Source organism: Prionailurus viverrinus, chromosome A3, assembly GCF_022837055.1.
Source record: "Prionailurus viverrinus isolate Anna chromosome A3, UM_Priviv_1.0, whole genome shotgun sequence".
Taxonomy (NCBI): Eukaryota; Metazoa; Chordata; class Mammalia; order Carnivora; family Felidae; genus Prionailurus; species Prionailurus viverrinus.
In genome coordinates this window covers 83,071,202-83,215,380 of record NC_062563.1, presented here as the reverse complement: position 1 = coordinate 83,215,380, position 144,179 = coordinate 83,071,202, and the positions used below count along the sequence as shown (strand labels likewise).

The 144,179-nt window shown below is 42.5% G+C and overlaps 3 protein-coding genes across 9 annotated transcripts in view; 1 reads left to right on the top strand and 2 right to left on the bottom strand.

The window, feature by feature from the left end:
• The first annotated feature begins 40,248 nt into the window (after nt 1–40,248).
• On the top strand, nt 40,249–71,530 carry RAB1A (RAB1A, member RAS oncogene family). Its single transcript, XM_047851366.1, has 6 exons — nt 40,249–40,490; nt 58,870–58,942; nt 63,606–63,701; nt 67,475–67,570; nt 69,106–69,237; nt 69,719–71,530. The coding sequence occupies exons 1-6, from the start codon at nt 40,468–40,470 to the stop codon at nt 69,914–69,916; spliced, it is 618 nt and encodes a 205-aa protein (XP_047707322.1). The 5' UTR covers nt 40,249–40,467; the 3' UTR covers nt 69,917–71,530.
• Nucleotides 69,236–97,949, bottom strand: CEP68 (centrosomal protein 68). 6 transcript variants are annotated; one of them, XM_047851363.1, is made up of 8 exons: nt 97,796–97,949; nt 86,831–87,236; nt 83,690–85,216; nt 81,434–81,556; nt 78,930–79,026; nt 75,448–75,617; nt 74,451–74,520; nt 69,236–69,671 (listed from the first exon to the last, which is right to left on the bottom strand). In XM_047851363.1, exons 2-7 carry the CDS (start codon nt 87,191–87,193, stop codon nt 74,497–74,499), a joined length of 2,304 nt encoding a protein of 767 aa, XP_047707319.1. In that variant the 5' UTR covers nt 87,194–87,236; nt 97,796–97,949; the 3' UTR covers nt 69,236–69,671; nt 74,451–74,496. The 6 variants fall into 6 exon arrangements, 5 of the variants coding, with proteins under 5 accessions (XP_047707319.1, XP_047707318.1, XP_047707317.1 ...); XM_047851362.1 differs by lacking the exon at nt 69,236–69,671 and having other exon boundaries at nt 71,375–74,520; XM_047851361.1 differs by lacking the exon at nt 69,236–69,671 and having other exon boundaries at nt 71,375–75,617.
• Nucleotides 97,950–128,932: 30,983 nt separating this feature from the next.
• The window catches only part of SLC1A4 (solute carrier family 1 member 4), a 22,723-nt gene continuing 7,476 nt past the window's right edge, over nt 128,933–144,179 (bottom strand). Inside the window, exons 2-8 of one of the 2 annotated variants that reach the window (XM_047854109.1) lie at nt 142,497–142,539; nt 140,013–140,075; nt 138,523–138,689; nt 135,672–135,905; nt 134,279–134,473; nt 133,836–133,970; nt 128,933–130,108 (exon numbers count right to left, since the gene is read on the bottom strand). In XM_047854109.1, the coding sequence (XP_047710065.1) occupies nt 130,078–130,108; nt 133,836–133,970; nt 134,279–134,473; nt 135,672–135,905; nt 138,523–138,689; nt 140,013–140,075; nt 142,497–142,539 (868 nt within the window). In that variant the 3' untranslated portion in view covers nt 128,933–130,077. Of the gene's footprint in view, nt 131,877–133,835; nt 133,971–134,278; nt 134,474–135,671; nt 135,906–138,522; nt 138,690–140,012; nt 140,076–142,496; nt 142,540–144,179 lie in introns of both variants that reach the window. The other variant, XM_047854108.1, reaches the window with a different exon arrangement.

The following is a 144,179-nucleotide window of genomic DNA, read 5'->3' as shown; positions in this document are numbered from 1 at the left end:
AGGAATGTTCAGAAGTGAAGCAACCAGATGCCTCCAACTCTCAAATGGCTTGTTTAAACAAACAAAATAAAAGCAGATCTAAATAGAAAAATATAGATTTAAAATGGAAAGATGTTAATACTTATTGAAGGGAGGTAGAAGGTATAGGTACTAGATATATGTTCATTTCTGTACATGTTAGAAGAATAGAAATAAGTAAATTAGTATCTATACTCACTCTCAAATTATGTCTCCTGCCCAGACCTCTCTACTGAACTCCAGACTCACATATCTAGTTGCCCTCTGGCTTCTCCATTTGGATGTCAAAGTAATATATCCACCCTGAACTGATGATCTGCCCTCCTCCCTGAAAGCCTGCTCCATCAGCAGCTTCCACACCTCAGTTGATGACAACTCCATTTTTTTGTGGTTGTTCAGGCCAAAAACCTTGGAGATATATTGACTCTTGTCTTTCTCTCCCAGACCACATCCCGTCCATCAGGAAATCCTGTTGGTTCTGTCTGCAGAGCATGCCCAGAAAGTGGTCACTTTCACCACCACCACTCTGTCTCCTGGTCTAAACCACTCCTAGCCCACCCTTGGACCATTGCAGTAGACTCCCACTTGATCTCCCTGTTTCTGCCAGGTCCTCTTCAGTCTGTTGTCAACTATGAAGACAGAGAGACTTTTTTTTTTTTTTTTACATTTAAATTTAAAATTTTTATTTAATTTATTTTTTAAATTTGCATCCAAGTTAGTTAGCATATAGTGCAACAATGATTTCAGGAGTAGATTCCTTAATGTCCCTTACCCACTTGGCCCATCCTCCCTCCCACAACCCCTCCAGCAACCCTGTTTGTTCTCCGTATTTAAGAGTCTCTTATGTTTTTGTCCCCCTCCCTGTTTTTATATTATTTTTGCTTCCCTTCCCTTATGTTCATCTGTTTTGTATCTTAAAGTCCTCATATGAGTGAAGTCATATGATATTTGTCTTTCTGTGACTCATTTCGTTTAACATAATACCCTCCAGTTCCATCCACGTAGTTGCAAATGGCAAGATCTCATTCTGTTTGATTGCCAAGTAATACTCCATTGTATATATATACCACCTCTTCTTTATCCATTCATCCATCGATGGACATTTGGGCTCTTTCCACACTTTGGCTATTGCTGATAGTGCTGCTATAAACATTGGGGTGCATGTGCCCCTTCGAAACAGCGTCCCTTTATCCCTTCGATAATACCTAGCAGTGCAACTGCTGGGTTGTAGGGTAGTTCTATTTTTAATTTTTTGAGGAACCTCCATACTGTTTTCCAGAGTGGCCGCACCAGTTTGCATTCCCACCAGCAGTGCAAAAGAGATCCTCTTTCCAGAGGGACTCTTTTAAAATGGTTTCAAATTGTGTTCCTTCTCTACTCAAAAGCAGAGTCTCACCCACTGTAAACAAGGAAGTAGTGGAAGCTGAAATTCTTCAACAGCCTCAGGCCCTCTGTAGTTTCCTTCTACTTCCCTCCTGCCCCACCCTGCTCCGGTCCCTCGGCCTCCTTGCTGTTTCTGGAATAAGCCAAGATCCTCCTGCCTTCTTGGGACTCTATACTGGTTCTTACCTCTTCCTGGAAGTCTCCTTCCCCAAATTTTTGTTCCTTTTCCAAGTCTTTGCTTATAGTTACTTTTTAACAAAGCCTGCTCTTGTAATTGAAGCCTGTTCCTCCACACATGTTAGATCCATCTAACTTTGCTCTTATTCCCGGTAGCTCTCACTACCTTTTACACAACCTAATTTACTTCAATACTATATTTATCATCTGTCTCTCCCACTTGGACATCAGCTCAGTGAGGAGAAGGGTGGTTTGCTTGTTGTCAAATGCCCTGCGCCTAAAACACCATCTGGCCCAATATGGGGCCTGGCATGCAGTAAATATTTGCAGAATGAATGAACTGAGTGAATAGTCACACTCTGCATTGCTGGAGCAAAGAACCTAAAATGTGGCTTTATCAGGCCATACATTAAACTTAAGTCAAAACTCTTTTAAATCCAGAATCCCGAGCTCCACTTTCACTCCAGCTTGGTCTTTATTTTCTGACTATGGTGGCACAAACCTGTCTGAATGGCCTCTTCTATGAATGATTTCATTGATCTTTTTATTCTGTATGTTGCAATTCTTGGAATAACTATCAATTCAGCTGTTTCATTGATTTCACTTAGTACTTCCTCAAACTGAAATGACATTACTCAGTATGTGAGCATGAGTGTGAATTGCAGTCAGAGTAGGAATAACCCCCACTTTGAACTGGCAGAATTTCAGCAAGTGCCCCATGGGATAGGAAGATGCACCTTTGCTATCCATTCTCCTTCACCCCCCCCCCCCCCCCCCCCCCCGCCCCACAACATTCCGCATTCAGTAACGAGCTGGGTTCTTTCTAAGTGTTCTTAGTCCCTTGGGCCAGTGTAAAAAAATTCTTTTTGATAACATAATAGATTTCTCCCAACCTTTCTTGGCTGATTCCTTAATATAGCAGAAGCAGAGTTATCATTATACTCCCAGGGAGAGCTATTTATATAATGCAACACCCTTCTTTCCTACAGTAATTCTGCTACTAAAAATAGTCTATTGTAGAAGGTTGCCCCGTTTTTTTTGTTGTTGTTTTGTTTTGTTTTTTAGCTTGACCATATTCATAGACTTATTAAGTGCCTTTCTTGGTTTCTCAAACTGAATCTCATAGTTTTAAATGCATAAAGTGGTGCTTGGGTGGCTCAGCCAGTTAAGCGTCTGACTCTTGATTTCGGTGTGGGTCAGTGATCTCACACTGGTGATGTTGAGCCCTGCTCCTCGCTGAGGGTGCAGCCTGCTTTGGATTCTTTCTCCCCTCTCTCACTGCCCTTCCCCCACTCACCCGAGCCTTCTCTCTCTCCAAGTGTATAAATAAGCATTTAAAATATATTTAAATGAATGAAAACCCAGTGGTTATGGAATGGAGTAAGTTCATCTTATCCTTTATAGTCCATCTCTCCCCTTTCTATTAGGACATGACATTTGGTGAATTCAGAGGAAAACACAACTCAAATAAAGCACTAAGTGGAAATGAATTGTATAGAAGCAAGTTGAACAGGGGTTTAGAAAAAGGTCTGATCACTGAGAGGGAGGATGATAAAGTGAATGTGGCAAACTGTGTTTTGGAGACACTATCATTTTCTGCCTGGGCACTTGCTCACGTACTGCTAGGGACTTGCGGGCACACAGCAGTCCATTTGTAACTACTCTTTTGGACAGTCAGAGATTATGTCTTCTGATATAATACAGGGAAGTACCAACATCACCTATGGCAGTCTAGCCAAAAATGTTTAGTTGGAACATGTTAGGGCGCCTGGGTGGCTCGGTCGGTTAAGCGTTCGACTTCGGGTCAGGTCATGATCTCACGGTCCGTGGGTTCGAGTCCCGCGTCGGGCTCTGTCTGTGCTGACCGCTCAGAGCCTGGAGCCTGTTTCAGATTCTGTGTCTCCCTCTTTCTCTGCCCCTCCCCTGTTCACGCTCTGTCTCTCTCTGTCTCAAAAATAAATAAACGTTAAAAAAAAAATTAAAAAAAATAATTGGAACATGTTAAGTATTTCGATCTAATTTACAGTTCACAGGAAATAGAGGAGATAGAGAGAGGATCAAGCTAATATACGTAAGCAAGCAATCAGGCAAACCGAGAAAGTGGGACAACCGGCCAAGTCTCTGTGCTAAGTCAGTGTCATGCCTCAACACGACTGGGGTAGATTGAAAGAGATTTAAAGGCCCAAATAACCAGATGCAATGGAAATCCTGGGCTGAGTCTTCTTGAATAAACCAAATGATAAAGACAGTTTGGGGTCTGCGAGTTAATTAAGATAAAATTTACTAAAATGGACAGAGAACATGTGCAACATAATCTAATTTTAGTTAATAATTACGAAGTTAGGATTTAGAATGTGCATTAAATGTGATGCCCTCTGGTTTTTATTTTTGCTTATTTGCATTTCAGGTTTTCCACTGCATATATACTACATCTGTAATAATAAGAGGTCATTTAAAACATGTTGGAAAGTACTTTTTTACTTCAATAGCCTAGACTGGCTCTATCTCACCTTGCTATGATTCCTTACGGTTTATTCACTATATAAAAAAATATTACCACACGGAAAGTCAATTGTTCAATTGGTTTAATTGCAAGAGGATTCAAGTTCATATATCACATTCCTAAGCTATTTATTCATTGATATTAAGGAATGTTGCACCAAATGATGTTTAATAGTGTGCAGACAGCTAATGCACAGCAATTGTTTGTACTTCACTCTGTGTTCTGGTGGCTTTGTCCACTGTTATGTATTTTGCAGCCAATAAACACCTGTTGGTAATTATATGTAGGAAAAGTTCAGTTAGAAGATTTGATCTCTCATTTCTGTAAGCACTACAGTTTGGAGACAAAGTTATGTGTTTCTGTCCTCATTTTCATTACATTCTGGGCAGACGACCTAGTTACTGTTTCCTGATAATAAAGTAATTACATGTGGGCATTGGTGCTCCTATTTCTATTTCTAATATTCTACAGATCAAAAATGGCAGCAGATTTGGAACTAGCATACTTGAATACCAGTCCCAGTTCAGTAAATAACCAGCTTCGTTTTTCACATATTTGAAGTGAAAAGGCAAGGCTAGATGAAACCTAGGGTTCCTCCTAGCTTCAAAATTCTATAATCCTAAGATATTGCTTTCTTATATTTTTTCCAGAATGAGATTCTCCATGCCAAAACAAGAAAACAAACAATAAAACCCCACATATATTGTCAGGCTTTAGCCAGTAGCCATTTGTATGAATGCCATCCCCTAATATGCACATGATGATTTCTTAAAGACATTGAAACTAGAAGTTATTGTCATTTTTTTATATTTCCAGAGCAAATTAAAGTAGTAGTTTGCCTCTAGGTCTACTAATGATCCAGCGGATTCCAATATATATTCCAATATATCCAATGGGTAATAGATGCTCTGTTATCCATCATAAGGAAATACAAGTTCATAATTCAGGTTAGATGTTAACAAACCTAGGATACCTGTCTTTTATTTTCATGGGCTGTGGGGTCAGGCTATCCCAGGTTTAAATGACAGTTTTGACACTTTCTTTTTATTTTCCAAACCTTCCTTTGAGCTCGTCATTTTCATTTTTTAATTTTTAATTTCCAGGACCATTCTCTGGTTGTTTTCTTTTTTCCCAGTAGCATCCTGTTCTTGTATCATGGTTACTGATTGCCTTCTCCCTGCATCATCCCTGTTTCCTACAAGTTTCTTTTTTCTGTTCGTGTGTCCTGCTCCACGTTTTGGTGTTACAAGCTTCCTTCTGATGTCTGTTAGTCCTCAGGCGTCTGTTTTTACTCGATTGGGTTGTCTTATGTCTGTTAATCCTTGGGTGTCTGCTTTTATTTGATTGGGTTGTCTTTTGTTGTTGCTTTGTAATTGTATTTTAAATTATTCTGGAACATTGGACCCTTATCAGATATATGATTTGCAAATATTTTCTCCCATTCTGTAGATTGTCTTTTCACTTTCTTGGTAGTGTTCTTTAATACACCAAGGTTTAAAATTTTGACAAAGTCCAATTTAGCTCTTTTTTTTTTAGCTTATGATTTTGGTGTTATAGCTAAGAAATGACTGCCTAATCCAAGATCATGCAGATTTTCCTGTTTTCTCCTAAGAATTTTATGCTTTTAGCAGTTATATTTAGGTCTTTGATCTATTTTGAGCTATTTTTTTTTAAAAGATTTATCTTATTTTTACAAAGAAAGACAGTGAGCAAGGGAGGGGCAGAGGGAGAAAGAAAATTTTTTTTTCTTTGTGTTTTAAATTAATTTTTTTAATATATGAAATTTATTGTCAAATTGGTTTCCATACAACACCCAGTGCTCATCCCAAAAGATGCCCTCTTCAATGCCCATCACCCACCCTCAGGCTCCATGCTCACGGCTGAGCCTGATGTAGGGCTCAATCACAGGACCCTGGGATCATGACCTGAGCTGAAATCAAGAGGTGGATGCTCAACCAACTGAGCCACCCAGGTGCCCTGAGCTAATTTTTGTATATGGTGTGAGGTGGGGTCTAATTTATTTCTTTTGCATGTGCATATCCAGTTGTCTCAGCATCATTTGTTTAAGAGATTATTCTTTCCCCCATTGAACATGGTCTTTGCACCGTTGTTGAAAATCAGTTGACCATCAATGTATGAACTTAAATTTCTCTTCCATTGATCGGTGTCTCTTTGTATGCAAATACACACTGTCTTGATTATTGTAGATTTGTAGAAAGTTTTAGAATCAGGAAGTGTGAATCTTCCAGATTTTTTTTCAAGATTGTTTTGACTTTATTTGGAATCTCTTATGATTTCATTTGATTTTCTGCAGAAAAGGTTATTGAGATTTTGATGGAGATTACAGTGAATCAGTAGATCACTTTTGGTAGTGTTACCATGTTAACAATATTAAGTTTTCCAGTCCATAAACATAAGATGTCTTTCTATTTATTTAGATCTTCAATTTTTTTTCAGCAATATTTTTTAGTGTCAGAGTACAAGCCTGCACTTTCTTGGTTGCCTTTATTCCTAGGCATTTTATCTCTCTAGTATAAAGGGAGTTGTTTTCTTAATTTCATTTTTGGATTGTTCGTTGCTAGTATATGGAAATACAAACAATTTTTGTGTGCCGGTCTTGTATCTTGTAACTTTGCTGCATTCATTTATTAGCTGTAATAGTTTTTTTTTTTTCCTTTAGGATTTTCTGTATATAGGGCCATGTCGCCTGCAAAAGAGAGATAATTTTACTTCCTCTTTTCCAGTTTGAGTGCCATATATATCTTTTTTACCTAATTACTCTGGCTAAAATTTTCAGTACAATATTGAATAGAATCAGTGAAAGTGTGTGGTCTTGTCTTGTTCCCAATATTACAAAGCTCTCATTTGAAAGAGAGCACGAGGAGACTGAAAGTCTAATTCGAAGCTTTTGACGCTTTGGGTGCACATGTGGACCTTACTGACTGAAATTTCCTGTGGCTGATTTGGCTGCACCGACTAGTTGGGAGAACTTTGATGTCATTACCTTTATGTTCCTCTGTTCTCAGTTCCTTGACTCCTGCTTTCCAGTTTCCAAAATTGTATTGCTGTGGTCTCTTCTCTCTTTCTTCCTGTGCTTTTTAAAGTATCCCTTCATAGGGGTGCCCAGGTGGCTCAGTTGGTTAAGTGTCTGACTCTTGATTTTGGCTCAGGTCATGATGTCACAGTCGTGAGATCGAGCCCCGTGTTGGGCTCCATGCTGGGCACGGAGCCTGCTTAAGATTCTCTCTCCCTCTACCTTTGCCCTCCCCCTGTCAAAAAAACCCCTAATAATAAACAAATAAATAAACACATCTTTTTACATTATATTACTGTTTTACTGGGCAAAAAGTACTTACTGTCTTTCCTTGAAACCATTGGGCTGAAATCAATGGTTTTTGTGCTGGTTCTTATTTGTGATTTCTCACTGAAGCACTCAAGCTTAATTCAGCCCCATGAATAAAATATGCTTTTCATTTCTCAGTAGGTTTTCAGAATTACTAGTGGATTGAACCTTCTCTTTAGGCCTTTTAATGACCCTGAGACACCACTGATATGACCTACTGGCCCTGGTAAGTATTGTGATGGACTGTCCCTTTGGAGCACCAGAGTTATCCAGGAATGTTGAAGGAGTTAGTCACCCACTAATAGGAGGCATCAGTGTGGTTTCCATCCTTACTCACTATTTTTGTGCCCTTTTGGCTTATCTGTATCACCAAACAAACTTTAATTACAGAAACTACCTGTGAATTGGCCTTGTATCACATCAGGAAAATGTCTAGTAATTTAGTTCATTAGAAAGCTGTGGCACCAGGAAGTCAACAGAAGTCCTTCAACAGAGCCATATTCAGATACTTGTACCTGCTTAGGTCTGGGAATCGTTGGTTTCACTGGTATTAGTACACAGGCTCTGAACCCTGAGTACACATGTCAATTATCTACAGAACTTAAGAAGAAGAAGGAGAAGGAGGAAAAAAAGGAGACTAAGGGGAAGAGAAAGGGAAAGAAGAAAGCTTGTACTAATTAGTTCAGAATATCTGGGGATGGAGTACAGACAGTGGCATTTTTTAAAGCTCCCCTGGTGATTCTTAAGTACAGCAGGGTCAGAAGCCCTGACTTAAGGGGCCTACTGCAGGAAAGTGCTTGGCAGAAGCTTCCGGAGCTTCTCCAAAGCTTGTTAGGGTAGTTCCTCTTGTAGGTAGGGACAAGTCAGAGAGGAACCCAGGCCACCTCACTTCAACTCTGAAAGTCTAGAAATGAAGCAAAAAATGTATTTTTTTAATTAAAAAAAGTTAAAAAAATTTTTTAAATGTTTTTACTTATTTTTGGGACAGAGAGAGACAGAGCATGAGCAGGGGAGGGGCAGAGAGAGAGGGAGACACAGAATCCGAAGCAAGCCCCTGGCTCTGAGCTGTCAGCACAGAGCCCGAGGCAGGGCTCAAACTCACAAGCCATGAGATCATGACCTGAGCCACAGTCGGACGCTTAACCGACTGAGCCACCCAGGCGCCCCTAAAAAAATGTTTTTCAGTGTTTATTTATTCATGAGAGAGGGAGAGACAGAGAGTATGGCTGGGGGAGGGGCAGAGAGAGAGAGGGGGAGACACAGAATCTGAAGCAGGCTCCAGGCTCTGAGCTGTCAGCACAGAGCTCGACGTGGGGCTCGAACTCATGAACTGTGAGATCATGATCTGAGTGGGAGTTGGACACTTAACCGACCGAGCCACCCAGGCATCCCCCAAAATTTTTTGGTATTTTTCCTTTTGAGGAAATTGTTTACCATATGGAGATTTTATAAGAACTTAGCCCTTGAGTGTGGCAAGGAATGCTTAGGAATTATATGGCAGTCCTGGCCTCACAGATATGCTCTTGAACAGGCAGTATAACATCTCTTCTCCTCAGTTTCCTCATGTATAAAAAAGAGGATAAAAATCTCATAGAGCTCAATAAATAGCAGCTCTTCTATTGCTTGGAAAACAAAAATAAAGTAAGAGCTTAAAAATGGTACTACCGAGGTAAAAGATGCTACTGAAAGGCTGTGCCGGGCATAACGCAATATGGTTAGACCTGTGCCTGGCAGGGAACCGCACGGATGGCGTTGGCGTAACCGTGCTTTGTGAACATTAATGTTTCTACAGATCACCTAGGGATGGAGTTAGGACGCAGATTCTGATTCAGTGGACTTGGGGTAGACCTGAGGGTCTGCTTTTCTAACAAGATCTAGGTGATGCTGATGTTGCCAACCCAGGGGTTACACTTTAAAGAGCAAAGTAGAGGATATGCCAGCCATGGTGTCTGCTGACACTGACCTTCTTCGTCCGTAGTCCCGCTGCCTGCACCTGTGGTGGGCCTCTGACCCAAGGAGTCATCCACAAGCTGGGTTTTGAAATATAAGATGGAGTGTAAGGGGGCCATGGTCATTGCTGGGTCATTCAGACTAGAAGTTTCCACCAAAGCACAGGCCAGGCTCCAGAGGTAATGCCTGTAGCTCCCAAGGGGCCAGGTAGTCTCTATAGTTCTATAGCCTTTTTTATCTAAAACACCCCCATCCCCTTCCTTTCACATAGTCTGGATATATTCATCCATCATTCATTCCGCCAATATGTATCCAGCACCTGCTTGACTAGGCATGGTTCTGGCCCCCAGAGAGACAGCAGAGAGCAAAATAAGGTCCCTTTTCTCAGAGCGTTAGCATTCTGGGTGAAGACTTCATGCAACCAAATAGGTGAGCTAAATGGAAGAGGGCTCCTACCAAAGAGGCTCCAGGGTCACTCTGCCATGTTCTGTTAAATACTTGGAATGTGTTTAACTAAGATAGGGGAACGCATTATGGAAGAGAATGTGAGCCAAAAACGCAAACACTTTTCAGAGGGATCGACAGAATAATATGTGATGCAGTCATAATTGTCAATGTTTCAAGTACATATGTATTCAGGTTACAAAGAAAGTAGGAGGTGTATGGAGGCACTCTTTCATTTTTTAGAATTGTACTTTAGAGGGCAAGTGCCTCTAAAATACATGTCTTTATTTTTTATTTTTTATTTTTTATTTTCTTCGAAGTAGAGTTGAAACACAATGTTACATGAGTTTCAGGTGTGCAGCATAGTGATTAGCTATGTTCATAACACGTCTATACATCATACTGTGCTCACCGCGAGTGTAGCTACCGTCTGTCACCATCCAGGGCTGTAATAATACCATTGACTATATTCCCTATGCTGTACCTTTCATCCCCATGTAAAGGGCATTTGGTCTTTAAACAAACTTATCTTAAAATGATTTGGGATAGGCTATTGGCTCCCACTTTTGTGTGGAGCATTTTTTAAGTACTCTAGAAGGATAGATACAAAAGAAAAACAATGTGTGAACCCAGAAATACTAGAACTCTCTTTCGGTAGCATTTAATAGCAAAATGACAAAGCTGTGCATATACAAAACCTGTGGCATTCTTAACAGTGTTTTGTAAAGTAACAGTTAATGCATAAAATGGAGCAATGAGCAGCATTCAGAATTCTGATGCTCCAACCTGTCCTTGTCTTCTATAGTAGGAAGCAGTGAAGCACAGTGGTTAAGGACACAGGATTTAGAGTCAAACATACTTGGGTTCTGATCCCATCTCTGCCTCTTGAGAGTCATGTGGCCCAGGAAAGTTACTTACACTCTCTGACTTTCAGTTTCTTTATCTGTAAAATGGGAATAATAACACCACCCTCGGGGCGCCTGGGTGTCTCAGTCCATTAAGTGTCAGGCTTCAGCTCAGGTCACGATCCCACAGTTTGTGAGTTGGGGCCCCACGTTGGGCTCTCTGCTGTTGGCACAGAGCCTGCTTTGGATCCTCTGTTCCCCTTTCTCTGCCCCTCCCCCCGCTCTCAAAAATAAATGCATTTAAAAAAATAATGCCACAGGGCGCCTGGGTGGCGCAGTCGGTTGAGCGTCCGACTTCAGCCAGGTCACGATCTCGCGGTCCGTGAGTTGGAGCCCCGCGTCGGGCTCTGGGCTGATGGCTCAGAGCCGGGAGCCTGTTTCCGATTCTGTGTCTCCCTCTCTCTCTGCCCTTCCCCCGTTCATGCTCTGTCTCTCTCTGTCCCAAAAAATAAATAAACGTTGAAAAAAAAAATTAAAAAAAAAAATAATGCCACTCTCACAGGATTTGTTATAGGGACTAAATAAAAATAATTGATACGTGATTCAGTATCCATTGACTTTTATGAATCACTGTGCTCCAAAAAAAGATGGTCCCATCTTTCCCCCACAGTGACCCTGCATTTTGCAAACGAAAGGGTGCTTCAATAGTACCTGTCATGACATCTTCCTTCATTGTCTTCTCCCAGTTTGGATCCCCTTGTCCACTACTGCTATCTGCAGCCTCCTGGTGAGACGCCCCCCTGATTCCCACCCCGAGCTGTGGTCTCTGGGTTCTCCCAACACTTCCAGTCCTCAGAGCCCAAGAACAGTGCTGGGGCAACTAGACATGGGAGGAAGGGGCCTCCTCCTCTTCCTTCCTTGGTTTTGACAGGTGTCTCAAAGTCTCTTTTGAAGACCGCCATCAACTTCTAACTATCTCCTTCACCTCGGCCTTTCCCCCTCTGCAGACCTCCTCTCCACGTTCTCTGTTACAAAATACAAGTTCCTTACACATGAGTGCACACATGCTAGCTAATACTGACCTGGACGTAGGATCCGTGGTGGAAGTAGGGTGTCTACACTGGCAATAACCAAACCATAAATGCCCTGTTTTGTACATAAGTGTTTGGATACCGATTGCACATCCCACATTTATAACTCTCTTTTACGACTTTTAGTTCGATTGAATAGTATATGGTATTTTGTACATGATGTACCCTAGTAGAGATAGACCCTCAAGATCCTCTCTTACTGACAAATCAATTCCACAGACACAGTGTCAAGTATTTATCAATAGGATTTTGTGCAATGAAAAAAAATGAGGGGTCGCTCGCACCTTGCTTTGTCAGTGGATGGGAGAAAAAAATGTTAGCTCTCAACTCTTAACTAGCTGAATAGTTTTTTATTTGTTTGTTTATCTGAATAGTTTTTGAGGCTAATGAACTGAGTCCAAGGTTGAGACTCTGAGAAAAAGAAAAAAAATACAAGGTGAGTTCTTTCTTTTGATTTGTCCAAATTAGTTCCGTGAGTTCCCATCGGATTGGCTAGTCTCAGCAACTGGATTTCAGGAATGACTGAAATGGTTGGCGTGGCCACAAATGCAGCCCAGCTAGACATCTGGAAATGCATTTGACCAGATTTCAAAGAACAAGGGGGGTGTCTGTGGATATTACATTGATGTCATGCCCTTTACCCCAGAGAAGAGGATTTTTGTGAAAGAGGTATTATGGTTGCATATTTTTATGTACGTAGAGTATTTTTTTAAGTTTACTTATTTATTTTGAGAGGGGGAGAGGCAGAGAGAGAGAGAGAGAGAGAGAGAGAGAATCCAAGCATGCTCCGCACTAACAGTGTGGAGTCCCATGAGGGGCTCAAACCCAGGAACCATGAAATCGTGACCTGAGCTGAAATCAAGAGTCAGAAGATTAACTGACCGAGATACTCAGGCACTACTAGAGTATTTTTGTATTGCTGAATATTATGATTTGATTCTTATTGTGGCAAAATACAAATATAAAATTTACCCTTTTTATAATTTTTTTTTACATTTATTTATTTATTTTTGAGAAGCAGAGAAACAGAGCACACGTGGGGAGGGGCAGAGAGAGAAGGAGACAGAATCCGAAGCAGCCTCCAGGCTCTGAGCTGTCATCACAGAGCCCAACACGGGGCTCAGACTCACAGACCATGAGATCATGACCCGAGCCGAAGTTGGACACTTAACTGACTGAGCCACCCAGGTGCCCCTACCCTTTTTTTAACTTTAAGTGTAGTTTAGTGATGCTAAGTATATTGTTGGGCAAACCATCACCATTATCACTCTCTGGAACTTTTTACCATCCCAAACAGAAACTCTATACCCATTAAAGAAAAACTCCCAATTCCCCAGAAATCACCATTCTATTTCATGTCTCTCTCCATTTCACTATTCCAGGTTCCTCGTATGAGGAGAATGGCACAATATTTGTCTTTCGCAACTGGCTTATTTCACTCGGCATAATGTCCTAGGTTCATACGTGTTGTGGCATGTGTCAAAATTTCTTTCCTTTGAAGGTTGAATAATATTCCATTGTATGTAGACACCATATTTTATTTGCTGTTGATGGGCATTTAGGTTGATCCCACCTTTGGCTATTGCGAATACAGCACATAACTCTCGCGGCTATGAGCATTGATGTCGGGCAAGCTGAAAGGTATGCCTCTTACTCACAGAGCACTTTTCAGTTACCTCAAAGCACTTTGAAAATAACTTGCATGAGAAAATTAAAAAGAACTTAAGTAAATTCCCCCAGAAAATGTAGAGTTACTGCGTCTGAGAAGAAAATGAGGGGAAATAGGTTATAAATCTAAAGCAAATATAAGAAATTATTGGAAATGCTAGAAAAATATCAAATGTCATTCTATGTTTCATAATGGATAGAAGAATACAGAACTGTTGTTAGGTCTATGAACCACACAGTTCAGAGATAGGTGGCTGCTCTTGGTTGCCTAGTTTGATCATTCCATTTGCATTCTCATTTCAGTCAAAGAATGGGCACGGGGACATTTTTTTTTTTTTAAATCAAATTACAGAGTTCCCATGTTGAAAGGATCTTGTATTTTCTGTTTAATATAAATTCCAGTTCTTGGTTGCAACTTTTGACCTTCAGGTATAAAATGAACTGAGTTTGAAAATATATTTAGAACAAACATACTAACCCGGCGTTTTCAATTGGAGGACTGCCTGAGACATTTAGCAATGTCTGAAGGCAGTTTGGGTTGCCACAACTAGGAAGCTGCTACTGGCATCCAAGAGGTAGAGGCCAAGATGCTGCTAGATAGCCTAAATCGCACAAAATAGCCCCCACGGGAAAGAGTTATGTGGTCCATGATACCAAATGTCAATAGTGTCACTGTTGAGAAAGCCAGCACTAAACAAAGTGTCTTGAACAATTCTAATCAACTAGGACAAAATCAATATTTGAAAACAGTTGATCACAATGAGGCTATATTTCCAGTCCTCATGAAGAATATTGACTATGGGCCTCTGATAATTGTTTCACTCTCTCTTCCTCTTCGCCTACCTTTTCTTCCTTCCCGCCTGTCTTTCCTCCTTTCCTTCTTCCTTCCTTTTTGTAGTGATATGAAAGAAACTTTTCTATCACTGTCTTTACTTATTTTGGAACTTCAGTATTATTATAAGTGGTTACATATATGATGGGGGGGGTTCAGATTGGAAGTCAGATAGCCTAAATGTAGTCCTACTACCTCGAAATAGAAAATATTGACTTTATGACCCTAGGCATAGTTTTCCTAACCATCTATTTCCTCCTCTCACACATAGGCTGGACAGTTTTCCCCATGGGCTCTGCTCCAGCTGTACTGGGAGTTTCCTGCTGGTCACTTCTGATTGGTTCATGCCCCATTTGGACTGGTTGGTGCCCAAGCCAACTATTTTTATTATCACCACACAAAGTGGATATAACAACTACACTGCCCATCCAAAGAGGCTTGGAAGGATCTTGCCTGGTAACTAAAAATACTTTCAAAGAATAACAACCATGTGAATGTAAAGTCCTAAGGAATAAAAAGGATATAAAAATACCAAGGATGATAAACCATAGATCAAAATGTGCATGTCCCCATCTGGGGGTTCAGGGTGAGGTTATTTTTAATTTGTTTTGCTTTTTAAGCTAAGTCTTTCTTTCCACTACCATTTAATTTGGAGAAAACAAAGGCCATTATGGCCTTGAATTTTATCTCAGAGTAGTTCAAATCCTTTTTTCATCACAGGAGAGCAAATTATGACAGCAAAGAAAAAAATCTTCTAAATAATTGGGTCATCATGGCATGGATCCATGTGAGCTCTTCTGGGACAAGATTTAATCACTTCATAAATTGCGTATGTTGATTGTGTTATAAATAATAATCCTGTGTGCCTCATTAAGCCCCAAACGCATGTCCTTGAGTGAAACTCATTCTTTTCTTGCCAGCCTGACTAGATGCATTGTCTTTGGAGTTGTCTTGGAAAACAGGTGCACCTGGCTCAGTTAGGCAGGTGTGAGATGTCTCAAGAGCAGTGAAATTTTATGCTCAACAATTTTGACAACCCAGGCTCTAGATTAACCTGCAGGGCTTCTCTCTCTCTCTTTTTTTAATTGACTGGTGGATCAATTAATACACATTGCCAAATAGGAAAAAGAGCTTGACTTCTGAGACTTCAACTGTCATATTCTATATTTAAGACTTAAGCTTTACAAAATGCAAGCCTGTGCTAATTTCTTCCATAAAAGCCATTTAAAATACGCTTGCTTGGGATGAAACAGCTTCCTTGAAAAATAAACCGTAGAAGTTGAATGGATTTATTTTAAAATTAAAGAATGTAATAAGGAACTCCTGCCTTTCTCTGGTGTTTCATTTATGAGACTAATTTATTGTGAAATTGGGCAATATGAGATTTACCTTCCTAAGACAGCCTCATAGGGCAGTGCTACTCAAGGTGTGACCCATTGACTGGGACCAGAGGCAAACTGTTAATTAACTTTGTCCATCCATGAAAACACAAGCACAGAAATCAAGAGTAGGCATCTAGGAAGTTTTATGGCAATCTAAGCATCATTATTTTTCTAGTACTTTGTTTTCATTTAGCAAAAGTGTCAGTTCATTTTGGATTGGAAGTGAAAACCCCTGGTCCTTCACCACAGTTTGAGAAGTGCTGTCGTAGGAAATTCTTTCAGTACTATACTATCTTCTCCAAGGATGGCTGTCTTCATTAATTTTTCTTAGGCAACAGAATACTATTCTATCCTTCTTAGCTGCTCTGCTTCAAGTATGAGGACACATGATAGCCAATGTCTTCACCTGCAAACATCAGTCCTTTGGTGGAGAATCAATTTCCATTCCTTGTGCCCTTCTAGTCTTCTGAAATCTTTCCCAACAGACTCATTTCCTCCCGATCTTATACAACAGCAAAAGTGTCCCCTTGTAAGATGTTCGTGATGCTCTGGTTGGGTTCCTGTGTTTAGAAGAGGGGTGCTAAGGAAAATCTCTCTGGTGCCTCCACATCCCTCCCTCCCAGTCCAGAAGGAGTTTGTGTTATTATAATTACTGCATTAGACACAGAGTTAGGTCAGGTGGTAATAGGATACGCAGTGACCTTCCTTCTTCATAGTCGGCCCTCGACCGTGAAGGAAGTGGAGATGACTTAGGCACACCCCCAGCCTCTTTATTTTATTGCCCCATCAGCCCTTCCCCACACTGGCAAGCACGCTTGGGAACCTCTCAAGCCTCCAGACCTCCTCTGTTGGGCAATATAGCACTGATTAAACCTGTTAGGTTTAGAGTCCGTTTTGTATACCTGTATCTCCTTTTTGGAGCGGTATGTATGTATTGGGGAGCAGGGGGACCAGACAAACAATTTTTTTATTAAAAACTTTCAAGTCCAGAATTAACAAGTGCTAATTTTATCATCTTTTGAATTTAATTTTGGCATTTAATTGTTTGTATTTAAAGAACTATCATATTAAGTCCTCCCCAGTCTCAGTTTGCTTCCCTCTCTTCCCTGATGTATTTACTATCATGAGGTTGGCAGGTACACTTCCTGTCTCTGTTTTTATACTTTTACCATTTTATTTCTTTTAATAAACTCTTATGTAATACCATACAGTTATCTACTGCTGCGTTACAAATCACCCTAAAAATTACTGGCTCAAAGTAACATCAACAATTGTATTATCATCTCTCATGGTTCTGTGGGTTGCCTGGGCTCAGCGAGGTGTATCTCTCATAAGGTTGCAGTCAGATGGCTGCTGGGGCTGGAGTCTCTTGGCTTCCTCACTCACCGGCCTAGAAGATAATGCTGGCTGCTGGCTAAGACCTCATCTGGGGCTGTCAGCTGGAACACCTGCATGTGGCCTCTTCATGCAGCTTGGGCTTCTTTCCAGCATGGTGGATGGATTCCGGGAGGGACTGTTCTGATCTACCTTCAGAAGTCACATGGCGTTATGTCAGCAATAGTCATAGCCCACGGAGATCCAAAAAGAGGGAACATAGACTCCCCCTACTTCTTGATGGGAGAATTGTGAATGCCACATTGTAGGAAGATCATTTAGGATGCAAAACATTGTTCTGGCCATCTTGGAAAATACAACCTGCCACAAGCACTTATTATGTGCCAGGTACTATTATTCTAAGTGTTTTTCAAATAGTGTACATCCATAATCAAGATGTGATACTATCTTATAAGTTTTTAATCTTTTTATAAATGGTAGCATCATTTTGTGACATTTTTCACTGGGCTTTATAGTTTCGAGCTCTACCTAGCTGATACATGAGGGCTAATTAATTTTTTTTAATCGCTGGTTCATGTTGCATTATAGGAATATGTCACAATTTGTCCATTCCCTATGTCCACATACCTGCATTCTTAAGTTTAAGTCACATAGTACATATTACTTTGTGACATCCCTTAAAAAACTACACTAAATGGCCAGTACTTTCCCATTCCACCATATACTTTCCCAATGCAAAAATTTTAGTGTCCTCATTCTACTCATCCATCATGTCAATGGAACATAATCTTTAAACACTTTGAGTCGAACCTTTAGGTTTTTTGTAACTTTTTTCACTATTATAAAGAAACCACCACAACCATTCATATGTATATCTGTATACATCTTTTATTATTTCCTTAGAAAAATTCCTTACAAGGGGAAGGAGCAAATGAAAGTATATAAATGATTTTGAGGCTTTCGATACATATTGCTGGGGCGCCTGGGTAGCTCAGTCGGTGAAGAGTCCGACTTCAGTTCAGGTCATGATCTCACGGTTTGTGGGTTCGAGACCTGTGTTGGGCTCTGTGCTGACAGCTCAGAGCCTGGAGCCTACTTTGGGTTCTATGTCTCCTTCTCTCTCTGCCCCTCCCCCAATCACACTCTGTCTCTCTCAAAAATAAACATTAAAAAAATAATAAAAAAATACATATTGCCAATATTGGATCCACTTTTATTTATTTTTACATTATAATAAATACCAGAAACACTTAGGTATTCCCCACCCAACTTAAGAAGTAAAACAAGACCAATAGTTGAATAGTTGAATTATTCTGTTCACTCTTTCCATTTAATCCCCTCTCTCTTTCCAGAGGGCCTCACCATGCCAAATTTCGTATTTACTATTCTCATGTATTTTTATGTTCATATAAATAAAATCAAACTATATATATAGAGATGTTTTCCATGTATTTATGTATTTATATTAATGAAATCATACTACATGTATCATTCTGCAACTTTGATCGATATTATATTTGTGAGATTTATCTGTATTGATACACATAACTCTAGTTCATTCATTCACTGCTATGTAGTATTCCACTGAATGGATATACCCTTTAATTTATTTACCCAACAGTGGTTTGCCACACTGAGTACTGTCAGATTTGCCAGTCTGATGGGTGTGAAGTGGCATCTCATCGGGGGTATCACATTTTATTTTATTTTATTTTATTCTAAAACTTATTTATTTAAGTAAGCTCTACAACCAATGTGGGGCTCAAACTCATGAACCCAAGATCAAGAGTCACATGCTCTTCCGAGTGAGCCAGCCAGGTGCCCCAGGGTTATCACATTTTTAAAAAGCCTCTGGAACGGGAACCCTCTTGCACCGTTGGTGGGAATGCAAATTGGTGCAGCCACTCTGGAAAACAGTGTGGAGGTTCTTCAGAAAATTAAAAATAGACCTACCCTATGACCCAGCAATAGCACTACTAGGAATTTACCCAAGGGATACAGGAGTACTGATGCAAAAGGGCACTTGTACCCCAATGTTTATAGCAGCACTCTCAACAATAGCCAAATTATGGAAAGAGCCTAAATGTCCATCAACTGATGAATGGATAAAGAGATTGTGGTTTATATACACAATGGAGTACTACGTGGCAATGAGAAAGAATGAAATATGGCCTTTTGTAGCAACGTGGATAGAACTAGAGAGTGTTATGCTAAGTGAAATAAGTCATACAGAGAAAGACAGATACCATATGGTTTCACTCTTATGTGGATCCTGAGAAACTTAACAGAAACCCATGGGGGAGGGGAAGGAAAAAAAAAAAAAAGAGGTTAGAGTAGGAGAGAGCCAAAGCATAAGAAACTCTTAAAAATTGAGAACAAACTGAGGGTTGATAGGGGGTGGGAGGGAGGGGAGGGTGGGTGATGGGTATTGAGGAGGGCACCTTTTGGGATGAGCACTGGGTGTTGTATGGAAACCAATTTGACAATAAATTTCATATATTGAAAAAAAAAACCTCTGGGGGTGCCTGGGTGGCTCAGTTGGTTAAGTGTCTGACTCTTGATTTTGGCTTGGGTCATGATCTTAGAGTTTGTGGGTTTGAGCGCTGACAGTGCAGAGCCTGCTTGGGATTCTCCCTTCCTCCCTCTCTGCTCCTCCCTCCACCTCTCTCAAATATAAATAAATAAACTTAAAAAAATGTTTAAAAAGCCTCTGAAAATTGGTCTTAAATCCAGTGAGAAGTGCCCAGGCTGGTGAAAGTTATGCAAACATATCACATTAAGAAATAACAGAAGAAAATGAAGCTGGTTGGCCAGAAAAAATAGGAAGACCAGTAAGGGTTATATTGATAGTCCTCAAATATAGGAAAAGCAAATTATGTTGGCGGGGGGGGGGGGGGGAGGCGGGACTTGATTCATTGTCACTCCAGAGAACAGATGTACTTAGTGATCAACTACATCAAGCAGAAGTGAATGGCCAGGTTTCAGGAACACAGCAGAACACTGGCAACCTTGGTGGGGGAGGGTCAAGGATCGGCTTTGAGAGTCCTAGAGAGTGATCCTCCTAGAGATGTTTGCAAGCTGTTGGTGAGAGTGCTGGTTCTTTGGGAGTAGAGTTCTTAGCTTTTTCTCTCAAAAAAAGCTAGGTATGACCTAGGTATGACCTAGATACGACAGGCTGGACTAAGATCTTCCCTGGGGCTTATCTAACCTGCTTTAGGGTTTTGTTTTACTAGTGGGAGATGCTGAGTACTTATTGATGGGGATATTAGAGGGGATGGAGGGGGTAGAGGACAGACTGTGGAAAAAGATTAAGAACTGGTCAGTTGAGGTGGGAGTGGTTTGAGAGAAAGAAGAGAGATATCTAATGGGAACTTCTGGCTGTTAGAGGCTTAGCCTGCCCATGAAAATATCAGTAAATGGCATTTTGGGAATAATTTTTTAGGTATATGTGTAAGGAAATAATTTCTTTGCCTGGTCTCAAGATGGAGCAAAGGACCAGAGTAAGGTGTGCCCAGTAGGCACTTTCAGGTTGCACATGCATGTACACAATAAAAATGTTTGCATTTGGCCTCCAAGCATCCTTAAGTACCCAGTCACAATTAGATGATACTGCTTCTTCCAGAAATGACTTCATTTTGAAAGACCTTTGGAAAGTAAGCAATGCAAAACCCCGTAGGCGCCTCATTAATCTTGGAATTTCAATCATTGGCTAGGATAGATAGATGGATGATTAATGTTGGGGAACTTCCTGGTTCCTCTTAGATTGTACCACTATAGAAAACAGCCTAGAATCATAGAAATTGGGAGGCTAAACTTCTGCATTGCAAAGATTCGAAACAGAAACACAGAACCCCCTTTTTCGTGAATAGGGACTAGAATTAGTGACTGACTTCTAATAAATGGAGTATCGGGAAAAAGTAATAATCTTATGATGGAGAAATCTGGCAGGCACCACCTTAACCAACCAATCAAATTGACATCACCGGTAATAAGTCATGTTGATATCATGTGCCCCCTGATATGATAAGCAGGGCGCATCATTTCTTTACTACTTTTTCCCAAAAATCTATAACCACAATATAATCCTGAGAAAACATCAGACACCCCAAAATGGAGAGAAATTCTGCAAAGTACTTCATCACTACTGTCCAAAAGTGTCAAGTTCATGAAAAAACAGGAAGAGACTAAGAAGCTGTCAAGATTGTGGAAAACATGATGAGTAAATGCAATGTGACATCCTGAATTAGATCCTGGAACAGAAAATGGATGCTAGTGGAAAAACTGGTAAAATCCAAATAAAAGCTGTAGGTTAGTATTGTACCAATGTTAATTTCTGAGTTTTGATAAATGTGCCATGATTATGTACAACATTAACGTTAGGGAAAGGTATATGGGAACTCTCTGTACTCTCTTTGGATTTTCTATAAATTTGAAATGATTTCAAAGTGAAAGTTAAAAAATACAATTTCAGTGAAAAAAGTACTAAAGCACAGAGAAGTTAACTGATGTTCAAGATCACACAACAGATAAGTTGTTTACCTGAAATTAGACTGCAGATCTCTAGACCCAGACCTAGAATTATTTATCCTAGAAGGAATCCCCATGGGGCGACCCTAACCCTGGGGTCCATCATTCTCCTATTCATCTTGGTGGATATATTTATGAATTAAATTTCTCTGGACTTTCTGAGCAGGACCTAGATAAGATTCTTACAACCACCGTCTTTTCTGCAACACTGCAAACCCATTCTTCCATTGTGAGAAGGAACCATTTCAAACTTTTTCCACTTCTCAGTCTTCCAGCCCAATCACCTTCTTCCTTACTCCCTCATATAGCCAGTCTACTTCACAGCAAGAGCAGAAGCCATCAGAGAACTTTCAGAAGTTCCCGTGACTAAACCTACAAACCCACCTGCTTCCACACCTACCTACCTGCCTCCATCCCCTACCATTTCACCACAAGAGGTTTCCCCAGACTGTCTCCAACAGTACCCTGGATTTTTCCAGCTGCTACTGCCTCAGGGACCTCTACCGATCTGTTTCTCCTGTCTCTCTAACTTCATCCTGTCTACTGACATCTTTAGACATCTTTTCTTAGCTTCAATCTAAAAACCATATTTCCGGGGCGCCTGGGTGGCGCAGTCGGTTAAGCGTCCGACAGGTCACGATCTCGCGGTCCGTGAGTTCGAGCCCCGCATCAGGCTCTGGGCTGATGGCTCGGAGCCTGGAGCCTGTTTCCGATTCTGTGTCTCCCTCTCTCTCTGCCCCTCCCCCGTTCATGCTCTGTCTCTCTCTGTCCCAAAAATAAATAAACGTTGAAAAAAAAATTAAAAAAAAAAATAAAAAAAATAAAAACCATATTTCCTCAATACTATACCCACTTAGATATTTAGCTTGTCCTTCACAGCCAAACTTCCTGAGAAAGTAATCTAACTCATTTCTTGCTTCATCTCCCCCTGCACTATTCTTTCCCCATTTGATTTCTCTGAGCATTTAACACCATGAACCACAGCATTCTTTTCTTTTTTTAGTTCACCCATGTAAAGTGTGCAATTCAATGGCGTTTAGTATGTGAACAATCAGTTGTAAAACATTTTCATCACCTCACAAAGAGACCTTGTGCTCTTTAGCTGTCATTCTCCTTTCTCATCCTCCCTTAGGGACCCTAGGCAACCATTAATATATCTTCTGTCTCTATGGATTTGCCTATTCTGGACTTTTGTATGAATAAACTCACTTAATATATGGACTTTTGTGATTGGCTTCCTTCACTTAGCATAATGTTTTTAAGGTTCATCCAAGTTATACCATGTATCGGTATTTAATTCCTTTTTATGAATGAATAATATCCCATTGTATGGCTATACCACTGTTTGTTTATCCATTCATCAGTTGATGAGCATTTGGGTTGTGTCCACCTCTTAGCTATCATGAATAATGCTGCTACAAACATTTGTGTGCAAGTTTTGCTGTGGACATAGGTTTTCATTTTCCTTGGATATATACATAGAAGTGGAATAGCTGGGTATGTAGTAACTCTGTGTTGAATCACTTGAAGAACTGCATGCTGTTTTCCAAAGTAGCTGCTGCATTTTACACTCCCACCAACACTGTATAAGACTTCTGATTTCTTCACATCCTTGCCAGCACTTATTATTATCTGACTTTTTGATCTAGTCTTCTTGGCGGGTATGAGGTGGTTTCTCATTGTGACACACCATTCTTGAATATAAGTGATGAAGCCACACTTTAAGAATGAAAATATAATTTTTTGAAAAGTTTAAAACTCATGACTCTTATATAAATCTGAAATGAAAATGGGTCAACATTTAATCAGATAGGGGCACCTGCATGGCTCGGTTGGTTGAGCACCCGACTCTCGATTTCAGCTCAGGTCCTGATCTCAGGGTTGTGAGATTGGGCCCCATGTTGGGCTGTGTGCTGAGCACGGAATCTGCTTGAGATTCTCTCTCTCCTTCTCCCTCTGCCCCTCCCCCATTTGTGCACATGAGCTCTCTCTCTAGAAAATTTATTTTTAATTAATTTTATTATTTATTATTAATTATTATTAATTATAAAAAATTATTAATTTGTTGGGAAACCAGTTAGATGGCAAAGCTGGTTCAAAGAATATTTTGAGAAACCAGGGTTTATATAATCCTTAAAAAAATCTTAGATTAAGATTGCTAGGTTAGAGACAAAATTGGTTAACGTCCTACAGGGTAACCATAACTTTTTGAAGTTACCAAGTAGCATGCTGGACCTGGATCATACCACCTTATTATTACACATTCAGGAACTTTTCAAGCCAGTCTCTCTTCCTCCAGCCAGTTTACCAGCTTACCACTGATGCTACCATTTTTTACTGAAGAGATATTATTCAAATCTCTACCTGAACATGTTAGTAAGTAATTTTACAGAGTCTTAACCCTTAATTGATAATAAAGAGTAGGGGCACCTGGGTAGCTCAGTCAGTTGAGCGTCTGACTCTTGATTTTGGCTCAGGTCATGATCCCAGGGTCATGGGATGGAGTCCCATGGTGGGCTCCGCACTGAGAATTAAGCCTGCTTGAGATTCTTCCTTTTCCTCAGCTCCTCTCCTCCCACAGCCGCACTCACACACTCTCTCTCTAAAATAAAAAAAAAAAAAGAGAGAGAGAGAAAGAGAGAAAAAAGAAAATATCAAATGTCAACAAAGGGGGCACACAATTCAGCTATTGCTTGATCTAGAATATAGCATTTACTGTCCACAAAGTGTTGGGAGACAATTCTCCATGGGTCTCTCATGTTTCTTCACATCTTGTAAGCAGAGGTACCAACGGTATTTTGTTCTCTACTATCTTTTCAAGGATAGTATAGCCTAGAAAGATGGAGACAGTATCTATTTCCAGTTTTGTATGCTATGCAATGTAATAAAGATAATGTCTCCCTCTGGAACAAAAGTTGAGCAATGGGTTTGCTTGCTGTCCATTACACAAAACTGAAGTTTCTTAATCTTGGGGTTCCTCTCTTGGAATGCAATTAGCTGCACGTGTAGGCACCACCCAGCCCTCATTATGTCACCTGGAGAAACTGGAGTCCAGGAACTAATATGAGAAAATAATAGTTCTCTGGCTGCCGCTATTGCTGTGAGTAATAAACTGTTCTTCGTCAGTAACCCAGGAGATTTGTCTTTGGTTAGCATCTATAAAAGTGTGTCAGACTAACCTGTTAGCTTGCAAGTGGGATAAAAATCTCAAATCCTTCATGGTTCTTGACACAAAGCAGTCATTTATAGACATTCATATTAATTGTTCAGTGATCGGGGAACAAATGTTTTAAGCACCTTACAATCTAATATAGTTGATTATCACTTATATATAGGTGATTTGCAGTGTTTTAGTTATGACTTAGAAAATTGATTGGGAGTCTGGGGTTGATGTTTTACTTTTCTCCCTTTAAATACTACAAAAATAGGCTCGCAGTTTGGATTTTCACACATAGTTTCTACTCTTCAGAAGAGCATTTCTGATATTGTGTGGGAGATGCCTGTGCATTTGTCCATAGTTATTGGTATGTGATTTGGGAAGTACCTACTAATTCTCTCAAGTGTGAGCTTACCATGGCCAAGTACTACCTCAAAGGCAAGAGTAATGCTTGCTACTCTTTTGCATCTTTCCCCTCCTCCTTGTAAGGTTTGGTAAAGTATCATCCAAATTTTATCACTCTTCCAATATGGTAGATTGTACTTTCCAAACATTGCTGCGATGGTATCTCCTACCCCTCCCCCATTGCTCTTGTGCAATGTTAACTTGTCACTCCCTCATCAAGAGGTGGCATCTATTTCTGCATCCCCTTGAATCTGGGAAGGCCCTCTTACTGCTCTGACCAATAGAATACGGTGGAAGTAACACAGGGGAAGTCCTTGGCTTAGTCCTTTAGTAGCCCAGCAGCTTCTGCTCCTGCTTCTTGGAATACTTGCTCTTCGGCTGCTTCCGGGCATAACTCAGCCTTCCTGTTGTAAGATGCAGGGACCGTGTTGAGGAACCACAAGCAGGGGCTCTGGGTAATAGTCTCAGCTGTGCTCCTGACCAACATTTAGCATCAACTGCCAGCCAGGTAAGTGAGCCATCTTGGATGTCTAACTTAGTTGAGCCTTCAGGTGACCACGGTCCCAGGTGACTTCCAACTGCAATCACATGAGAGACATCAAGCAAAAACTGCTGAGTTGAACCCAGTCAACCCATGACAGATAATAATAAATTTTTATACACAGTCATGGAGAACCAGAGCAAAGAGGCCCCTGAATAAAGAATTTCATTTGACCATGTGGTTCTAAACCCACCCTTGACTGCTTACAATCCTAAAAAACAGAAAGCGACTTTCATTCAAGATTTAGTATGGCAGCCTGTACCAGTAGAAGTTATTGAAGTATTCTTATGAATAAATGAATTATTGTATATAAAACAAATCACTATAAAGCAGAGGTCTTAATCCCAAGACTTTTTTTAAATTATCAATTTGCTCATTTATAAATTAAACCCTGGGAAATAACTCTTTTCATTCTAATTTATTTGGCCTCTTGGGCATGGCCAAATATCCAGGCCAGAATCAAAATAACTGTTTGATCACAAGTTTGAGCACAAGGAGGAGGATATTCTAGAACTGGTTTTGCTATTGTTGGGCAACAATTTGAATATGATGTTGTATGGTAGCCTAGCATGGAGGCTCATTCATCACTCTTTTTAAAGCTTTGAGAATGTTAGATTTTAATTCTGGGGATATTGTCTTCAGACCTCAGAGCATTAAGTGTTTTTTGTCTCAAAAATAAAAAATTTCTCTGAAGCATAGCAATGAACAGCAATCTCTTGCCCACTCATAGTCAATTAGTCTTCACTGTGTGCTCTTTCCTCTCACTCTTTGTGCTCCAGTCCTGCTAATCTTTCAACGAGTCCTCTTATACCATATTCTTTCCTGCCATAGGACTTTTGCACATACTATCTTATCTTCCTACCCCACCTCTCCATTTCTTCATCTTGATGAATTCATTATTTTGCCTCAGTTCAAACACAAGTTCCTCAAAAATGCTTTTTCTGACCTTTGCGGAGTAGGTGAGGTGCCCCAGTTATGTGCATAACACAACATAGCACCCCATCCATCACAGATCATTTTGCGATTTCAATTACATATCCTTAATTGTGTAGTTACTTTATTTCTTTGAAGGAGTATATTTTTCACATGTTGATGGCACTAAGTAGCTTACTGTATACATTAACATGACTTTACTCTTCTACTGCTGTCATCAACATGACTCTACCAGTCCAGGCAACTCTTTACCAGGAAGATTAATGTTACACATGACTTAATTGTTGCATAAAAGGCTCATCTACTCTTCAAAATAAAACATCAAATGGCAATTTCTATTTCAAAACTCTTTGAGCCCCTTGCCTCAATTGCTGTGTCTACCAACCATAAACTATTATATCATGATCCTTATCCAATGCTCACCAAGACTCCATCTCCCCCCAGTGAAAGATCTACCTTAAACCAGACTTTTAAAGTTCAATAAATAGCTCAATTTTTCCCTTAACCTTCTTTGAGATGCTACAAAGCTTATCTAGATAATGCTTTCCCTTAACTAGGTAAGCAACAAACTGAGTTTTGTCGTATCAACACATTGCTTTAATGATATGTTTGGAGAGGAATTTTTGATGGTGACATCGATTTGATGGTGCACATTTAATGTGGTAGCACTTCTTTTTCCCCCCCAAAAACTGTTATTAAATACATGATGGAAATCAACAGTGCCTTAGATTTTAGGAAATATAGTAGTTAACTGATATGTCTCTTATGATAATTTACTTTTTTCATAAGGGCATAGACCTGATCAGTTTTTTTTCATTGGTTTATCTTCATGTCAGAGCAGAATAGGTGCTTAATGCATAATTGTTGAATGAATGAGTGGATGACAGACCAAGAGAGATCTCATGGAGTGCAAGGGCAACTCTTACTGATGAGACATCCTGGCTGAGAATCTTGGGGCAAAATGAATCAGAGAAGATAGCTCCACTTTCTCACGCTTCCATTTTAACCCAATTCCAGAGAACGTCACACAACTATAAGGATTTTACAAGGGGCTCTGAGAGTAATCTCATGTTATCATACAGATGCTTATATACTAGTTTATAATTTTGATTTCCCCAACCTAGTTATGTAACATTGCAATTAGGTGAAATAGAAGTTGTCCACAGGGATGCCATTGTTTGAGAAGTGAATGAAAATGAGTTCCTTGTGGCCCATAATATGTCAGTGTGGTTTGGCTAATTGAAGAGTGAGGGGTAGCTAATAAGCCACCCCAAAATATGCCACTTTGGCATGAGGATTATTTTGACCTGAAAGAAATTGAGAAGAAGCAGATCTAAGAACTCTCTGTCCTCCCCTATTTGCCTAAAAGCAAGATATAAATTTCTAAAGATATACCCCTCTTTTTTTGTTTTTCTATCTGGAAGGACAGGATTTAATCATCAGAGGCAACTCTAGACCCTTATTAGCCCAGAGATGACACCAGAGGAATCTATGTAACCAACTTTACCAACTAGCCTTTGTCTTCCATTCATTCCCCAAATATATACCTTCCCACAATATGCTGCCAATAGAAACTCAAAGTCTTTTTCCTTTGTATACACTTCTCTAGAAATGTATTATTCTTATGTTAAAATGCTGTATGAGCCAAGATATTTATTTATTTATTTATTTATTTATTGAGAGAGAGAGAGAGAGAGAGAGAGAGATTGAGATTATTGAGAGAGAGATAGAGAGATAAAGAGAGAGAGAGGATGCATGCATGAGCAAGGGAGGGGCAATGGGTGAGGGAGAGAGAGAATCCCAAGCAGTCTCCATGAGATCATGACCTGAACCAAAATCAAGAAGCAGAAGCTCAACTGACTGAGTCACCCAGGCCTCCGTGTAAGAGCCAAGTTCTAAACACCCATTTGAGTTATTCATCTCTGAGTGCTTCCATGTGTATGCATGATGCACATGCTAATAAGCTTCTGTTTTTCTCATGTTAATCTTTTTTTTATCAGTTTAATTTATAGGGTCTCACCAATGAACTTAAGATGAATAGAGGGAAAAAGATGCTCTTCTAAAACAGCATCAACTGGAACCTGAGTGATCCTGTGAAGATGAGAGCATTACACTCATGGGTGGTGCCTTGGCAGTAGCACTGGGACATAAGAAGAGCCATTGCTGAGACTTGTCACTCAGTAGTGTAGCTGATACAAGCCCACTGCTGCTTTGTTTGGATTTTTGTTTGTTTTTATTTTTTTAATGTTTATTTATTTATTTTGAGAGAGAGAGACAGACAGAGAGAGACAGAGAGAATCCCAAGCAGGTTCTGTGCTGTCAGCACGGAGCCCGGTGAGGGGCTAGATCTCTGAAACCATGAGATCATGAGCTGAGCCAAAATCAAGACCTGGATCCTCAACAAACTGAGGCACCCAGGGACCCCTGTTTGTTTTTAGAGAAAGGGGATGGGGAGACAGGGAGAGGGGCAGAGAAGGAGAGAGAGAGAAGAGAGAGAAATAATCTTAGGCAGGCTTCATGCTCAGTGCAAAGCCCAATGTGAGGCTCCATCCCATGCCCCTGGGATCATGACTTGAGCTGAAATCAAGAGTTGGATGCTCAACCAACTGAGCCAGCCAGGCACCCGAAGCCCATTACTGTTATACACATATTACAATATAAGTGACCAGGGGTGCCAGGGTGGCTCAGTTGGTTAAGCATCCAACTTCAGCTCAGGTCATGATCTAGTGCTTTGTGGGTTTGAGCCCCAGGTGGGGCCCTGTGCTGACAGCTCAGAGCCTGGAGCCTGCTTGGGATTCTATGTCTCCCTCTCTCTGCCTCACTGCTGCTCACGCTCTATCTCTCCCTCTCTCAAAAATAAACATTAAGGGGTGCCTGGGTGGCTCAGTCAGTTGGGCGTCCGACTTCGGCTCAGGTCATGATCTTGTGGTTTGTGGGTTCGAGCCCAACGTTGGGCTCTGTGCTGACAGCCTGGAGTCTGCTCCGGTTTCTGTGTCTCCTCCTCTCTCTGCCCCTCCCCTGCTCATGCTCTATCTCTCTCTGTCTCTCAATAATAAATAAATGTTAAAAAAATTATGGGGCGCCTGGGTGGCGCAGTCGGTTGGGCATCCGACTTCAGCCAGGTCACAATCTTGCGGTCCGTGAGTTCGAGCCCCGCGTCAGGCTCTGGGCTGATGGCTCAGAGCCTGGAGCCTGTTTCTGATTCTGTGTCTCCCTCTCTCTCTGCCCGTCCCCCGTTCATGCTCTGTCTCTCTCTGTCCCAAAAATAAATAAACGTTGAAAAAAAATGTTAAAAAAATTAAAAAAACATTTAAAAAATTATTAAAAAGAAAAAAAAAGAATATAAGTGACCAGAAGACTGTGACTTGCTTTTCTATAGGGCTTATTTAGAAGCTTCACTCACTCAACATTTACTTAGCACTGAAAACATCTTAGGCACTATGTAAAGTGCTTTGAAATATGAATATTTTTTGAAGAGCACTTTAAAATCTTTGTCCTGGAATGCCTGGCTGGTTCAGTCGGTAGAGCATGTAATTCTTGATCTTGGGCCGGTGAGTTCAAGCCCCATGTTGGGTGCAGAAATTACTTAAAAAAAGAAAAGAGAAGAAAAAGAAAAGCCTTGTCCTGAATATATTCTATTATGGAGCAAGATGACTGATGACTGATGACTGTGTGTTTAATATAATTAACTATTTATTAAAATATATTTTTTGATTTGGGGGTGCCAGGGTGGCTTAATGGGTTGTGTCCAATCTTGGATTTGGCTTAGGTCATGATCCCAGGGTCATGGGATCGAGCCCCATGTGGGGGTCCACACTGAGTATGGAGCCTGCTTAAGATTCTGTCTCTGTCTCTGTCTCTCTCTCTCCCTCTGCCCCTCTTGCCCACTCATGCACTCTCTCTCTCTAAAATAAAAAAATAAAAATAAAAAATATATATATTCGTTGATTTTATAAACAAACACTAGTTATTTATAGAAAATCTGTTATGGGCTAAGCGCTGGAGGCACCAAGTAAAAAAATCCTCAAGATGCCTAATGGAAAGCAACAATATTCATGCCAACAGAGTGTTGAGGGGCCCAGCAGTGTGGTGGTGGGAGTTCAGAGGAGAGAGGGATCATGTCCTGGATGGTCAGGAGAGAGTTCATGGAGATAAAGGAGACTTTAAAATGTACCGTTAGAATGGACAAGACTCTAAAATGTACCTTCCTTGGAGGAAGAGAAAAAGGAGCTATAGCTCAGGGCTAGATGCCCAAAAAGGAGACAATTTTGAGGCGTCTTCCACAGCAGTTGTTTTCACAAACATCACCTTCCTTTAATCATCTTAAAAAATATAGGGGACAAGGATGACAATGAGGTCTTTCCTCTCAGGACATAAGTATTACAGTTGGAACAATCAGAAAACAACAGAAGATGATAGGGAAGGAAAACACTGGACTGAATATAGTCAAGTGTGGTTCAGCTCTGGCTTGCTGGAGGATTCTGGGAGAGATTAGCCTTCGGTAACTGAATCCAAAAGCCTCTCTGATTGAGATCAGATAGGTAGGTGAGAGCTGGGGAAGGTCAGGCTGTGAGAGGTGAGCTCTGAAACAGGTTCAGATAGGTGCACTGAGTCCTTAGTCACAGGTGTTACACTCGTCTGTAATGGTTCTGAGACCTATTTAGGGAATTGTTTTTATCTGATTATTTGACACACCTGTGGCGTGGCCCCTGCCCTGCCATTTGCTGAATGCTGTGGTGACCTTGGCAGCACCTTGACCTGAAAAATATTCCAAACTGGGGACAACTCCATGGGAGGTAGAAGTCAGAGAACTAGGTGTGCAGACAGAGGTTCTTTTTGGAGTGTTGAAGGCCTGGAGTTCAACATCTATGGCAGGCATAGCACATTTTAGCCAGTCCTTTCCTTTGCCCTTTCTTCCTGCTGACCATGCCTGTGTGGACTGGAGTTTCTTATCTATTAGGCTTTAACACATTGTTCTTCTTTATGGAAAGATGGACTGAGCTTTATTTGTGGTTGAGAGTAAAAGAAAAAGATTTGAGTAATCCTAGAGCTTACTAATGAGGCAATTCTTTCCTGAGGACCCAATCAATGAATATGTTGGATATTTCTTAGGTATAAGGCACTGTGCTAAATGCTGGTGGGGAGGGATATAGAGTTGATAAAGGTGTGGTCCCCGCCCTCAAGGAGCTCATAGTCTATCTGGGAAAATAAAATATATACATGCAAAATTATAACTAGGGGCATTTGGGGAGCTCAGTCAGTTGAGCATCCAACTCTTGATTTTGGTTCAGGTCTTGATCTCACAGTTGTGAGATTGAGCCCCACATCAGGCTCCACGCTGAGTACGGAGCCTGCTCAAGATTTTCTCTCTCCCTCTCCCTCTGCTCCTCCCCACGTGTGCATGTGTGCTCTCTCTCTCAAAAAAAAATCATAATAGTATATAGAGCTGTCTAATAGAACTTTCTGTTCTAATAGAACTAATGATGGAAATGTTCTTTAATGTGTATTGTCTAATATGGTAGCCACTAGCCTCTTGTGGTTGTTTAGTACTTGAAATGTGGATAATGTAACTGAGGAACTGACCTGAATTTTTAACTTAATTTTAACTCATTTAAATAGCCATATGTGGATCATGGCTTCTGAATTGGATAGCTTTGTATGAGGTATGACATGAACACTAACAAAAGAGCTGAGGTAGATAAGAGGAGACGAAGATCATCTACTTCAGGTTGATGTAGACAGGGAAGGCTTCCAGAAAGGGGTGTGATTACAGGTGGTCCTTAGGAATATGTAGCATTCTGAGAGAAGAATATGTAGAAGATAGCACTAGCTTCTGGGAACTTTCTCAGCACTGTTGGGGGTACCAGAGAGTAAATATTGAACAGAGTAGAGTCCTATTTTGGTTTTCATTCGTCTATTGTGTTAAAAAGATGCTTGGATTTTATGAGGCAATTATCTCTCTTTCGTGCCCTTTGACACTTCCTCTCCAGGGGTCTGAGCAAATAATCTGAAGGGCAATGTGAAGAGCACGAAAATGGGAGTCAGGAGACTTGGGTTCTATTCCTGCTGTGTCATTAACTCACACACGAGTTTAGGTTTTTTGTCTAAAAAGAATCAAGGTTTCTTTACTAAATGTTCTCCAGGTTTCTGTCCTGTGCCAGTGCTCTCTGATTCCTGTTATATTTTAGTGGAACAGAATGGTGCAGTCCAATGTCACCCAACTTAAAGTCTTGCTCAGGGTGGAGAATGGAACTCGATATGGGGGGTGGAGGATATATGGATGCAAGAGTCTATGACCTCAACACCCTTCTGTTTTGGAGGAACAAAGCAGAGGTAAAGAAGTAGTAAACTCACTTCCAAAGTCTCTCACCCCTAAGCTAATAGGTGTGGAAAGGTGGAATAGAAGAGGGAATCACCTTAGAGTGAAGTAGGGATGAGTTTAATGTATATTGAGAGTATATATTTGGGGTAAGATTGGGTATGGGAAGAGGGTGTCTGAAAGAAGGGGGTGGTGGTAGCTGGGAAGTTCAAGTCCTGGAAACATTTTCCAACTTTACAATTTCCCCTAAGACTTTTCGCCATTCCTGCCTGCAGATCAAATGTGGTACATTGGATCCATTGACATAAAGAAATGTTTCTTACACAATCACTGGACATCTTAAATGCAGGATTCTGTCTTTGACAAAGGCTCTCTCTGACCAAACTCTAGTCAGGCTCCTTTGAGCCCTCTTCTCAAACAGGTCTCAACCTTGGCTTATAAAAATGACCGGCTCTCAGCATAAATGATTTTATCTGCTCCCATACACTAAGAGATTTGAACAAACACCAGGATAGTTTCTAACTGCTGAAGGCCATGTCTTTGGGATGGCCCAAGCCTGCCTGAGAAAGCTCAGTGCTGCCTGAGGAATTTATTGTTTGTTCTAGGCAAAACATGGTGGCAGGGAGAGAGGTCTCCAAAACCCCTTTTAGAGTAGTCACTTTAGAAAGCTTGCAATTATAAATCCTTCCTTGCTTCCTGTCTCTTGGAAATGCAAACATTCAAGGAGATAATTCTCACTCTCAGCCCAGTGGGCACTGAGCACCTTGCTTTAATTTGCACTGCTGCTTCCTGTCATAAAGATGCACAAAGTTTGTCTTCTGGATAAGTGCCAGTTAACAAACCCAGATGGCCTAGACACATGGACTAACCCCTAGACATGTGTTAACCCTGTTAACACCTCTCAGTGCCTTTTCCTTAGCACATGCCAGCTTTAAAAAGTCTAGCTTTTATTTTAATGATGGTGAGTTCAGTTCACACTGGGCCTTTTCCCAGCTATCGCAATAGTTGTTATTGATGAAGTCTATTCCTCTTACCACTTTAACTTTTGTCTAGTTTTGTCTTTTTTTGTTTGTTTGTTTTTAAGTGTATACATTACTCAGTGCTCTTGATGATAAGTGTACTCTTTAATCTCCATCACTTGTTTCACTCATCCCCCAACCTCCCTCCACTCTGGTAACCATCAGTTTGTTCTCTCTAGTTAAGAGTCTTGGGGGCCCCTGGGTGGCTTAGTCAGTTACGTGTCCAAATCTTGGTTTTGGCTCAGGTCATGATCTCACAGTTTGTGGGATCAGGCCTCTGTTGGATTCCATGCTGAGAGCATGGAGCCTGCTTGAGATTGTCTCTCTCCCTCTTTCTCTCTGCCCCTCTCTTACATATGTGCATGCTGTCTCTCTCACTCTCTCAAAAATAAATAAACTTAAAAATTTTCTTTAGAAAAGAGTCTGTTTCTTGGTTTGTTTCTCTCCCTTCCCTCTGCTCATTTGTTTTGTTTCTTAAATTTCATATGTGAGTGAGATCATTTGGTATTTGTCTTTCTCTGGGTGACTTATTTTGCTAAGCATTATACTCTCTAGCTCCATTCATTTTGTTGCAAATGGCAAGATTTCATTCCTTTTTATGGATGAATAATATCCCATTGTATATTTATACCATCTCTCCTTTTCTTTTTTTAGGTAGACTTCATGCCCCGCACGGAACCCAATGGAGGGCTTGAACTCAATGCCTGAGCTGAGATCAAGAGTCAGATGCTTAACTGACAGAGACACCCAGGTGCCCTGATATACCACCTCTTCTCTATCCATTCATCTGTCAGTGGACTGTTGGGCTGCCTCTATAGTTTGGCTATTGCAAATAATGCTGCAGTAAACATAGGAGCATGTATCCTTTTAAATTAGTGTTTTGTATTTTTGCGGTAAATATCCAGCAGCGGAATTACCAGATCATATGGTAATTCTATTTTTAATTGTTTGAGGAACCTCCATACTGTTTCCACAGTGGCTGCACCAGTTAGCATTTCCACCAACAGGTAAGAGGGTTCCTTTTTCTCCACATCCTCACCAACATTTGTTTCTTGTGTTTTTGATTTTAGCCATTTTGACAGGTGTGAGATAGTAGCTCACTGTGGTTTTGATTTACATTTCCCTGGTGATGGGTGATGTTAAGCATCTTTTCATGTGTTTTTTGGCCATCTGGATATCTTCTCTGGAGAAATGTATGTTCATGTCTTCTGTCCATTTTTTAATTGGATTATTTTTTTTTGGGTGTTGAGTTGTATCAGTTCTTTATATATTTTGGATACTAACCCTTTATCAGATATATCATTTGCAAATATCTCTCCTATTCTGTAGGTTGTCTTTTAGTTTTGCTGATTGTTGCCTTCATGGTGGAGAAACTATTTATTTTGATGTAGTCCCAAAAGTTTATTTTTGCTTCTGTTTCCCTTGCCTTAGGAGACATATCTAGAAAAATGTCGCTTACAGCCAAGGTCAGAAAAATTACTGCCTGTGCTCTCTTATAGGATTTTTATAGTTTCAGGTCTCATATTTAGTCCCTAATCCATTTTGAGTTTATTTTTGTGTATGGTAGAAGAAAGTGGTCCAGTTTCATTCTTTTGTACATAGCTGTCCAGTTTTTCCAACACTGTTTGTTGAAGACACTGTCTTTTTCCCATTGGATACTCTTTCTTGCTTTGTTGAAGATTAACTGTGGGCTTATTTCTGGGTTTTCTATTCTGTTCCATTGAACTATGTGTTTATTTTTATGCCAAAACTATACTGTTTTAATTACTGCTGCTTTGTGGGGCACTTGGCTTGCTCAGTCAGAAGAGCATGCAACTGTTGATCTCAAGGTTGTGCATTTAAGCCCCACGTTGGGTGTAGAGATTACTTAAAAATAAAACCTTTAAAAAATATCACTACCACTTTGTAATATAACTTGAAGTCTGGAATTGTGATATTTCCAGCTTTGTTATTCTTTTTCAAGATTGCTTTGGCTGGGGCACCGGGCTGGCTCAGTCGGTAGAGCATGTGACTCTTAAGCTTGTGAGTTCAAGCTCCACATTAGGTATGAGCCTACTTAAAATAAAAATAAAATAAAATAATTCTATTTAAAAAGTGCTTTAAAAAAAGATGGCCTTGGCTATTCAGGATCTTCTGTGGCTTCATACAAATTTTAGGGGTGCTCTAGTTATATGAAAAAATGTTGGTATTTTGATAGGGATTGCATTAAATCTGTAGATTGCTTTGGGCGGTGTGGACATTTTAACAATATTTCTTCTTCCAATCCATGAGCATGGAATGTCTTTCCATTTCTTTGCATCATCTTGAATTTCATTCATCAGTGTTTTACAGCTTTCAGAGTATAGATCGTTCACTTCTTTGGTTACTTTATTCCTAGATATTTCATTATTTTTGCTGCAATTGTAAATGGGATTATTTTTTTCATTTCACTTTCTGCTGCTTCATTATTGGTGTATAGAAATGCACTATATTTCTGTAGATTGATTTTGGATCCCGTGACTTTACTGAATTCACTTATCAATTCTAGTAGTTTTTTGGTGGAGTCTTTACGGTTTTCTGGTTTTGTCTTTCTTTGACAATCGTGTGTGTGTGTGTGTGTGTGTGTGTGTGTGTGTGTGTTTGCTGATATAGAAGGGGAAAATTTCTGGTCATTCTAGCACTTCTACCCAGGGCAGCTTTAACTTTGCCCTCAAACTGCATAGCACTGCCAGTCTTCCACCTGCACCCTCTCCAACGCCCCTCTCTTCTGTTCTCTGGCTTTAATTGGGGCCTTGGTTTCCATGCTGGCAGGTAAACTGGATGTCTCTGAGTCACTTTTGAGCTCCTCTCCTCCCTCCACACCTTCAGGTTCTATTCTCTCTGGGGTCTCCTCTCCTTCCATTCTGGATGCAATTTGCCCTAGGTCAGGACACATCATCTCTTGCCTAAGTGAATCTAATTGCCTTTTAACTAATCTCCCTATCTCCAGTCTCCACAGAACTCCAAAGTGCTCCTTTTAGAACACTGAGCTGGAAAAAAAATAATAAATAAAAACAATAAATAAATAAATAAATAAATAAATAAATAACTGAGCTGATCACCTCACTTTCCTTCTCAGAACTTTTCTTGGCTCTCTCCATGACCTATTGAACAAAGTTGAAACTCCTTAGCAGGCATTTGGGGGCCCCCATTACTTGCCTTAACCTAAACACCTCCTCCCTTTTCTACTATGGAAACTGTGATTTCTATTTCTTAAACATGTGCATCTTCACACTTCTAGGGTTATGCTCACATTCTTTTGTCATTCTAGGATAAATGGCTCCCTCTCCCCCATTTCTGCCAATAATCAGTATTTTATTTTTTTCGAGGCCTGATTCAAATGTCACCTTCTTCATGAAAACATTCCTAATAGTCTGAGTCAGAATTGTTTCCTTCCTCTGTACTTTCAGCTCATATCGTTTTTTTGAAAGTCAGGTTCATAACTGAGATATAATTTATACACAGAAAAATTCACCCCTTTTAAAGTGTATATTTCTATGAGTTTTGACAAGCATACATAGTTGAGTAACTTATCATTACCACAATGAAGTTATAGAGTATTTTAGTGAAACCAAAAAGTTTCCTGTGTCTCTTTATAGACAATTCCCTCCTCCCATTCCTAGTTCCTGGCAATCACTGGTCTGTTTTTTTGTCCTTATACACCTTATATCATTTAAATAGCATTGCCCCCTATGGGCTTCATTTGTGTACACATCTTTCTTTCACTGGGTTGTAATCTACTTGCAGGCAGAGAGCTATAATCATTCACCTTTGCATTGCTTATGGTTCCAAGCACAAGTTCCAAACACATTCATTATGTGCCAGGTCACAAATATTTGATAAATGAAAAGGGGAAGAAAAGGGAAAGAAAGGAAGACTAGAAGAAAGGAAGGAAGGAAAGAAAAAATAAAGGAAGAAAAGAATGAGCCAAAGAATAAATGGACAAATAGGCCTAGGAGAATTCTGATTCAGCAGTGGGGCAATTGACAGGGTACACACTAGTTGAATGAAGTATTCTGACTTCTTAATCCGAGCTACAAAAGCAGTTAAACACCTAAACATAAAATATATTGAAGTTTGAATCAGCAAGATGGACACTCTAAGTTTGGGAAGGAAGTCTTTTTTTTTTTTTTTTTAATTTTTTTGAATGTTTATTTATTTTTGTAAGATAGAACGACAGAGCATGTGCAGGGAAGGGTCAGAGAGAGAGGGAGACACAGAATCCAAAGCAGGCTCCAGGCTCTGAGCTGTCAGCACGGAGCCCGACGCGGGGCTCGAACTCACAAACCATGAGATCATGACCTGAGCCAAAGTTGAACACTTAACCAACTGAGCCACCCAGGTGCCCCAAGGAAGTCTTAATGTAAGTGATCTAAGTTTTGCTAGTGGGTAGGAAACAACCACCCACCAATCCCAGGCTAAGCTGTCTCTGATGTCCTTGCATATCACACCATCATAACTGAGATATGAGATGTTTTGTTCTTAGTGTACGGCACATGCACTTAAAACTTCCGAGGGAGTTAAAGGAAGGAGAAAGGTAATGCTAAGTAACCCATAGTCATAGTGTTATATGCTTTATACTGTTTTATTTAATTCTCACAACTACTCTTTCACTGAAGTTAAAAGTAAGTAGGAAGTAACTCTTTCTTGGGAAAGGAAATAGATAATTAAAGGAAGTTTAGGGGTATACTTCCAAGGGAAGGGGCAGGTTAAAAACTATTTTTAGTTCAGGATAAGTTCTTTGCAGTTGTTCTTCTGTGAAATCACAATAAGCAAGAAAGGACAAGAGTCCAGGGTAATAAACTTTTTTTTTTTTTTTTTTTTTTGAGGTCTATCAGTTCAAGGTACTTCTTTCTGCTGGTGTGGCCACCATGTTCATTTCTGAAGCCAGTATGATGTGAAGGAACTCTAGTGTGCTATTTGATGAGGTTGTCAGCTGAGGCACATGGCAGAATTTTGGGGCTAAGGGGTATAGTTAGTAAGTGGGTATTAAGAACTGCCTTCCTTCTGTATTACGGTGTCATGGGAATTTAAAGTGATTTTGCAATCGCTCTTGGGAGATAATTTTCTTGGTTCTTAGAACAAGTTGGAAGATAAACTTTGGACAATGTATTATACTATGCCCTTTGCAATTAAATAACCCAAGATAATATGTTAAAGTTTAGTGGAGATTTAAATTCCTGAGCTGATTAAAGAGTTAAGACTATTAGGTTTTTAAAATGTTAATATTACTCCCAGAGTTTCTAGGCATTATGTAGTGATGAATTGCATGTTTCCATCGCTTATTATTTTTCTATCTTGCAGAACAGCTCAGCATTAAATAACAACTAAAATTACAGTTCAACCTGAAGCCTTGGGCCAGAGCAGGAAGACCTTGAATTTCTGGCTGACTTTGGGCTGCATCGCATCCACGAATAGTGGAACCATTGAAAATTAAGGGTTTGTTATGGAACTGCTGTTTCAGGAAGATAAATCTGGCTGCGTTTGCAAATGTCTGGGACAAAGAAGAGATAGAGGCAGTCCACTTGGAGGCTACTGTAACATCCAGGCTGAGGTGATCAGAGCCGGGGTGTAAAGGAAATGGTAAGAAATGAAAAAAGAAAATAGTGTCTGCAACCAACACTAGACGATAAACAGACCCAGTAAGGTTGGGTGAGTGAGGAAGTGAACTGAAAGAACGGCTCCGTGTTCTCCAGAGGCCCGAACTTGTGAACAGAGGCCCCTCAATTACTCTTCCGTCCTTAACGCGGACGTCCTGGGATCAACTGGAAAGCTCCAGCCTCAGGCTGGTCAGGCCAGCAAAAGACGCATAGGCGGAAGGACCCGCCAGGCGGACCCGCCAGGCAGGTCCTCCAGCCTGCCCGTCCTCGCAGCCTCCGCTCTAAAGCAGTCCCTCTGGTTTCTACCCTTCTCTCCTCACCTTTGGGAGTCCCCAGATCACCCCCCACCCTCATCCTCCAGCCTTGGCCGGCACCGCCCTCTGTCCCTCCCCTCCCCCTCCCCCTTGGGGGGGCTGACTCGTCCGGCTGCCACGTCTCACTGATGACATCACCAGGGCCGCTCGGTCTTAGCCAATCCGCTAGGGGGAGTCCGAGCGAAGTCCAAGCCAGCGAGTCAGCGGGGCGGGGACCAGGGAGGGGCAAGAGGGTGGGGAGGTGAGAGAGTGGGGAATGGGGCGAGCGACAAGCTCTCAAGTACGCATGCGCCAGAGGCGCGGGGTCTGGCGGGAAGTTGAGTCCTGGTTGACACACCACACCGTCCGTCTCCAGCTCCCGCTGTGGGTTCGAACTCTCTTTCCCGGCGTGCCACGCGGTGCGGCCGCCCTTTGGGCTGTGTAAAGACCCCTCGGTCTAAGGCTTTCCTATTTCCTGGTTCGCCAGCGGCCATTTTGGGTGGAAGCGATAGCTGAGTGGCGGCGGCTGCTGATTGTGTTCTTAGGGGACGGAGTGGGGGAAGACGTTTGCTCTCCCGGAACAGCCTATCTCATTCCTTTCCCTCGATTACCCGTGGCGCGGAGAGTCAGGGCGGCGGCTGCAGCAGCAAGGGCGGCGGTGGCGGCGGCGGCAGCTGCAGTGACATGTCCAGCATGAATCCCGAATAGTGAGTGCAGGAGAGCACCGGTCGGCTGGGTCCGTGGGCCTGCTTGGAAAAGCTTAAGAGGGGTGAAGAGGGCTGAGGCGGGAGTGAGGGCCTCGGCCAGGGTGAGGTGAGGGTGGTAAGGCAGGAGATGCTGGTGGCCCGGAGTCGGGCCCTATTGTCTGACGGAAGAGGGGTGGCCGGGGGGAGGGGTCGGGTCGGAGGGGTGAGCCGCCCGGGCCTGGACCGGGTCTGGTTGGAAGCCCTCAGTGCCGGCCGGTGCAGAGGAATAGTCTGTTGAGGGGGTTGGGGAGTTTGGGAGTCGGTGGTGGGGCGGCGGGAAGGGGGGTAGTTTCTCGCAGAGGCAGTGACTTTTGAAGGAAGACTTATTTTTAAGGGGGGAGAGGATAGACTGGGAGAGCTGTCCTAGAGGGCACTGTCAGACCCTGCGCCCGCACTCTGCGGAGCTGTCAGAATCGTCAGGGTGGAAACCTGCTTTACTTGTAAATCTTGAGCTTGTTGGCTCTTTCTTTCACTCTCCCAGCCAGGCTGCAGGTAATATGGATGCTTTTCCCACTGCGTGGGATTGAGGGGAATGAGTAGATGGTGAGAAGAGATTTTATTTTACATTTTTAGTTTAGTTTTTTTTTTTTTTTTAACTTATTCCCTGGGGTTCTTCAAGAACTCACGGGGCCCATTGCCTTTTTTTTTTTTTTTTTTTTTTTTTTTAGAGGACACTGAAGTCATTTTGTCTTGTGTAGGTCGAGAAAAGAAAAACAACTAAGACGTAGGAACATTTTTCTGATGTTATCAAACTAAAGGAAGACTGCTGTCAAGTTGAAAGAGAAACGAATGGGCTCTATGATCTGTAGGTTTTGGATTACCTTCTTGAATGCTCGAAGATAGGGAATGAGGTTCCATGACGTGTCATGAAAAGTTAATGCATTTCTTTTTTTTACTCAAGAAGTCACCACAGCATATGTGACACACCTGGCACCTTTCCTGGGAACTGGTGTTCACTTTTCTTGGGAAGACTTCTTTGGGCGCTCTTTAATGGCCCTTTAAAAAAAAAAAGTCCTCCTTCAGCGTACATATATAAATTAATGAATGGAGGAGATTTAATTGGTGTTCTTCAGCATCAGAAGGCTTTGGGGTAGAGAGGGATTTTTTTTTTTAAGCCAAAGTCAGTATTTTAAAAGTTGACTTTATTTGCTTCTTTGGTCAGTTAGTGCTAACAGTTCCCCTAAAAGGTCTACCCATCAGTTTAGCTGACTGTCATGTGTGTGTCACATGGTTCTTGCAAAATGCATTCTGACTTCAAGTTTTGTAATACGGTGGTTTGATGCTGAAATGTCCCCTTTTGCACTAAACAGAAGCCATTCTATTTCATTAAAATTTTATATACTTTAAGAAATTGAGGATCGTGTTCCCATAGTGCCATGTTTGCTATGTTGGCAGTTTTTAATTTCTTTATCAGACTCCTAGGACAAAGTTGGTTTTGCACAATTAGGGAGAGTTGAACTTGAGGATCCTAATTTGGTGGTTTTCCTGGCAACAATAAAGTACATGGATTTGTCACTTTATGGAGACTTGTAAACCTTGTCCATTAGGGGAGTTCCTTCTATATGCTGAATATATTTAGTACTATAAATAGATTTTGAAGATTAGTTTAACAGAACCATGACAAATTATTTGGCCTCTGAATTTGTTTCTCCTTCCATAAAATAGGATAGCAGTCAGTATTCCTATCAGGGTAGTTGTGAGATTCAAGTGTATGCAAAAGAAGAGCACTCCAGGTGGTGTGTGTCATGTCATTATCATGTGTGACATTCTAGTAGTGCTAGGATTTAGGAATATAATCCTTACCCTTAAGGAGTTTATAATGGAATATAGAAAATAGTTTGGTAAATGCCAGTAGAGCTCATTCCAGATGTGCAGCATGGATAGGAGCAACAAGAGTTCACAGGAGGGTGGAGGGTTGTGGTTGGGCAGTTGGGTTCAGGAAGAATTTATAGAAAAGAGGCTTGTGAGAGAATTATTAGCAGTAGATTTAGAGAAGCTCTAGGGAGTGGGGAGGATTTTTCAAGGGGGAAGAAAGGAAAATGGTTAATAAATGGCAATGATAGTAATTCTTAAGTAAGTGCCAAACCATCCATTAATGATCTCAACAGGATCAAACCCAGAAGTCATTTTTATACTTTTTCTGCTATCGAGTATGCCCGTAACTGGCCAATTATACTTCTAGTCTAGACTGTGTCTAATAAAATAGGAGTTGGGAAAACCTTTGAAGAGCATTAGTGAAAATTACTTGGAGAGGAGGTGATGGGTATTTTATTAGGGAAGGTCACAAGGGCAAGCAGCAAGCAGATTTTTAACAATGTGACTTGCGTTTTTTCTTTTTGTCTTTAATGAAGTTAACCATCATAAAAGTAGTTAGTGAAAAATCGGAAAATAGAGAAAAGAACAAAAATTCTTATAAGTCTATTTACTTTAGTACCTGTTCTAAACTTTAAAATCTTTTATTTTTTCTTAAATTAAAACTTAATGGGTGAGTGCTTTCACAATTCTATGGTGTTGTCTTAACAGCTTATACTTATAGCCGTATATGTTAGGTATAATATATGTTACAATACATGTGTATTTTGGCATACACATATGTTGATGTGAAAGGGTAGAACACTAGATAATGTTTAAAAGTGCTCTCTAAATATTCCTTGTTTTTGGTTTATCATCTAATTTATCTTATTCCTTTTAGAAACTTTTAAAATCTGCTTCATGGGTGCCACTGAATTTGGTAAAATGAAAATGGGTTCTTGATAAAAGAAAAAATTTGGTTCTTTCAGAAGGAACAGGGTTTTTTTAGATTATTGATCGACATATAGGATTGCCTGTTGGTAGCTTTTTTATTGAATGCTTTTACTTTATGATCTTTTAGTTGTAAACTTGGTTTGGGAGGAGGAGAATGAGAAATATAGCAGCCAAAGATTAAATTTTAAGCTGTCCCTTTGACTACTTTCTACATTATTTGGCTAATATGGGAGAAATGACAACCCTGGGTTATCTTTATGGCAGAAATTAAGGGTAATGACTGATTTGTGAATTTCAAGTACAAACAAAAAGAAAAAGCAACTGGAAGTGGAATCTGAATAGTGGGAAAAGTAGGTGAAAAGATCAAATCCTTCTTTTTTCTGGAGATCTGACGATTTTTTGAGCTAGGTGGTGAAGCAGGCAGTGATTATTTCAGCACACTGGTTAAGAAATACTTAGCATTATTGTCATACCAGAAACACTTTTTTCTAATCCATAAGCTTTTGGTGGATTTTTTAGTGTCAAGAAAACCATTTTGGCTACTTCATCTGTAAGGAGTGTGTTAAAAATAAAGTGTGGGTACTTATCATGGATATACCAATTAACTACAATAGGAAGGACTATAGTAGTCTTCTTGGATCACCTGTAGTTCTTTAATGTAGAAAAATTTTATAGTGGGGACACTGGGTGGCTCAGTCGGTTAAGCGTCCGACTTCGGCTCAGGTCACGATCTCATGGTCCGTGAGTTCGAGCCCCGCGTCGGGCTCTGTGCTGACAGCTCAGAGCCTGGAGCCTGCTTCGGATTCTGTGTCTCCCTCTCTCTCTCTGCTCCTCCCCCGTTCATGCTCTGCGTCGGGCTCTGTGCTGACAGCTCAGAGCCTGGAGCCTGCTTCGGATTCTGTGTCTCCCTCTCTCTCTCTGCTCCTCCCCCGTTCATGCTCTGTCTCTCTCTGTCTCAAAAGTAAATAAACATTAAAAAAAAAAAGTTTTATAGTAAATGCCTTGTTTATGTTTTAACACGGCTTCTGAATGATGTTTGAGATCATGGCTCAGGATTTAATCAGTCTTTCAAACTTTGCTCTTCTAACAGGAGACTAATAATAGTAGACTTAATGAACATTTGCCTTTTTCTTTCTTTCTTTTTTTTTTTCTGCCTGCACTTTTAACATAAGAGTTTGAAAGTAAAAGCAACTTAATATGTTTTGTTATCTGACAATAATAAGTATGTCATAATTGGCTTTCATACACTTTTTTTTAGAACTTTTTTTATTAGAAAAGAAATCAACTAAAGTAAGTTGCCTTTTTTTGGTTGTCTTGATGAGTTTTGGGTGGTGTTGGTAATGGTTTGAAAAATTCAGAAAAGTTTAAAGAAGAAAAATAACCAGTATTCTCACCATCCAGAATATACTTTCTTAATTTCTGTAGAGAATCAGCATGTGTGATTTTTTGGGGCGTGTGTTTCCGGCAGCTATGTAGAATCTACAGCATGAATCTTAAGAGTTTTGTGTGAATATATGATCTTGTCAGGTCATTTGAAGAGAACTGAAATTTGGCATTTAATATTTTTTTCATCATTAAGTTAAAATGAGAATTTTTGACAGTTTCTTACATATTCCAAATAAAAATTTTTAAAAAATATTAAAAGATGAAAGAGCTTCAGAATCCAGTGTTCTCTTGAAAACTCTTTAGTTGACTTTTAAGGAGAATTTTGCTTTCTGAGTAATTTTGTTTCTTGGATATTTCAGTCTTTTTTATTCTGAAAGCAGTCTTAGTAATTTATCTATGTGCTACCATTTTGTTATATTCACATCCTACTAGCAATCCTTTGTGTGCATGTATTTCTTTCCTTGGCAACTTTTGACTATACGTTTAGGACAGTTTTACTATTTGCCATTGTAGTAAAGTTTCATTTTTGATAATTAATAGCTTTTTTTTTTTTTGCTAATGTTATCTATTCTTGTCTTCTTTCTAATGTATGAAAATATTTAAGGTCAAGTAAAATGCTTTTTAAGGTTTTTGAGATTTAAGGTTTGCTAAAAAATACTTTGAGTGTTTTAAGATGAAAATAAACTAAAAATGGATATAGAATGACAATGCATGAGGTATTTTAGATATGTAGCTTATCAGCTTTTTACCACTGTCTGAGCTCAACTTTGGAGTTTCAGTAAAAGAGGCAAAATGCCTCCCCCCTTCCCCCACCAAGGAGAGAGGCATGGTCAGACTACTCCTCTCTTTTCCTGTAGAAGGTGGAGCTGAGATTGCTTTTTTGATGTCTAGAATAGTATTTAGGGAAGAACACCTAGGTCTTGGCTTTTCTTTCAAACTGCTCTGTGTTTCAGATAATAAATAAAAGGGTAATGTGGGGTGATATTTGGAAAAAAATAATAGTCCTGAGGAGTGAGAGAACAAGTGTTGGTTTGTTGAGAAATGGGGTACAGAGGAGGAGTAGGAAATGAAGTTTTCCTTGGTAGTTTTGTGACTGGTTGGCTCAGTGGCTAGGAGCACTCTGCTTTATTAAATCCAAGGTTGTGATAGGTTCCGATTAAGTTTACACTGTTCCCTGTTTGTAGATTTCCTAATTCTGACAGGTGGTGTTCATGTAAACACCTTTGTTTATAAGGGGGACCATTCTTTGGAAACATCATTTTTTTTTTAACAGAAGCTACTATTTAACGAGTGCTTACTATGTGCCAGCCACCTGGCTTCAGGGGCATTTTTTTTTTTTGCAGTCTGTGCTTCAAACTAGTGAGCAATTACATAAATTATGTAATTGAAGTTTTCTATGAACAGTGATAGATTCACCTTGTCTGAATATATTTCCTTTGAATAACAATAGTACTTAAATGGAATTATTCTTTGTTTTTTTCACTCTGCCTATAGATATTTTCCAATAACTTGATTTAGGGCAGTTATTCTTTTTTTGTTTTGTTTTTTAATTCCAGTTAACATATATTGTTATATTAGTTTCAGGTGTACAATTACACCTGCAACAGTTCAGCATTTCCATACATCACCTGGTGCTCATCACCACAAATTCACTCCTTAATCCCCATGCTTATTTAAGCCATGCTCCATCACCCTCCTCTCTGGTAACCATCAGTTCTCTATAATTGAGAGCCTGTTTCTTGATTTGTTTCTCATTTTTTTTCCCTTTTGTTTTGTTTCTTACATTTCAAATATGGGTGAAGTAAGGTATTTGTCTTTCTCTGACTTACTTCCCTTAGCATCATATGCTTTAGCTCCATCCATGTTGTTGCAAATGGGAAGATTTCATTCTTTTTTATGTCTGAATAATATTCCATTGTGTATATACACACACACACACACCCCCCCCCCACATCTTTTTTGTCCATGGATCAATCGATGGACACTTGGGCTGCTTTCATATCTTGGTTCTGGTAAATAGTGTTACTATAAACATAGGTGTACATGTATCCCTTTGAATTCGTGTTCTTGTATTCTTTGGGTAAATATAAAGCAGTTTTTCTTAACCCATTTATTATGGTCATGTACTCCTAGGAGCATTTGATGAAATCTGTGGACATGCTCCCTTTGTGCATACATACAACATTTTGCATAAAAGTGCATGCTGTTTATACTCAGTTTAATATAAAGTCTGGTATTGAGCTAATTAGCTTTAAAATGTGAGATTTATTTGGGTATGCTTTATTTTCGTGAACTATTCTGTGCTTCTTTTTTTTTAAAAATGCTACCTTTCTGTTTCTCCTTAAATTACTAATATATGAGTTGTTTCCAAGAGCCTTGAAACAGGCACATGAAGTTCACAAAACATTAGTGTTTGCATAAAGAACAACAGATCATTTCTGTAGTATCTTTACTACCTCAGTAAAGATATAGTTAGGATAATGCCTAGCCAAGTGTGATATAGTCTTAAGTGTTTGATGAAACTTATACAAATAGTCAGATAGCTAGCTTTATAAAAGGACATTTGAAGCAACTTTGTGAAATACACACTGGATAATCATTTAGTGCTTTATTTGTAGATTGGTGGCTAGCACCTGTCTTCATAAAGACCAATTGGATTCATCACTTACTAAAGCTAATGAAGTCTGAACTGTAAAATTTACCATGCTTTTTTGAGCCAAGCTGACTTATTTTCTACCAACACAAATGTTCTAAGTTAATTTAAGCAGTGAATCACACTTTACTTTGTATTTGGTCAGGTCCTGTGTACTAGTTCATAATCGTTTGACTCATTCTGATAGGTTTTATATGTATGACTTACGGTTTTTATCATCTGAGTATGTAAAATACATCATTGAAGGAACATGGTGTGATAAAAAACAGCTTTTGGAGTTACAAACCCCAGGTTTAAGTTCAGATTGATACTTACCTCTGCAAGTCATTTATGCGTTTTTAGCCTGTTTCTTTCTCTATAAAATGTGATTAGTACCACCTCAGTTCTGAGTCTCAAGAGTAAACTGTACAGTGCTATAGAGATGTTATTTGACATGTATATTCTAATAAGGGATATTAGACTATAAATGGCCAGTGGTTTCAGTTTTAAAGCTTTTTCTCACACATGATTACTCATCACCCAATTAGTCTGTTTTTGTCTACTTTAACAATTTTCTTAATACACATTTTAAAAAAATTTTCTAGTAAATGCATACCTATGTGTGTGTGTATATGCATGCACACACACACGGGTAATTTCAACCTTACAAGAAAGCTTGGTAAAGAAAACAGCCAGCCCTTTCTCTGTCATTAGTCAGAATATGCTAGGAGTTGGGGCAGGGGATGGGGGGGGGGGGGAGTTTTTTTTTGATTGTCAAAGATGGACTCTGCTCGCAGGTGCATACCAATTTGTTAAGAAGATGACTCATGGGGGCACCTGGGTGGCTCAGTAGGTTAAGCATCGGTTAAGTGTCCTGCTCTTGATCTCCGCTCTGGTCATGATCTCTTCGTGGGATGGAGGCTGTGTATCAGGCTCTGTGCTGGTGGCATGGAGCCTCCTTGGGATTCTCTCTCTTCCCCTCCCCAATCCATGCTTTTCACTTTCGCAAAATAAATAAGTTAACTTTAAAAAAAAAAAAAAGGCTCATGCTCAAACAAGTATAATTGGTATCACAGTATTATCACAGATTTAATCTTGTGATACTTTTAAAAAATAGAATGGCAGAATAGGTGATGCAGAAGATTTAGAGAAAGGGCCTATGATTTCTATGATTAACAGGACGTTTTACTTATGTTTTATTTAGCTGGAGAGTAACAGAGTACTGAGGAGGACTCTCCAGAACCCTTGATGCTAGTCTTGGGATGTAGTCAAGAGCTAACAATTTGAGTTGTCATCAATAGCCAGAAATTTTATTTATGTACATTCTTTCCTTCAGTCCTGTGAAGAAATAGTGTCCTAGGTTTACAGATGTGGAAACAAAGGCAGAGAGGAGTTTAATGGCTTGCCTAAGGGCATTCAGTAAGCAGCAGAATTGGAATTTTAACTCAAGGGCCTGTGATTTCACAGTCCTAGTATGCGGTTTCCAACTTACTGTGTGTGCTTAACTCTAGAAATTTAAAATTTGAGCCAGTTAATTAGGCGACTAACATTTTTGTGGTCAGTGTCTTTTAAAATTTATGATTAGAGAGGTCTTTTTAAAAATGTTAAAGGTTTGTGAAATACATGTTACGAGGTACATATTATGGTCTTTGACTTTCTCTTTCACATCTTGGGTTGGTATTTAAAGCTTCCTTAGGCTTGAAGTCAATTATTGTATCCATTCTCAGTTTTTCTACCCTCATGACTATTCTTGAATATTTATACTTGGGGCCTTTGAAGTCATGGATGTGTTTCTGTGAGTAAAGCAAGTGAAGCAGAGAACTGCCTTTCTTTTGCTGGAGAGGGCATCCTTGCTGCAGACCATGTTACTATGTTGTGTGTGCTAGGCTTTGGGAGTTGTGACTGGTGTGATCATAGTACTTACAACTGTTAGTTGGTAATTTTTAAACCTTTATTTTAGATTATACTAGTAAATTCCTGTGGTATTTTGTCACCATCATCTGAACAGAGGCTTTGGATAAATAGCTTTAAAGTTTTTGTCAAAGCTCTTAAAGGTTTTTGTCAGGTTACCTAGCAGTTTGGAGGGAGGAAGGAAAAATAATAATAATTGCCACTTATTGTGCTTCTGTAATGTGCCAGATACTGTGCTACAGGTTTTAGAGGCATTTTTTTCTAAATCTGACAAGAAACCTAAGGTAGAGGGTGGAGCTTGAATTCAAATACAGGTCGTTCCAGCTCTAAAACCCGTGCAGGCTTTAAAAGGTAAAAGAAGTAGAGGATATTTACATCTCCTCCCTGGCATATTTTTCAGCAAATACTGGTTACATAGGTTGTAAGACCTGTCTACTTTTTTTGTCCTCTTGTATGACTTGCCACTTTGTTTAGAGCTACCAAAGTTTCCTTCATTTTCAGAATTCCAACTTTGAATTTTTGGAACACTTCTAAACTGAGCTGAAATGGAACCTGGAAAATTAATTTATTGTCTCTAAATATCAAAGAAAAATGTGTACTTTTATGAATAGCCTATGGGGACAATTTTTAAAAAATTGCTTGGCTATTTCGTTAAATTTGGAAGAAAGACTGTTGTACTCTGAGATACTTGATGATTACTTTGACAGTGCTTTTGTCCATAGCTGAAAATTTATTTTTTATTGTTTTTAAGTTTGTTTGTTTGTTTATTTATTGAGAGAGAGAAAGAAAGAGTCCTAAGCAGACAACACACTGTCAGTGCAGAACCCAGTGCAGGGCTTGAATTCCCAGACTATGAGATCATGATCCAGCTGAAAACAAGAGTTGGACCCTGGTGCCCCTGTTTTGTTTTTTATGTAGTTTAGTCTTCAAAGTAATATGTGCTTTATAAAGTTCAAACAATGGAAATATGTGAAGGAACTAAAAGTTTTTACCTCTTTTCTCCAGCCTGATGGTCAATTTTGAATTGTTTTCCGTGGAGCATACTTGAGTGAAGGGGAGCACCTGGGTGGTTCAGTTTGTTCAACGTCCGACTTCGGCTCAGGTCATGATCTCACAGTTCTTGGGTTCTAGTCCCACATGGAGCTCTCTGCTGTCAGCACAGAGCCTGCTTCAGATTCTGTCCTCCCCCTTCCCTGCTCAAGTGTGCGTGTGCGCGCGCGCTCTCTCTCTCTCTCAAAAATAAAGCATTAAAAAAAAAAAAGTGAAGAAGAAAAGTTGATGTCAGACACAGTTAACTGCAGCCCAAGTTTTTATTAATCATTCCATACCCTAGAGTCTAATAGAACAGTGTATAGTTTAATAGTGAATTAAAATTTGGCCACTGTGTCATAATATCATAGTCATAATTTTGTTTTAAATTTTTTATGTGAGCTTAGGTTATTTTCAAGTATGACATTTATAAAAAAGGTAGAATAACATTCCTATCATGCAAGGGAATTTGCTCTGGATGAAAAACACATTTACTTTCCACTTAACTTTTAAAAATAGTAGGCCTTTTCTAAGATATAGGTGACATGAAGTTTGTATTTTGGGAGTACTGTGTGGATAAAAATGACTTTATATTATAGCCAATTGTTTTGCTTTTGTCTTTTCTTCCTTGGTATGTTTCCAGAGGGTGGAATATTGAAAGTTGTGTTAATGTCAGTCAGCTTTCTCTTACATATGACCTATGTTTGGTAATCTAAATTTTATTTCATAAAAGAAAAATGTTTATTCTTATTTAATCCAAAAAATTGACTTCATATACTTGTGGCTATATTGGGAATGTGCCAGTGCTATCTTGACTCTGCTCTACCTATTTAGAAATCATTTATGTTATGGTAGTAATGCTGGATGAACTTGCAGAGGTGTTAAGTCTTTGGAAAAAACCTCTGGTTAAAACTTTTCTTCCTCTCAAATAATTTGTTTTTTGTTATAAGAGTAATATGTATTTATTGCAGACTGTGAAAAAAGTAAAGAAGGTATCAGTTGTAATCCTAAAATTTAGAAGTGTCCATTTTCTCCCAAATCTTTTATGTATGTGAACATTTTTTAAAAACAAAAGTGGGAAATGAATTATACTAAACAAAATGCAATCTTTTCACAAGTGTTTCACATAAACAGTCTCTACAGGTTTTAGAATTCCCAGTAGCATTTTATTTTATTGTATTTTTATTATTAATGTTTATTTATTTTTGAGAGACAGAGAGAGCATGAGTGGGGGTGGGGCAGAGAGAGAGGGAGACACCGAAACTGAAGCAGGCTCCAGGCTTTGAGCTGTCAGCACAGAGCCTGACTCGGGGCTGGAACTTGGGAATGGCAAGATCATGACATAAGCTTAACCAGCTGAGCCACCCAGGCGCCCCTCCCAGTGGCATTTTAGATTCAGACATAAGTGGATTCATCCCTTACTACGTATTTTATGTACAGTGTGGTAACTTCATGAGAAGGAAACCACTTTACCTAAGTAGAATTTTGAACCAAAGTTTGTTTTTGTAACTTGTTTAAAGTATAATCCTGTTCTCACAATAGGGACTTTTTTAAAAATACAGAAAATTATCTGTTAGTGCTTGCATGCAAAAATGGCAGAGGTATCAAGATTGTATTCAGATCATAAATAATGGAAATAGAGAATTTCCAATATTGCTGAAGTAGACCATGAATTGACTTACAGGAGATAGTGAAAGAATTTTTTTTTCAATCGCCGTTATCTTTGATGCCCCACCACCCGTTTGTTAAAGGCTGTTTATTTCCCTGAATCTGTCTCTTTCTATCCAGCCTTAATCCGTCAGTCTACCTTAACTGTCTTTGCTTTCTCACTGAATTATCTCCTGTTTAAATTAAAATGTAATCTTTGCTCATGTTAATATAAGTTCAAGCAGTTCAAGAGTTTTCTCTAATACTTGTGCCTCAAAAGCAGCTTTTAAGTCTTTATTTTGTAGATTCCAGCAAGATTTCTGATTTGTTGATTTAACTTGAGCAAACACAAAATATGTCTCTCTTATGTTTAAAAAATAACAGCTAGCTTTTCTTTTTCTTAAAAAAATTTTTTTTAAATGTTTATTTTTGAGAGAGAGAGAGAGAGTGTGACCACAGGAGAAACAGAGAGAGGGGGAGAAACAGAATCTGAAGCAGGCTCCAGGCCCCAAGCTGTCAGCAGAGAGCCTGACACGGGGCTCAAACCCACAAACCAGCCCCACAAACCGTGAGATCATGACCTGAGCTAAAGTTGGATGCATGATCGACTGAGCCACTCAGGTGCCCCAGGAGATAGCTTTTCAAAGAGATTGTTATTCTGTGCCCATTTCACTAATGTCCTCATACTTAGTGTTTTTTCAAAAAATATTTTACTCCTTCCATCTTTGTATTTATCCTGTTTTTATTTTTTTATTATGTTATTTTTTAATGTTTATTTTTGAGAGAGAGAGAGAAAGAGAGCACGCACAGGGGAGGGGCAGAGAGGGGAGACGGAGTATCTGAAGTGGGCTTTGTGCTGACAGCAGAGCCCAGTGTGGGCCTTGAACTCACAAACTGAGATCATAACCTGAGCTGAAGCCGGACGCTTAACCAACTGAGCCATCCAAGTGCCCCTACTTTGTGGTTTTTTAAAAATCTTTTTGTTTTGAAATATATTTATAGAAGAGTTGTAAGAATAGTACAGAGAATTCCTGTATATCCTTCACTTAGCCTCCCCTAATATTAACATCTTGCATACCAAAGTACATTTATCAAAATTAAGAAATTAACATTGGGGGCGCCCGGGTGGCTCATTCGTTTGAGCTTCTGACTTTGGCTCAGGTTATCATCTCGCGGTCCATGAGTTTGAGCCCCGCGTCGGCCTCTGCTAACAGCTCAGAGCCTGGAGCCAACAGCTCAGAGGCTGGAGCCTGCTTTGGATTCTGTGTCTCCCTCTCTCTCTGACCCTCCCCCGTTCATGCTCTGTCTCTCTCTGTCTCAAAAATAAATAAACGTTAAAAAAATTATAAAAAAAAAAAAGAAATTAACATTGGTACATTATTAACTAAACTACAGACTTTTATTGTAGTTTCTCTAGTTTTTCTCTTAATGTCCATTTTCTATTATAGAATCCAGTCCAGGATACCATGTTGGAATTACCTGTTATACATGTTAGCCTTCTTCAGTCTGTGTTTTTCTCAGTCTCCTGTTTTTCATGATCTTCACACTTTCGAAGAGTGCTATTAGATATTTTGTAGAATGTCCTTCAATTTTAATTTGTCTGATGTTTTCTCATGATTAAACTGGGGTTATGGACTTTGAGAAGATACCTTAGAGGCGGAGCACTCTACTCATCACATTGTATCAGAAGGTACATGAAATCAGCGTGACTTCTTACTGATGATACTCACCTTAATCAGTTAAGGTGGTGTCTGTCTGGTTCCTCCATTGTGAAGTTACTATATTTCCCTTTCCATAATCTTAGAAAGCAGTCTTTAAGAGCGCACACTCAACAGAAGGGAATTAAGTCCATCTTCTAGATGGAGGAGTATTCGAAGAATTTGTGGGCAAAGTTAAAGCCACCACAGTAATAAATATTTGAGGGGACATACTTTGAGGCCATGTATATATCCTGTTTCTCCTTAAAGTTTCACCCGCAAATTTTAGAATTCATTGTTGGATTTTGCCTGCAGCAGTTATTACTGTGGTGATCTATTGATGATTTTCTACTTCTCTCATTCCTTCTACATGTATTATTTGGACTCCTATAAGGAAGATTGATCTCCTAGTTATTTATTTAATAGTTGATACCAGTATGAACTCATGGTTGTTTATTTTATTCATTGGCCTATAACCCAATACATGGTTTATTTTGTGGTTCAGGTTATTCTTCCTTGGCCAGTGAGGGAACTTTCTGTTAGTTCCTGTGTCCTTTTAACATGCCGTGTCCCCATCCATTTTTTACCCCTAGGATTTTGCCAAAATGTTAATCAAGGATGGCCATAGATCTTCTTTAGTTGTGTCTCACAACAAAAGAGACCTGATTAAAAATGCAAATTTAAAATGTTCTCTGGTCTCTTAGCACATGCTTTGTAAAAGGTACAATGCCAGATTTTTGGATATACAGATGAGTAAGTTAATCTTCATACTCACAGGTATGTCTGTGAAATGAAGGGAATTAAGGAAATGGATTTTCTTTTTTTTGAGAGAGAGAGAGTGAGTGTCTGAGCAGGGGAGGGGCAAAGGGAGAGAGAGAATCTTAAGCAGGGTCTCATGCCCAATGTGGAGCCAACCAGGAACCAGGGACTTGATCTCAGGACCATGAGGTCATGACCTGAACTGAAATTAGAAAATCTAATTTAGAAGAATGTGGTGATTTTGTAACTCTATAGATTTCTGAACTAGAATAATCTTTTTTTTTTTTTTTTTTTTTGCACTCTGGTCAAAATTATATTGTAAACTGAAAATCCAAATTCTTGGGGAATAAATGAAAACACATTTGCTAAACTGTTCTTGACTCTATACCAGAATTGTCACCTCGTGCTTTCTAATTATAGATTTTTGTGTTTTTGTCAGCATTTTTACTGTGTTCTGTTTTGTAAATTATAGTTAGAGACATATCTTTAAGCAGTCTCGAATCTCTGAATTCTCTTGAACATTTGGTATATTAATAATTTAGAAATAAGCTACTACAGTAGTAGGTAATTTTAAATGTTCCAATGCAAGTAATGTGCTATTGATCATACTCTCCAGGTATGTGTATTCAGTAAGAGGAAGAAGTTTGTGAGTTTGATTTTGTTTGCCATTCTCCTCCAAGTCTCTTGTCATGTTAGTAAAACTGGAAAAAGTTTTTACTTTTTCCAGTGATTAGCTCATTGCAGAGAAGAGTGCTCAACTGTTCATATTATTTATAATAGCTGTGAACTGTAAATTATCAGAAACTCATAAATTAACTGTTTTAAATTTTTTTTTTTCAACGTTTATTTATTTTTGGGACAGAGAGAGACAGAGCATGAACGGGGGAGGGGCAGAGAGAGAGGGAGACACAGAATCAGAAACAGGCTCCAGGCTCCGAGCCATCAGCCCAGAGCCTGATGCGGGGCTCGAACTCACGGACCGCAAGATCGTGACCTGGCTGAAGTCGGACGCTTAACCGACTGCGCCACCCAGGCGCCCCAAATTAACTGTTTTAAAATAACACTGTAAAAGTTAAAAAGAATGTGATAATTGAAAAAGTTGATTTTTAGAAAATTAACTGTTAATTTCTTTTAATCATAACGTAATTTGTAACACACTTAGGAAGCATTCTTGTTTTTTTCCAGCCTTATGTTTATGCTGAAATAGAGAAAGTTGATCTTTAAGGTAATGAACAGTATTCAGGCAATGTTTGTGGCCCAGTGCTGTCTTTTATTGTAACAGGGTCCAATACAGCTGATTCAGGGGGTGTTAATTGAGTGTTCACTGGATGCCTGGCACTGTGCTCTGGGAGATTGGTGATTTCAGGGCATTTGTTGTGTCTAAATTTCTGTTAAAAGCTAAGTAAAGTAGTATCAGTGGTGTGATTATTCTTGCTAACTGCAATGTAAATTGTTAACATGTACTCATTGCTAATGTTCATCATTCTTAAGAATTTATTTGGTCTTGGGCGCCTGGGTGGCTCAGTCAGTTAAGCATCCAACTCTTGATTTCAGCTCAGGTCATGATCTTGCAGTTTGTGGTTTTGAGTCCCATGTTGGGCTCTGCATTGGCTGTGCGGAGCCTGCTTGTGATTCTCTCTCTCTCTCTCTCTCCCTCCCTCCCCGTCCCCTGCTTGTGCACGTATGTGCGCATGCTCTGTCTCTCTCTCTCTAAAAATAAATAATAAACTTAAAAAAATTTTTATTTGGTCTAAGCAGGATGTCAGTAGTACTAACGTCAGTTCAGTATTATTTATTATGGGTAAATTTTACAGTCATTATTCCCTTCCCCTCCTTTTTTCTTTAGGATCTCAAACTGGAAAGGATGCTAATTATTTATTAGTTCATCCTGTGCTTAAATCCCCTTTATGACTTAAGAGCTTCTTGTTTCCTTCTATGATTTTTATTTTGTTGCTGAGTAGGGCACTTTGGATTTTTTTAAATTTTTTTTTTTCAGATATAATTAGGGACAATAAGTGTGCTATGATAACTTGGTAAAACTAGAAAAACATTTTAGGTAATACATAATCACTGTGTAAACCTAAGTAGCAGTTGATGGATATCTACAGAGATAATCACTTCTGAATGTTTTACATATTGCTTACATTTAAATAATTGTAATCTAAATTTAAATTGTGATATTTGGGTTTCGCTTTAAGTGTATCATTTTTAAAAATTTTATTTTTTAAATTTACATCCATGTTAGCATATAGTGCGACAATGATTTCAGGAGTAGATTTCTTTTTTTTTTTTTTAATTTTTTTTTTTTCAACGTTTATTTATTTTTGGGACAGAGAGAGACAGAGCACGAACGGGGGAGGGGCAGAGAGAGAGGGAGACACAGAATCGGAAACAGGCTCCAGGCTCTGAGCCATCAGCCCAGAGCCCGACGCGGGGCTCGAACTCCCGGACCGCGAGATCGTGACCTGGCTGAAGTCGGACACTTAACCGACTGCGCCACCCAGGCGCCCCATGGAGTAGATTTCTTAATGCCCCTTACCCGTTTAGCCCATCCCCCCTCCAACAACCCTTCCAGTAACCATTTGTTCTCCATATTTAAGAGTCTCTTATGTTTTGTCCCCCTCCCTGTTTTTATATTATTTTTGCTTCTCTTCCCTTGTGTTCATCTGTTTTGTTTTGTAAAGTCCTCAAATGAGTGCAGTCATATGATATTTGTCTTTCTTTGACTGATTTCGCTTAGCATAATACCCTCTAGTTCCATCCACGTAGTTGCAAATGGCAAGATTTCATTCTTATTGATTGCCGAGTAATACTCCATTGTGTATGTATATATATACATACCACCATACATACACCACCTCTTCTTTATCCATTCATCCATCGATGGACATTTGGGATCTTTCCATACTTTGGCTATTGTTGATAGTGCTGCTATAAACATTGGGGTGTGTGTGCCCCTTCGAAACAGCACTTCTGTATCTTTTGGATAAATACCTAGTAGTGCAATTGCTGGGTCATGGGGTAGTTCTATTTTTAATTTTTTTGAGGAATCTCCATACTGTTTTCCAGAGTGGCCGCACCAGTTTGCATTGCCACCAGCAGTGCAAAAGAGATCCTTTTTCTCCACATCCTCACCAACATCTGTTGTTGCCTGAGTTGTTAATGTTAGCCATTCTGACAGGTGTGAGGTGGTAACTCATTGTGTTTTTGATTTGTATTTCCCTGATGATGAGTGATGTTGAGCAGTTTTTCATGTGTCAGTTGGCCATCTGGATGTCCTCTTTGGAGAAGTGTCTATTCATGTCTCTTGCCCATTTCTTCACTGGATTATTTGCTTTTTGGGTGTTGAGTTTGAGAAGTTCTTTATAGATTTTGGATACTGACCCTTTATCTGATACGTCGTTTGCAAATATCTTCCCATTCTGTCGGTTGCCTTTTAGTTTTGCTGATTGTTTCCTTCGCTGTGCAGAAGGTTTTATTTTGATGAGGTCCCAATAGTTCATTTTTGCTTTTGTTTCCCTTTGTAAGTATCATCTTTTAAAATCACAAAGGACAAAACTGAAAATTATGAATAGATTTTCTTTAAAAAAATCTACAAATTCTGGATTTTTTTTTTTTTTTTTGAAATTCTTAACACAGAAGTAGTCCGAGTTAGAAAGGAGGTATGAGGGACTGGGCAGTATGGAGGCCATCTGGTCCAGGAAGGAATCCTGCTCCGTGAAGGAATCCCTGGGGCTGGTTTTTTAGTTAGTCCTGGCTGTTTCATGTACATAAATAGAACCTAGCTTTCAGCATTTTCTGAAGAATGCTTTAAATATCAAACTTAGAATGTTGGTAAAGTATGTTGACATAAGCAGCGTTTGATTTTACCAATCTTGTCTAAAATATTTTTATTTTTTTTTAAAGTTTATTTATTTATTTTGAGAGAAAGCAGGGGAGGGGCAGAGAGACAGAGAGGGAGACTCCCAAGCACGGATAGTGTAGAGCCTGAAGTGGGGCTCGAACTCACAAACCATGAAATCATGGCCTGAGCCAAAACCAGGAGTCAGATGCCTAACCAGTTGAGCCACCCAGGTGTCTCTAGTCTAAAATATTTTTAATACAGGTTTCAGAAGTTAATGATTCTTTTTTTTTTTTTTTAAGGGTAGAATTCCAGGTGGATGTCAGGAAAGGAACATAAAAGCCCCTTCGTTGGAGGATTGCTATGAAATAGTGATCTGATCTTGGAATTTGAAGGAGAGATTTATGTTTCATAAATAAAGGAAATTATATTTCCTTTCATTCTTTCCTTGGAAGTAGTTCACTGATAGAGATCACGGGTGGCATTGCCTGTCTTACTTTTATAGAATTGTGTCCTATTCAGTGATTCATGAAAAGGGCTTTTGCTTTTGGTTGCAGTTTTGGCTTCTGAAGCCATTCACGGGCTTTTCAGGAGTCCTCAAGTGAGCTATTATTCTTGGCTTATATTTTGGTTGTAGAGCCTACAGTGCGGTATGCATTTTATTAATGTGATTTTCTTTTTTTTTTTTTGCAGTGATTATTTATTCAAGTTACTTCTGATTGGCGACTCTGGGGTTGGAAAGTCTTGCCTCCTCCTTAGGTTTGCAGTAAGTTGAAATTGAAATGCCTTTAAAGAAGTTTATGCTGTGTTTTCTAGGTAGTCAAAGGATTAAACAATTTTATTCAGAATAAAGTAGTTCTTCCTGAATTTATATATTTGAAAGTCTCCAAGTATACATTCCCAGTGATATGTTGGACTCTTAAGCTCTTGATTTTAAAAGAAATTCAGCAAAGTGTGATTATAAAGTTAGAATGTCTAACACTCTTGGTAGAGTTCAAATAGTTGGCTTGTGTTTAAGTGACTTGATGAAAAATGAATCTTCAAGTAAAATTTTAGTAGGATAAAAAAAGAGCAGGGCCTGGTACACTTTTTTTTTTTCTTTTTTCTTTTTTTTGACAATGGCATAGTCTGTATGCTACACTTCACAAACAGATATGTAACTTTGAACCTACTGAATAGAATCCACAGTCTTCCATAGTCTTTATCAACTGCCTTCAAATTTAGCATGTTTTCCTTCTCACTGTCTAGGTCATTGGTTCTCAGAGTATGGTCCAAAGACCCCTGGGGATCATCAAGACTTTCTCAGAGGGTCCATGAGATTAAAACTTTTATCCTAATAATACTAAGCCGTTAGTATTTACTAACTAAGTATTTACTTAGTATTAAGACAAAAGACATTTGCCTTTTTCACCGTGTTGACATTTGCTCTGATGATGCAAATGCAGTGGTGGGTAAAACCTCTGGTGCCTTAGCACCACCTCAAGGCAGTGCTAAGTGCCAAACTATACTCTAGTCAAAGTATTTACTTGTATTTACTCATGGGATGGCGGCAGGGGGGTCAGGGGGTGATTTTCACTTAAGAGTGTCTTTGATGAAAACAGTGAAAATGATTAATTTTTAAAAGTCTTGATCCTTGAGTATTCTTTTTTAAATATTCTGTGTGAAAAAATGAGGAGAACATATAAAGCACTTGAACTGCAGACTGAAGTATGTTGGTTGTCTTGAGGAAAATAAAAACACTTGTATAGTTGAATTGTGAGCTGAACTAGCTCCTTTTTTCTTTTTCTTTTCACTTGTTTCTTACTTGAAAGAACAGCTGACAAACTGTAGTTATGTAGAATTTGGTGGTATTGGGCAGACATTTTCTCCAATGTACTGAGACTGTCATTTCAAGGGAAATAACTGATAGCATTTGCTGTATGTAATGAAATTTAAGCTTTCAGGGGAAAATTAGAAGTTTAGAAAACTTGAAATTCACTGTGAACTTGACAGCATGTCATACTTGACTTTTCTGATTGACAGTATTAATACCACTTAAAATATATGTTATATATATATATGTATATGTGTATATACATATAAAACAGTTAATGAAACCAAGGAACCAAGCTAAAGAGCCACCTATGTTTTATTCTAAGGAACTACTAGAATAGAACATAGGTGGCTCTTTATCTTGTGTGAAAATATTTCCTAATATGGAAACAAATCAGGAAAGAAAAGATTATTAATTTGATTGCATTAAAATTAATGTCAAGCACTTAAAAGTGTTAAAAAACCAGTGATACTAGCAAAAAAATATACATGAGGAGGGGATATTCTCAATATATAAAGCAAATGTACATATTAGTATGAAAAGGATATTTGTCATAATGGGAATATGGGCAAATAACATGAGTGAGCAGTTCACAAAAGAAGAAATAAAAATTGACAAAAGTTCAATTTTATTTGTAGTTAAAGACTTTAAAATTAGGTAGTACTTTTTATTAAATTGGCAAATATTAAAATCAGGAATCATCCATAATAGTAAATCAGTAATCCTGGTTATGTGGGAAGAATCTGGCATCTCTTGATGAAAATGGTTATAGCCTGAGGTGTCTGTTTCAAAGAAAATCCTCTCTGGGATGCCTGTTGATCTAAGCCACAGGTTTCAGTACTACCCACCTACCTAGTAGCATTTAAGCATTTAAGAGAATACTGATTCCTGGGCCCCTAGAATAGAGATGAGCTGCAAAACGTATAATAAAGAAATGTACAGGGACACCTGGGCGGCTCAGTTGGTTAAGTATCTGATTGTTGATTTCGGCTCAGGTCATGGTCTCTGCAGTTTGTGAGTTTGAGCTCTGCATTGGGCTCTGCACTGACAGTGCGGAGCCTGCTTGGGATTCTCTCTCTGCCCCTCCCCTGCTCTTGCACACTCACTCACTCTCCAAATAAACTTAAAAAAAAAAAATGTATAATAAGCTATGGGAGCACAGAGGGAAGAAACTCTAGGAATTGGCCAAGGAAGTTGAGGAATGTTTGGACAGTCAGTATTGCCTGAGCTCAGAATTGAAGAATGAATAAAAATTGTAACCCGGGGACTGGGGATTAGGAGGTATGCAGAGAGAGATGTTGAAAATTTGGACAGAAGGAAGAACATGTGCAGTGGCTCAGAGGCATGCAAATAAGGCACATGTAGGGATTTATAAGAATTCTAACAAAGCATTCGTAAGTATTTCCAACAAAGCATCTATCATGTAGGAGTGCTAAGTGAATGTTCATTGCGCTCATTTTGTTCTCTGTCCACTTTCTGTAGTATCTGATATTTATTAGACAATCAATTAAAAACAAATAAGATTTTTAAAATGTTTGTTCATTTTGAGAGAGTGTGCACGAGCTGGGGAGGGACAGAGAGAGGGAAGAGAGAATCCCAAGGAGGCTCCATATTGTCAGTGTGAGCCTGATGTAGGGCTTGATCTCACAAACCGTGCATGTCTAAAAACTGGACATTTTGCGGGGCACCTGGCTGGCTCAGCTTGGTGGAGCATGCAACTCTTGATCTAGGGGTTGTGAGTTGGAGCCCCACATTGATTGGGTGTGGAAATTACTTAAAAATAAAATCTTAAAGAAAAACTGGACATTTTATAAAGTAACAGTGCCATTGTGAGCTTACAAAATGAATAAATATCCCAGATTGTCTCAGAAATGTGGTGTCACAGTTGGTTTGAATCAGGATTCAAGCATGTTCTATACATTCCATTTGGTTGTTTGCTGCTTCATCTAAGTTGTTCCAACCTCCTTTTTTATTTATGTCTTTTACTTTTTGCAGAACCTGGGTAGTTGTCACATAGATTTTCCAACATTTTAGATTTGTCACTTTGCTTTTTTGTGGTGTCTTAAAACTTGTTCCTTTATCCTTCTTGTTACAGTAATTGGAAGCCCCAGAACCATGCTGTTTTTATGGTAGCTATGAGCCCCATGTAGTCACTTGAATTGAAATTAATTAAATATGCATAAAATTTACAATTCAGTTCCTTGTTCTCCATTACCTTAGTGGTAACTGTATTGACTAGCAGTTTGTAGAACCTTTCCATCATCAAAGAAAGTTCTGTTTGACAGAACTGCTCTTAATAGATTTAGGCCCATCTTTGTTGGCAGAATACTTCATAGGAGTTACCTTGTGCTTGCTAAGATTATTCAGTGAGTTTAGGTGGTGATAGCTTGATCTCTCCTTTCACATATCTTTTCACAAACATTTTCAGTTAAAGAGAAAAAAAAAAAGTTTTGTTTCCATTCTAAATAAAATGTCATGGCAGATACTTGAGAAAAATAGGTATAATTTTAAAAGTCCATTGAGTTAAACATTGTTCATGCAAAAACTTGTGCATAGGTGTTCATAAAGCAACATTATTCGTAATAGCCAAAATGTGGAAACAACCCAAATGTCCATCAACTGATCGATGGATGACAAAATGTCTTATATCCATACAATGAACTATACTCAGCCATAGAAAGGAATAAAGTACTGGTACATGCTGTAACATGAATGAACCTTGAAAACTTTATCCTGAGTGAAGGAAGCTAGACATAAAAAGCCACATATACATGATTCCACTCACATGAATGTCCAGAATACACAAAGCCACAGGGACGTAAAGTGGATTAGTAGTGGTTTCTGGGGTCTGGGGGAGAGGAGGAAATGAAGAGTGACTGCTACTGGGACAGGGTTTCCTCTTGGGGTGATAAAAATGTTCCGCAGTTAAATAACGGTGATGGTTGCACAAGCTTTTAAAAGTCATAACTAGGAAATAAAATTGACTTCTACAAAAATGGAAGAAGAGAAGGACCTCCTTCCTTTGTGGCGAATATATTGGATGGAGGGTCACGGAGGGGAATGAGTGTTCTGCTGATTAACAATTAGAGGGGGACGCCTGGGTGGCGCAGTCGGTTAAGCGTCTGACTTCAGCCAGGTCACGATCTCGCGGTCCGTGAGTTCGAGCCCCGCGTCAGGCTCTGGGCTGATGGCTCAGAGCCTGGAGCCTGTTTCCGATTCTGTGTCTCCCTCTCTCTCTGCCCCTCCCCCGTTCATGCTCTGTCTCTCTCTGTCCCAAAAATAAATAAACGTTGGAAAAAAAAAATTAAAAAAAAAAAAACAATTAGAAACATCACTTGTAATCATTAAAAATATGAAACCTTTTTCTATATGATGTATGTAAAGAATTTGCAAACAGATGTTTGATAAAATTAAAGAACAGCTGTTAAGAAAATCCTAAGAAGAAACTATTAAATAGTGCGTTGTAATCAGAACGCAAACTGAGTATTGGGATGGAGTAGCTGTTCTCAACATGTTATGCTTTATAAACTTTATCAACTTTATAGATAAAAGTTGAAATTGTATTTTCTTATTTACTTTATTGAACATTAATTTTATTAACTTTTTTTCCCTTTAGGATGATACATATACAGAAAGCTACATCAGCACAATTGGTGTGGATTTCAAAATAAGAACTATAGAGTTAGATGGGAAAACAATCAAGCTTCAAATAGTAAGTCATTTTTAGACTAGAATTTGTTTTGGAAATTATTTTGGTAAATTTAGAATGTATTTGTTATGATCTTCAGAATCTCATGTACCTGTGGTAGAGTGGGAGAATCAGAATTGTTTAGGTTAAAAACGTTTTCTCTAAGATTACCTTCCTAATTGAATTTTCTGTTCATAAATACGTTTTAAGTCAGACTTGGTCCTAGTTCTTTTTCTTGTGTTTTTATCAGGGGGCGGGAGGAAGGGGGGTCTAAGTTGAAGTTTACCTTGTCCTAATAGTGAAAGTAGTTTGAGTATTTTCTGATGCCTTACCGTGCTGAATACTGTGGAACATTAAAAGAAACATAGGAGAGGGTCTTCATATGTGGCTTAGATGAGTTTTATTTAGTTCTTTTGTATTTATTAGTTTATATGTACCAACTCTGTAGAAACAACTTTATTGGAAAGGAACTTAGCTTTTCTAACATGTTTCATAGCTCAGAAAATTAACGCCAAGAGATTTAATGACTTGCCCACAGTTACTGGCAGAACCGAGTGACTCATTGCTCCCTTTTTTCAGTATTTGGTGCCCTTGTGGCATCCTAGTCCGCTCATCCATCCTTCCATCCCCAACCCCGAATTAAAAGTAGGCAGTTGTGGTAGTTCAGTTATATTGGCTTTGTATGGGTCTGGGTACTGCCAGTGTACACATCAGTGGTCTTTAAAAACATTAATTTCTGAGTATCTTTTGGTGTTGGTGTAGAAAACCAGTGACTGCTGCTTTTCTGGATTTGGAGTCAGAAAGAAAACTTGGATTTATTGTCTTCGTTCCGGTATTCACTAGTCAGTCGTGTATTTAACTCACTTCAACCTTTTTCCTGGGACTTCCCTCTTCTATGACCATGATGATACTTGATTTACTAACTCGTAAGGTAGTTGTGAGAACCAGACCCAGTAGCTCTGTGTATGTGGATACAATAATGTGTGCGAAAGGCCTTTGTAAACTTCTGGGCATTATGTAAATGTTACTGGTTATGTGACATACCCAAATAAATGGATGTTTGATTCCTTCTTGTTTTTTTAGTTGCTCCCTTATCTGCCTTTGATAGCAATAGCTTTAAATACTTTCCACCAGTGAACAGATTACCTTCTATATTGATTTTTCCCATTGTATGTGGAGTGCCAACTTTATACTTGGTAGCACAAAGACTGTTGCAAAAAAGAAGTACTCAAGCCTCTAATCTAATTACTGGTGTGAAATGATTATGTCATGTGTGATCACTGGTCTCGGTAAGCTTTGAATGTTTGTGAAACATTCATTTATTATGACTTTACTGGGCTAGAAGGCATCTTACAGGTCATTCGGTCTTCCTTTCATCTTCAGTAGGAATTTCCTTTTGCTATCTGGTGTCCTTTTTTTTGAACACTTCTGGGAAGCAGCTAGTTCTGTTTATAAATAACTTCTGATTGTTTCTTTATGTTGAGCTAAAGCCAGTTTCCTTTAATTTCTCTTACTCCTCTGCCTTTTGGAGCTGCCTAAACACGATTTGTTTTCTGTTGGCAACCTGCGCTCTTTAGATTGGTCTTATCACAACCTTCTACCTCTGAAGTCAGTCATTCCTTTCTGGAAGCATGCTTCCAGAACCTTTCACAATTTGGATCACTCTTGCATGATAGAAGTGCCTTTTATTAAGGTATGATTCCTAAAATCAAATATGAGATCAGAGTCTAGCCAGTGTGGGCTACATGGGCTAAGTTTTCTTTTGATTTGGACTTTGAATTTTTTCCCCCTCTCCTGCACTTCAGGACTCATGCCCTTTCCTCATAATTAATCCATTCAAAAATAGATACGAGGTTACAGAGATGAAGGAAACAGAGTTCCATAGGAGGAGATTCCATTTCAGTGGGAGAGACAAATATGGAAAAATCAGTTACCCTGTGATTATCAGGGGTTATGAGAATTATATACTAAGGGTGATCAATTAGAGAGGACGGTAGGTACTGTTAGGATGAAAACTCAGGAGTTTTCAGAGTGGCAAGGAGAGCAGAAATTTTACTCTTTGGACGTCATTGCTTCGACAGTCACAGTTATTTGTTAGCATTTATTCAGAAACAACTGCTTCCTTTTCTTGTCTAACTTTGCTATGTTAGTGAAAGGGCTGGTGGAAAAGGGAGCTAAGATTTTGTTGAGCAGCTTTTATAGTCAGGCTAGGCAGTTTATAAACATCAGTTCATTTAAACCTTTTAGCAGTTCTATAAGGTGATCTGTAGATGAGGAAACTGTTAAGTGACTCTCCCTAGTGTTAAATAACCAGGAACCTAGATTGGAAGTCAGGTTGGTGTGACTCCAAAGTTCTTGTTTCTCCATGGATATCTTGAAAGACTTTGAGGCTCCTTACTTGCACAGCATATCTAAATAGTCTTCTGCATGCTCCAGCTTAGTACTTTGGACAAAAAAGGTAATGAAGCTGTGGTGACTTTTTTTGGTTTGCCTTAGATTAACAGTTTTAACATCTTTTTTTTTTTTTTTTTTTCTTTTTCTTACTGGAGCATGCTAAAGTAAATTACAGACATCATATTTTACTCCAAAAATACTTGAGTATTCATCTCTGTTTTACTATTTTCACCACTTTCACATCTAACAAAATTGACACTACTGCCATAATATTCTCTTAATATCCGAGCTGTATTCACATATCCCCAAAATTGTAACTTGTTTTCAACAGCCCTATTTGGGCTGGCTCTTTAAAAAAGGAAGTGATTTCACTGAGTGCTCCTGAACCTTTAGTTTTGCCATTTAAGACACTAATGGAGATCAGTGTAAAATTCATGAGCTATATAATCCAAAACTTTACAATTCCCTCCCTTAATTTAAAGGCTGTTGCATGTTAATCTCCACTTGCTTTAGGCATCAAGTCCGTTTTTGGTTTTTGTTTTCAATGGTAACAATTCCCATTTTGCTATTTCCCCATCAGTCAAGGTGTTATTTTTACCAGGTGCTTTTAGTGGGGTAGGTAGCTATTCTGATTACACACATATTTTAAGAAGATGTCATTGACTAGGAGCAATTCACACAAACTTACTGTTTTTCTTAAAACCAAGGCTTTTAAAATCTAACCATTGAGTTTGCCTCTTGATATTTTTAACAATTAGTCTTTTAAACCCAGAATCTTAATGTAACAACATAAGCATTTGTTTTCATTGTTTGAGTCTATATGGTTGAAGTGTGGCAGATGGCTCTTAAAATGAGTTTTCTAAAAGTATTTAGAATCATCTTCTTTACATTGTTTTTCCCAGGACTGAGATAGTATCTTCCTGAGATGGTTAAAGTGCTATCGTGACTAGTAGTTATCTGAATTAGGTCCTTTCGGTGCTTTTCCGTGAAGGTAAAATGTCCTAACAAGTGATTTTTGTCTTATTTGTGAGAGTATACTGTTCCAGAGGTGTTAGGCTACTAGCTTTCCTAATCAGGTCAACCTGTCCGCCTTCGTACTAAATGCCTTGCACAGTGCTAAGGCTGTAGGAAGGAATATCAAGAGAATGACATAGTCTGTGACTCAAAGAACTCATTGGGAGCATTACCAGAAGCTGAAGTATTGGCACAACCTTTTCATCCTGAACCTTCAGGTATTTGGCAATTACCATGCAATCTAGTAGTGTGAGCATTGAGGGTTAGCGTTCCCATGTCAAATCTTGATAATCTCCAAAGCTGCATAAACAAAACTGTTCTCCTTCCTGCCCTTTCCCCCACCTCTTATTTAATGGAACTGTTTGGATTTCTTGATTGTTTTATAATAGTGGGACACAGCAGGCCAAGAAAGATTCCGAACAATCACCTCCAGTTATTACAGAGGAGCCCATGGCATCATAGTTGTGTATGATGTGACAGATCAGGTAAGTTCCAGGAGGAAGTCGTGTTACAGTGACAAAGTAGGAGGTTACTATTGGATAAATACCAAATTCTTCTACTTCGTGTATTTGGCATCAGTATTATTTATAGGGCAGAATACTTTGTCCACTCCCAAATAAATGAGTCACATAAAAAACATTTATTTTAGAGGCACCTGGGTAGCTCGGTTGGTTGAGTGTCCGACTTTAGCTCAGATCATAATCTCACAGTTCATGAGCTCGAGCCCCACAGGCTCTCTCTCAGCTGTCAGTGTGTAGCCTGCTTTGGATCTTCTGTCGCCCCTTCCCCCCTCTCTTTCCCTCTCTCAAAAATAAAATAAACATTTAAAAATACTTATTTTAAAGCAGTACTTTAAAAAAGAACAACAGGTATATTGTTACTTTTCTCCCCTCTGTTATACTAATAAATTGACCAACCAAAATTTTGTATTTTCCTTTAGCAAATAGAAAACTTAGTAATTGGTTTTACATTTGCTTGCAAGGGACTCTGCTTATATTTATTATGGACTAATAACTGATCATTCTGACAAGAGTTCATAGGGAGCTGTGGATTGTTTGGTGTATACTGTGTTCTTGGTTTTAGCAGTTACTAATTGCTAATTACTTAGCAGCAATTTGCTAGTAATTTAGACGTGTCAGAGTTGCCAAAAGCAAGATTAGAGATCTCTGCATCTGCAGGATGTGGTTCAGAAATAGGATGAGCTAGAGGACGATTCTTTTAAGAGGACCATGAGGATCTAAAAATTAGCTGTTACAAGAAGGTAGGAAGGAGGGTGTAGAGAAGGTGTGAATAATGTGGTCTGAGGGCCATCATTGTTCTTTTGATCAAAAAGAAAATTTCAGGGTCTTTTTTTTCTATCAAAGTATGAAAAATAAACTTTGAAAATTAGGATTTGTTTTTCTTGCGTCAAATGTTAAGTCTCATCTCTACTATGAAATCATAGCTAATTAGGAGATAACTAGAATCATAGACTTTATAGAGTCCATGCCATTAGAAATATTGGGGGAGTAGTATCAACAGGAAAACAAAGAAGTGCTAATTAAAAATGTCTCTAGTCATTACCATGAAATACTTAAATAAGAAAATCTCCTTCCCCTAAATAGGCTTGTGGGAAAGGAAACAAGCATCTTTACCTTGGACTCATTTATTTAATAATACCTTTTGACATCTCTAGTATTAACACTTTAGGTAGGCTCTCTTGTTCATAAACTAAAATTTGATCAAATGTCAAAACACAAGATTTTATAGGTGCTTTTAAGTTGTTTATTCCAAAACAGATCTGACTGTAGTTTAATGATGAACTGTATTTCCTTTAAGCTTTCACATTCTAATGTCTTATGCATATATGTATAGTCATTGTAACATATCACTTCACTTTCTTCCCAGCACTTTAGTTACTGTTTTATAGCTAGACTTGTCTACCTCTCCGGCCGGGAAAGACACTTCTGTTTTTACGTGCTTATTTAGAGCAGTTGTGTCCAGACTGTATGATCATTCTTAAAAATGTCTGTCTTCTTAGGAGTCCTTCAATAATGTTAAACAGTGGCTGCAGGAAATAGACCGTTATGCCAGTGAAAACGTCAACAAGTTGTTGGTAGGGAACAAATGCGATCTGACCACAAAGAAAGTAGTAGACTACACAACAGCAAAGGTATGTTTCAAGTTTGATTTTTCAAACTGCATTTGAAGGTATTCAGTTTGAATTATTTATGTATGGGTATGGAGTCCCACAACAGCCATAACCATTTACAGCTTTTAAAATACGTGCACTGGAGAGGCATCTGTCTGGTGGCTCAGTCGGTTAAGCACCCAACTCTTGATTTCTGCTCAGGTCGTGATCTCATGTTTTGTGAAATTGAGCCCCGTGTCAGGCTCTGCACTGATAGCGCAGAACCTGCTTGGGATTCTCTTTGTCCTCCTCTCTGTCTGCCCCTGCCACACTTCCCTTCTCTCAAAGTAAATAAAAACTTTAAAAAAATAATACGTGCAGTAGCATATGCTGATAATGGCAGTTCGCGTAGTGTCTTTTCGGATTCAGCAAACTTAGTCCTTCCTTCACTCCCCGTTTCAGATGACAGAAATGCACTAAGTGGAAGAAACTTTGTGTTAATTAAACCTTACTATTCTCTTAGGAATTTGCAGATTCCCTTGGAATTCCATTTTTGGAAACCAGTGCTAAGAATGCAACGAATGTAGAACAGTCTTTCATGACGATGGCAGCTGAGATTAAAAAGCGAATGGGTCCTGGAGCAACAGCTGGTGGTGCAGAGAAGTCCAATGTTAAAATTCAGAGCACTCCGGTCAAGCAGTCAGGTGGAGGTTGCTGCTAAAATTTGCCTCTGCCCTTCTCTCACAGCAATGAATTTGCAATCTGAACCCAAGTGAAAAAAACAAAATTGCCTGAATTGTACTGTATGTAGCTGCACTACAACAGATTCTTACCGTCTCCACAAAGGTCAGAGATTGTAAATGGTCAATACTGACTTTTTTTTTATTCCCTTGACTCAAGACAGCTAACTTCATTTTCAGAACTGTTTTAAACCTTTGTGTGCTGGTTTATAAAATAATGTGTGTAATCCTTGTTGCTTTCCTGATACCAGACTGTTTCCCGTGGTTGGTTAGAATATATTTTGTTTTGATGTTTCTATTGGCATGTTTAGATGTCAGGTTTAGTCTTCTGAAGATGAAGTTCAGCCATTTTGTATCAAACAGCACAACCAGTGTCTGTCACTTTCCATGCATAAAGTTTAGTGAGATGTTATATGTAAGATCTGATTTGCTAGTTTTTCCTTGTAGAGTTATAAACGGAAAGATTACACTATCTGATTAATAGTTTCTTCATACTCTGCATATAATTTGTGGCTGCAGAATATTGTAATTTGTTGCACACTATGTAACAAAACAACTGAAGATATGTTTAATAAATATTGTACTTATTGGAAGTAATATCAAACTGTATGGTGATAAGTATTGTTTTAATTCTTATGGTTAAAGGGAAATAGAGCCTTGCATTATACTCAAAACAGCCATTTGTGTGTGCAACCAGGGCACTGTAGACCTATCTTAGAGCAGCATCCAATATGCTTTTCAGATAATATATCCAGTAAATGACCAGGGAGGCTTCTGTGCTGTATAGGGATTTAACCAGGCTTAGTGGTTCAGGGAGACTAAATTATATGGAAAACAAGTTTAGAATGTATGCTATCTAGTCTCTTATCTCTGATCCTTCTCGAAAACCATTTGAAACGGCTTCATCGATCAACATTTTTGTTAATTCTTCTGCGGTAGAGGTGAAAAGCAGCACATTTTTCCTAACTGGCAAGTGATCAGACTAATGTTGTGTGCTGATACTGTTTCTTCAGTGCTCTGAGTCAGATGTCAACTATCTTATCCTCCACAACTGTATAATTTAGGTTGGAGGAGAGTTAAAGCATTAAAGTAGAAAGCAGGAAATTTACTATTGATTGCCCTAATTTTAGGAATCATATCCCTAAAAATTAACCAAGAACACAAATGCAGGGTGGGAATGATAAATGAAAACAATGTATTTATTTCAGTGGAATTTTGCACATGTGAAAAATTTTGTTAAAGAGCCTAAGGTTTGTTTTTATTGTGGGAAACAAAAATCTTTTGCTAACGATGGCATTTTGAGGTGGTAAAGTCAGAGATGGTTTCCTTGGGGTTGAAATAGCAGCCAAAACATTCTTAGGAGCTTGGGATGTGGCTGTTGGCAACACATTTTACGGTGGGATCTTTAATCCAGTGATAAAATTTTAAAAACAAGCCAAAAACGATAGGTTTCTTTATTTTCACTGAACAGGCAATTGAAATACATGGTACAAAAATAAGTGGTAAGATTATTGTAAAATGAAATGGACAGAATATTCAATTTAATTTTCCATCTGAGAATTTCACAATAAAATCATAGTTTACTTTGTATTATAGATGTGCTTGTTGGATCTATTCATCCTCGCATAAGGCAACTGAAAAATCCCTCAAGTTACCAACAGTTATGTGGGTGAAGTTGTGTTTTTTTCGGAAGTTTGTTTTTTGCCTTACTGATACCGTATAGAGGGGGAAAGAATTCAGAAGCTATTTCCTAAAACAGATGAATAATACAAATGTTAGTGTGATGCTGTGCACTTCAGTTTATACAGCAAGCTGTTCCAACTGTCAGCTTACTGGTGAGCTAGCAAGAAATATTACATGAACTTATTTTAAGATGTAAGCATATTTACATACTTATTTAGGTCTGAAAATCTAGTGTTCTTTCCCCCACAGCAGTCAAGACTGGGCTTCCCGCAAGATGTCTCCGAGTACAAACGCTTCAAGTAATAATTTGTTCATTTAATAAGGGGAATTCCCACTTGTCATATTTTAATGTCAGTGGCTTCCATGAATCAGCTGTGGGAATAAGGGAAGTGTTCTAAGCCTGATTGGTTACAATCTCTGGGAAGTCCTTGCAGAACGATAGCCATTCTGGCCTAAGCAAAATGTCCCGTTCTTTGACTTGCGACTGAAATTGCCTTTAGCATGCATGCTGCCACTGCAGCATCTTTTAGGTCAACCCTACTTTATGTCCCCAGTTAAGCTGAAAAACAGCCCTGTATTGATACTGTCTCCTATCTGCAGATGAGCCTAGCCACGGAGCTGCAACACGAACCCAGGGCTCGAAACCGCCAGTCCAGCTCTTAGTACTACCACTTCCCCGTGGACTTCAATTCTACTGATTTAAAGGGACTACTAGGAAAGTTTACGACAGGTAACTATGGCTATGTCAGTGCAAGCTAATGCTGTCCTTCAGGCTCATGTGTACCAACTGCAGTCGGTGCAGTGGCCAGCCGGACTCTCTGCGAGTCTGACCCTGCCACGTTTGCCCATGGAAATGCTGCTGGCAGCACCTTCCTGGGATGAAACGATTTCAACCTGAGTCTTCAAGGTGGTCTTAAACTGCTTATAAGCACTGCTAAAGATATAATTAACGGTTCTGTTGATACTCTTCAGTAGCATTCATAGCTAGGTCCCGAGTATCTTCAGTCACACCTTACTTCAAAGGAGATAAACAAAAACTTTCCTGGGAAACAGGTTATTCCGAAATAAAATACTCTGAAAATTCCTATCAGGTGAAGCTGGTAATTATTAGGCTGGATGGGAACAGAATGGCATACTCAGCATTCAGTTGCTGTATCATTGGCCAGTCTGTTTCTGTAGGGTTGTCATCTTAGGTTTTTTGGTGAACCTAATAGAAACTGTCTCTCATATACTAGCAGATAAGTGGGTTTAACGCCTCAGGGCTATCCCGTAACACTCAGTAGAAAGGCACGTACCAATTTATAGCCACAAAGAGAAGAGAAAATAGATCAATTCAAGAACAGAGGCCATTAGGGGCACCTGGTTTGGCTCAGTTCATGAGATCAAGGCCCACGTCCGGCTCTGACAGTGCGGAGCTTGCTTGGGATTCTCTCTCTGCACCTCCCCCACTCGTGCACATATACTCGGTCCTTCTCTCAAAAATAAATAAACATTAAAAAAAATTAAAAGAACAAAGGCCATTAGACATATCTGTCGTTCCTAAGGAAATTTTACATATAGAATTATTTGCTCTGGAGGGGTTTTATCTTCTTAAATCTCACTATGGAACCAAGATTAAAGGCCTGAATTTCTTTTAAAGAAGGTAATTTTGTATTAAATGTTCTCTTCTGAGGAGTATCAGAAATCTCATGAGAATAATTGTTCTAATGTCACCTTTAGATTTAAAATGATCTGTGCATTTTTTATAAACATAAGCTCTTCCTTTCTTAAAAGAACCCTCCTCAAATGAGACTCTGGAAGGAGTTTGAAAAAAGATGTTTAAGTGCAAAAAATCCTTTCCATAAGTCCTAGCCCACCATAACGCTACAGATACGTTGGGGGGGGGGGGTGGGGTGGGACATGCTTTCTTCCGTGTTCATTCATGGCACAAGAGAAATGTTTTAAAGGTTGTTTTTTGTTTTGATTTTTTGCAGAATTGGTTACCAGCAATAGCTGATCGTTTTGCTTTAAAAAGCTTTACAATTGATGCTTTAAATGGTTGATCCATAGATTTCTTTTTTTTCCCTATCAAGTTACGTATCATGCAACCAAACATTTCCCTTTTTTCCTTCCCTAGTGACCGCATGCCCTCTTCTTCCCTGATCTTGGACTGCTCTTCCAAGACAGAGTAGGAATGCGTGGATAGACGCGTCCTCCTAGAGGTGCCCTTTAGGTGTGGATAATCAGGTCCATAGTCTTGCAAAGCTCAGTAGCAGTTCCCTATGTCTGACACGTTTTCCTTTAAGATCTTAGGCAGGCAGACGGAGCATTACTAGACCCCTAAGATAACTTAAAATGTGTCCTAACAACCCAAAATAATTTGAGAACTATTGGAGACTTAAAGTCTCTTCTAAAATCTTCAAGGGGGATTTATAAACCTAAGCTTAAGTTTATGAAAAGACTCAAGTTCCTGGCCAACCATTCAGTTTTTTCAGTCTCCTGGGTCTTCTGGTATGCCTGAGAATTCCATGTATTTGGCACCTTCTCTCTCAAACGAACCTTCTTTAAATGACCTTTATAGCAGGTAGACTATTTTAGCAGCTCTGCTGTTTTTAGCTGGATTGAAGGGGATGATAGGCCTGTAAACCTTATTAGCATTATTTTATCAAAAACTGCAAAGCCACATGCTTTTGTTGAGAAGCACCAAAAGGAAAACCTTAGTTTGGAAGGATTCACTTTAAATAAAGATAGGAACTCAATAGCCCTTACTTCAGGGAAGAGAAAGGCATTTTAAAACTAGTTACATTAGAGTTAAGTTCCCCCTGTGATTTCAGTGTTACAAATGGCTCTTACAAGGGCTTCCTGAAAGCTTCCCACCAGCCAGGTTTTAGCCGACAGATTACATCTCTGCCTTAGAAGATGCCTGAAAGAGAAAGAGAAACATTTTTATAGGCAGAATGCAGCAGAGGAAGAAAGGACACCCGCAGGCACTGTGTTCATTTTAGAACTACAATGACTGTTGCTCAGATTTCCTTGATGCAAGTACAGGGCCTCCCTGCCCTGGACACACCTGGATTTTATCCTTTACTTTCACAGTGAAGTCTTACCTAGAAGGTCTGTGAGTGACGCACCACATTTTGGTTGCAGTAGAGGAAGTTTCAGGGAAAGCAGGTTGGGCAGTGGCGGCCCCACACTGGGCACGAACCCCCTCTGCTCTCAGCTCCTTTTCCCTATCATTCCCTGTTGGACTTTCCCAAAGATGAAAAGAAAGTTGTACTGTTAAGTCTCCAAGGCACGTTACCCCACCTATCCCCTAGCCCTTTTTAGAAGGGAGTTTGCAGAGATCATTGTTGGGAAGGGAGGGGTGAGGATTTATCAGTAAGTTGCTTGAAGATGGGCCAGAAGAGCCTCCAGAACAGGCAGCCTGAGAATGGCCCTCTACTGGAGACGCAGACATATAAAAAAGTAGGCACAGAGGAGTTCCGCCACTGTTGTCTTTGAGGGGTTGGAGGTGAAGGGACTGCCATGGAAGTGTGAGCATGGGGCACCCTAGTCCTTAGTGGGCAGTGGGGAGGGCACCCTAGTCCTTAGTGGGCAGTGGGGATGAAACGGAGTTAGTGGAAAGCACCTCAGTGAGCCAGCTTCCCACAGGAAGACCCCCAACCTTCTTCCTGGCAATGGCAGCATCTCCCTTTTTCAGCGTCTGGGTCTTCTAGCATCTCATTGTTTCAGTCACTCTTGGTTCAACAGTCTTCCAAGAGACAGTCAACCTTTAGAGCAGGAGCTCTGTACCCTCACCTGGCACTGGGGTCCAGTGGACACGTTTTCTTCTCTCGGGTTGCCTACTCACCAGACTAATCCCCTTCACGTCGGTGCTCCTGTGTGCCACTGGTGTGTCAGGGATGAGGGTGCAGCCAGCCAGCATGTCCAGGGAAGCTAAGATGGCATCATACAGGCGATCTGCATGGCTCTCCAGCTCACTGGGCTGCTTCGAGATCCTCCCGAGGACATCCTTTAACACTAACAAATGAGGTTCAAAGCATTTAGGCCCCAAAAAAACCCCAACACCCAACATGTAAGCGTGTTTTGGAAGAATCATATATAAGGGTGCAGTGTTTTACACAAAACAGGAACGTGGCAATAGTTTCAGGATGTCCACTCTTTTTAACGGTGACTCTCTAGGGACTGCTGTTTGTTGCGCTGGAGAATCTGTGGTGTTAACTTATGATTAAAGCGGAGCAAAGAATCTCACTGGCTTCACTCTGGATTTACGTAATTCACCAAAAGGCACAGAAACAGGGTGCTCCGGTGACTGGTTATCATCCTCTGACCTTTAGAGTTAAGACACAGGGCACACCCAGACCCTACGGGGCAGGAGGCTTAAATGAGACGAAACAATATGCCAAGATTAGGACACTGGGCCCCGCTGCCAGGTTCCTAACAGCTTCTACTGGCTGGGGAACTGTTACTTGGCATGTATGCAGCTAGTCTGGGAACGTATTTGGGAATGCTCGTGAACCTTTTGTGGGCCCTAAGCGAACAGACTTCAAAAGAAAATTACCTGAAAGCAGGCTAAGTAAGACAAGAAGTTAGTAAGGCCAAGATTTCCTCCCACAGGCCAAGTGTTCATTTGCGGAAGGGATAGGCTAGGTTCAGAGTGCATCACACACAGCAGGCTTGTTTTTCTCTGAGAAACCTTATTTCCTTTGTGAAACACAAAGGCTGCTTTAGCTTCCTGAGCCTTTATCAGCTGTGTTAACACTCTCTCTGGTTTCCTGCTACAGCTGCAACATCTGCCAGCAGCGGAAGGGAAAGGGGAAGCTGCGTATCTGCAGGGGATGCTGGCAGACGGGTGCCAGGAGAAGGGACATGGGCTCGCTGTGCCGAGATCAGGCCCCCGGGGAAGCCACATGAGTGCCGTGTCATCTGGGCAGAGTGCCGTCCTGGCGAGGCCTGGCGGAGGAGTGCGGCCAGGGTGCACGGTACAGCTCGTCTGTAAGAACGACTGGGCTGGATTTTCCCCTCCAGACCTTTGCTCAGTCCTCCTGTGTGTTTGTCAGAATTCGGGGACCTTTATTTTCTTTTCTAAACATTTATCTTAGGATGTTAGAGTATTTGGTTGGGGCCAAGTAAAAGGAAAGCTGGGAGTAAGAATGAAGTAATCTTTCCCAGTAAGACTTTCCTGTTTTAATTAAACACATACACACAGGAGCCTGAATCGTCACCGCTAAGGAGTGTGGGCTCCAGAAAGGACTGGCGACACGGGCACCCAAGCACTGAGGCTAAGTGCAGCGAAAAGCCAGCTGCCCACAGGGAGGCCTCGGCAGGAGGCTGAGACGGACATTTCGGAGGGGGAGTTAGTTTGGTTCTTGTCCCTACAGTTGCACTGGTGATTGCAGAAGGAAGCAGGCCGTGAAACTGGGTAGGAGTGCTTGTGCCCAGGCTCTATGGACTCTGGAGGTGCGTCCCACACATAGCTGGAGAAACCCTGTGCACGTCTAGGGGAACTTGTGATGTTCACACGACACCAAAGTTCCTCATTAGTCCAAGCCAAGGACGGGAGGGGCAGTGTGTCCATCTTAAAGAGCCTGCGCATGTATCTGAAAATCACAGAAACCCCAAATGCCTTACTTTGGCAGTAAAATACCTTTACACTCCTTTTGAGACAAGGGCAAAGTGAAATGTTATTACAGATTAAGCACCGAGAACTATTACTGGATTGGTTTTTAAATGAAGGTCAAAGAACCTGTAGTTTTTTAAGGGGCCCACTGTTCCATGCGGCCTCTGGGAGAGTTTCCTGGTATGGAGGGCTTTCCCTTCCTGCTCAGGCCCCTGCACTTCCAGACACAGCAGCGGGGGAGTCGGCAGAAAGGGGTTTGAGCCAGGCTGCCACTCCTTGTGTGGTCTCAGGCAAATTCACAACTCCGAGGTGAGAGTAAGAAGAGTACCTATCTCACGAGGCTGGGATTAAATGGGAAAAAAAAATTGGTACATTAACTACTTCACAGTGTCTGGCACACAGTGTTCAGCACGATGCTGATGTAACTACACGCAGCAGAGGAGGCTGGCATACTGAATTCTGCCCCAGTAAAACCCAAAAAACCCTACTGCAAGAGCCAAAACAAAGGCCTCCTGAGGGCAGGGGATTGCCAAGGGCTCACATAATTCACACCGGATAATCCCCGCTAGAAATCCTTCAGTAGTTCCCTGTCCCATTGAAACCCTTCTGCCTGTTCACAGCTTTCAACCCTGGTCATTTTTCTCCCCAGGGGAAGAAATGTCTGGAGATATTTTGGGTTGTCACAACTGGAGAGGAGGTGCTACTGTTCTATAACGGCCGAAGGCCAGGGATGTTGCCAAACATCCCGCAACACACAGGACAACCCTCCTCACAAAGAAAGTATCATGTGGCCCAAGATGTTGATAATGCCCAGGTCGAGAAACCACCCTATACCACCTGCCTAACACGAACCCACTGCTGCTGGTCAGGACAGTGCCACCTCACTCCCTCTCGAGCCCGAGGGCCCCGCCCAGCTTTGACAATGTGGTCTGTTCCCGGGATAAACCACACCTCACTCCAAAACTGAGGCATAATCTACATGGGCTCTTTTAGCTCTTGGTTGTTTCGTCTTCTAGGAAATGAGGGGCTGCTTTGGCGATCCATCAGTTCTCTTTAAAGCTAGCATTCCCCACCTCATCCTCCCCATCCCATCTGCCCTCAGCAAGAGCAAGGCCGACTGTAAATCCTTGCACCCTGCAGGCTTAGGCATACTCTTAATGTCTGTGACCTCACATTTTCCTAAGTGGGGAGTCCATCCTACAGAATGAACTTGAGCTTACTTGGTATACCACTATCCACCTGTCCCTCTCTCTCATCAATTCACTTCTTCCCTTAGTCTGCTCCCTTAGAACAGACTGACTGCTCTCAGATGCTGAAACAAGTCTCCTTCAAGGCAGAACACAAAGCAGATAACCAGAGAGGGGTCCAGCCTGTGCTGGGATAGGAGCGGAACCCCTGAGGGCTCTCTACTGTGTATATCCTACCAGAGAACCAAAGACCGCTGGATTAAAACCAGCACTCCTGCGCAGGTCACTACCAGGAAAAGGTAAAAGTGTGTCACTCTTGCAGGCTCCACGCCTTCTACTCAACTTACCTTTCTGACCGTGACTGGTTCCCCCTGTGGCCGTGGGGCAACGACAGTGGGAGGGCCGCAGCCACAGGAATCTATGGCAGTTGGGGGGAGGGGGGTCTTTACCAGTGACAGTGTGGCTCCCTGGACCTGCTGCCGAGGGATGGAGCGCGGGCTCAATTCACATCTTCAAGCATCTCACCTGGGGTGTTATCCAACAGGCACTGAAGAAGAATCTCCCCTTTCTGTAAGACACTCTCAGTCAGGGACTGGTGTTCATCTATATCTTTCTTAAATTGCTTAAAGTATATGAGAAAAATAAAGAAAAAAAGCTTCGTTACTATTGTTCTATAAAACTTACTCAAAATGATCCTCTGCAAAGGTAGTTCTATTCCCCTCTAACCTGGAAGACAAACCCACTCGATCTTCAGAATTCCCCAAGTAAACAGTACATTAGTTTAACTCTCCCTTCTTTGATTCTTTGAACCCAAAATAAATACAGAGTCAATCTTTTCTTTTGTTTACAGTCTGACAAAAGAGTTTCCTTTTCCCTGGCAGAGCCTGGTTCATGAACAGATTGGGGGGCAGGGGTTCTTTTTGTTATACCTCACTGGGTTTTCTTTAAACTCACAACTCGCTATGGGATTCTCAAAACACAATGTCTTCTATTCTAACGGACCTGGGAAGTGAGAGCCACGTAAGAGGTGCCTCGACCCACTTCTTCCCGGAACGTCCTACTCTGTGCAGACCTTGGGCCTTGGGGAAGGCATCAGGGAAGCTGTGAGTCTCCCAAGTAGCTGACTTTTTTTCTCCTCGTGGGTACCACGCCTTATTACAGCTGACTGTTTTGATGTTCCTTTAACGCTAAGACGTGTAAAGTCCATGACAACCTTTAGTACAGGGTACAGAACTTGGTGGTTCACATTCTCAAGTTATCATTTTACTCTTGGATTTAACCATATTCTTTAGTTTTCTTTTGCCCTAATACCTATGCTGATTATTTTATTCTTTAGTATTCTCTAGCTTATATGCTGCCATAAACCTACTGTGTTAAGACAGAGAGTGAGACAGAGTCACAGTAGCAACATGTGGACACACACACACTTGCTTGTATGAGCTATCTAAGCGGGGGGGCGGGGGTCAAGGCAGCTCATACATATTCATGAGGCATGCACCATTCTGTGTGGGGAAGGGGCTGACAGAGCTGTCGTGCTTTATGACACAGCTGTGTGGTGACACAAGAGGGACAGTCTTCACTGACTTGTGAGGGTTAATTCCCAGCTCAAATCTCAGTTCTACCCACAAAACAAGACAGCTGTTCTGGCCAGCCTGGAAGGTGAGGCAGAGAAGGACAGTGAGGGATACAATGGAGGAATGGACTTGTTCTACTTGGCACTTGCTCTGACGGGGATGGGGCCGAGGCACTCTGGAGAGACCACCCAGATAATTCTGAGGGCAACTTCCAGGCAGTTTCCTCTCCCCACAGCGGTACTGCCCCTGGACCCCCAAGGGGTGAGCCCTGCTCAGCTACACAAGCACACTCAGGTGCTGCGTGCAGAGGGCGCTGTCACACTCGGCCTTCTCCTCCTCCCTCCTGCACACTCTGGGCAAGGAACTCAGGGCCACCTCTCTCCACACAGCAGGAAGTAGCACTCCCACTAAGGCAGGACAGCTGGCCACCCAGTCGAGGCCCCTCCCTAAATTTTACTCGGCTCCAAGCCGGAACACCAAAGGCCTATCCTCCCTCCCGCCAGGATGTGCCGGGGGGCTGGGTTGGTGCTACTCTGGCTGAGGCAAGGGTCAATAACATCTTCCTCTGAAGGCACTTGATTACGTTACAGAAATTCAAAAAACTGTCTCAGAAAACCCCTTCTAGACTAGCATCAGGCTCAGACCACAATTCCTAACTACCTCTGCTCCTTCAGAAGAGGTTAAAAATGCTTGGCCAACCAGACAGTGCTACGGGCCTCTGGGTAGTTCAGTCAAGGTTAATGTTATACTTTGCATAACTGTATAATTTATCCTCCAATTCAGAACACTTCTGAGAATGAAGGGGACCTGTTGATAATTATTCTAGAACAGGCACAAACTATCATTCCAGATACACCTGATCTAAAGTCAAATGAACCAGAACATACAGAGACGTTAAAAATAACGGAACCTTAATGAAAAAGAGGCAAAAAAAACCCAAAACCAAAAAACCCCAAAACAAAACACACAGAAGCAAATTCCAGTCAGTGCTTTCCAAAAGAACTTTCTGTGATGATGGAAATGTTCTATCTGCATTGCTCAATATGGTAGTCACTAGACAAATGTGATGCCCAGACACTTGTGATTGTATCTAGAGTAACAGAAATAGGAATCTTTAATTCTACTTCATCTGAAGAGCCACATGTGACTGGTGACTCCATGACTAGTGCAGATCTATACTTAATCCCTGAGACATTTGGAAAATTACATTACAAATCATCCCTAAGGATATTAGAGGATGAATAGGTTTTCTCCAAACTCTTCTTGGCCTGGGAGAGAACTCCTACATTTTGCAGTTTTTCAACAAAAAGAATTTGGAAAGGACCTCTGACTAGATTTCAGGTAGAACAGTCAATTGCACCATAACATACCGAGTATCAGTTATTTGAGCTTTTACTTTGTAATCAAGTACTTAGCCACCACTCTGGTGGCTAAGAAGCCAGGACCACATATTACCCGGTAAAGCTGCAGAGAAGACTTGAGACCTGTAAGATTGGACTTGGATGGAATCAGGTGGTCGGTGACATCTGCTATGTTATACAGCCAGCGGATCAGCTCTTCCAGCTGACAGCAGAATGTCTGTAGGCAAATAAAAGAACACATGGTGTTACTGACCAAACTGCTGTTTACATTTTCAATCCAGGGGATGTTAGGAGAAAGAACTGCACTTTGCTGGAGTGTTCCCTCACTTGAGGGGTCACTCCCCTCCCTCCCCCCAACCTGTTCCCACCCTGACTCCAGACCTCCGCCAGCACAATATGAAGAGCCCCACCTTGGCTGTCTCCCCTCAGCCTTCGTGACAGCAAAAATGACAGGCTGAGAAAAGCCTGCTCTGCACGTGAGAAGAGAGCAGCTAAGGGGAGGGGCCGTGGACGGGGAATGGCCCAAAAGCATGCCAACCATGGAAACCAATTCTCGAGTGAGCACCAGTGCTAACTTTGTTAACTGTCCCTGAGGAAAACAGAAGATAATGACTATAATCGCGACTAACTTGAACCTATGGCAGGAAACCAAGTGAATTACAACTGCTCGTCCCTGTTCTGTTCCCACAATGCCCAGGGCACTTGGCTCCTAGACTCCTGCTGGCCACTCACCCTAGGGAGGCTGTGAGCCAAGCACTTTGCCTCGCAGTATTTCAGTCTTTTATCACAAAAGAGGCACATGCTAACATTTGTCCTACCTGCTTCATGGGACAAATGGAAACATCTACTGCATTGGCTCATGGGTTCAAGGTTTTCCAGCCACCTGTGCTGCTGTGTGTGTGCAGTGTCCATGCACTCACCCAGGACACAAGGCCGTATGTGGGACTCTCCATGTGCAGAGAGCCACATACCTGAACGTCCTAGTGTCAGGAACTATACAAAGCCCTCAACAAGAATTATTTCACATAGGGGCGCCTGGATGGCTCAGTCGGTTAAGCATCCGACTTCAGCTCAGGTCATGATCTTGCAGTTCCTGAGTTCGAGCCCTGCATGGGGCTCTGTGCTGACAGCTCAGAGCCTAGAGCCTGCTTGGGATTCTGTCTCCCTCTCTCTCTGCCCCTCCCCCACTCGCACTCTGTGTCTCTAAAATAAACATTAAAAAAAAAAAAAGGTTTCATTGTAATCCATACAACATCCCTGAGAGGCAAGGCTCCACATTTTACAAATGAGCAAACTCAAAAGACTAAGCTGAAATTCCAAATATGGCAGTGTTATGATTGAAATTCAGATCTGCCTGATGCTGACGACCCCATTCCACAGGGTATTAATTCTATCGCCAGAGAGTCATGAGTCCACAAGAGGTTTGGTGATCAAAATGTCTTAGGAGGGGCGCCTGGGTGGCTCAGTCGGTTGAGCGCCGACTTCGGCTCAGGTCACGGCTCAGGTCACGATCTCGCGGTCCGTGAGTTCGAGCCCCATGTCGGGCCCCTGTGCTGACAGCTCAGAGCCCGGAGCCTGTTTCAGATTCTGTGTCTCCCTCTTGCTGACCCTCCCCCGTTCATGCTCTCTCTCTGTCTCAAAAATAAATAAATAAACGTTAAAAAAAAAAAAAAAGTCTTAGGAAACAGTACATGAAGTGACTCTAACTCCGAAGTGCCACCACTTTAAACTGAAGCTCTGAGAAGTCCTGCAGTCAAGAAAGCCATTTACCGGGGTGCCTGAGTGGCGCAGTCGGTTAAGCGTCCGACTTCAGCCAGGTCACGATCTCGTGGTCCGTGAGTTCGAGCCCGCATCAGGCTCTGGGCTGACGGCTCGGAGCCTGGAGCCTGTTTCCGATTCTGTGTCTCCCTCTCTCTCTGCCCCTCCCCCGTTCATGCTCTGTCTCTCTCTGTCCCAAAAATAAATAAACGTTGGAAAAAAAAAATTTTTTTTTAATAAAAAAAAAAAAAAGAAAGCCATTTACCATTGTTTAGTTCAGACAATCGAGCCCAGACCTTTTTCGTGCAGAATACCTCTTAATCCTCAAGGTCAAGAGCTCTAGGAAGCAGCCAGGAGTAATGGTTAAGCTTAGGCTCCAGCCCTTGGGTGGGCAAGTTACCTACCCCTTCAAGGCCTTTCTCCCAACTGTGAAACAACAATAGTCCTTATCGGGCAGAGGGGTGAGAATCAAGTAAACTAAGGCACAGCACAGTGCCCGGCACATGTAAGTGCTCAAGGTCACTAAATTTGATTCCCCGTGCACTGGCAGAAGAGCTCCCTCTAGGCAAAGCCTCTCGAATGTGGAGTTTACCTTCACACACTGCACGAGTGATTCTTTTCCGGGCTCTCCTTTCCCAGGAGGCTGCCCTGCAGCATCTAGGTCTAAGAACGCATGCCGATCCCACACAGCTGGCAAAGAAGAGTGTGCTCTCAGGGGTCCAGAGGAGACTCCCAGGGCCTGGCTGTTCCCCAGACCGCCTTCCCCTGCAGAGCCCCTTGCATGGATGAAGGAGCAGAGCAAACGGTGGTTCTGGCCCTCAGGGCCCCTGGACCCTCTGAGGGCAGCCTCAGAAGGAAGCTGGCTTTGGCTAGAGTCCGACGGGAGGGAAGCTGGCCCATCGCTGTCTGACACGTCGAGGGAGGTCTGCCCTTCGGCAGCCCCCGTGGGCAGGGTTACCAAGGTGGGGATGGAACCTAGATGTGAAACCAGACTAGAAACCTGCGTCAGCCGAGCGGGCAGGGCAAGATACTCGTCATCACTTTCCACCTCCTCTTCTGGTTTCCATCCAGATTCTGTGCAGGCAGGATGCCAGACACCCTGGCTGGCTCCCTTCTCTCTCTCTGTCCTGGGCAAGGGCCACCCTCTCTCCCATGTCCTCTGCTGGGGAGAGCCCGCCTCAGGGTGCTTGCCCACGTACCCAAGCCAGGCCTTCACACCCCTCGGGGCTGGCTCTCTGCTCTCCCAAGGAGCATCCCTACCCCCCGGGGCTCTGGGGGTAGATGTGAGCTGGTTACAAGACGCCAACCCCACACTGCCCTGCTTCTGGGGTATGCCAGAGGACCACCGCTTAAGGCTTGGATCTCCGGGCCTAGAGAATGGCAGGGCAGAGGCCTCTGCTGATGGGCAATTCTGGGAGCCATTAGTGGGTGACTTCAGGGTGCTCGAGGGGGAAACAGAAAAGCTATCCAGGTCTACACCTGAGTCCTGCAGCACAGGGTCAGCCAGCACGTGGCTGTCAAGGTGCTTTGGGAGGTGAGGCTTGGGCCTGAGTGGGTAAGTATAGTCCAGCAGGTCTTCGTACTCTTTATTCGGGTTCCAGAGTGGGGAGTGGCGGTCAGGGGAAGGAGGTAAGGAGTCTGGAAGCACACAGGCCCAGTACTCGGCCTGGAAGGAGAGGCGCCTCCTGCCCAGCCCAGGAGCATCAACCCCAGAGGACGCAGGCTGTGGTGACCACTGGAGCCGTGGCCCTGACCCCACAGAGGGGGCTGAGTGGGGCATGGCCAGCTCCAGGGAGGATGAGACCTTGGCAATGGAGCAACTCTGAGGTTCCGCCTTCTCCTGGTGACCCTGGAGACTGCTGCCCGGGGAGGAGGCAGAGACGCTGCGGCTGGAGAACTGAGGAACAGCAGTCCCTTGGCTCACCACAGACCTCCATCTTGTCGGGAAAGGGAAACCTGAGCTGTGAGGCTGCTGGCTGAGGTCCAGCGCCCGTGGCGACTCAACTGGGGACGGGTCATCTTCGGTATCAGCATCATGTCCTGAGCAGAGACCTGTGGCTCTGGGAACAGTAAGAGTCTGAGGTAGCTCCTCTGAGGCAGAAAGCCTGGTCTCCTCCATCTGTAATGACAGAGGGAAGAAAAAGCAGTCAAGTAAAAGCAAGCAAACCAAATTTCGTTCTTAAAGGACAACTTTGGAATGTTCCTTGGGGGCCTAGACGATATTCAGGAAAGGTCTTGAAATTAGAGTCTGCTATCCGATGCAAGAACCGGACAGCGTGCGGCTAGTGTCCGGCACGGAAACTCCGCGTGCTCCGGGAAGCAGACTGCCCTCCCCAAACTGATCTCGCCCTCTGGCCTCCATGCAAGCAGAGAGCAGGTGCAACTACGACAGCTCTGTCGTGCTACGGAGCCCGCCACCTAACTTCTGAGAAGCGCATCCCGGGCAGAAGAAACCTCTGACTGTGTGAAGGAAACATCCAAACCAACAGGCAGGCGATCCACCAGGCTCCGCTCACACCTGCGGGAACTGAACGCTGGCAAAGCGAGTCACACGTTTCAGCCTCTTCCCTCTGAGTTTTTAATCTGCTCAGCGAAGAACCTGCTCCCGGGGGAGGCGGGATAGCATAGCACACCCGTTAAAGACATGGGCTTTGGAACCAGACAGACTCGATGCCAACCCCTAACTGCCACCTTCCAGATGTATGACTTTGGGCCTCACTTCCCTCATCTGTAAAACGGGGATGGTAACGGTACCACTTCCTCAGGACGTGAGGATTAAAGGAGCTCACATGTGAAAAGCACAGGGTAAGAGCTCAACAAACAACAGGTACTACAACAAGCAGCCCATTTTTAGTAAGCTCACAAAATAGCCCATTTCTATGTTCACTTATGTGCTTCCTGCCTCACTGAATCTCTCACGGGTGCCCTGAACTTCCCACCACCCCTGGTTCCCAGGCAGATGGGTCCAGTTTCTGTTTTCTCCCAGACAGGCATACTCAGAGCATCCTCACAGGACAGAACTGCATGGGGCAGTATTCAGCAGCCGAGGCCAGAGTGATACTAAAGAGATCAAAGCCATTCCATGGAAGGCCTTGGCAAGCAGAACATAATAGGACGCCAGAGCCGGAAGGGACAGATCATTCAGGTCACCTTCCCAAGGCCCTCACCTTTCTGAGGGCCTGAAAGACTTGGTGATACGTCTGAGGTCACAGAGTCAAGGAGGACTCCTTGATCCATGTGACTCGTACTAGGCAAGGCTTCCCTGCAGTCAGGGAGGCGCAAGAAATTCTTCCCCAAGGACGGTGCCACCTACTACGGGGGCTCCAAGCCTCTGCCAGGTTCCTTGGGTCCCAGGGGATCCAGTCTCGGAGCCCACAGCCCTGGACCCAAGTCTCCTCAGGGCTCCCCCTGAAGACTTCAGATCATCAAGTCAGAAACAAGACACGGCCCCGTGGTCTAGCCCTCTGGGCAATAGATCTTGGCCATAGCATCCCCAGTCTTCACAAGGTCAACAGTCACACTTTTGAGGAACAGGAGACACTGTGGACAGAGTCCCCAGGGCCCAACTCTCCAGGTGAGCCTGTAAATCAGAAATCATCACACCCAGACTCCCTTAAGTCCCCACCTTGTACAGAAGCTGGGAAAGCAGGTAAGAGGGTGAGAAGAATGCTAGAACATACTGCCAAATGACCACATTAGTTAAATCTAAAGTCCCGTTTGCCTTATTACCTACCTGGCTTTCCACAGAGTGCAAAAGGTCTCCAGTCCCCGGGCCAGCAGAAGGAAGCAGGCAACCAAGAGCAGGCTTAGATCTACCAGCTACTGGCTCCCTTCTGGTGTTGTTGGCCTGTGGCTGGTAGGCTCCAGAGGGGCTGCGGCCAGCCCTGTCACAGCAGGCAGGGGCAGGTAGCCCCTCTGTTCCCCACACCGGGGATGCAAGCCCGCCCTCAGCTTCCAGGTGTGGTGGCTGCTCCTGCTCCCCGCTCGTGAGCCCTGGGGTGTCCACTTCCTGCTCCCTGCAGCTCCACTGCCCATAGGACAGGGCCTTGGTGTCTGTGGGGGCCTCCACCTCCGCCTTTTCTTCTCCCAAAGCCATTGAGATGTCACTAGGTCAGTGTTCCCCTGAGGCCTTCAGCTCTCTACAAAATGGGAAAGGAAAAAAAAAAAAAAGATGTATTTTCTGCATCTGTGTCCAGGAAACCTTGCTTTTTAATGATTAAGACAGACATTTGCACAGTGAAGGAAACCACCAATAAAAAGAAAAGGTAACCTACTGAATGGGAGAAGATATTTGCAAATCGTGCATCCTATAAGGGTTTAATATCCAAATATATAAAGAAGTCGTACAGCTCAATACCAAAAAACCAAATGATGTGATTTAAAAAATGGGTAGAGGACCTGACTAGACATTTTTCCAAAAAAGACACAGATGGTCAATGGACTCATAAAAAGATGCTCAACGTCACTAATCAGAGAAATGCACAGCAAAACCACCATGACAGGGCCGCCTGGGTGGCTCAGTGAGTTAAGCATCTGACTTGATTTTGGCTCAGGTCATGATCTCATGGTTCCTGAGATGGAGCCCCCTGTTGGGCTCTGCACTGACACCAAGGAGCCTGCTAGGGATCCTCTCTCTCTCTCTCAAAATAAATAAGCAAAACATTAAAACAAACAAACAAACAAACAAAACAACCATGACACATCACCGCACACCAGTCAGAACAGCTAGAACAAAAAGGACAAGAAATAACGAGTGTTGGCAACAAGGTGAAGAAAAGGGAACCCTTGTGTAGTGTATGTAAATTATTGAAACTGGGGCAGCCACTGAGGAAAATAGTATGGAGGCTCCTCAAAAAACTAAAAATGGAAGTACTATATGACCCAGTTATTCCACTTCTGGATATTTACTGAAGAAAACTGAAAACATTAATTTGAAAAGATGCATGCACGCCCATGTTTATTGCAGCATTACACGGAAACAACTTAAGTGTCCATCCACAGTGAATGGACAGAGAAGATATGGTGCATACAATGGAATATTACCAAGAATATTCAGCCATAAACAAAGAATGAGACTGTGCCATTTATGACAACATGGATGGACCTAGAGGGTATTATGCTAAGTGAAATAACTCAGAGAAAGACAAATACCGTATGTTTTCATTTATATGTGGAGTCTAAAAAACAAAACAACAACAAAAAGAAACAGACTCATAAATATAGAGAACTAGTGGCTGCCAGAGAGGTGGCGGGTGGGGGAGATGGGTGAAATAGATAAAGGGGATTAAGAAGTACAAACTTCCAGTTATAAAGTAAGTAAGTCACAGGGGTGAAAAGCACAGCATAGGGAATATAGTCTATAATATTGTAATATAATCTATATGCTGAAATAATGTTGTATGGTGACCATACTTATCCACTTATCGTGGTAAGCATTTTGTTAAGTATACAATTGCTGAATCACTATGTTGTACACCTAAAACTAATATGTCAACTATATTTCATTAAAAAAAAAAATTAAGGACAACCTCTTTCCTCCCTCCCTCTCTCCCTTTTTTGGCCAAAGAAAAGAAAGAACAAATGGTGTCTATTTCCTCAGAAGAGAACACAGGTCTGGCTTTTCCTTGGCCCCAGAACCTTCCAAAGGGGATGCAGGAGCAAACCATTTTGTCCTCTGCTTTTATATGGCCTGTACCAGCCCCAGCACCAGGTGCCCAGGAGGGTCAATACAGGTCCAAATCAGAGACCAGGCTTAAATCCACATTTTCGTCCCTGTCCCTTTGGCCTAGTGCCACTGGGGTAAGGGGCCCGGCCTGGGCCCTCCCTGGGCCAGCCCCACGACAGTTCTTTTGCTGCAGTACTCCCATCAGCAGGCAGCTCTGGCCTGGCTCTGACCGCTCTGCCGTAGGGAACAGCAAGTCAGGGCAGGCTCGGGCCTTGGCTGAGCCCAGGGTCTTCATACAGTGCCTGCTTTTGCCTGGCAGAGGAGGCAGGACCCTCTCTCAAAGCACAGAAACCACATCCCAGGCGGTGGAGCAGGTAGCGATTTATTCCTGCCAGAGAGAGAGCAAGCAGCAACTCTTCTCCCACTAGCTCGGGTTATGATTAACTCGCACTGAGGGAAATCCAGGTGGGTGACAGCGGTAATGGCCACAAAGCATGCATGCATATGACAGTGAGAGCCCTGGGCAGGCTGGTGGGCAGGCAGGTGAGGGACAACCGGGGCGAGCACTCACGGGGGGAAGACAGAACCATCTGGGAGCTGAATGTGAAATAGGCCTGTTCCAGTAAGAGCTTCAGGGATTACAGACAGAGGCTAGCTCCCCTCAGCCTAACAGTATACGCAACAACTGCCCCTGGGGGCACCGGTGGACGGGCCGGGCCAAAAAGCTGGAAGGAGGGAACGACTCCCAGAAGATTTGGAAGGGGAACAAGGGAAGCAAAAGTGCCCAGGATTTTGGCGGTCACCTGGAATGCACTGGGCGAACCTCAAAGCTAGAACCTGGACAAAAATAGCCTTGTTTCCTCAGAGACCAGGAGAAGCAGTGATAGCAAGAGGAGGTGCCAGGAGGAGCGGGGAAGGCGGAGGCTGAAGACTGGGGCTCATCCTGCTCAGCTTGCACACCGGGGAAACCGGGCGGGGCACAGTTATGTCTTCAGAACACCCCACCCGGTACTGGAAAAGGGTCCTACTCTGCTTGCCTGGGCACACGAGGCTCCAGACCCATTCGGAGGTGACTCTAAAGCAGAGCACACAATTCACATTGACTCTCTTCTCACAACCGCTGCATGGGGCAGAACAATTTTTTTGATAGGTAATCTGTGGATGAAATATAAAATGCACTGCAGATATAAGTCTCCTTCTGTCCTTGTCCCCATTCCTCACTGTAACAAGCTCCTGCATGATGCAGGGCATTAAGACAGTGCCTGGCACACGGAATGTGCTGTGGGTCAGCTGGTGCCAACAGTGTCATGGAGGGAGTGTAGGGCACAGAATCAGTGTAACAAGTCACCTTACAGGCAACAAAGGAGTCCAACAGAGAGAGAAAAAGCAGCCAATTTCTCATATAACTCAAGCAAAATATTTACTACTAGATACTCCCATAAAAACAGGTAAACAGTCTCATTAATTCTGTACGTAGGTCTCTCACTGAGCTCTTGATGTACAAGTAAACACAACAATCTATTTCATCCTTCTCCCTCTTTACATAAAAGTAGCACTGTACAGGACACCCTGTTCAGAACGCTTTCTTTCCTTTTTTTTTTTTTCCTCTAAAACACACACACACACACACACACACACACACACACACACACAGTATCTTGGACATCTGTTCTCAACAATACCCAGAGAGCTTCCTCTTTCTTTTACATCACTGCCCAGTACCATATTCCACGTTAAAAGTGTCACTGTCCCTTTATCTGTGAATACTGGGATTATTTCCAATCTTTCCTTATTACAACCCATGCTTCAACGAACAACTGACCAAACAGAACCATCAAGGGCACACATCTCTTGCATGCATGCTAGCACGTGCACAGCAGAAACATCCAGAGGAAAAGCTGCTGAGGCGAAGGGTACCTGCACATACCTCTGCATACGTTACCAAGTGGCCCTCTAAGGCGTGGCATCAATTTATACCCCAACCAGCAGCATGCCAGAGTGAGTTTCCCAAGGGAGGCAGGTCCTCTTATCTTCCCTCACAGAGGGGGAGACAGACCAAGGCTCAGAGAGATTTAAATGCAGGACCGTGTGACTCCAGAACCCACACTCTTTCTGAACCATCAAAGGCAACAAGTTACAAAGCAGAGAAGTACATGAAGGAGGGAAGAGAATGACAGGACAAAGAGATGAGTGACCAAGTCCTGCTGCAAACTGTTCATGGAGCCACATCCTCACCTTGTGGCTAGTTAAAAAACTACACATGAAGCTGTTGACAGGCAAATTCTGTTTTCACAACTAGAGAAATACATGGAGACCATGAACTGGGAAAATCTAACCTGTAGCCCTCAACTTCTACTGTTGCTCCATTCCTAGAAACTCTCTCAAAGGCTAGAGTCAGGCCTGATGGGTGACTAATTCTCCCTCCACTAAAAGGGTGTGGTCTTGCAAAGAGGGCTGAAATAAGATGATGCTGGGGCAAAAAAAGGGTGCAAATGATCGGTCTTTGTTTTGATGATGTAGTTTTAATTTGTCCTGTCTGGACCTCATTATTCAAAAAGAAGCTATCCATTTATTCTGGGGGGTTGGGATTGGTGAGCTAGAATTATAAGCTACTTAGAAGACACCCTAGGTAAGTTTCAAGTGTACAGACAAACCTGAACTAGGTTAACACTGTCGCCAGAGGCCCTTGAGCAACCAGGTAAGATGGTCTGAGATTGAATGATTTTCATGGAAACAGTACTTCATAAAAGGCAGGTTTATTTCCTCAGTCTGGATAAACAGTCTTTTCCTAATCTTACTTATTAATCTGCCTACCAAATCATGCTCTCCCCTTGGCTCCACAAGTTATGAGGAGACAGATACATGTGAAAGAAAAGATTTCAAAGTCTGTAAGAGTCAACCGGGATAGAAACAATCAGGGAAAACTGAAAGTGATGACTGTTGGAAGCAAAGGCATTTTTAAAACATCAAACATGATGAAGTGGCCTAGAAAATGCACAAGTTTTAGATTTCTGAGCCTCAACTCCATCCACGCTTGCCAGGTGGGCAGCTGTAATACTGCATGAAGGTCCAGCCCTCATTTCTATAGCTTCATTGCACATAATTTCTTCTAACTTTCTGGGGTGAGGACGGAGGTAGGGGTTCCACTTAGACACGTCCAATGAGAAGCAGCTTAACTCCTTTTCAAAGCACCCATTTCAAAGACCATTTCAAAATGGTCTGCTCTGGACCATGAATATGACTTGTGGTGTTGAACCAACACTGTCTCCCAGGTCAACAGCTTTACAAAACCTACTACTTACTCTGTGGGGGGCCTCCTTGCTCAGAGATAACTTCTCTTACAGAGTTCCTGCGAGCTAGCCGGCCTCCTCCCTACCAGGGAAGAACCACAAGGTCGGAATGAGTGCCTGGAGCCCTCTCGGAGCATAGACAACGAACAATGAATTCAACCCTCCATCTGAAAAATCTGTACATCCCAGAACTGCCCTGTCCTTGGCCAAACCAAGAGACAAACCACATAAGCTTCAGGATATTGTAGCAACCACCTGGACTCTATTAAAATTCTTCATTAGTCTCCGGCAGAGGCCATATGACCTACCAGATATATATAATTAGGAGTGATGTAGGCTTGGCATCCGCTTGCCCTACAGTAAAAATACGCTCATACGTCACGTATGTGGCAACGTTAACTCTGTAAGCCTGGACATCTGACCCTTCTCGTGCAGCCCTGTCACAGCTGCCAGGCCTTCCTCCCACTCACTCCCATCCAGGATGGACAAAGGAGGGCTGGGAATTAGGGGGGAGGGATGATGCCCCTCTCTTAACTAAACCATTCTGAGAGAGGAATGGTCAACCAGGGATCAATCCTCCTCCGATCAAAAAAAGACTACCTGCCAAAAAAAAAAAAAAAAAAAAAAAAAGACTATCTCCAGGACTCATTAAATCACAACCTCCCTCTGAGATAATCTGATTTATACCAACTTTGCCAGGGAAGCTGTGTACAGGCAAGGCCCATCTCTATACCCAAGCACACAGCCAGCCACCTGTACCAGCCATGCAGACTACGTATTACTTGACAGAGCAAGCCCTACCAGTTTAGGGGCCAAAGGCTTCAAACTCCTTGTGTTTTCACAGGAGGCCACAGGTATAGGTGGCAAATGCCATGCACACATTGCGGCAGAATCTGGCCAGAGAACCAGACAAAGAGGCTCTTAGTACTATTGCTCTTTCCCTAAAAACATAAAACTGCCCACAAGGAACAGGGGAGGGGGCGGGGTAGGATCCAACATCCTCAGGTTGTTGGAAAGCTTCTGGGGGAACTAATTTATGGGAGAAAGAAGCTTAAAGGCAGAAGCCAATCCAGGCGTGGGAAGCACCATGTTGGGGGTAAATATATATGTGGGGGAGGCCAACAAAAGGGGCAGTCACAAGAGGCCAGGGCCTGCCTCAGAGCGGGGTGGGTGCCAGGAATGCTGTGGCTTTGAGCCACAGGTTTGAGACTGGGAGGTCAACAGCCAAGAGCAACCGCCATTCTACCTGCTCCTTCACTGGCTGCTGAAGACCCCAAGTCCCTTAGTCCTCCACACCGACCCTGTCTTTCCCTGTGGGGCAGGTCACCCTGAGCGCCGCGTCCACCTCCTTTGAAGGTTCAAGCCAAGTGAAAAGGAAGAAGAGGTTCAAAGCTATGGAGGGTAAACGTGTTTCCCATGGCTTGGTAATGGGCTGATGCCATCCTCAGGATGCTCCGGCACCAGCAGCTCCTTTCTTTTTCCTCCTAGGGCGACTTCCCTCTGTTCTGCTTAGAGTTAGAGACAGTCCTCCAGGGCCTGAGGAGGAGCCACTGGCTCCCTCTAAATCAATTTGGTGGGAGGGCTGTGGCCAGGCTGCTCCCCTCACTTTCTCACTCGCTCACTCACAGGCTGACTGGGACTACCAGATAGCCGTGCAGCAAGGCCAGTCTTCTAACTCTTCAAGCAGGTCTTCAGAAGGCCTCAAAAGAGATGCAACTACCACACCTACAAGGAGCTCGGCTGAGCTCCCAGCCTCCCGTCCACTGGAACGCAAGCTCTCTGGCCTCCTCCGCAAACTGTCCCCATCCAACAAAACTCAAACTACAAGGATGTGGAGGACTCAACATGTCAACAACCGTATCCTCTATTCCCACCATAGAGCAGGCAGAAAACCAGCTTTCCTGTAACAAAAATCTCTCCTCCTGTCTAAGGAAGCTGGCCCTGGCATACAGGGTTGCAGCTCCAGAGGCCACTGCTTTTACTGTCCTGGGCATTTTCTGTGAGGTAGTCAGGTCACATGTATGAAGACTGATAACAATGTCACTCACTGTACCAAAGGATCCTCTTTTGGAGAAACCACTGGAGAATTCTCTGGTCTCAGTAACAAAAACAACTGTTTCACTGAACAGCCAGTTTGTTTTCACTTCATAGGTATTGGCAAAACTGATAAAATTTTCCTCTTTGCATTGACTACTAGGAAGCTCAGGGCCAAATCTGCAATCCTCCTCAAGCAAAAAGCTTAGGACAGAAAGGCACTCACCTTTTATACTATTCTCACTCCTGACTTCCTCCTACTTTTCTTTCAACCTATCTGCCTCAATTACTTTTATTGAAAAATCTTGTTCTACTGAAAGTACCTTGGAATGATTTCTCAAATCGTTTTTTGGAACAAAATGTAACAATTGTTAAAAACAGGGGCGCCTGGGTGGCTCAATCGATTGGGCATCCTCCAACTCTTGATTTTGGCTCAGGTCATGATCTCACAGTTGTGAGTTAGAGCTCAGGCTCCACACCGAGTGTGGAGCTTGCTTGAGATTCTTTGTCTCCCTCTGCCTCCTCCCCCACTTGCATGCTCTAAAATAAAAATAAATAAATAAAATTAAAAATTAAAAAAGAATTGTTAAAAATAGAATAACATAATAGGAAAAAAAAGATCATAAATCCAAACCCATAAGGAAACATAATCTGTTTTTAGCAATACCTCTAAAAACCAAATGCAAGTACTTAATGTTAGTACCTTTCTACAAAGTGTGGTCTACAGACGAGCAGTATGTGCATCACCTCAGAGCTTGTTGGGAATGTAGATGTTAAAGTTCCACCCCAGAGTCTTGGAATCAGAATTTGCATTTGAGCAAGATCTCAAGCGATTAGTAATGTTTCAGGAGCACCAGGTTAATCAGTAAGCCTGTTTCAGCAGGCTGGAAAGGAACCACTACAGTGGCTTTGTAACCATTCACTGAGTGCTGCTCTCTCTCTTTTTTTTTTAAGGCTTTATTTTTAAGTAATCTCTACACCAAATGTGGGGCTCGAACTTACAACCCCAAGATCGAGAGTTGCATGCTCTACTGACTGAGCCAACGAGGTGCCCCAGTGATTGCCTATCTTATGCCAGGTACACTTGGGAAGGAAATTTATGATCCATGTCCTTAAAGTCTTTGCAATAGGACACTAGAAAAAGTTCACATCTGTGGCAGGTTTTTAATATAATAGCTAATTATAAGTATGTTACAGCTGGAAAGGCGTATCCAGAAAGAACCGTATTCCCTAGAAAAGATTCAAGATTCATTATGCCTACATTAAAAACAGAATCAGAGACCAGAATTCTCCTGTGATAGTTACAAGTGAAAAAGAGACAGCATTTGTCTCGATGACTCCAAATAATTTAAGAGAAATCCACACAGTTCAAGGGGACCTCCAGCTGAAAGGAAATGTACAACTTGGCCTGCTTCCTGCCCCCAGAAAATGGTACAGGAAAACCTGGAAGTGAGGCAATAGCCCCTAGGGGTTGTATCTGCCACCTCTAGGTCTGGCAAACAGGTCTAAAGCCAATGAGAAGGCTTCTTCCACTTTTCACAGTGTCTGTGAACAACTTCAAAGACAGGAGACAGTTTCTTCATGTGAACAAAGTTCTAAGAAAAGAAGCCACCCCAAGTCCATCTCCACAAGCTCTGCCATTCTGGCTGAACCAATCATCCTGAAGATTTCCTGTTAGCCACAACAGGCCCCATCTGTTTTACTCCTCTGCTCTTACAGGACCATTCTGGGTATCAGACCACATTAAGAGTATATCAGCTACTACTGCAGTACTTGGCCAAGTTATTATCTGGCACTTCATCAATCTGTAGTGGGTGGTAAGGCTCTAAATGCATAACAGATAGTCTCCCGTGAAATTCTTTTGCTATGGGGGGAAAATCACGAAAGGCTTAAGGACTTTTTAAAATCAAGCCACAGATAAGGACTAAAAGGCAGAGAGACCCTGAAGGGTCAAGTACTATATAGATACTTAATACTAGTAAATCTATTGAAGTATCTATTTATTTTTATCCTAACAACTGCTAACTGCTCCTGAACGTTTTCTTTGAGCCATGAACTATGCTAAGCACTTTATATCAATATCTTTTTTTTTTTTTTTTGTACTATTTTTTGAGAGAGAGGGAAGAGCATGGGAACCCCGGGAGGGGCAGAGGGAAAGAGAGAATATTAAGCAGGCTCCACACTCACTGTGGAGCCCTAGGCACAGCTTGGCCAAGGGCCCTGGGATCATGACCTGGGCTGAAACCAAGAGTTGGACGCTCAACCGACTGAGCCACCCAGGCACCCCTATGTCAATATCTTATTTAATCCTCAGAACCCATGGAGTAGGTACTATTATAATTCCTATCTTACAGATAAGGAAGCTGAGGCACAGAGAAGTTAAATAATGTATCCAGAGTTAGTAACTTGGCAGATAAAGCCTAATTTGACTTAAGAGAGCCAGAAGTCAACAGCTTCCCTAACCAGTAATAATAACTGGTCCAACAAATTAAAGGAATGAAAATTTTTGTTTTGTCAACTTTTGGCTACACTGCTGTTTTTCTGTTTTCTTTTGGCTTCATCCACTGAGTGTCTTCTCTGTTCCAAGCACTGTGCTAGGAGCTGACGAAACCACACGACTTGATGCTTGTAAAAAAAGAGGCAATAGAAAGTAGCCTAAAGGAACAAGAGATTATTAGCTGTGGGGTGGGGAAGAGCTTTAAAAGCTTTTCAGGGGAGGTGAAACGGAGTTCTTTGCTCTTTTCAGTACTGAGTGGTCTAGAATTGACCCAGGTGATGGAGGCAACAGGATGAGAAGTGGTGACCTGTACTTCTTTTAACCAAACCCTTGGCAAACTGATCTAGTACATTTTGCCTGGCATTTTAACAACATCCTTCCCACCCTAGATCTGGGAGCTGTTAGGGTATTTATGAATACAACGTATCATCGTGCAGGCCCCACTCCCCCCCCCCCCCCCCCCCCCCGAGGAATTCCCAGTGAGGTCCAATCTGTTCCCGCACTGGCAGGTTTCCGCTCATTTTTATTACAAACAATACACCGAACCTAACCAAATAATTACAAAGGGCCTGAGCATGTGCCTCCAGGCTGCTGAGAACACTTTTAGTGATGACAGCCGCAAAGGGTGGCCTTTCCAGGCAAAAAAGCAAGACATTTTGCGCTTTCCCCTCGGCAGCCGGGGGCTGCTGCATTCACGGCACCAAGAAAGCATCATTCGTCTCCATCTTTCTCGTGGGAAGGGCCGTGAGCTAGTGACAGAGGGTCTCGGCGTTAGCCCCGACCGGGAGCAGCGCGAGCCCCTTACTCCCTGGGCCCCGGCGAGCGCACAGGGTAAACAGCACACGCCCGGGAGAGGCCGCGAGGGAAAGTGAATTCGCCCTGGGCCAACCAGACGCGCAGCTGCTCGGACCGGAGGATAACGTGGACACGCGCGCCCCCTCGGCTCGGCCTCACCGAGCTCAGGCTTTTCCAACCCGGGCCTCCGGCCGCCGCGCCCCGCACCCGCCGGGCCGCCTGCAAAATGGAGGCGAAGGCAAGAGGCGCCCCTGCCCCCCCCCCCCCCCCAGGGAGCCTTTGTGCCCTTCCCGGCGGGGGACTCGGGGCCCGGCGACGCGCCCAGCCCGGCCTCGCAGACCTGGAGCGACCGCTGGGCAGAGGGTCCGGGCGAGCGGGAGCTGCAGAACCCCGACCCCCGTGCGGGAAGCTGCCTACCTTGCCTCAAGCGCTTCGGACTCCCTGACTGGGCCTGCGGCGCCAGCAACGCGACGCTGCGGCCCCGACGCGGGGGTCCCAGGTGGAGACCGAGGCCCTCACGCCCGAGCCCGCTACGCCCGGGGCGGGACCGAGCCCCGGCCACGCCCTTCGGGGCCGCCCCTTCTCCGCGCAGAGGCATCCTTTGGAGCGTCGCGGCCAATCCCAGCCCTAAGGCTGGAGGCTCAACCAATATGCGACCTGTTCGAAAAAGAGCCCGCCCCTCGTGCCGTTCTGGCCTGTGGGAAGCCTGATCTTCGTCCAACCTTCTTCCCTCGCCTTCCGCGCTCGGGGGTCAGGTTCGCCTGTTTTGGGCGAGTCAGGTCCTGCGGGAGCATGAAGTCTTGGAGGTGTGTGGAAGGGTGCTCTTTCCCAGCGTGTAGGTCGCACCCTGAGTCACGTGTTCATTCATTCATTTTTGCGCAAGGCACGCGGTTGTTTCTGGAGCGCCGCCTCGGGGCGGGGCGGGGTGGGGGGAGGGAGGCGGTTTCAGAGTTTTTTACTGTGCGTATTCGCATTCGCATCTTAACACGCAGGCGTGTGACCCTGGCCCAAACGGTGCCACTGGGCACCAGCGCGCGGGGTTGGGAGGGCGGTGTCCAGGACGAGTGGATGGGGACAGCTTCAGCAGTGAGGTGGGACCTAGGCAGGCTCGGAAAGGGTGGGAAGGGTTGGATAATGGGCCGGCAGACACTTAGAGGCTCTGGGAGCAGCCCGGTCTGATAGGAAATCGGTGATGAAGTCCGAGGGGAAGTGAGATCCTGATTGTGGAAGGCTATGATGCATCACCCCCGTCAGCAGTGAGACTTAGGAGTCTAATGACCCAGCTCTTTGGCGTCTACTGCCCAGCGGAATCCTGGGGCTTAGAGGAACTACCACCGTGGGGTAGGGAAGGGGTCGCATTGTAACCCATAGACTCGTTCCTCCTTTCTGATCCTTTTGCTTCAACAGCACTTTCGGCAATATGGATTACATTGAATGCCTCACTAATTTATAAAACAGGTCTGTAAATGTCTGAGCCTCAGCTGTGGACAGCGTTAATAAATTCCTTATCACGGAACTCCTGGGCCGCAGGCAGTTTAGGACATAAAGACTTGTTGGGTTTTCCTGAACCTGCCCTGATAGCTACAGGTTTTGTCTGAACCAAGAGTCACGAACTTTTGACAGCAAAAGCAGAAACTAGCCTACAGATGGTTTTGTTTGGGCAGCACATTAATTTTATTTGCTTTTGGTTTTCAATAAAAATTTAAATCCCGCGAGCACCACTTGTGTATTAATGAACAGCCAGCCACTTCACACATTTGTTACCTGCTTGAAATCAGAAGGCATTTGCGTTTGTGACCCTTGGACTTCTCTGAATCTCCTAAGACTTCTGGGGGAGTCACCTAATCCCAGGGACTGAGACTCAGGTGTTTTCCAGCCAAGACACGTAGCTGGAAAGAGAACCGGGCCAAGTCCAAATAGGCAACCAGGTCAAGGACACCAAAATCCAAATGAAGGGAATGTGGAAAAAAATCAAGGCCAAACGAATAAGATCTCAAAAAGCCAAGTAAATTATGGGTGGAGGAATTTAAGAGAAGCAGACTATGAGCAGAAAAGTACTTAAGAATTTAGCAAAAGACCAGGATAGTCCACCCACTGTGTGTCAGGTCCGAGCTTAGGTCCCCCTACCTTCATCAAGCCTCCCCTTAATTTCAAGGAGACCTGCACTGCCCCTCCTTTGAAACTTGCAGCACTTGGTGTGTACCTTTCCTATGGCCTTTATCGTTTTCTACCCTGTGTGGTTTACTCATCAATAAGAGGGGGTAGGATGGATGACTCCCAAGGTTCTTTTCAGCTCTGACATTTTGTAATGTTCTGTTGAGCATCTTTTGTTTTTGCTTGACAAGTAATCTTACCTTTGAGGAACCACCTGAAATCCCCTGAAAGGGGAAAAATGGATCATCACCTACAGATGTGGACTTGGGGGCAGATAAAATAATTCAGGAGACTGAGCTGTCGTCTTTTGAGGAGAGGATGAGTGCCTTTGTTGTTGTTGTAGGAGAGATGGTTGCATTGGGCAGACTTAAGGATGGACTGTCATGGAGTTCCTGTTGGCTACCCAGCATCTGAATATCCAATTTGGAAGGAGCCTCCCCTACTCTCAGTCTTGGAAGGAGTCTGGGCCTCTCCTCCCACACTAGAAGCCAACGGGTCTAGAGGAAGCCACGATAGAAACCAGAACTCTCCTTGCCTATTGGTAGCTAGAACACTGGTGCATGACCTAGAGTAGGACGAGCCAATGGTCTTGTACAAAACTGAATCTTGAGTGAATAACTATTATCACAAGAATTGAAAAACAATTAATGGTGGCATTAGAAGTGCAAGCATGCACCCTAACCAGAGTGCTGGAGCAGCATGGCCTTGGCTCCCTGCACCCAAGTCCACATCTGTAGCTGAGCGTCCATTCTTCCTCTAACTTTCATTGTCATCCTACCTCAGTGTTGTAGCAGTAGACTAAAATTTAAAACTAACCATCACTAATATACTTTAAATACGATAATGAAAGGAGACGAAAGGACGATAGGTAAAAAATCTACACTTGTACATGACACAGCAAGAAAAGAAACACCACTAAAGTGGTATACCACATCATAAGGCTTCATTGACATTGATTATTTCCCTTCTCCATTACCCATTCCAGGTTCCCCTTACCTTCAAGCTGGCCAGGATTCTTTACCTGACAGGGTGAACCAAATCTTTATTCTCAAGGAGTCTGCCCTAGTGGACCTGCCTGCGTAGTGCAGTACCTTTCCATTAGCATGTATCTCTGGCATGGAGTGATAAGGTGTCCCAGGAGATCTCCTGGGCTCTAGTCATACTCTTCCTGCCTCTCTCCCCTTGCTGGTCAGGACCAGTCACCAGCCAACATTGTAGTGGCACGAGAGGACCCCACCAATCTCAGCTTCGAGTCTGTAGGAACCACTGTTCTAGGCTCTGGTGTGAGTACTGCACTTAAATATCTAAACCAACTGATGTGGAGGAAAGGGAAGCACACATTTTGGAGGAGAATCATTAGGAATAATTTGAGAGGTGCCACACTTGCTTTCAGCAGCTGGTTCACTGACATCTGCCTCCTGTGGGGGAAACCGGAGCGGTCCTTGGCTCAGAGTGTGCACTTCACCCAGAAGGACAATACTATAAACTCTCAGGGTACTATCTCCCAGCTGGCATTTCAACTGATCTTTTTTTTTAATTATATTTTTTATGTTATTAAAGTAATATGTACATATATTCTTTTTTTTTTTTTTTTTTATCATGTAGTACTAGGGACACCTGTGTGGCTCAGTCGGTTAAGCCTCCGACTCTTGGTTTTGGCTCAGGTCATGATCTCCCGGTTTGTGAGTTCGAGCCCCATGTTGGGCTCTGCACTGACAGTGTGGAGCCTGCTTGGGATTCTCTTTCTCTCTCTCTCTCTCTCTCTCTCTGTCTCTCGGCCCTTCCCTGGCTTGCTCTCTCTCTCAAAATAAATAAATAAGCTTAAAAAAAAATCATGTAGTACTAAAAGACTTGTAAGACAAAGGAGTCTACGGCCCATTCAACCCCCATAATCTCTTTTATTAGAGGGTTTCATGTTCAAATTTTTACCTTTATCTTATGTTATTTACATATTTTCAAATAATGTACTTGTACTGTTATTTTTGATTTATGAATATGGGATCTGATCTGCTGACTTTTTACTGTGTTTGATGAGGATTTAGCCCTATTATACCCCTTTCCTATTTTCTCTCATCCACCTTATATTTGCTATCACACAGTTTTCATAATTTAAGTCAAATATTCTTTACTAATGAGTTCTGTACAACGGTATGTTTCCTTTCTCTTACAGCTTTTGTTTTTCCTGGAACTAAAGATTTTTTTTACCTGCACAGATGTCATCGTATCCGTCCTTACTTTTTCCATTAAATGTGTCATATTTCTACCAGCACTTTGTTTTAAAATGCTCACAGTCATCTAACATTTCCATTTTCCCCCAGAGATGTCCTTCCTGAGAAATCATCCTTCCTTCCTTCCTTCTGAGCTCTTGCTTGAACCTTGACCTATTACTTAGGCCTCCTACACTGTCGTCTCCCCTCAGTTGAACCACCTCTTATTTCTGGTTTAGGAGGATCCAAGACTTTTTGGAATACACAGCAAATGGCAGCTGACATCCATATAAGATAACTGCAGAACAAAATAATAATCAAACCGTTTTAGCTAATGAAAATACAACCAAAACACAGAGGAAAACTGCAGCACAGTTCTCTTAACATGAATTAAATATCATTTAGGGAGCAAAAGGCGGCTATAAAGAATATTTAAAAATCAGATACTGAAGAGCTCAAAATAGAAAGCAGCAAAATGAGGATTGACTGAACTCAGGAAAGAAAAACACAATCTTGAGATATGAAAACTAAATTATATGATGTCTAAGGGAAAATAGGTTAGACAAAGAATTCAAAAAGGGACATTGAGGAAAAAAATTTAAACAGGAGAACCAAGAGTAAATTTGGAAAGGAAGTAAAAATATCAGAGAAGAAGTGAGAGACACAGAAGACAAAGAGCCAACACATGTATCATCAGGGTCCCCAAAGAAGAAAAACATAAGAGTAAAACAAAGCTATCATACAAGGACATTTTCTGGAAATAAAATAAGACATGAGCTTTTGAAAGGGACCAAAGGTACCAGGGCAAAAATGGTTTCCCTCAATATCATTAGCCTGAGGGAAATACATATCAAAACCAAAATGACACATCATTTCACATCCACTAGGATGGCTACAATCAAAAAGATAGGTAATAACAAGTGTTGGTGAGGATATGGAGAAATGGGAGTCCTCTTACGTTGCTGCTAGGAATGTAACATGTTGCAGCCACTTTGGAAAATCTGGCAGCTCTTCAAAAGGTTAAACATAGACTTACCATATGACCCAGCAATTCTACTCCTACATATATCCCAAGATTAAAACGTGAGTTCACACAAATACCAGTACATGAATGTTCATAGCAGCATTGTTTATAATAGTCCGAAAGTGGGAATAACTATAATGTCCATCAACCAATGAATAGATACACAAAATGTGGCCTATCCATAAAATGGAATGTTGTATGGCAATAAAAAGGAAAGAAGTACTGATACAAGCTGACACAACGTGGATGAACCTTGAAAACATAATGCTAAGTGAAAGAAACCATTCATAAAAGACCACATACTATGTGAACCCATTGATAGGACAAATCTATATGGGCAGAGAGTAGATTAATAGTTGCTTAGGCCAGAGGGAGTTGGGGGAATGGAAAGGGACCACTAAATGGGTAATGGTTTTTTTTTTTTTTGCACAGGGTGGGGGGGGTGATGACATGTTCTAAAATAGATTTTGACAGGGTGGCTGGATGGCTCTGTCAGTTGAGTGTTGGACTCTTGATTTTGGCTCAGGTCATGACCTCACCATTGTGAGAGTGAGCCCCACATCAGCCTCTGCACTGAGCATGGAGCCTGCTTAAGATCCTTTCTCTCTCTCTAAAAAAATATCAATGAATCAATCAATCAATAGATTTTGCTGATGGTTGCACAACTCTGTGAATGAACTAAAGATCATGAAATTGTATGCTCTAAATGAGTGAATTGTACAGAAGGTGAATTCTATCCCAGTAAAACTTTAAAAAACAAACAAACAACAAAACCCAAAAGCCTGAAAGGGTTTCTCACTGGCCAACTTTGGGACAATTTGTACATCAAAAGGAATAATGCTAATTGATTATAATATAATAAGTTTTTAAAAACATGAATTCATCATGATTCTAAAATGAAGAAACTGAGCATGAGAAAAAGAGGGAGCAAAAGAAAAGTTCATCTTTACAGAGTGACACATCTAGAAGGAATGATAGATTAGACAATCAGCATTTGCAACCCCAAATGTAGTAATTAAGCAAGTCAAGGACTACTCCTGGGTGCTAAAGGGCTGGGAGGAAGGTTGTTGGGGAACAGGATATTCACACAGACTCCCAGTACCATCCCACAGATGACTAATGACAAGAGGGAAGTTATTATGCATTTATAAAAGAGAAATCAAGCAGTCATCGAACATCACTAACAGTGGTCCTACCGGACATGTGCCACCTAAGTATTCTTTCCAGAATTGTTTAACCTAACTTCCTGCTTACAAAAACCACAGTGGATACAGGGAGAAGTTAAACACCGCCATCAGCAGGGACCCTTGGGTGGCTCAGTGGGTTAAGCGCCTGACTCTGATTTCAGCTCAGGTCGTGATCTCACAGTTCGTGCTTAGGATTCTCTCTCTCCCTCGCTCTCTGCCCCTCCCCCTCTTGCGCGCGTGCCTGTACACACACAGACACTCTCTCTTGTCTGTCTCTCAAAATAAATAAAAGAAATCAGAACATAATCATCTGCAGAATATGGGGCATTCTACAAAACAATTGGCCTGAACTCTCCAAAAATGTCAACAGTGTGAAAAACCAGAAACAGATGGTATTGGGAAGAACTGTTTTAGATGAAAAGGGACCAAATAGATATAGATAAAACAATCAAAAACTATCCTCGACTGGATACTGGAGCAGGAAAAAAAAAAAAGAGCTATAAAAGATACTTTGGGAAATTTGGGGAGAGGTATAGTGTGGTTATGTTATGGTTATGGAGGAAAATGTCCTCATTCTTAGATGCATGCTGAAGTAACTAGAGGTGAAATGTCTCAATACCTGTAACTTAGTTTTGACACTTTTACCAAAAAAAGTATGTATATGTGTGTATGTATGTATACATGATATACACACAGATATATCCATATCTCAGTTGACCTTTGAACAGGTTTGAACTGCATGCATCTGTTTATACACATAGACTTTTTTCGATACAGTACAGTACTGTAAATATGTTTTCTCTTATCATTTTCTTAAATAATATATTCTTTTCTCTAGCTTACTTTATTATAAGAATAGTGTATAAAATATATATAACATACAAAATATGTGTTAATCGACTGTTTCTGTTATCTTTAAGGCTTCTGATCAACAGTAGGCTATTAGTTAAGTTTCGGGGGAGTCAAAGTTATGCATGGAGGCGCACCTGGCTGGCTCAGTTGGGAGAGCATGCAACTTCTGATCTTGGGGGTATAAGTTCGAGCCCCATGTTGGGTGTAGGGCTTCCTTAAAATCAAGAAAAAAAAGTTAAACATGGCTTTTCAACCGTGGGGCGGGGCGGGGGGGGGGGGGTGGCGTCCCTAAGCCCGTATATCTGTATCTGTAGCTATGGCTTCATAAAGGGGAGGGGGAGCAAATGGGGCAAAATGTTAATATTCCATGAATCTGTGGTTTGCAGCCTCTGAGATGGCACTCAGTGAACCCCGCCCTTCCTTCCTACACTTCATACCCTTGTGTAATCCTTTTCCCTTGAGTATGAGCTAGATAGATTTAGTGATTGGCTTCTAGCAAACAGCATGTGGCAGAGATGATGGGGTGTCACTTGTGGGGCGTCCATCTTGGACATTCTGTCTCCCTCGCTAACTGACTCAGACGCAAATTGGCTGCTGTGACCTTCCCCACGGAGAGGAGGGCCGTGTGACAAGGAACTAAGGGAGGCTCAAAGCCAATAGCTAGTGAGGAATGAAGACCCTCAGTCTAACAGCCTGTGAGGCACTGCATCCCGCCGCCCACCAAGGGAGCTAGCTTAGAAGTAGATGTTCCCCAAGACCTGCCTCCACGTGAGACCCCAATCTCGTGAACACCCAGACTGCAGCTCGGTGGGAGGCCCTGAGGCAGCAGGGCCTGCATTCCTGAGCCACAGAAGCTGTGGCACAATAAGTGTTTGTCTCTCGAACCTGCTGTGTTTTGGAGTCCTTGGTTTCACGGCAGTTGATGACTAGTTCACTAAATAAAGGGTATATCCCTGTCCCCTTTCACAGTTCCTGGAGATTTGCAGTTTTTCTCACCATGGGGACAGTTTGGCTTGCATGCTCTGTTGGCACCAAGGCCACTGTATACTTTCTAAATGCTGCCACTGTTGATATTTGATGATGCTACAATTATTCCTCAACTGATTCTGAGTGTCTGATTCAGTAGCAGGGTCTTGATGTTGCCAAATTCCAGCTTCCCGGGTGCAGGGCAGAAAGTACCCCACGCTGTCAGCTTTCACAGCGGGTACTATGACCTGTCTTCTCCCAAAGCTCAGGCAACAGGGGCGTCCCTTCAGACCAGGAGGTTATTCAGATGCTGGGTAGGCCAGAGAAAAAGAAGAGGAGGGGAGGGGGCAGGGGAAATAAAGGAGAAAGGAAAAGAAAAAGGATGGTAGGAAGAGAGGAAAAAAACAGAGCAAACATCTCCTACACTTTCTTCTCTACTCCCCAACTGTCTGGAAAGTTCACCTGCTATAGGAGAAAGAACATCTACAGAGGTCCCAGTGCCTGAATTTAAATCCATGGGGACTCACTAAGGTAACTCTATCTCCATCTCCATTTTGCCTCTCCTGCTGTCTCAACTCCCTCTGACTATAACTCCTTGTGTTACAGAACCAGGCTGGAACGCTGGTGGAAAAACCAAGCGTCACTCGGAGATCTTGGTGGGTCAGAGATGTATTTAACGTTGGCGGGCTCAGAGGAGACGGTTTCTCCAAAGATCTGAGCTCCGAATGAAGGGGGGAAGGGTAATTTGTAGTTGTCAGCTTCCAGATCTGTGGCGTGTTTTCGTGCGCAGGGCAAACAGGGCAAGAAGAACCCAGAAGAAGGGTCTCCAAGCTAGAGACCAGGGCTTGTTTTAGTCCCCTCGGCCATCTTTGAAAGCGCAGTACTTTATTCATTTCTCCAACACTTGAAGCCCCCAGAGAGATGATCTGAGTGGTTGGCCACCATGTAATAGAGGGTGTTCTGGCTGGCTAGCACATTCACTCCAAGCTACTGAGAGGGTCCAGATTGGCCACTAGCTCGGATGCCTTTGTGACTGGGTTCCCACCAGTGGGTTCCCTTCAGTGGAAGGGAAATGTGGGCTCCCTCCACATTTGCCTTTGAGATGGTACCAGACAGAAAAACTTCTGCAAAGAAGCCCCTAACTTAGGGCCTTTGGCAGGCATTTTGAGGCTCCCAGAAGGGGACAGTGTAGAGAGGAACATTGCTTGGCCTATACACTCCCATCTCATTGACAGGAATGACATGTGCAGAGGAAGCTGGCTCAGGGCAACAACAAGGTTGGTTTGGGACATGAAGTGAAAGGAGGCGTGCTTTTCTCCATCGGCTGGAGATATGGAGGTGAGGTTCAGAAGGCAGGGCAGGAGATGAACATGGGATCATTGGTCATAGGGCCAAGAAAATTAAAGCTACAGGCAGGAGAGAGATTTCTATAGGCATTCAGAGACTATAAAACTGGAAAAGCCAAGTGCAGTTGCTGTGATAATATCTGTTCTTTCAACCATCTTCACCAAAACTTCAGAAATTTGCATCTGGAATAAATGAGTGGGTGAATGGGTTGATGCCCAGACTACGTCAGCATCTCTGTGCAGCCCACAGACTTCATGCCTAATATTCACACTTCGACACTGCTTGCTCCAGCTTCTCAAGGTAAGATAATTTTTTAAGATACTAATGTGGGATTCCCCCCCCCCTATTTTTCTTCCTTCCTCCTCAAGCAGGTGGTGGGCTTTGTATTTACTTTCCTCCAAGGAGATTTGTGGGAGCTGAAAGAAGTTGCCTACAAAACACTTCCCTTCCTGGCTTTGTTTTCAAAAGCCTAAACCCCCGGAGGTGATTCAGTGACCGGAGGAGGAGACAGGGAATGGCTCTGAGGGAGACCTGCGAGGGCAGGCATTGGTGAACTTTCACCAGGCAAGGGATCCTCAGGCTGGGGGAGGGGTCCAGGGCTGGGTGCCCTGCTCCTGGACAACACCTCGGGAGGTGGCCAGATCTTGGAAAGGAACAGCAAGGAATGGCCCCACCAAATATCCATGTGTCCCCAAGGGTAGCATGTAAGCTAGGGAGATATTAGACCTGAGGGAACCAGGCAAACTGAGATAGTGGGGGCCTCCACAGTCACAAAGGATGACCCATGCTGCAGGGGCTTCCAAGGATCTCCCCAGGATGGCCTGGGGCACAATTTCCTATTAGTTTAGAGTTGAAAAGGACTATTTTTTAAAGTTTATTTATTTTTGAGGGAGAAGAGAGAGCATGTGAGTGAGCATGGGGGAGGGACTGAGGGGGAGATGGGGGAGAGAGAGAGAGAGAGAGCGCGCAAGAGAGAATCCCAAGTGAGCTCCACAGTGTCAGTGTCGAACCCGTTGCGGGGCTTGAACCCATGAACCTCAAGATCACAACCTTAGCCAACCAAGAGTTGGATGCTTAACCAACTGAGCCCCCCAGGCCCCGAAATGAACTAATTTAGACAGTTTGTTCCCTAATGGAGTTTTAAAAAAGTTGTAGAGGATGAATATACCACAACAATAATACTGCCCCTGATGTGAGAAACAAAGGCAAAAGGAAATGGCAGATAGAACTAAATTTCCTTACAACCTGCAGCTCATTGACAAATACTTGAGTAAAACATTTCTCTAGGAACTCCCTACTGTCTTTTTTTTTTTTTTTTTGAGACAGAGAGAGAGCATGAACGGGGGAGGGTCAGAGAGAGGGAGACACAGAATCTGAAACAGGCTCCAGGCTCTGAGCTGTCAGCACAGAGCTCGAACTCACAGACCGCGAGATTGTGACCTGAGCTAAAGTTGGTCGCTCAACCGACTGAGCCACCCAGGCGCCCCATCTACTATCTTGATGTTAATGCTTTGCTAGGGAGAAAACAATCTTAGCTTGACAGTAGCTAGCCCTCCTGTATCCTGTGAGTCTTCTTTAGCATATGAAAAGCTCACTGGAAACTTCCCCCTGGACTTTATCTCCCCCAACTCCATAGTGTACAACCAGTCTCTCCTCATGATCCTGGGGCAGCTCTTCCTGCCCACAGGTCCTGTCCCCGTGCTTCAATAAAAATCACCTTTTTGCACCAAAGACGTCTTCAAGAATTCTTTCTTGGCCATTGGCTCAGGACCCCATGAACCGAACTATCACCCAAAAACCTCATCACCCTCACCGTCTTTGTGATGAGGGAGCATAAGGCAAACTGACACCCCACCCCCAGGTGGAACATATGTGATATTCCTCAGGCACAAAGGAAAGGAAGAAAAACAAACAAACAGCTAACTGATAGAGATCACAGTCGTGCAGGACAGGAGTCTCCATCAGTTTACAACTATCTTAGTAAATTACAAGAAAAAGGCAATCTTACCCATAGCCTAATCTCCAAAAACCTGTAGACTCAGTTTCCTGGAGTCCCAATATCACCCTCCCCACCATAGTGATGTGGGGAACAAAGGCAATAAGGAAACGGCAGGTAAAATTAATTTTCCTTATAACCTGTAGCCCATTGACAAATACTTGAGACAAACACAGAGTATATATTTTCTCCAGGAACCCCCTATTGTTGTAATGGTAATGCCTTACTAGAGGGAAAACAGCCTTAGTTTGACAATGGCAAGGTCCCTGGCATCTTCTGAGTCCTTTTTAGCATATGAAAGTCTTTCTGGGGGCCTCCCTTTTGCCTTTTCGGCCCCCAACTCCAAAGTATATAACCAGTCACTCTTCACCACCCCAATGCAGCTCTTTCTGCCCACGGGTTCTGTCCCTGTGCTTTAATAAAATCACCTTTTTTGCACCAAAGACATCTCAAGAATTCTTTCTTGACCGTCAGCTCCTAACCCCCACCCTTCCAAAACCCCATCATTTATTTGTGCATTTAGCTTTTTCTATATACGCGGGATTCTTTTTTATAGGTAGATTCACAGAAATAGAATTACTGTTTGAAAGGGTATAGACGTTGTTAAGGCTCTTGATACATGTGCCCAAATGTCCTCTGGGGAGGGTTGTACCTCTGCAGATCTAGATTTTAAAACCAGGACCTCTCTTCAGTGGGGTAGTGTGCAGGAGAGACAGGGACCCTGTTAGGAGGCTCTTGAAGTATTTCATATGAGAGATGGGGAAGGGCCAAAGTAAGATGGTGACGGTGGGAAAGAGGCAAGGACAAGTGCCAGTGTCATTTAGGAGGTGGTGTCAGTAAACCGTCTTCACATGTGGATGAAGGAGAGAGAGGAATCAAGAACACCTTACTAATTTCCAGTTTCTAAACCTGAGTAGATGAAAATCCTATTAACCAAGAGGCAGTGTGGCTTGGTGGAAAGAGTCTGCTTGTCAATCCAGGCGCCCTAGTTCAAATCCTACTCCCCCACTCATTAATTGCGTGGCCTTGGGCAAGTTATTGAAAGCCTCTGAGCCCATCTGCCTAGATTTCTTCATTTGTGAAATGGTCATGGTAACATCTGTCAGTCTCTCAGGTTATTGTAGGATTAAATGTGAAAATGTTTTTAAAGCACCTGGCCTATTGTGGCTTTGAAGAAATCAAAGAAAATGCATAATACTGATAGAAGAGGATGTATAGACTCGGAGAATAAAGAATATAGATGGTTTTGGTGAGGGATAGAAGCAGAAAAATGTTTACTTTTGACCTAGAAGGCCAGTCTAGAACCTGCGTAGTTCTGACAAGGATCAAATACCTACTGGTTGCTACATTTTTTTTTAAAGTAGGTTCCACGCCCAGTATGAGCCCAACATGGGGCCTGAACTCACAACTCTGAGATCAAGACCTGAGCTGAGATCAAGAGTCAGATGCTTAACCGACAGAGCCACCCAAGTGCCCCTGGTTGCTATGTTCTTAAAGGGTCTCATGACTGCCTGTACATCTCACCGATAGTTAGTATCAGGCTGAATGATAAGCACCAGAGAACTCTTTCGAAAGTAGTTTTACGAGTAGAAGTTTGAAGAAAACATTTATGATCTAATACTCCCTGCACACCCCTGCCTCCTAGAGCACTAAGCATATAACCACCAGCTTCATACAGTAAAAGTGCAGATCTTTTGGCCCACAGGTCCTGTCCCCATGCTACTTAAATGTACTAAGTTGCACCATACAACATCTCAACAAGTCTTTCTTGACTGTTGTGCTCAGTGATTCCACAACAGTTTGAGGCAAATTGTGTTTAAGATGCCTGCATGATATTTACTTTGATATACTTGGGGCTTTTTAAAGTTTATTTATTTATTCTGAGAGAGAGAGAGAGATTGTGTGTGTGCAGGCAAGTGGGGGAAGGGCAGAGAAAGAAGGAGAGAGAGAGAGAATCCCAAGCAGGCTCCATGCTGTCAGCACAGAGCCTGATGTGGGGCTTGAACTCATAACTATGAGATTATGACCTGAGCCGAAATTAAAAGTTGGATGCTCAACCAACTGAGCCCCAGTATACTTTTCCTGTTTTTTAAAAAAATTTTGACATCACACACTTTGTTCTTTTTAATTTTTTTTTAATGTTTGTTTATTTTTGAGAGACAGGCAGAGCATGAGCAGGGGAGGGGCAGAGACAGAAGAAGACACAGAATCTGAAGCAGGCTCCAGGCTCTGAGCTGACAGCATAGAGCTGGATGTGGGGCTCAAACTCACAGACCGCGAGATCATGACCTGAGCCAAAGTCAGACACTAAACTCACTGAGCCACCCAGGTGCCCCTGCTTTTCTTTTTTAAAGAGACCTGGAGGTATGAAGGGACTAGGAAAAAGGGGATGGTGATCCTGTTGCCCTTGGGGGAAACCAGAGGTTAGTGGTGCAGTTCTCAAGTACCACCACAAGGTGGAGTCCATTTTGTCACAAAGAGTTTCACAGACTGTGGACAGAGGAGGCAAGGGCGGTGTTTGTTCAGCAAAACATCAGCAGAGCATCTTCTCTATGCTGGAGTCTGCCTCCTGGGAGCTCCCTGACATGTATGGTGGGAGGGCAGTCGGTTTCTATTTACACCCTTGGCCTGATCAGGAAAATGTTCCTTCCCGGATGGCCACTGCTATGTCTGACCAGGTTCAGAGTCAACTGCAACACTTAGTTCCCTAAGAGCTAAAAGTACTTTTTATTTCTGAAAATGTACTTAGAAAAAAAAGGGAACATTAAACAGAACTCAAGAGATTTCCTGGGGCTTTTTACTAAAGCTCTTCCCTACTCTCCATTAAAAAAAAAAGAGAACATGGACACATTTGAACAGGGCAAATCTGACTGAAGGCTCACAGCTTTCCTGCAGAGAGTGGTAGAGGACAAACATCTCTGATATCTAGAGAACATAAGATGCCTTACTAACAGGAGTTACACTGTTATCAGCATTACTAATCTGACTGTGAGTTGAAAAAGCTGAATGTATGATGTATAATCCTAACAGCAACTTTATTTTTTTAATGTTTATGTTTTAAAAAATTTTTAATGTTTATTTTTGAGAGAGAGAGACAGAGCATGAGTCGGGGAGAGACAGAGAGAGAGAGAGAGAGAGAGAGAGAGGGAGACACAGAATCTGAAGCAGGCTCCAGGCTCTGAGCTGTCAGCACAGAGCCCAATGCGGGGCTCGAACCCACGACCCGTGAGATCATGACCTGAGCTGAAGTTGGACGCTCAATCGACTGAGCCACCCAGGTGCCCCTAAATGTTTATTTTTGAGAGAGAGAGACCATGCTGGGGTGGGGCAGAAAGAGAGGGTGACAGAGGATCCAAAGCAGGCTCTGCACTGACAGCAGAGAGCCCGATGTGGGGCTCAGACTCATAAACTGGGAGATCACGACCTGAGCCAAAGTCAGATGCTCTCAACCGACTGAGCTACCCAGGCAACCCCCCCACCAAACAGCAACGTTAGAATTAAATCCCATCATCTCTTTGGGGGGCTGGTTAGTAATTCTTCTCCCTCACCTGCATCAAACCCTGCAAGCCTTGTTATTTTTCTAGTCACTTTAAGTAAAAAGAGGTTATTGCTTTAAGTCATAAACAGTCTTGGGGTACCTGTGTGGCTCAGTCGGTTGAGCATCCAACTCTTGATTTTGGCTCAGGTCGTGATCCCAGGGTCATGGGATCGAGCCCCATGCCAAGCTCTGCGCTGAGCACAGAGCTTGCTTGGGATTCTCTCTCTTTCCTTCTGCCCCCTCCCCTACTCATGCTCTCACTGTCTCTCGATAAAATAAAAAGAAAAAAGAAAAATCACAAAGTCCCAGTGTAGCCATTATGATATCAGCCCTAAGTAGTCAGAACTCTCAATCTGATGTGACATCTTCTCCCCTCTCCCTACAAGGGATCTCTGAGATCCCTCCGATTACAGGAGGTAGGAGCTGGAGGGGGCCAAGTATGTTTGCACCTGGTACTATAGTGGGATGGCTCCCTGCTCTCCCGGCCCGGAGGCATATAAACAGATTTTCTCGTGGGGTCCGCTTTCAGGAACCCTACCACTGCTGGCCTCACCTGAGTCCTCTCAACGTGGGGATGCAGCAGATTCTTTGCTCCCTCCACACGGTCTCTAAGAATCACGAGACCTTCTCCTTTCAGCTGTGGTCCCATTAGTCCTTCAGGTAGGCCTTTCAGTGGCTGGCTGAGACCACCCCGCTGGTCCAGCTCTCTCTCATTCGGCTACGGTCGCGTCCATGAGACACATTCTCATGCAGGCCCATCCATTCTCTTTCCAAAGCAGCTCATCAGCCTGTCTCCTGTCTCTAGATTTCGTGAGTGAGGGCGAGACACTCATCCACTTGCCCCCATAGCTGCAGAGGACACACATCCAGCTCTCTAAGGGCTCTGGTTGACGCCCCTCTCACTTAGTCTGGGGGAAGGCAGGCACCCCCCACCTCTTAGTCAGGATCCAGTCAAGACACGGAAACCACATCATTGATTTTAACTGAGAAAAGTTAACATGAAAGTTGTTAACTAAGCAGAACTGAAAGGCAAAAGGACAGTAAGATTTCATGGAGACGGCATCTGCATGAAGCCACTACCACCCGGAGGGCTGGGGGCGCAAAGAGAAGCATTTGGAATTATTTAATGTGGAAGCTTGTTGAGGGGCCTGCGGAGCTGAAACTCAGACCTCTGCGGAGGGGGTGCCTGCCGGCTCACGCAGGATGCCCAAGGGGGTGTGATGAGCTACCATCAGAGGGAGGTGGCAAACTAAATTTCAATCAACTGACCCCACTGGCGTGAACTGTTGTTGCCAAGGTGAAGAAACATTGCTAGGGTGGTGGCGACAGGAACAGTATGCAGGCAGGCAGGAAAAAGCCCTTCTTCCTCCAGTCTTGTGATCTCCTCTGCCGCCCCCTACTGGCAGCGCCTAAAATGAGCGGCTGGCAAGGGAGAGCCCCCACCCAGAATCCTGAAGCCTAGTGCAGAGGGTGGGTTTCAAGCTGAGGAGCCATACTTAGCTCAATGCCTACCAATCCCCTTCTTTATCACTCTAAAGCAATGCTCCAGGAATTCTTCTCTCCTCATGTCCAACCACCAGGAGTCTTTGATAGCCTCGATCTGGGTAATTTCTCTAATAGATCTCAGCTCTCTACTTGGAAAATCCTGCAAATTAGGCTAACTCACAACTCCCATTAGTATCCAAAATCTATTGTATGTTGGCGCCTCCATTGAAACTTCTAATTTAATAGCCATTACAATAATTATAGTTAACATTTCATGGGCATTTACTGTGTACCTGGTGCATTTGCTATGTACCAGGCGGTGCTAAGAAATTCACATATTAATACTTCTCATTTAATCTATCAAATACTATTTAATAGTTTTACTATCAAATACTATTTGATAGTATTTTATATATGTATATTGATTGATTGATTGATATTATATATTGATAGTTTTACTATCAAATACTATTATTGGTATTCATGTGCCTCTTTAATCCTCATTTTATACATGAGGAAACTGAAGTGCATAGAGATTAACTTCCTAAGGCCATGCAACTAGTAGGTGATGGAGCTAAAAGTTGAACCAAATAGTCTGGTTCTACAACTAGCATTTTTTTCCTTGTGATCAGAATATCTTTTAAAATTAAAATTTAAAAAATTTAAAGTAACCTCTATGCCCCAAATGGGGCTAGAGCTCACAACGCTGAGATCAAGAGTTGCATGCTCTACCAACTAAGCCAGCCAGGCACCTCTACAACCTGTATTCTTTTTTAAATTTTTTTTAACGTTTATTTATTTTTGAGAGACGGAGCATGAGTGGGGGAGGAACAGAGAGAGAGGAGACACAGAATCTGAAGCAGGATCCAAGCTCTGAGCTGTCACCCAGCTTCCTTGGTGTTAGGAGTAGCTTTGAGGAGAGCTGATTTTGCAGTGGTTATTATAGTCAGCTGGGCAACCATTTGGGGCCTCCTGGGAGGACACAATAAGTGGGGCTAGCTTAACCTGAGCAGGAGAGGTGCTTAGCAGGGACCAGGATCAGATTTTCATGGCAGCCAAGGAGCCCTCAGTATAGCTCTGCAGCTGGGTCCCATTTAGCCTCTTTCTCCTGCTTTGTAGTGACTGATTTTTCGTGCTATCAAGTTATTCACAATTACATGTACCAGCTCTGGTGCCCCTTCCCCAGAACCCCCTGAAAACCATAAAGAAAATAGTAATTATAAGCACAATTCAACTTTTCACGGATCACCATTGCCAATTGCAGGAGCTCCCAGATCCTCAACCTAGAAGTTCTAGGACCTCCATTCTACCGACCCAATTTACCTTTCCTGTATCTTCTCCTAATACTTTTCTACTTGGCTTGTATGTTCCAGTTAACTGCCTACCCAAATGTGGACCCCTAATCGTGCCCCCCATTTTTCCACCTTTGCCTTGCTTATGCTGTTCCCTATTTCCGGAAAGTTCTTTCTCTATTTCTGCTTATTGAAAGCTCAATCACACTTGGAGACTTCTTACATCTATGAGGTTTCTTTATGTTTCATGTAATACTCAAACAATAAAGAGAATCTATTAGCTCATAGAACTGAGAAATACAGAAGTATCTAGCTTCAAGTGATATCTGATCCAGCAACTCAGCACAGCAAGTGATCTGGTTTTGCTCTGTTTTCCTATTTTACCTTTTGTAGTGTCAGCTTGTCTTCACACCCCCTCCTGCCCCTTTTGGCTCCCTCTCCCCTCTCCTGGCATCAATACCTATGCTTCATATCTTCTTTTTGCCTCTTCATGTCTTTCTATTCTGCATGCTGTTCAGTGACCTTAGAGTCACTAACTGGATTACACTGGTGCCCTCCCTTGCCCTCTGCCTTCCACTTGGGTTTGGCCAGTGTGGAGCACTAGAAGAGCTCAGAGGACAGTTGGGGTATTTATTAAACTTCTGTCTTTGTTGGGGCACACAACAGATTAGCATCAGCCCTCACCTGTGAGGTGACTGTCTCCATAGAGCTCTTGCTGTCTCTGTATTCCAGTCACCACCCTCTGTAGATCTAGAGTGGTAACAGCCCTAAGATACCTCACTATTCTGGAGTTTTCCCTACACTGTGCTCATAACGGTGAATCGTCCTTATATATATTTATATATATTAATTGCTCCTCAAATTGCCCAGTTTAGCTGTGCCACCTGTTTCCCGCTGGGACCTTGATGGGCTTCCCCCTTGCACAGCAGCAAAATAGTTTGCAGCAGTCCCAAATCATACATCTTCACACCACACTGCTCAATGAGAGGGAGAAGTTCTCATTTAGCAATTTAAAAGTTTTAAAGGGCACAGGTGGGGTGGCATGGGGGATATATGGACTAAGACATACCGATCAACTGCAGTGTGGACCTGATATAGATCCTAATTCAAATAAACCTTTTAAAAGTTATAACTTGTTTGGGGAGGCAAGTTAATGCTCAGGGACTGAGTATGACTTTGCTAGCAATTTACAGTTAACGCTTGAATAACATGGGGGTTAGGGGCACCAACCTCCCATGTAAGTCGAAAACTCACGTATAACTTTGACTCCCCCCCAAACTCAGCCACTAATAGCTTACTGTTGACTGAAGCCTTCCTGATAACAAATGATTAATACATTTTTTGTATGTTATATTATATATATGTTATATACATATATGTATTCTTACAATAAGTAAGCTAAAGAAAATGTTATTAAGGAAGATAAAATATATTTACAGTACTGTATCCAGAAAAATCTGCGTAGAAGTGGACCTGGGCACTTCAAACCCATGTTGTTCAAGGGTCAGCTGTGTTCAACACAGGTTCACTGTGGGAATTTCACAAGCCAATAGCGTACAGGATAATGTCTCAAGCCAGCAAGGAAATAACAATCTCCCAACCAATAATAGATTAATCACATAATTGTCCCGGGCAAGGAAAGACGAAAGGAGCAAAGTCTAAATTTAATTGAGGTATATGATTATACTCAGGAGAGATGGTTTAACTAACCTAGATCTGACGTCCAGTGGCCAGGGCAAAAGTAAAAATCTCCAGTTGCTAGGACACATTGCTGGTGGGCTAGAGGATCTCCTTTACGTCTGCTGCTCAGCTTTCACGACTGGGGGAAAGAGTCATCTTTACTGCAGCCTTTACCAAGGCAGGACCTAATTGCCCCAAGGTCCTCAGAGAGCTATTTAGATCAGCAAAGTACAGGTGTGCTTAAACACTCTCTGATGTCCTCACAAACTCTCGGTATTTATAGTCTAACTGTCCCCTTGCCAGAGTTGTTTCTTATGTCCTTATGTATAAGCCCGGGCAGGGCCCCTCAGCACTGAGCTCTGGAGTGCTTCTCAGTGAGAACAGAAGAGATGATGGCATCTTGACACAACTTAACCTCGGTCTTATAGCAAAACAACTTCTAAAAACAACTGGGTTTTGTCTTTGTCATAAGCAAGTGGATGAAAACAACTGCACTTAAGTCATAAACAAGTGGATTTATCTTCATAGCAGACTAATACATAATGTAACTTTACGAAGCAAGTGGCAATTTGAACTGACCAGAGTTTGAGTATATTAAAGGATTACTGTTAATTTTTTAGATATGATCATGGAATTTTGGGAATTTCTTTAAAGAGTCTTTACCTATTAGGAATATATATTGAAATATTCATGGATAAAATTACATGACGTCTGGGATTTGCTTCAAAATAATGCAGGAGGGGGGCATCCAACTCTTTGGATTAGGTTGTGATCTCATGGTTCGTGGGATCAAGCCCTGCTTTGGACTCTGTGCTGACAGCACAGAGCCTGCTTTGGATTCTCTCTCTTCTCTCTCTCTCCCCCTTCCCTGCTCACTCTCTCCCTCCCAAAATAAACTTAAAGTAATGCAGGAGGGGGATGTGGGTGGGTATAGATGAAATGAGATTTATCAATGCGTCAACCAGTGGGTCAAATATATGGAGGTTCTTTACGCTATTCTATTAGTTTTATGTGTATTAAAAAACCTTTTATTGTGGTAAATTTTAAAGAAAGGAAAGAACCCAAGGTAACAAGAACAAGTTAGCAATTCTTCCCCATTCCCTGTCCCACACATTCACCTAGCCTGTAGCCCATTAATGTGAAAAGATCCAAACCAGCAGTCTATTTGGCCGGTCAAGATTCAGTTTTCAAACTCTTCCTTAATAGAACTTTCCAGGTACATTTACAATACATTTACACTTAATTAACATCCTATTAATGCTAATGAAAATGAGACAGTCCAAATTTAATTAATCATTTAGACAACTAGAGAAGACCCCCTTTAAGTTAAATGCTAATTATTTTGGTTAAACGTTTTCTAAAATGTCTGTGTCATTTCCCAATACGAAATTGAGTTACTAACAACTGTTTTTCTTTTTAATTTTATAACTCATCATTATTAGAAAAGCTCAGACACTGAGCTGGCTGTACTCTAGCCTAGGGAGCTATTTAATTATCTGGTGTTATTAATAGTGCTAATTCAGAAGATCTGAGACTTCTTTTTTCGTAGGCGGTGGTCTTCCCATGCCCTCCCTCCTCCTTGCAGCAGACAGCTGGTCTGCGCCCCGGTCCCCCATGTGATTGTAATCTGCTCTCTGCTGTCCCTTTTACATTCCTCACTGCAGCCTACCTAATAGGGTGCCCAGTTCACAGTAGGCAGTCAATAACCATTCATTGAATTGGATTAAACCTGGGAAGAATGGAAGGTTGCCAGAAGAAATCAAATAATTAAGCTTATTAAATCATTAACCTTAATTTCAGACACATCACTTAAGCTGCTGAGTAGAGTTTGGGAATTCATACCTGAGTTCCAAATAGTTGAGGTTGCCAAGTAATCTGACTCCTAAGTTAAATGGGGGAGGGTATGGCTGGCTTTATTATATATTAAAATGTATGTTTGCAAGCATGCATAATTGCTGCTAATTTGTACCGCAGGAAGCACAAAAGTAGCAAATTGGTAAAGGAATTCTATTTCAACTTCTAATATGAAGAATAGCCCTTAATTACCTTAAGCACAACCTCTGCCTTGATTGCAGATACCAGTGTATGAAAACATGGTCTATGAAATTCCACCAAGTTACTTATCGAAATTAAAACATATTTTTATGAAAGATGAAATATTTTGACTAAAACAAAGAATTATGTGCAAAGGAAAACAACCCATAATTTTCACTTAATTGGTCCTGCCTACTGAGATATTTGGTCTGTATGCAATACACCTTAAGTATATCTTTAGTAGGCACTTAATTATTTCTCATTAAATATAGTTTTGCTCAGGCATAAGATCTTGGAATCAACTTAGATTCCCCCCCAGTCTCATGTCACATCCAGTTCATCCGTAAATCCTACTGACTCTACCTTCAAAAATCCACCCAGAATCCAGCCATCTCAACACCTCTAGCTGCAACACCCCATCCAAGTCACCACCTCACTGCCCCCCTGAGCTTTGTTCTAGCTTCTTATCTGTTCTGCCTCCACCATGGTCTGCTCTCCATCCATAGCTGAAGCAATTATTTATTTAATGTGCATTTATTTTATTTTATTTTATTTTATTTTATTTTATTTTACCTTATTTTATTTTATTTTATCTTATTTATTTTCATCCAAATTAATTAGCATATAGTGCAATAATGATTTCAGGAGTAGATTCATCCCCTACATCCCCAGTGATTCATCCCCTACATACAACACCAAGTGCTCACCCCAACAAGTGTCCTCCTTAATGCTCCTTGCCCATTTAGCCCATCCCCCCACCCACAACCCCCGAAGTGATTATTTATAAGACAGTCTTATATCTTTCTCTGCTTAGTTCCAGGGGCTCCCAGGACACATTAGTCCTTATCATGATCTACTTGTCTACACAACCTGGCCCCCTGTCTGCCTCTCAAAACTCCTTCCCTTCACTCTCCCTCAGCCACTCTGCTCCAATCACATAGACTTTCTTGCCACACACTGGATATAAGTTAAATGAATGAAAGACAACAGTTGCTGAATGAACGAGTGCCACAATAATTATAATCAGTAACCATCAGTACAGTTGCTGTGCTAGCCTAGCCCAGCGAGATGCCCTTTTACCCAGTGGGTCTAAACTGGTGGTTCTCAGACTTTACCTGGTGTCAGAATTACTTGGGGGCTTACTAAAACTCAGATGGCTGGCCCCACCCCTAGTTTCTGATTCAATAGGTCTGGGGTGGGCCTGAAGATCTGCATTTCTCACAAGTTCCTCAGTGATGCTGATGATGCTGGTCTAGCCACATATGTGGCCTAAATAGTCTATCCTGGAAGACCAATAGAACATTCTGAGCAGAAACTTAGCAAATATCCTGGTGTTCCTATCTGCTCTTTGAGTGAAAAGATTAATTGCAGAAATGCATGGGGGGCGGGTAGTGGTGGGGAACCCTGGACCTCTTTTTTTGACACTTGGCCACAGGGTGGCCCCCTAGCTCCAGTAAGGACTCTATTGGTCCCCAATGAAAATGGCTTTGGTTATCTGGAGAAATTCCAAACCATTTCTTTTTAAAAAGAAAGAGAAGGAAAAAAAGAAGAAAAAGCAGAAAACTTAGCTGTAGGACCAGTAGTTTGCTGTTCACAAAAGAATGCCTCATGAGCGTGCTGGCGGATGAGGAACTCTGTGCTCTGTTGGAAGTCCCCAGCATCCCTCAGGTAGAAATGACACAGGGGAAAGTATGTTTATAAGTGTGAGAAGACGTCAGAGCAGAAGGTGAAAGGAGATTTCATTGTAGCCAACAAGGCCGCAGCATACACGGGACAAGTGTTGAGCTCTGTGTAGCCCATGTGGCCCTGCCCACAATAGACGCTGATCGGCCCTTCATGCCCCTGCAAACCCCTTGCTGCTGTAGTGAGAAGGGCACCTTTCCTTCAACTACCCTTCCCTGATGTCTTCACTTCACTTGCAGCCAGATAAGCAGGCCTGGGAGAAAAGGATCGAGGATGGAGGGCCTGGGGACCTCAAGAGGAGAAGCCAGGCTGGCACCTAATGGGTCACGGTGGTGAGGGCCAGCAGGGGGGCAGGACCTGAGTAAGCTCAGTGTAGGAGTCCTCCTTCCCCCTCGCACACCTGTTCTTTTGCTTCCCTTTCTTTGTCGACTGAAAACCTGACTGATATATTAATGGAGTCTTAAAAGTGCCTCCACGTGTGAATGTGCAAAAGTTAAAAATAGTCCTCCAAATCGCAAGGGGGTTTCCACTCCCAGAAAGGTAAACAAGGCTGTCAAATTTCTAATGACACTTCGTCCATCAGACATATTCTTCACTAATATAGTTTTAGCACAGGTGTGGTGTGGTGGGCAGTGGCATCGATGGAACTTCTGCTAGAACAGTCCTTCCAGAACTCAGAACTCTTAGCTGCATTGTTCCTGGCTACTAGCAACCCACCTGCTTCCTTACCCTCAGAAATTCTCTATGCTCCCCACGAAAACCATGTAACCAGTGCTTTTTTGCTTTTCATAACTACGGTGGATTCTGTTGTCTGCAACTTGGAATTCTTACTCATAGCTTACTCTATCCAGATCAAAACTATCCAGCCTGGGCTCAAGGAGATGTGTTGTGATATCATTCTCTTCAAATCCACTGAGGTTGTGACAAGTCTCCTATTACCCTTTCTTCTAGTTACTGTTCACAGTTTCCATCTCTTCCTCTCATGTGCTCTGATGTTATCAGTCAGAGGGGTTCAGAACTCCATACCTGACTGCCGATTTTTGTCCTGTTTCTTCATTGGTTCCTTGAAGGTGTTCATTTGGACATCCAGCTGGACGCTCTTCTTTGATACTTTTGTGGCACCTCCAGCAGTCACTTGGATGTGTTTTGATAGCTATTGCGATGAGAACACAAGCACCATGGGGAAATAAACACATTGGCTTACATGACTCAAAGTGAAAAAATAGACACAAGTGCTCATTGATCCAGATGGGGCCTGACGATAGGGCCTGCCATGAGGGCGCTTACTGGTTGAGGATGCAGGATAATTTTCCAAATACTGGCTGACAAGTATTATGAAAGAAGGAAAGAAAGAAAGAAAGAAAGAAAGAAAGAAAGAAGAAAGAAGGAAGGAAAGAGAAAAAGGGAGAAAGAAAGAAAATCTGTGTTGACTATTCTTCAGTACTGTAATTCCTCATGTGAATGCCACCATCAACTTTGCATAGAACTAAATGTAGGATACTTTTATTTATTTATTTTATTATTTAAAAATTTTTAAAAACATTTTAAAAGTATTTATTTATTTTTGAGAGGGAGCACATGAGCGGGGAAGGGGCAGAGAGAGAGGGAGACAGAGAAACCGAAGCAGATTCCGTGCTGTCGGTGCAGAGCCCAATGTGGGGCTCGAACTCTCAAACCATGAGATTGTGACCTGAGCTAAAGTCAGATGCTTAACTGACTGGGTCCCCCAGGAGCCCCAATGTAGTATACTTTTATTCTACAAAAAGGCAGATGGCAGGAATGTTGAGTATAGATATTAAAAGTCACCTAGAGATGCATCATGTCAGTAGCACTAACTAGATAGTGAAAGAAGGCACATTTGCTAAGAAAAGACAAAGTGGCTAGCTCTGATTCTGATACCAAATTCCAGAGCGTCTGTGTGTATATGTGTGTGGGGTGGCCCCCAACACCACCCAGCGATTCTACAACACCAGTGAGGTCTCCTACAATTCGACTCATTTCTGACACCATCTACCTGGAGCCAGCATCAGTTACCATAGGTTAAGGGTTCAGTTCCACAAGACTGCCTCACTCTCCCCCCTTTTCAGATACTAGTTGCAAGCCTAGATTGTTACCTGTGCTTCCAACCAACTGACTATAAATCAGAGATTCCCACGATCCCCTCCTTGGGTTTGATGAATTTCCTAAAGCAGGTCACAGAACTCAGGAAAACATTTACTTCCTAGATCGCTGGTAACTCAGGAACAGCGCAATGGAAGAGATGCATAGGGCAAGGTGTGGGGGGAGAGCACAGAGGCTCTGTGCCCTCTCCAGGAGTGCCTGCCCCTAGCACCTCCATATGTTCACCAACCTGAAAGCTCTGCAAACATTGCTCTTCTGGGCTTTTCTGCAGGCTTCATTACATAGGCACGGTTGATTAAATCTTTGTCCATTGGGGATCAATTCAACCTCCAGCACTCACCCTCTCTCCTCCTGGGAAATCACGGGGAGGGACTGACAGTTCTAACAGTTTATTCGTGATTGCTTCCCCTGGCAGCCAGCCCCCATTCTTAGGCACTTTCTGAAAGTTACCTCATCAGCATGAACTCAGTTGTGTTGGAAAGGGGCTTATTATGAATAACAAGATGCTTGGTTTACCTCTATGGCTCTTAAGTTATTTCAGAAACTGAGGACAAGAGACCAAACATTATGACAAAAAATGCTCCCATTGCTCTTACCATTCAGGAAATTCCAAGGTTTTGGGGAACTGTGAGCCAGTAACTGTGGACAAAGACCAAATATACATTTCTTATAAATCATAATATTGCACTAACCCAGTGGTTTGTCCCCTTGGCTGCACATTAGAATCACCTGGGACTTAAAAAAATTATTTATTTATTTATTTTGAGAGAGACAGAGATAGCCCAAGTGGAGGGAGGCAGAAAGAGAGAGAGAGAGAGAGAGAGAGAGAGAGAATATCCCAATCTCCAGTGTCGTGCAGAGCCCAATAGGGGGCTCGAAACCATGAAACCGTGAGGTCATGACCTGAGCTGAAACCAAGAGTCAGACGCTTAACTGACTGAACCACCCAGGCACCCCTCATCTGGGACTTTTAAAAAAAATGTAAATAATCTGGCCCAAACCTAGACCAATTGAATCAGAATCCCTGTGGGGGTGGGGCTTAGACATTTTTTTTTAAAGCTCAGGTGATTCTAATAAGCCCTCAAGGTTGAGAACCACTGGGTAAAGCTTTCTACTTCGCCACATTTATCCATGTGAATGTGACTTTTTCTTCTCTCTCCAGAGAGGGAAGGTGTCTGAGGATTTTTAAGACGATGTAATCACATAGGTTTTTCTAGTAAGTAATATTTTTGACCAGGGGCCAGCTTCCTATTCAAAGACTGACTGTCTTACACAGATCAGACCTATCTGGTGTGGGTAGGACCTAGACAAGGGCTGCAGGACCAGCAGACAGGAATCATTGGGGGCCATCTTAGAGTCTCCCTTAAAAATGCACCTTAGTTTGTCTTCCAGCTAATACAAATTTCAACCAGCCAACAACAAACCTTGGGTTATTGGTCTAGGATTGGGATGGCTGAGCCCTCTTTCCTGGGCTGAACATTACAGCACAGTTTACATGACTTTTTGGTTTCCACTAAATGATACCAGGGACAAATGGGTTAGGAAAGCAGGGAAAATTTTTCTTTTTTCTTTTCTTTTATGGAAGTATTTTATTTCGAGCAATAGTTGGCAAACTTTTTTTCCTAAAGATCCAGATAGTTATTTAGGCCTTTTGGGACAAGAAGCAAAATAAAGGATATCATGTAGGTGCTTCTATAGCAGAAGAGAAGACTCCCACCCTGCTGTGCCCCATTTGCCTGCCATGGGCCCTCTCCAAGGCTGGATACACTTGATGCCCAGCTGCCAGTAGCTGGAGACATTCTCAGGTCAAAGAGCCATTGGCCTGATGGTAGGGGGTTGGTGGACAGTGGGTTGGGTGACTGCTAGTCAGTACGAGTCTGGTCATCTCAGCTTGGGCCACTGGTCAGAAGGGAGGCAATTTGCCAAATTGCCAGTGCTTGGACTGGGATTCCACTGCTTGGTCCCTGGCATGTAAGTGGTGAGCAGGGCGGGCCCCGGACAGGGGTAAGGTGTGGTCACCAACCAGGAAGGCTGGTGCTGGGAGTAGAGGGGGGGAACAGGGGCTAGGGGCACATATGATTTCTGTGGGTCCCTGGCACTTTTGCCTTCATGGGCCCTTCCTTCATAAAAACATATTAAAGATTATATTTTATAACTGCATTCATATAAAAAAGACATAATACAGGCTTAGCTTAGGTTCTTTCTTTATGATTTTAAAATAAATTAAAATAGGCCCCTAAAAGTATTGTGGGCCGTAGGCCCCACGTGAACTGGGCCTAATGGGTAAGTTAGCCCTGACTCTGGCAGAGGGAGCCACCCGAGCTAGGTCTCCATGGCCCACAGTGCTAGCTAGTCTGCTGGAGCAGTGCCTGAGGGCTGCACAAAAACAAGCAGTGGGCTGGGTTTAAGCTGTGGGTCATGGTTAGCTGCCCTTTGCTCTAGATGGCCAAGATGCAGTTGGCTGAGCGAATTTCCACTGGCCTGTAGGACACCTTAGAAAGGATGTGATCACTCAAAGTGAACTGTAACCACTACAGAGAGTTAAATCTCCTGCCAGGTCCTGTCCCCCTGCCTTTATTATTATTATTTTTTTCTTAATGAAGTAGTACTCATTTACAGAAAGGTATGTGAAACATATGTGTACAACTAAAGTTATTGCAAAGCATACATCCATCTGGTCAAGAAATAGAATACTGGCAACACTTTTAGAGGCCCCTCTTTCCCCCCTCCCAATCACCACCCCCTCTCTCCACCTGAAAGAGGCTATGAACACATCAATTATACATCAGTTTTGTTGGTATAAATGTAATGATACTATATATGGCATTTTACTCTTTGGCATCTGTCCTTTTTTAGTCCTGGCCATTGTTGTCCTTGTGTTTCTGGAAGGACTGGATGTAGTGGACCACCACTCACAAGCTCCTGGGGCCACCCTTTTGTCTTGAGATTGGTTCTCTTAGAGGGGCTCGGCTGGAGGTAAGTGGGGGTGGGGAGGCGGGCTGTGAATAATCCAGCCAGCGGGCCCAGGGTGCTCTGCAGACTAGAGAGACGAAGGTATAGTGATGCTACCAAATGCCTAGCAACAGACCCAGATGCCTTGTGACAGGAACACTAGCCATTGGGAAAACCAACCTGACTGCTAAAGTTGATGAAACAGGTCTCTCTAGACCTCAGGCTTATTGCCTCTGAGATTCATTTGCCGCCACTTATTAAAAAGAATTTTTTTTTTTAACAGGGCATTCAACAAGCTCTGAGTATAAGATGATAGTTTAACTGCAACTCACCTCCAGAATTCAGAGCTGTCACTTATAACCCTGAAGCCTCACTAACAACTCCAGGGAGCATCGTTTACATGGAATACAAGGGAACTACAGAGTGCAGTGACCAGAATGTTGGCACAACCAGTTGCCTGAATCCAGACCACATTTTAACTTAGCTTGTGGTCTAGGGCCTTCATCAGCTATACACGTTTGGGGAGAGGTGCTTCAAATTAGTTAAGTGTTCTGGTTAGCCAGATATCCCTTTTTTTTTCTTTCTTTTTTTAATTTTTTTTGGACCAACATGCTAAAATGATTGAGTCTTTAGCTCATCATTAAGAATATCTGACAGGATCTCCTTTGGGTGTGTGCAGGGAGAATGGAGTATAGTGAGAATGTGGGCAGTGATTATGTTTTGAATATCAATTTTCTTTAGCTGGGATGTATCTATGAAAGGAAACATCCCTATCTATTAATACAAAGTGTCCAGAACAGGCAAATCCATAGAGACAGAAAGCAGATTAGTGGATGCCAGAAGTCCTAGGTTTCTTTTTGGGGTGATGGAAGTGTCTGGAATTAGAATGTGGTGACGGCTGCACAACTCCGTGAACATACTGAAAACCACTGAATCGTATACTTTAAAAGGGTGAATTTTATGGTATGTGGACTAAATCTTGACAAAACTATCATATCTTTTAAAAAATAAAGAGACACTGAATCTTTACTGAGCTCAGGACACCCCTGAAAGTATTTTTTCGGAGAAGGAACACTTCTGAGCTTTGGGCATGATATTCTTCTTCCCCTAAAGACAGAGCCTGGGGACAGTTGTGTCCTAGAACCGGGGGCAAGTTCACCTGTTAAAAACCACTGGAGGAGTCCCAAAGCTATCACCTCAATCTTGTGTCTTGCTCCAAATGATCCTACATCTCTTTAAAAATTCAACCCAATACTCTTTTATATATTGTTTCTAAGACAAATAATTCAGGTTTGAGATTCTGATTTGAGAAATTCTAGGATACTCAGTTCCAATTCTCTGAAAAGAACAAAAGCCAGTGAGGACTCAGGGTTGTCTTCTTTCGAAAAGGGGGAAGTTTTCTTTCAAATAACTTAAGATTCTCCCTCTTGCTGTGTACTCACTCACTCATCAATGGCCCCAAGGAAAGGGGAATGTAGGTCAAAGGCCCTGCGATTGGGAGGCAGACTAGAACCCCCACACCACAGCCTGTCTTTGCCTCCCCTGAGCACGACGAATAGAGGTTGAGCTTGACCAGGAAAGCAAATCTCTGTTGGCAGGGTATTCCCGGGAGCTGGCGGCATCTTGAGTTGCAACTTGGGAGGATGTAGCTTAAGAGAGAAATCATGAGTGGAGGGCTTCTTTTGTGAATAAGAGACATTTGAATGCATCTGATTTGAGAGCCAACAACTGCCAAAGCACATTCCATGCACAATAGCCTGTGCCAATGGTAAGAATATTATCCCCATTTAGGGGCACCTGGGTGGCTCAGTCGGTTAAGGGTCCGACTTTGGCTCAGGTCACGATCTCACGGTTAGTGAGTTTGACCCCCTCGTTGGGCTCTGTGCTGACAGTTCAGAGCCTGGAGCCTGTTTCGGATTCTGTGTCTCTCTCTCTTTGCCTTTCCCCTGCTTGTGCTCTGTTTCTTTCTCTCTCAAATAAATAATAAAACATTTAAAAAATAAAAAAAAAATTATCCCCATTTTAAAGATAAGGAGGCTGAGGCACAGAGGGGTTATTGTGCCTGGGGTCACAGAGAAGGCAGACAGTGCGCACTCCTCCTTGTTGCGTCATATCCTTCATTGATGCTGTTGGAAGCAGGCTCAGATGATCCAACAGATCAGCATAATTTCTGGTCCCCTGGGAAGAGGCAGCTTATGGAATTTCTCCTCTTCATTTGGCTGTCTTGAAAAGCAGAAGCACTGAGTACTGATCTCAACCTTCAAACACTCTTCAAAACCAAGAAGCAAGACAGCTGCACTCCAAGGTGGGAATCCAAATTGTCCTTAGTGGCAGGCCCCATCAGGCCCTTGGTCTGTGTAAACTCTGTTCTCATCCCTTTGGGCCTTGCCCAGAAATTAAAACTGGTGTCCATATGATACGGAGAGCTGGAAATGTCCAAGGTCAGAACGGGACCTGTTTCTTCAGAGGCCCCAGGGTCCGGAAACTAAGGCTTCCAGTGTGAACTTGTAGGATAATCTTTTATAAGAGGCTTCTAAGTTCCCTAATTGTGCTGGAATGTGGTATCATTGAACATGAGATTATATAAAAGAATGGGCTGGGTGTGGTGTGGATGATGGTGGAGGCCTGGGCCAGTGCCTCATGGAGGGACTATCTCAGTAATTCTATGGACCGGGGCATTCTTCCAGTGTGGCTCATGGCTTGCAGATGCTTAGTTAAGGCCTGTTGACCCAGTTGTTCCCAAAAGACTTAATTTTATGGAGGTATATGGCAAAACCACTCACTTTTTCACGAGCCCTGCTAGTGTTGAACAGGAAGCAGCCAGGAGCAGCTGGACGTTCACCTCCTGCAAGCCGCATCAGTGACCGTCCTGCAGGGTTCTGCCCCTCTGAGTCAGCCTACCCTGCCTCAGGGGGTCAGGCTGGTTAAGAGCTGCTAGAACCAAAATCAATTCAGTCACCCTCAGGCAATGCCCTAGCAGAGCTCCATTGGTAAATGCCACTTCAAACATAAGAAAGGAATAAAGGAGCGTGCAGATCCTAGTAGAAATACTGTATTCATTTTGAGGACTGCTATGTTTTAAGGCAAATGTCACACATATAAAACAGTCAGAGATTAACAGTATCTGAACAGTATTTATGACAACATGTTAGAATAGCAGGGGAGACAGCTTCAGACAACGAGAAAGTGGGATTTTCCCCAGCTGGGTCATTCCTGCTCCGATTCCTCTTGTGGACTGAAACACGGGGAGAAACACGGCACCTTCTTCCTCCCAGGAGAAGTGGGGCGATCATCAGGATTTCATAGAGAAGCACCCTTCTCCAGGCCACAGCATGCTACCTACTGCATTGCCAGTTTCGGGACAGAGCGTGTGCAGTCACTGGATGTACGGCTTTGATGTTTATATTTTGTGAAAGAATTCACTTTTAGAAAACAGGAGAATCAGTTTGCAGAAGCCCTAAAACTTATGGTTAGATCACCTCTATCCAAACTCAAACTTGCTTAGATTGGAGCTAAAACAATGTGTCTAACACACATACACATGTGCATTTGTGTGCATATGTAGCCATGGATATATGTGGGAGAAGGAAAGATAAGATCTCTAGAAGGCAGAACAATCGTGAATGTTCACTTGCGATTTGGGATCAGTGTGATTGTCTCTCTTTTAAAAACAGAAGGGGATCAACGACCAGCCAGAGTGTAAAGGTTTCCAGGCACCTCTCAGCTTGGTTCCTGGTCACTCCTGGCTTCACAGGGGACAGGAGAGACTTAGCTGGTTTAAAGAGATTTGGAGGGACTTGGGCCTCCCCACCAGCTGGACTGGCTCTGTGTAGCAGGGCTCTTCCCCACTCCTTCCACTCAGGAACACAACCCCGGTTTTAAAACGGAGAAGTCTGTTTCTGTCCTGCCCGCCCATTCTCAGTACAATGGGACACACATCCTAACGTGTGTGTGTGTGTGTGTGTGTGTGTGTGTGTGTTTCGCTTCTGCAGGGCCTGGGTGACAGCAATGCCACGGCAACAGGGAAAATAAGAAAACGAAGGATGCCGACAGTCTGGGAGCCGCTGTGGCCTGTTGTGAGTGGCAGAGCTGCTGCCCGGGTCTTGGAGTCACACGGAAGTCAGGGACCCAGAAATGTGGTGGAAGGTGGGGGTGGCTGATTCAGGAACGCTTGAACGACATCAGGAGGTTGCACTTGATGCTATCAAATAACTACAAAGAGAACAAGGGGCGTGATAGAAGTGGTTAATGCACACGGAGCACAAAGCCCTGGTCGTAAGAGATATTTTTACCAGCAGGATGAGGCCTCTGTGGAGAAAGGTATCACTTAGGTAAAAACTAAGAGCATTGGGGTGTCAGCACTTGATATCCAAGAACTGAAATGGTTGTTTTCATGGATTCACTAACTTTGCCTCACCAAATCCCTCTGAGGTAGGTAAGAGGCAGGTGACATCAGCCCCATTTTACAAATGGGGTAAAGTGAGGCCCAGGACTTGCTGCAGGTCACACCAAGGATACACACCACAGCCACAGTGAAATAGCATTCTTGTGCCTTTCAGTCCTCCCTGTCCCTGGCAATACCGGTCTTCTTTATGAAGCCTCCTCGCCTACATTCAAACCCAGTCAATAGGCATCTGGAGGAAGCGGACATTTGGCTTATAATTTAAATCTTGGTGTACTGGCAGGAAAAGAAACTAAGCCCACAGAAATCAGCCAAAGCTGGGGGGTCTGGGGACCTTGGAATGGGGGCATCCCACCCTAATTAGTGAGTGGGTTTGTGGTTTTCTTTTTGTCTTTGTTTTGCTGCAGTGCAGCATTTTAGGGGTCTGGTTGAATTATAATAATAGACTGATAAACCAACAAGGGTTCTGAATGTGATGACCATGGAGGAAGAGGCCCCTCTCTGCCTATTGCCAGATCGGAGTGGATGGGGATAAAGCTACAGCGTGGTCAGAGGCCAGTCACAGAAGCAGCAAATTTCCCCAGGGGCTGGGACGAGAATAAGGATGACTGTGTGTGTGTGTGTGTGTGTGTGTGCACGCGTGCCCATCCTGATAGGGTGCATCCCTTCCCCTGCAGGCTGCATGCCCCCTCCTTTCCCTGACCTCAGAATTTAAACTGTTTACTTAGTGCCTCTGACCAGAGACCCCCGCAGTGCTAACACCATCTAGAATATTTCTAACTTGACAACATGCAGTGCCTCCAAGCCCCCAAGCAACCAGTGAATCAGAAGCCAGCCACACCTCGCAACAGTACAAAATCTAGACACCTCGAGTCCCAGCTCAGTGAATTCCAGCCAAGGGTAAGAATTTAGGAATTTTTCCAATTACTCCGGCTCATGAGGCAATGCGACAGATGACTGTAAACCCCCTGGGTTTGCCCAGAGAGCACCCAGTGCAGAGCTGACTGGGCGCAATGAGGAGTACATGTTCCACACTCTGCCTGCCAGGACCTGTGAGCCTGCTACGCACCCAGCCTGGCAGCTGGAGGGCGTGTTTCCAAACAGAGCACACACGGTTGCACCTGGACACGGATGAAGCCGAATATCAGAGTGCCCTGGTCTTCGGTAACCAGTTCCCACTGGGAAGCCCAATGCCTGTGCCGAGAGGTAATCCTCAAACTGGTGACTGGGCCAAAGCATTGCTTGGAGGCTAAAAGTCAGAGAGCGAGCGCGGTGTCTGGCATTCGGCAGCTGCACTAACAGGCCGGGCACCGCCGCTGCAGGCAAGCCCAAAGCGAGCCCTGTCACAGAACCGACTCCTTGGATTCCAGTTCCGGGGCGCTGGCCGCAGGGCCGGCGGGGTTCTGGTGTGTTACTAGGGGCGACGTCTCCTCCTCCGATTTGCAGTTGGGGACGGCCTCCACCTTCACCTCGCTCAGTTCCTGCTCCTCTTTCTTCATCGCCTTCTGATTCAGGTGGTGGAGAATGCCCGCACCCAGGGCGTCCCCTTCCACGTTCACCACGGTGGTGGTGCGGTCCCTGCAGGAAAAGACAAGGCAGGCCTCACACCGGTGCTGCGGTGACAGCAGCCTGCAGGCCCTGCTGTTTTCTGGACAGCAGGCTACTAAGGGCACAAGCCTCACTTCACTCTAAACTGATTTTCTTTCAATATTTCTTATTTTGTGAAACTAATAACCTGATTGTGGAAAACCTGGAAGAAAGAGAAATATAAAGAAGAAAACAAAAGTCAGCCATCCATACCTTACAACTCTGAGAGAATCTAGTAACATTTGATCTGTTTCCTTCCAGTCATCTTCCTGTGTATGTATTTTTGGTAGAATAGACATCATCATATGAAAATCACATATAACTGGGATGGATAGTGTAGACGTGGTTTTGCATCCAGCTTCTCTCCCACTCTCAGTACACCGTGGGAACACCCCTTCTTTTTCTCACCTCAACACTGCGTCTCTGCTGAATGTTAATCTTCGTATGTATTCCATGGCGGCTGGCAAACACCATCTCACAGCACTGTCCTTTCCAGAAGCTTGTCTTCCCATAGATTAGCCCAATAACCTTCCTCTCTCCTGGGGTTCAGAACAAGTACAGTGCCCACTTTGAACACAGGGGAAAAGGTGTGAACTTGCCTGACTGCCCCAGAGAAGCTGAGGGCTGTGGAAGCAGAGGCCACAGGGTGGTGGAGGGCTCACGTGACTTTAAGTCTCTACTGGGCAGCCCACCTGGGGCCCTATTTCCCTGTTCCTAAGTGCCTCTTAAAGGCCTGCCTTCCCCATGCAGAGGCAACTGAGTAAGAAAGCAGACGGGGCCTCTGATGCTCCATTCTGGTCCTGTCCCACTCACCAGCTCAGGGACTGAGTTCCATCTGATGACCTGTCCGGATGATGCGGGTTTCTGCTGCACATTTCAACCTCATTGTGCTGAGGAGCCATAAGGATTCTGAGAGGCTCCTTCAAATTTCCAGGGCTTACACAAAGGGCTGGAGACCACCATTCCCAACCACAATGGGCAGAGCCGCAAGCCCGGTGCCAGGTTCCAGTTTAGGTTATATGCCATGCCTGGATCTGGCTAGCGAGGAGTGTCTTTCTTCACTAAGGTACTTGTTTACCACCATCCTGGAACTCTTCTATTCACTGTGGAGGTGCTAGCTCATTTAATCTTCAACACAGCTCTGATGTAGGTTGTGCAATTATTCCCACTTGACACGTGAGCACATTAAAACACAGAACAGTTCCAATTACACAACTAATAAATGGCAAAGCTGAGATGTAAACCCAGGTACCTGGGCTCCACGGCTCATTTTCTTATCCATATGTTGCTACTGTCCAACATTAGTAACTCAGGTGAACTTCCCTATAAAATAAGTATTGTTTATACTCAAACAAGGTATCACATGACTCAAGGAATCCGAACTCAGAATCAACACTCACTGTTCCGTGCCGTTACAGGAGTGCTGGTGATGGTGGTGCGAATCACACCTCCTTCCTCGCTCCATTTCCTCTGCAGTCAAATGCTCTACCACTGAGCTGTACCCCCTGAGTCCGCTTCCTCTGAGCCCAAGCCACTCACATCAGCTGGGTTCATCTTCACTTCCCTCTCAGAAATCACTCCTTGGATGTTCCAGGCCAAGGACAATCATTCCCAAAGGCTCCTTGCAGCCAACAATCTCCATTAGACCCTGTGCCGCCTCGGCCTGCACAGGGGGCCCAGCCTGGGCCTTGGACCCCTGCTTTCCTGGATGCTCTGACCAAGTTCTCAGTAATGACATTTCATGATCATTCATGGGCCTTTGTCTCTCATATTGTTTAATTTTTTCTAGCTCTAAATCTTGTCTTGCCAGCTCAACTGTAGGCTCCCTTCACAAAGCAGGGAGCATGTGTGAAGTTTCTCTGCATGCCCCAGGCCCTGCAGGGCACCGAGCTCCCAGGGAAGTCAGCACAGACTTTCTTTTATTTAGTGCCCTTAGGACTTGCTACTTACACAATCCAGTCCACAGCCAGGATCAGAGAAAGGTCATGAGTGGGCAGCCCAATGGCCTCCAGGATAATGGCGATGGTGAGGACCCCTCCAGCGGGCACGCCAGCTGCTCCAACGCTGGAGGCTGTGGCCGTCACTCTAGGGGGTGGCACAGAAGATTAGCCGTTAACACAGAACATGGTGTGGGCACAGAGAAATATGCAAAATATGGCAGCTATGGCTTAGAAACTGAAAACCACACAACCCTAGATTCTGCCGGCTGTGCCCTTGAGAGATGATTCACTCTCTTTCAAGTAATGAATTCACGCTGTCGTTTTCCTAATGAGACATCCCCAAGTCATGGTGAGACTGGTATTCATGAGGTTTTCTGAAGGAAATCACACATGTGCAAAACCCCTCGAGTTTTGACCCAGGCCTAGAGGTGAAGAAAAGAATAGTGCACTTACAGAATCGTGAAAATCTGTCCTGCTTTCAGCTCGATGTTGTTGAGCTGGGCGATGAACACGGTGGCCACACACTGGAAGATGGCCGCTCCGTCCATGTTCACGGTGGCCCCGATGGGGAGGATGAACCTGCTGATCCTCTTGTCCACACCGTTGTTCTCCTCAATGCACTTCATCATGGAGGGAAGGGTTGCTGAGCTGGAAATGGAAGAACAACCCACCGTGAGAATAGTCCTTCCCAGCCAGGCTAATATATCACTCAGCTCAGATCCAGGAACAGAGCAATTAGCATCATCCTCGTTTTTGGTCCCCGCACTCCGAAATCAGAGAAGAATCGGAATTGTTTCAAAGTTTCTGTCATGATGTGGGGTTTTGTCAATTCCCAAAGTATTCAAGATCTGACTCCCTAGATTTACCTGTTATTTACCTGCATACACCTGTTCAAAATATTTCAAGAAACTACACACTACCTCATGGTGCAAACTGTTCTCAAGAGAACAAAGAACTATTTATTCATATGCGCATTTCCTATGTTGAATTTTTCCCCCAAAAAAGTAAAAGGCAAGCTATGATCTTTTTTCCTTTTTAGGGCAAGAAGTAGCAGTGGCTACTGTGGAGAGTACTGTGGAGAGTAACTGTGTTCCTAGATAACTTGAAGGTCAAGCCCTACTCTCTCCAGCCCGCTCTGCAGGCTCCACAGAGGGTAGCCGGCAGAGCTGAGAAGTAGATTTGTTTCTAAGCCAGAGAATTTACCTACCTAATTCTTTTTACCACTCCTACTGTGTCATATAAATAGCCAGTCAGGATGGGAGGAAACATGCAGTAGAGAGGCAAAAACCAAATGTATAAACGCAATGGGCCGCCAGCCTTTGAAAGTTTTTTTAACATGTTTGGAAAGCCCAACTGTTTTGAAGGATTTCCAATAATGATAAGGTGCATCTTTTGTACTAAATTAAATAATCCCACAATACTGTGGATGACGCATCCCTCACCATGATGCCTTGGTCTTATTTTCTAATTCATGTATCCAGAGGTAGAATTGGGGAGGTGTCATTCTGGAACTTCCCTGTGGTGAGTTTTGAGTTAAGTGGTTGCCTTCTTTTACTCAGGCAAAGGTCTTGCTAATTAGGGTGAGGACCCACAACTGGGTTAAATAATGATTCGACCTCTAAGGAGCAAGAAGGAGGAGGGAATGAGGCAATCCCTCTTTTTGGCAACCCCAGAAACCTACTTCCATAAAACTGTGGGACTGGTAATTTGAAAAAACCAGACAAGATCAACTGAGAGTTTTCAAGAAATTAAAATATGTCGAGATGTTGGTTGTGCATCACCGACTGGGCTCTGGTCCCACAGTAATATGGCTCCGAGCAGCCAAGGCCGCTTGAAACCGACTCACCTGGAGCACGTGGCAAATGCTGTTGCAAACGGTGTGAGGAGGCCCAGGAGGAAGCTGAATGGGTTTTTTCGTGTGAACACAAAATAAATAAGTGGCAGAACAATTCCTCCATGAATAAAATGGCCCAATATGGATGTGAAGATATATTTTCCAAGGCTGGTCACCAGCACAATGATGTCTTTCATTTCCAAAATCTTGCTTCCAACCAGGAACATGATGCCCACAGGCACATACCTAGGGCATGAGCATAGGGTACTTGTCAGTAAGAGTGACGTGATGATGGGGCTGGGAGATGCAGACCCTTCCTGATACACAACACAGGGACTTTCAACTAAGTGGTCTTCATTTCTCCTTAGGATAAGCCTAGGGGCTCCTGACTGGCTCAGTCGGTAGAGCATGCAACTCTAGATCTCAGGGTAGTGAGTTCATGCCCCACCTTGAGTGTGGGACCTGCTTAAAAAAAAAAAAAAAAAGAAAAAAATGAAGCTCTCCCTAGTATGATTCTGAGGAATAGAAAAGGATGGGCCCATTTTATAGGCTGTGAAACTAAGTAAAATTAACATGATAAATCACCAGGGATAAGAGAGTCAGGACCAGAACCCAGACTTCTTTCCCCTTGGGTATATTATGCTCTTAATAGAGGGATGCTACCAACCACCTGGGCTCCATAGTGGAAAGCCAAGGAACTCCTCAAGATCAAAGCCTCTGGGACTGAGAACCTGACTTTCAGCCTTGGTCAGGCTTGTTCTGAGAACTTAGAAAAACAAAAGACTAACACCTATTTTGTAGAATTGCTGTGATACAGAACTGAGCCAAAGCTGGGACTTTTGTTAAGTTTTAAATTCCTTGTGGTTTGCAAAACATGATTCCGTGGGAAAAAGTCATTAACAATGACCCTCAGGGAACACTCCTCGAACGTGAAGATTTTTTTAATGGCAAGATGGGAGGAAAAAAGGGAAGAAATGAACTATGGGAGCTACAGAAAACAAAAGTCAGCTGTTTTGAAGTTAATATAAATTTAGGAAGAATTTTATAACCATTGACTTTGTAAGTTTCAATTACATAAATATAATGTCACATAGTTCAAATGTGAAAGTGTTCAAAAGGATGAATAAAGTCTCCCTCCCACTTCTCCCTGCAAGTACTCAGTTTCCTTCCCTGGAGATAGCCAATGTCACTGGTTTCTTGAATTTTCTTTACAGATATTCTAAGCAGTATTATTAATTTTAAATTCCATAGCAACTCATGAATGCGCTGTCCTTTCAAAAAATTAGAACACAGATTAGGCCAAAATCCTCTTTAGGCACCACCCTCATGCCAGACTCCTCCTCAGAGAACTACTTTGCTTACTATGCATTTAGATATATAGGTATGTATTTAAGACTTTTAAAAGTATTATTTACTTATTTATTTATTTATTTATTTATTTAGAGAAGGGGGAGAGGCAGAGAGAGGCAGAGAGAATCCCAAACTGGCTCTGCACTGTCAGCACAGAGCCTGACGTGGGACTCGAACTCACGAACCGTGAGATCATGACCTGAGCCAAAATCAAGAGTTGGATGCTTAACTGACTGAGCCACCCAGGCGCTCCCAGGTAAGGCGTTTTAAACCCTAATTCTGGTGAGATGCGCTTACTGGGCAACAGATCGCCACTCCAGTCAGACACACAGCAGGCTCTGCCTCTGTGACTAGTACCTTGAATTGAAGGAATGACTATAAATTGGTTTCCAGATTGAAAGTGCCTTAACCCAAGAACATCACTTTCTTGAATAATCTCCTGTAATCTAAACTTTTGAGAAGATTTTAGACTAAAAAAATAAGCCAGGAAAAGAACCTGACATGTGATGAAAATACTTTTTCCTTTCTGAAAATATTTTTCTCCCCAGAACAACAATAGTCATATGAAGGGTCATATTTGCAAGGATAGAGTCAGATTCTGGAATTTTTGGTTGGGGAAGATAAACACCACCAGTGGGGGCTCTGGACTTGGCCTCCCATTAATGATAAACTTCACTACCAAATTCCAGGCTTCTGTCCTAAAATCTGCCACCCTAATGCTATCTGATAGAAGTTCTGGGATATTTAAGGGTTTACAATAAGGAAAATGCTTTGTGTATGAAAGGATAAACTAAGTTTTTTGACAATGTATGTGTAGAAGTTAAAACCCACAGAAGTTTGACTTGAGTAAAACAGCAAGATAAAGCTTATAAGGAATAGGTGCTGGAATTGGTAGGATTTCTAAGAAATCATTTTGAGAGATCTGGTCCAATTTTTACTTGTTAGCCAGAATCAATCAAATGGTTTTTATTAAACAACTGCCCTTTTATTGATGTCACATAAAGAAACATGTATGTAAAAAGAGACCATTCCAAGTTTATATATGCGTGGGATGAAAATGAATTTGTCCTCCATGCTGTGAAATATTATAGTAAGGGGCCCCTTTGAAGGCTGAGGTGTATGGTTTTAAGATAAATGAGCCTTATTTTACATAGCAGATAGCAGATTTATGGAGCTGGTTGACCCACAAGATGGTATGGGCATCCTATATGATATGGATAATGGTAGAAACCCATAAATAAATCACCAGTGACAGAACCATAAGGTTCACCGTGGGTGGTGAAGAAGGCACAGGTAGCTATGGCACATTCCTGATTCTCTGAGACTGGGGACGTGAGGAGAAACCTCTCCACCTCCACCACCCCCTCTATCAAGTCTGGCCTAAGGCGCATCAACCACAGATGGAGTTCTGAGCCAGGTTGGCCCCACAGGGGTGACCTCGGACAGTAGACTGGGATTCTTTTCTGGATGGCAGGAGAAATGAGAGGGAGACTAATGCACAGGCCAAACTTACCACATGATCCATGACACCAGCACCATCGTTGCCTCATTGAAGGCATTGAAGAAACGGATGAGCTCTTCTCCTTCGGAGCCGAGTTTCTTTAGGGCCACTCCTAACACCAGGGCAAAGAGGACCAGTCCTAAAATGTTCATCCCTTCGATCTCGGTGCCAATGGGGATCTGTGGGATCAGAAGGGACAGAGGATCTAAGTTTATAATCTATGAGTGAGAATTCAAGTAGAGGTCAGACGATCACTTCAAAGGGTTGCTTTTAGGAGATCCGGTTAATATAACATTGTATATCAACTACACTTTGATGATAAATATAAAAAAATAAATTTAAAAAAATAAAAGAGCTGGTTGGTGAAAAGTTTCTTCAGATCGAGAGTCAATGTTTGTAATTGTGCCTCCCAAATGTCCACAAATTCTTTGTTGCTAGACTGTTGTGGTGGCCCTCCTAGCTGACAAATTTCACAAAAGATTTTCAGGATCAACATGGATATTTTAAGGATATTCTTTCCTAAGTCACTGACTTAAAATATATAGACATACTGTGTTCCTTTTTTTTCCCCCATAATGCTCAATTGCACTACTACAAGCATATATTGGAGTAATGTTTATTCCATCAAAACACACCATGAAATTCTGAACAGGAAACATATGTCAGCACGGCAAAAATAGAATCAGCATTTTTACCACAGATCTGAGTTCTAGTCCCAGCTCTGATATTAAATGACTTCTCAGACTTTCAGGTTCTTCAACTGTCAGATGAAATGAACTGGACTAATTAGTAGTTTTCAACTTTTTTTTTTTAAGTAGAACTTTTCCTCAATCAAAGAAAGACTGGGATAACTCAGAGCCCCTCAGCCCTCAGAAGCTGTATGTGTGGGGGTGGGGAAAGGGTAAAGTACCTGCTTCTTCCCATGACAGCTCTGGTGAAGCACTGAATAATCCTCAAGGTCCCCTGTCCCTTCCAGCTCTATCATGAAGGCTGGGACCTCACCCAGTGTCTGGCCAATAATAGCTGCTCCAAGAACATGTGTGAATGAATGATGGCAATAGTGAGTTAAGGCCCCAAGATAAGTTCTATGTGTAGAGGTAGTTATATTTTATTAGTTATATTTCAGGATGGCAGAAGGGGTGTTATAATATATATATATATATATATAATATAAATATATAAAATATATTTAATATATTTTAATATATTTACATATATAAAATATATTTAAAAATAGATAAAATATATTGAAGAAAGGGGATATTAGTTCCAATTCAATGAAATGGATCTACTAAAGATTCCAATACTACAGATGCTGGCCTTTGGCCATGTTGGTTAATAACCTAAGGAACAAACCTAATGTATGTTCTTCGGACAGTTCATTCAAACACCAGAGTTTTCAACCCTGCTGAGGAAAAGATGCATCACGTAAGCTCCTGCAATTAGAAGCATTATTTGCTTTATAAGTCATTTGCCACAAGTGATCTTATAAAGAGTTTTACCTTTTCATGAGTTACGTTTCCAGAGCTCGTGTTGTGGGTCATCTCTCTATAATCAGTTGCATACTGGGAACAAGAGAAAGGAAAACCCGCTGTTAGTTCACAGGTGAAGACCAATCAGAGGAAGGGAGACGACTGTGGGGCCTCTTGTTATTCCTCACTATTCACTCCAAGTGTTCTCAGAATTCCTCACTCGGTTGGCCTGACAAGGGCCTATGAGAACTGTACAAAAGTTACTTAAGGCCAAGGCAGCATACCCAAGAGGCCTGTGCATTATTCAGGGACCCACAGCGTTAGGGACAATGGTTTGGAGGAGGAGATCTGCACAATTTCATCCTGATAGTTTGATATTTCAAACAGCTGACACTTTATGTTACTTGGAGAACATTAATTTCATAATGCTGAAGTTTACTTTTCAATGTCTTATTTTATTTATTTAATTGATTTTTTAAAATCTTTACTTATTTATTTTTTTATAGAGAGCACAATGGAGAGGTAGAGAGAGAGGGAGACAGAGGATCCGAAGCAGGCTCTGCACTGACAACAGTGAGCCTGATGCGGGGCTCAAACTCACAAACCGCAGAATCATGACCCGAGCCAAAGTCGGAAGCTCAACTGACTGAGTCACCCAGGCGCCCCTATTTTCATTCATACATTTATGCTCCACTTTGTTCCAGAACTTGTTTGAGCTTGACTGCTTTTTCAACATCTACTTCTAATTTGCCTTGGCCTCTACTCTCCAAAGCAAAGGATGTGAGGCAAGATGGCATTTTCTGGCTAAGTCATCTGGGAGACTCACTTATAAGTACAATGACTCTCCAAACTCTGGTCCTACAGTTGACTTCACATACTTCTGCCTGATGCACACAGCTGTCTCCCTGTGGCGGTATGCACAATTGAATGGAATCCGTTATAAAACACCTTTCCTGACCTCTTCTAAGGACACCTGGCTCTGAACTGTCCCGAGGAGCCCTTTAGGGTATACTGCTTTGTGCCTACTGTTGATGAGGTCTGGTTTCTTTCAGCTTTGATTTATCAAGCTTTCAGACAGACAGAGGTGTTCAGCCGTCTTGTGATTAAGGGTGACAGGGGAAACAAAACCCACCCTACACCTTCTGCGACAAGCACTGAAAACTCCATAAACCTTTTACTTTTTTCCTATCTCACAGTATAAATACAAGCCACAGCTGTGTTTACATGCAGTTCTTAAAAAGACGGGGCGGGGGGGGGGGGGCACCTGGGTGGCTCAGTCGATTAAGCAACTGACTCCTGATTTTGGCTCAGGTTATAATCTCATGATTCGTGAGATCAAGCCCCTCATTGGGCTGTGCATTGACAGTGCGGAGCCTGCTTGGGATTCTCTCCCTCTCTGTCCCTCCCCAATTCACGTGCAAGCTCTCTCTCCCTCTCAAAAATAAACAAATACACCTTTAAAATAAAGAAAATAAAAATAAGAGGGAGGGAGAGAGGGCTGTAAGTAGAAACAGAAACGTTTGCTTGGAAAAGGTAATGAGATTAGTCTATCTAATGTAGACCTTTATATTCCTTCTCCTCACAAAGCAGGACTATAGGGACGTTACTTGCAGTCTTGCAAACATTAGAGAAAAACAGAAACAATCTATCAATACGGGACTGACAGAAAGAAATTATGATATGCTCATACAGTGGAATACGGCCATTAACATTATGCAGAAGTATATATACTGACATGAAAAATGTTTATCATATGCTGCCTTAAAGCAGAGATTAAAAACAATATGTGTAGTATGTGTACATACTATTAAAATGTGTAGTATAATTATTTTTATTTTCAAAATGTGTGTGTGTGTGTGTGTGCACATGCAGAGAAAAAACATATCTGAAGGATGCATACCAAAATGTTAATGGATATCTCTAGGTAGTGGTTATAGTGATTTTTAGTTTCTTCCATATTTTTCATATTTTGCACTTTATTTTTTTTTTTTTAATTTTTTTTTCAACATTTATTTATTTTTGGGACAGAGAGAGACAGAGCATGAACGGGGGAGGGGCAGAGAGAGAGAGGGAGACACAGAATCGGAAACAGGCTCCAGGCTCTGAGCCATCAGCCCAGAGCCTGACGCGGGGCTCGAACCTACGGGCCGCGAGATCATGACCTGGCTGAAGTCGGACGCTTAACCGACTGCGCCACCCAGGCACCCCTGCACTTTATTTTTTTTGCATGAGCATATATGACTTTTATAATCAGAAAAAAAGATAAAAGTATATATATCTTTCCCAGGTGATACGAAAAGATGATGGAACCAGGGGGATGTTTCAGGAAACCTTTCTGTTTTTTGTGGTTTGGTTTGTTTTTACTCCAGGGTCCCCTCTATAAAAACGTAAGCCAGCGTACCAAGTTTTGTTAACAATACTACCCGGCCTGTCCCACCTTACCTAACTCTACAGCCGAATTTATACACCACCCCAATCAAAGTTTCCCGTTCTTAACAAAGCATCAAGCCTTACCGTGCGGAAAGTGGCAACCACAAGATTTGCAGGAAACAGGTTTCTGTTGGAAAAGAAAGCACTTTGTCAGTGTTCTTAAGATTCAGCATTCAAAGCGTCTGCTCTAAGATGCCCATTCCTGACAGCTCAACACACAATGTTCCCTCTCTCTCCACCTCCAGAAGTTACTGTGGCCCCTGCTTGACCCAGGCACCCTACTATGCCTTGGCTGCTGGGCCACAATAGATGCTCTGAGAGCAGAGTCTTATGCTCATCTCCCTCGTGGTACTCCAGGAAAACCATAGCACTCTCTTTTCCCCAAGAAGTTAAGCCCTATTGCGGAGGTTTTCAGCAAGAGTGGTACAGCCCACTGGTGAAATCCAAGGGAGTGTTTTCATTGTCAAAATAATTGGGGGGCATTCCTGCAGTTGGGGGAGTGTGTATAGTGGAAGGTGCCAGGTCCCAGCTATTCATTCTACTGAGGCCCTCACGTGGCCCTCACGCTGTCCAAATGTCCTATATACCTGTAGATGAAAACCTTATTTATAATTACCTCAGCCTAAACCAACTCCAAAACAAGGTTGGTTTTTGGGTTTTTTTGCACAATTTGAACTTACACTGAATTTTCCAGAAATGCAACTACTGTGTAAAATGTGGGATAATTTTTTGCTTTATTCAGAATCTTGCAAAAAATTGTTCATCTTTCTGGAAAATCACATCATGAATGGCAAATTGTAGGATCTGAGTCCTTAATTACCCACACAAGTATCAAGTACCAGCCTGCATTTACAGCTGTCTCATTCACAGTGAATGTAAATTGAGAAGCAAGCACCTAACCACTTTGTTTTAGGATACTTATGTATTAAAACATATTATTTTTTATTATACATTACTCTCCTTTTATCTTTTTATATTACTGTTGAGTCATGTTGATGCTTTGAGATTATGTGTGTAGGTAAATTCTATTCATGGATTTCATTTCAGGATGAAGAGTTTTATAAAATATTTGTCATAGGGGCGCCTGGGTGGCGCAGTCGGTTGAGCGTCCGACTTCAGCCAGGTCACCATCTTGCAGCCTGTGAGTTCGAGCCCTGCGTCGGGCTCTGGGCTGATGGCTCAGAGCCTGGAGCCTGTTTCTGATTCTGTGTCTCCCTCTCTCTCTGCCCTTCCCCCGTTCATGCTCTGTCTCTCTCTGTCCCAAAAATAAATAAACGTTGGAAAAAAAAAATTTAAAAAAAAAAAATAAAAAATAAAATAAAATAAAATATTTGTCATAAAAGGAGGGCAATAGAACTGATCAAATTAAGCTAGATTTTGAAACCAAAATCTATTCATGCAAACAGTTTTTACTGAGAGCCTCCTTTGGATCAGGCTCTATGCAAGATGCTGGTCTTAATATATAACAAAATTCCAGTGACATTTCCCTGTCCATTGGTTGTACCACTTCCTTTAAGAATAAGTCTAGAAGAGGGGTACCTGGGTGGCTCAGTTGGTTGACTGTCCGACTTTGGCTCAGGTCACGATCTCACAGTTTGTGGGTTCAAGCCCTGCATCAGGCTCTGTGCTGACAGCTCAGAGCCTGGAGCCTGCTTCAGATTCTGTGTCTCCCCCTCTCTCTTCCCCTCCCATGCTCATGCTCTGTTTCTCTATGTCTCTCAATAATAAATAACCGCTAAAAAAAAAAAGAATAAGTCTAAAAGAGTG

Bases quoted from the DNA above. Each gene is read 5' to 3' on its own strand.
- CEP68 (XM_047851361.1), bottom strand. From the start codon at position 87,193: ATGGCTTTGGGAGAAGAAAAGGCGGAGGTGGAGGCCCCCACAGACACC. The intron at 85,217-86,830 runs GTAGGTAATAAG...CTGTCATTACAG, and splicing joins TGCACTCTGTGGAAAGCCAG to ATGGAGGAGACCAGGCTTTC. The intron at 75,618-78,929 runs GTGAGATGCTTG...CTCATTTGTTAG, and splicing joins CCTGTTGGATAACACCCCAG to TGTTAAAGGATGTCCTCGGG.
- RAB1A (XM_047851366.1), top strand. From the start codon at position 40,468: ATGTCCAGCATGAATCCCGAATA. The intron at 58,943-63,605 runs GTAAGTTGAAAT...TTTTCCCTTTAG, and splicing joins GCCTCCTCCTTAGGTTTGCA to GATGATACATATACAGAAAG. The intron at 63,702-67,474 runs GTAAGTCATTTT...GTTTTATAATAG, and splicing joins AAACAATCAAGCTTCAAATA to TGGGACACAGCAGGCCAAGA.